Source organism: Bos indicus x Bos taurus, chromosome 5 (assembly GCF_003369695.1).
Source record: "Bos indicus x Bos taurus breed Angus x Brahman F1 hybrid chromosome 5, Bos_hybrid_MaternalHap_v2.0, whole genome shotgun sequence".
Classification (NCBI taxonomy): Eukaryota; Metazoa; Chordata; class Mammalia; order Artiodactyla; family Bovidae; genus Bos; species Bos indicus x Bos taurus.
Window position 1 is genome coordinate 20560780 of NC_040080.1, and position 144179 is coordinate 20704958.

The window sequence follows — 144179 nt, forward strand, 5'->3', positions numbered from 1 at the left end:
TCCTCTTATTATAAGAAAAAATAACTTTGGACCATGAGATTGAATGACTGATTGTGACATCACTTTATTAAAATGTAAGGTGCCCAGAATTGCAAAAGTAAATACACAATTTTTTTTTTTTTGGTCCCTGGAGGCACAGGGACTGGGAGTCATATTATGTGTTCGACTGTTTCCAACTGCAGCTTTTCTGAACTCTGTACCTTTTTCCTGGCTCAGATGCTCAACTAGCTCCTGCTTGTGGGAAGGTGGCTCTTCTCTTTGCTACAGTTTGTTAAGTGTCTGGTATTTCTGGTGCTATTCTGCTTCTTTTGTTAAGTCTGCCTTAAGATCTGACCAAGATAATTCATATTTCATAGAACTGCACTGAAGGCAATGTCTCAAGGTGTGAAATTTGAGACAAGAAAAGAAGAAAAACAGGATAATAATCCATCTCTACATAGTTTACCCAGAAAGTTCAAACAATGTTGCTGTGCCCATACATATTTTAGATTCATATTCATTTTTTGTATGCTAGTATGTGCATTCATACAAGCACACACATACCATCTCTTTTTAATCATCCTCTAGAGTGTAGGGAGAAGGAAATTTTTTAAAAATGAAACTATTGTATTTGTAAGAAATAGCTTATTTAACTGTTTTCATAGCAAGAATTCAAATCTCATGTGATTAAAAATGGAACCTCTTAGATTTTAATAAATCATGGACATTTCTCTGCCTCTCTAGAAGACAGTGAAATGTATTCATCTCTATTTTATCTTCTTGTAATAAAGATTATATAAATACATTTGAAACCACTTATACTGTTGTTGATAAAAATTTGTGTCTCTACTTAATAAAGATTAAGAAAAATTATTTTTTAAATGTCCCAATCCTATTGCATTTTGTTAATTTGAGCCTCCTGTTTTGAAGACATGGTTCACACAGTGATTGCCTCTCAATTTTTCTCAAAATAAAATTAATTTACCTTCTGGTCACTTTAATTCAGCACTTTTTACATTTCTTTGCTGTTTTTATGTTTATCCTTTTTCAGTAAAGGAGTTCTTCACTTCTCCTTTTCTTCCCTGATCAATCCAGTAAAGACTTTCCCAAAGTATCATGTCATACACTATAAAACTCACTTTTATAATAATGTTACATATATATCTTTAGAAACCTGGGTCACTATTCTTATTTTGCTCTAAGTGTATATTTCAAGCACTGATAACACAATTGGGGAGTATAGGATTTGATTTCACCATTTCACCATACAGTGTGCCAATGCAAAGATTTTATTAGTTCAGAATCTTTCTTTTTTTCTTTTCCCAGGGAATTCTTCCTCTCTCTGAAAAAGAAATAATTTGCAACTTGATGCTAGCAAATTTCTTTCCACCTAGAGAATGCACCCATTTTCCAAGTGGTGAGGTCAAAACAAATTTCTCATTTGGGACCCTTGAAATATATCAGATCAGATCAGATCAGATCAGTCGCTCAGTCATGTCCAACTCTTTGCAACCCTATGAATCGCAGCACGCCAGGCCTCCCTGTCCATCACCAACTCCCGGAGTTCACTCAGACTCACGTCCATTGAGTCAGTGATGCCATCCAGCCATCTCATCCTCTGTCGTCCCCTTCTCCTCTTGCCCCCAATCCCTCCCAGCATCAGAGTCTTTTCCAATGAATCAACTCTTCACATGAGGTAGCCAAAGTACTGGACTTTCAGCTTTAGCATCATTCCTTCCAAAGAAATCCCAGGGCTGATCTCCTTCAGAGTGGACTGGTTGGATCTTCTTGCAGTCCAAGGGACTCTCAAGAGTCTTCTCCAACACCACAGTTCAAAAGCATCAATTCTTTGGCGTTCAGCCTTCTTCACAGTCCAACTCTTACATCCATACATGACCGCAGGAAAAACCATAGCCTTGACTAGACGAACCTTTGTTGGCAAAGTAATGTCTGCTTTTGAATATGCTATCTAGGTTGGTCATAATTTTCCTTCCAAGGAGTAAGTGTCTTTTAATTTCATGGCTGCAGTCACCATCTGCAGTGATTTTGGAGCCTAGAAAAATAAAGTCTGACACTGTTTCCACTGTTTCCCCATCTATTTCCCATGAAGTGATGGGACCGGATGCCATGATCTTCGTTTTCTGAATGTTGAGCTTTAAGCCAACTTTTTCACTCTCCACTTTCACTTTCATCAAGAGGCTTTTTAATTCCTCTTCACTTTCTGCCATAAGGGTGGTGTCATCTGCATATCTGAGGTTATTGATATTTCTCCCGGCACTCTTGATTCCAGCTTGTGTTTCTTCCAGTCCAGCGTTTCTCATGATGTACTCTGCATATAGGTTAAATAAATAGGGTGACAATATACAGCCTTGATGTACTCCTTTTCCTATTTGGAACCAGTCTGTTGTTCCATGTCCAGTTCTAACTGTTGCTTCCTATATTCTGGAACATTAATAGGCAAGGAAGAGACTTCATAATTACGTGGACATTCATTTATTTTCTCCAACTCTTGGTTCAGGTTTGAATGGTCTTTTAGTTACTGAAGTCAGCATGGGCACTGATCAAGGGCATGAGTAAACTACAGGGAAGAAAATTTGTAGTTCTTACAGTGAAGAATCTCCTCCCCTACTTGGGGAGAGGAGATTCTGCTGAGAGACCTGCATTTTCTTCAAGGAGAAACAAACACTTAAGTGAAGCTGACATTTCAGTGGAGCTTCAGTTTGGGTTCTTTCTGGATCAGACCCCTCCTGATAAAGGTTTGAGTGAAAAGCATATTTGGAATGTGTGTGGATAAAGGAGGGAGTGTTAATTCAGGAAAGAGAATGTAGAACACAATAAAGGTCACTCTCTTAATCCAGATACTAGAGGAGGAGACTGGAGGCTAACACTGTTGAGTGAATCTGGTGAATGGGGAAAAATATAATGTTCAAAAACTGCCTCACATTCAAGTCACAGTTGCTGGATTAGAGCAAATACTGAGACTCATTGGTTAGGGCCATCCCGGTGAGAATTCCTCAGCACTTCTGGACTGCCAGGCGAGAGCAGCAAAACTTTCAACAGTTCTAGGAGGGAAAATTTGCACTTGCTGATTTACCATAGTTTACAAATATTCCAAGGGATATGGGAGGGGGGAAGTGATAACATTTGCTTCAAGTGGAGATGAATGGTAGGGAAATTGGTACAAAAACAATTCAACGGCCCTTGTGCAAAAAGGGATCAATCAACCAGTGCTGACAGCACAGAGAAAATGAGAGGATTTTATACTTATATATAATCTACACATATATGCATATAAAGTCCTCTTTAATCACCTGACTTCCCTGGTGGCTCAGCAGTAAAGAATCCATGTACAGTGTAGCAGATGCTGGAGACATGAGTTCAATCCCTGGGTCAGGAAGATACCCTGGAGGAGGAGGTGGCAATCCACTCCAGTATTCTTGCCTAGAGAATTTCAGGGCAGAGGAGTCTGGTGGGCTACAGTCCATGGAGTCACACAGGGTTAGATATGAATGAGCAACTGAGCACACATACGTATATAAAATATACACATATATGAATGCTGCTACTGCTAAGTCACTTGAGTCGTGTCCGACTCTGTGTGACCCCATAGACGTCAGCCCATCAGGCTCTCCTGCCCCTGGGATTCTCCAGGCAAGAACACTGGAGTGGGTTGCCATTTCCTTCTCCGATGCATGAAAGTGAAAAGTGAAAGTGAAGTCGCTCAGTCGTGTCTGACTCTTAGCGACCCCATGGACTGCAGCCCACCAGGCTCCTCCATCCATGGGATTTTCCAGGCAAGAGGGCTGGAGTGGGGTGCCATCGCCTTCTCCAACATATATGTATACACATGTAGATATGTCTACCTATCTGTATCCATCTTCTACGCTATCCATCTATCTGTTTATCTATCTATATCTTTTGTGTGTATATGCATGAGTGCATTCAGTTATCTTATTTGTGACTTGACATTTACATTGTTGGACTGAACCAATCTTTGATGGCTTTTTACCACAGAGTTAGAGAATCAAATGAGGGAGAGAGAAAGAGTGAGAGAAGAAGAAGGAGACGAGGGGAGAAGTCCCTCTGATTCCACCGTTTTTATTTTGCCTTCCATACTTGGGTTAATAAGGCAAGAATGAGAAGTACAGCATGAGAGCTGAAAAGTTCCAACCACTCTGTACTAAAGGAAATAAATGAAAATTAAGAAAACATAGATGGAGAGAGAGGCTTAATTTGAAATTCATCTCATGTGTGCTCTAGAGAAAGACTACCAGGGTTTCAGACATGTGACCTAGCTTTACTATACCTTACTTTTCTCATTGGTAAAATAAGCATATTTATGTATCTTTATTGTTAAGTCACATTCAGGGGAAAAATAAGCTAACATATTTCATGTGCTTCATGTTTGACACGAGGTAAATAATAAACATTTTTTACGAATAAAAATGGAAAATTCTGTGCAAATTTTTTTGTACTAAGTAAATTTTCCTTTGGTTTGCCCATATATTCCATTTTCCAAGTAACTCTTTAGATGACTTTGATGTTTGAACATTAAAAAAAAAAAACTTTCCTCTGACCTTATTTTGTGATAGTCAAATGGTCTGCATTATGAGGTTCAGTGAGAATTTCCTGTATTGCGGTTCCAGAAGCATTTTAGAAGATAGCGATTTTACTGCTTCTTGTTCATACTACACATCCTTGTCTCGTCAGCAGAAGATACAAGTACATGTTGATTCACAGTTCTTCTTTTTTAAAATTTCTTCACAACTTTTGGGGTTTTGGTAGCCTCCAGCTTAGCTCCATGGACTAACCTCACTATCCTTGAACAAGCATCCACAGTGCCTTATCTGCGTCGACATTAGACAACATCTCACATGGCAGGTATGTGCAGCCCAAGTCATAAAGTGAAAAAATAAAAATAACCAAAAACATATCTCATGGGTATGGCTAATTTTGGGCAACATGTTAAGAAAAAATGTGTACAGTTTTAAGTTTCTCATATATTAGCACTTTTTAATTTCATTTTTCTGATTCTTCACTCTGTCACTTAGAGATGATTTTGTGAAGTATTCTCAAAACAGATTTAAAGAGTGGATTTTGACCAGGATAGCTCTAAACTCTGATTGAGATATAAATTTACCAGGAAAATTATCCTAGGTTTTCCTACCTACCTAATGGGAATCATGTGCTCCACCTTGTGATGCTTATGTTGTTGTTACTAATATAAGTTTGTTATCAATATATCAGGGTTATCCTGGTGGCTCAGACAGTAAAGAGTCTGCCTACAATGAGGGAAACCCATGTTCAATCCCTGGGTTGGGAAGATCCCCTGGAAAAGGGAATGGCACCCACTCCAGTGTTCTTACCTGGATAATTCCATGGACTGAGAAAACAAGTGAGCCACAGTCCGTGGGGTCGCAAAAAGTTGAGTCCATAAAATGGAACTTAGTGCCTGTTTGTCTCTTTTTACTACAGATCTCTAAGCTTCTTTTCAAATTAAAAAGTAAATGGTAAATACATTGTACTGAGACAGAACTGATAAAGAAGAAAAGGTACTGAAAATCTCAATGAAGAACAAAGTACATCATATTGAAATATTGGTATTGGATAGAGTTCTCAATGGACTGTCTTCATTTTCAAACATTTTACTGGCAAAATGGGTTATAAAACCAAAGAACCTTTTGGATTCTTTCACTGGTTTCTGCCTTTAAGAACTCCTGTATTTGATCTTTAAATTATTATCCCATCTTTCTTTATAGCTTTTCGGACCACTGCATGGAGGTTGATCTCTGGGGTCTTAGGAGTAATATGCCTTGTGTTGATGGCTGCTTTGGGAGTTCTGTTAAAAAACTGTAAGTTTTTCTAGTCAAGATGAAAATTGTCATGAAACTATCTTACAATAAAAGTTTGATTTTTCTAATGTGGAGTATTTTGTTATTTCATAAAACAGTGTCTGATAAAGTAAATTTCTAATCATTTCTTCCAGCACTTACTAAACGAAGTGTTCAGCCTGGACCCTCTGCAGATCTTCAGGAAGGTAGAGTTCCTACTTTGAAAATCTTTCTTGTTGATAAAGAATAAAATAAGCAGTTTCCTGTTTTTCTCATACAGAAGCTTGATGGAATATTATGGTCATCAAAACTTGCCTGCTTGTTGTAGGATAGTCTTCTTTCATTGTTCACATAAGAATTTATTAGATTTCATCAAATAAGTATTATTTGTATATTTAAATAATAAGGAAAATATTACCCTGAAAAAATTTTTTCAATGTTAAGTGTTCATGTTTAAGTAGCAAATAAAAAATACATTATATTTTTATATTTATATTATATATATACATGATACTTACATTAAAGTAAATATTATAGCCAATCCTAATTACCTCATTGTGTTTGTTTATAACCCATACATTTATATCTCTTTACCTTTACCTCTGCTTCTTCTATAACTCAGAAAGCAGCATGGAGATTTTTGCAGTTCTAAACCCTACTTAACACTTAACCTGTGAAAGTCAGCTCAAAGTCCTAGCTGTTGTTTTTTTTTTTGTCTCAAACACTCTCCAAGTTGTTTTACCATCTTCTTTGTTCATATAGCATCTTCATTCATATTTTTTTTTCCTGAGCATTTTCCTGGCTTTATTAAGATACAATTAAGATACAATTGACAAATGATGTTGTATAAGTTTAATGTCTGCAATGTGTTGATTTGATGTACTTATTACTATAATATTATTACCACTGTAGCACTAGCTACTGCCTCCATCATGTCACACAACTATCATTTCTGTTTGTGGTAAAAACATTTAAGAACTACTCCTGCAGCAATTCACGAGTATTTATACCACAATACTGTTAGCTCTAGTTATAATGGTGCACAGTAGATTCCCAGAATGAATTCATCTTCTAACTGAAAGCTTCTATTTTTTTTTTTTAATTGTTTCTGGCCTCACCTCACAGCTTTTGGGATTTTAGTTCCACTATCACAGATTGGACCCAGGTACTCAGCAGTGAAAGCATTGAGTTTTAACCACTGGACCACCAGGAAATTTCCATGTACCTTTTGACCAACATCTCGCTATTTCCCCATATCTCAGCCCTTGTTAACCACCATTCTACTCTACACCCTCAAAATTGTTTATTTGACAAAGATGTGAGTGCCTGCCATGTCATAGAACTTTTATCACCAAGGATGGTCAATACTGAAGACACCATCACTAATATATTTGGTGGTCAGACTTCTGGCTAATCATATTATTTATCATCATTTTGAAAATAAAATATGCAGAATTTTTCTCTCAGAAAATATGCTATAATTCTTTTTTCATTTTAATACTTCTTTCATCTAGTTTACTTTTAATTACATAGAAAAAATCAGCTTTGGATCACTGCCTTAAAAAGGGTTCTTCTAATCACCTCACATCCTACAATCTGCTATACTGTTTATTTGAACACAGTGAATTTCTTGTGTATACTTACCCAGATTAGCATTAAAAATAGTTCATAAAGACTAAAATGTATGCAATTCTCTCTCTCTAGAATATAATCTCCATGAAGAAGAAGAGTCATGTCTGGGTTGTTCAGGTAAATATCTGCTGATGTGTAGTGTATGCAGTAAATTCTCAAAGAATATTTGTAGACACAATTAATAAATAACAAATGCTTTTTGAATGAGAAAGTAGCACTGAAAAGAAACTGGATCTCCAATGTCATCAAGTCATGTTTTATTTTTTCTCTTAGGATCTGGCTGTTATTCTTGCCAAGAAAAGTGGATTGGCTACCAATGCAACTGTTATTTCATTTCTAATGAATTAAAAACACGGAAAGACGGTAGGGATTTTTGTGTTTCTCATAATTCCAGTCTACTTCAGATACAAACCAGAAATGAACTGGTAAGTATTTAATTCTTATTTTCTACATTTTATTTGACCCAGAAAATATATTATCTATACTTTGACTCAAGTCTTTAATCAGATAGTAAATGGATGATTATATTTGAACTAATTTCCTATACTTTGAAACCACCATAAAATTGAGCCAAACTTTCTTTAAGGTTTACATTATAGGAGTGCTGACAGATAAAATATAAGAAACTGTTTAGAGAGTATTCAAAGAAGAGATAATAGGTCATTAGTTTTATTCCAAAAACTTTAAACTTTTAGTTCTTTAAGTGAATTTATAACTGATTTTGTAATTATACAACATTTGCTATCACTCAGGTATAATGTGAAATGAATATGTAGAATATTATAAAATAATAACCCAACTCTTAATAAAAAGTTCTGTAGCTTCCTGAAGAAACTGCGGTAAAGATTTATCCCTCCAGATGCGGTTGATTTGGGATCAGATTTGATTATTGATCCCATTTGAAGGAAGTGTTCCATGAAAACTCTCATACCCTTTATGACATCTTTCATTCCTTCAAGAAGTGAGATTTTTGTGGGTTTTTTTTTTCTCCATAAATGAATGGGCTTGATGAATGAGAAATAGTAGGCATGTGACTGACTCCTTTTCCCAAATTAGAAGTTAAAAATTATTTTAGTGGGTATAATTGAAAAACTGATGTGGACACTGGCCCCCTTAAAAGTACGTGATTCCTAGAGTAGATTCAAAATAGATTAATATGTTCATCTCTGTTTCCATGCAGGCTTTTATGAAGTTCAGTACCAGTTTTTACTGGATTGGGCTTTCTTATGATGAAGAACATCATGCCTGGTTGTGGGAGGACAATTCTACTCTCTCCCAAGATCTGTAAGTTTCTGGTACCAAAACCTTTTTTCCTGTTCTTTTTGAGTTTATCCTTAGATCTGATCAGAGAATTGAATATCCAGAACCATTATAACTAAGGTATCCTATTTTGGGCATGAAACTATAAAAAAGAGAATAGATACAACATAATAAAATTTTTAACCACATCCACAGCATCCAAGTGTTTGCTCAAGAGCTTTCGACATATGGTTTTGTTTCCTGCCTTGGTACAAGCACTTGGATATGTATGCATATGTACAGAATCTCACATGTATGAAAGCAGTCCAGAGAAAACAGTATGTCCATTATTTTTCTTATTCTGGTAGAGACTGATATTCTCAGCATTGACCCATGTTTCAAATATTCTGGGTTTATTTCCTGTATATTTATAAGCTTCAAATCTCATTTTCATTCTTAAATATGAGATTTAACAGCATCATACATTGAGAAATTTTATAATCTGATTTTTTCTTGGACTAGACTTAGTTAATACATCTTTAATTAACATAGAAGCAAAGAATAACACATATCAAAATTATTAAAAACAACAACAAAATTAAAAAATCCCATCTCAATGCTATTGATTATTGAGCATACTGTGTTTTGGTAACATTGTACTCTGAAATTGTGAAAAATGACTTGAATGAAGAAGATAATGACTCAAGATGTAATATCTCATTCAAATGCTTTTAAATGTTCCCTAATTCTATCATTTAGCAAGAACAGCATCCTTGAACCTTTTCATTTCCTGTTCTTGTATATTAAAATTTTCTTCTTCATTGCAGACTTCCTTTCCTTAAATCTGTAAATCCAAAGAACTGCATTATGTATAACCCAAGAGGAAGGATTTTGGATGCACACTGTGAAAAGAAGTTTCGTTATATATGTAAACAACAGCTTGTTTAGATGTTTCTTGGGGCAGAAGTGTTGTGCAATGGAAATTCAGTATTACTTAGAATGGTTACAAATTGTATTACCTACCTCTGGGATCTTCGAAATTTCCCAAATTGTGTTTTATCAATCATATACTTTTCATGTATTTGAAAATATATATTTAAAGTTTTTATCACTATACAATTGGTATATAACATTATGTTAGTTTTAGGTATACAACATAACAATAACTAAGACAGTATGCCTAATTTATCAACATATATAGTTACAATTTAAAATTTTGCCCTGTGTTTTAAAATTGATGAAATTTGTGTACCTACACCTGAAATTATAGAGTTAAGATAAATAATTTAATGAATGTTCAATGTATATGGTATGGATTTAACAATTTATGCATCTATTTTTGGAAATTATCTCTGCTGAAATTTAAATAAAACTTAATTCAGGCCAAACAATATATATTAACATCATATTAGTTCTTTGTATGGTGTGCTAAATTGGAAAGTCCCATCCTCATCTTTTTTCCTCTGAAAGTAAAAATAATTTTAGTGTTTGTTTTAAGTTTTTGGTGAATATCTATTCATCTATAAGTTCTAATTTAGACCTGAAAGTGCCATATAATAATTTCTTCATACGTATCACAAGGGTTAAGTAACACATTTGTGTGTCTTATCTTGATGCTACCAAGTTCTGCAGAACAATTGGAAAGTTATATCCAAGTATGTGATCTTACAAGATTGCCTTCACATTTTCCAAGGGGAAGGGGAACCCAAGCTCTGATCACATGAATATACAGTCTTATTTTTTGTTTTTTCAAGTATCTTTCTTGCCTTATGCTTCAGTTCAGTTCAGTTCAGTCCCTCAGTCGTGTCCGACTCTTTGCGACCCCATGAATCGCAGCACGCCAGGCCTCCCTGTCCATCACCAACTCCCGGAGTTCACTCAGACTCACGTCCATTGAGTCAGTGATGCCATCCAGCCATCTCATCCTCTGTCGTCCCCTTCTCCTCTTACCCCCAATCCCTCCCAGCATCTGACAGTAGAAAAAGCCACTCTTACATGTGCATTTAAGATTTCAATTTCTGATCAATCCCCAAGATCTTTTCCTAAATGGCATGTGGTAAAATACTGGACATTTAGTATTTAAGAGGACAGGGAGCAAGCAGGCTTTTTTATTGAGTGATTTCTGAGTGGGTCAGTGAAGGGAAGGGAACATGATGAGTTGTGATGCTTGTGACCTGAATAGGTTTTTTCCGACCTCAGAAATATCAAAACCCAATTCCCTCTTTTAAAAAATAACTGTTGAATATACATCTAAAGAAATTTGTACTGACATCTCTATTTGCGCTCTTCTTTTGTATTTCAATTAAATGATTATAATTAAGAGCTCAAGGTTGATTTTCAAAATACAAAGAGTCAGGAAGAGATAAGAACCTCTCATGTTTTATTTCTCAAAATACAATTATAATAGTAATACAACTTGAAACCTTTGTTCTTGTATGAAGATTGACTTAGGAAAAAGCACTTAGGTTATACTATGAAAAACACAGGATAGCTGTAACATCTTTCAGGTATTTAACTTGGACGTGCATTGCACTTTCTACATATTTAAAATGTTTTGCCTTTGCTGTCTGTGTCATTTTTGTAACAATATAGTTTTAAAATTGCATTTATAAAGATCAGTATAGACAAGCTTATTAAGAAAACAGTTTTCTGTTCCAATTGTCCAATCAATCTGTCCTCTTCCTACACAAAAAAATTTCCTCTGAGTATTTTGCTTGTTTGTTTGTTTTTCCTAAGGAGAAAAAATGTAGGAAATATATTTCTGCATAGGATATGCATAGATATAAGTTTATTTTCTATGCAGGAAATAATAGAATTTTCATAATTTTTGTCAAGGATGAATATCAACTGTGTTCTTATAGCTACATTCAGGCATAGGTTGAAATTGCTATTCTAACATCATCACTCTATGAATTTTACATAGTTCAATCGCTTTTTTTTTACTGAGAACTCATGAAAATTTATTACAATATCACAAGAGCAATGAGGAAACAGAAGGTGTTAAATGTTACAGATTATATCTAATTTCAAAGAATAATCTATTTCAAAGTTGTCTTCACTGAGAAAGGAAAATTCCTGTTGCCTTCTAAAGATAGCTGAGAGGTTTTCTTCAGCTCCCATATCATATCCATATCATCCCATATCATATCCATATCATCAGCTCCTATATCCCATATCATTTCAGCTCCCATATCATTTCAGACTGGGAGCTAACTGAGGTTCAGATAATGAAATACTTATTGCAAAATTCAGACTTAAATTGAAAAAAGTAGGGAAAACCACTAAACCATTAAGGCATGATCTAAATCAAATCCCTTACAATTATACAGTGGAAGTTAGAAATAGATTCAAGGGATTAGATCTGATAGAAAGAGTGCCTGAAGAACTGTGGATGGAGGTTCGTGATATTGTATAGGAGGCAGTGATCAAGACCATCTACAAGAAAAAGAAATGCAAAAAAGCAAAATGGCTGTCTGAGGAGGCCTTACAAAGAACTGTGGAGGGAAGAAAAGCTAAAGGCAAAAGAGAAAATGGAAGATATACCCATTTGAATGCAGATTTTCAAAGGATGGAGAGATAAGAAAACCTTCTTCAGTGATCAATGCAAAGAAATAGAGCAAAACAATAGAATGGGAAAGATGAGAGATTGCTTCAAGAAAATTAGAGATACTAAGGGAACATTTTGTGCTTAGATGGGCTCAATAAAGGACAGAAATTGAATGGACCTAACAGAAGGAGAAGATATTAAGAAGAGGTGGCAAGAATACACAGATGAACTGTACAAAAAAGATCATCATGAGCCAGATAATCACAATGGTGTGATCACTCACCTAGAGCCAGACATCCTGGAATGCAAAGTCAATTGGGCCTTAGGAAGCATCACTACAAAGCTAGCACAGGTGATGGAATTCTAGTTGAGCTATTTCAAATCCTAAAAGACGATGTTGTGAAAGTGCTGCACTCAAATGCCAGGAAACTTGGAAAACTCAGCAGTGGCCACAGGACTGGAAAAGGTTAGTTTTCATTTCAATCCCAAAGAAAGGCAATGCCAAATAATGTTCAAACTACCACACGATTGCACTCATCTCACATACTACAAAGTAATGCTCAAAATGCTCCGAGCCAGACTTCAACAGTACATGAACCATGAACTTCCAGATGTTCAAACTGGATTTAGAAAGGCAGAGGAACCAGAGATCAAATTGCCAACATCTGTTGGACCATTGATAAAGCACAAGAGTTCCAGAAAAACATTTAATTCTGTTTTACTGACTGTGCCAAAGCCTTTGACTGTGTGGATCACAACAAACTATGGAAAATTCTTAAAGAGATGGGAATACCAGACCATCTGACCTGCCTCCTGAGAAACCTGTATGCAGGTCAAGAAGCAACAGTTAGAACGGAACATGGAACAACAGACTGGTTCCAAATTGGGAAAGGAGTATGTCAGGCTGTATATTGTCACCCTAATTATTTAACTTATATGCAAAGTACGTCATGAGAAATGCTGGACTGGATGAAGCACAAGCTGGAAACAAGATTTCTGGGAGAAATATCAATAACCTCAGATATGCAGAAGACACCATGCTTATGGCAGAAAGTGAAGAACTAAAGAGCCTCTTGATGAAAGTGAAAGAGGGGAGTGAAAAAGCTGACTTAAAACTCAGCTTTTTCAGAAAAAATTCAGAAAACTAAGATCATGGCATCCAGTCCCATCATTTCATGGCAAATAGATAGGGAAATAATGGAAACAGTGACAGATTTCATTTTGGGGGGCTCCAAAATCACTGCAGATGGTGACTGCAGCCATAAAATTAAAAGATGCTTGCTCCTTGAAAGAAAATCTATGACCAAGCTAGACAGCATATTAAAAAGCAGAGACATTACTTTGCCAGCAAATGTCCATCTAGTCAAAGCTATGGTTTTTCCAGTAGTCATGTATGGATATGAGAGTTGGACTATAAAGAAAGCTGAGTGCTGAAGAATTGATGCTTTTGAACTGTGGTGTGGAGAAGACTCTTGAGAGTCCCTTGGACTGCAAGGAGATCTAACCAGCCCATCCTAAAGGAAATCAGTCCTGAATATTCATTGGAAGGACTGATGCTGAAGCTGAAACTCCAATAATTTGGTCACCTGATACGAAGAGATGACTCATTGGAAATGACCTTGATGCTGGGAAAGGTGGAAGGAGAAGGAGACAACAGAGGATGAGATGGTTGAATGGCATCACTGACTTGATGGACATGAGTTTGAGCAAACTCCAGGAGTTGGTGATGAACGGGAGGCCTGGCTGCTGCAACCCCTGCGGTCACAAAGAGTCAGATGTGACTGAATGACTGAACTGAACTGAACTGATAATTTCAGGGCATTATCATGTAAAGTGCTAGCTTAAAGAAATGTTACTAGGCATCCATGGCAAAGTGTCCTTCTTACTATTGGCCTCATCATATTAATTACAGTCAATCCAGGACCATCTGACTCATTTCATTGTTATTAATTTTTTCTCCCACTCTTACCTGAATTATGTTTCCTTCATCCTGAAAATCTCTTTGTACTCCTTGGGATGGGAACAATTCCTTTTATAGAAAGGTTTTGCACAAAAATTTTGTTTCTTTCTGATATGATGTTTCTGATATATTCTCTGTAGGAGTCACTTACTTTTATTTTGATTTCTGCTTTTTGCTCTGAAATGGGCTGATTTGGAAGGATTGAGGTGAATGACTATCTCACTGTTGGATATAAAGCAAAGGTAAGAGGGTAATGAAATGTGTGAAAAACACACACTATAACAAAACTGTATTTCCATAAGTCATTTCAGTCTTTCTTCATTTAATTCTGTTACTCAGAATGTGTTACTCATTACCCTGAATGCATGCAATATGGGTTATGTATTGATGGCTAACAAATTATATTTAGAAACCTAAAACCACGCATGTTTATTATCTCTCACTATCTGTGGATCTGGAACTGGACACAGCTTAACTATAGCCTTTGTTCAGGGTCTCACTAGATTGAAACCAAGTTCTTGGCAAGGTGGTATTCTCACCTAAAACTCAAGAGTCCTCTTTCAAGCTCAATCAAGCTTTTGAAAAAAATTTGTTCTATATGTTTGTAAGACTAATACCCATACCTTACAAAGGACTCCTCTCTGCATAGATAGTCACACCAGGGTTACTTTCTTCTTCAGGACAAGGAATAGCACCCCTGACTCCTCTCTTTATCATGTCTATGTCTCTTTTGGGCTTCCCTGGAGGCTCAGATGGTAAAGAATCTGCCTGCAATGCGGGATACCTGGGTTGGATCCCTGGGTTGGGAAGATCCCCTGTAGGAGGGCATGGCAACCCACTCCAGTATTCTTGCCTGGGGAATCCCCACAGACAGAGACGCCTGGTGGGCTATAGCCCATGGAGTCGAAAAGAGTTGGACATGACTAAGTGACTAAGCACAGCACTCTTTTAATTGTTTCCCTTATGAGGTCAGGTCTCCCCATAATAATCTGTCTTTTGGTTACCTGAGAGTTGACTAATTTGGAACTTTAATTACATCTGAAAAACAGCTTTATTTTGGCCATTTAATGGAATCTAATTACAGCAGCATCCCATTATATTCACAAATCCCCCCTGTAATTTAGTTGGAAGGGATTATATAGGTGCACACCAGGGAGTGAATACTCTGAGGGTCATTTTAGAGCTCTGTTACCACAACAATTTATCCCCCAAAACTATGCTGTAACTGCTACTCCATTGTTTATTGAATTTATATACTGCCCTTTGATTCCTCATAACTAAGAATTTAGTTCAAATGTGTCATGATAAGTAATCTTTTCAATTGCAATATATTACCTCTAAGTTTTTCTATTGTTGCTGTTGAGTCCCTAAATCGTCTGACTCTTTTTCAACCCCATAGACTGTAGCCAGTCAGGCTCCTTTGTCCATGGGATTTCCCAGGTAAGAATACTGGAGTGGGTTGCCATTTCCTTCTCCAAGGGATCTTCGCATCGTAGGTATTAAACCCACATCTCTTACATTGGCAGATCAATTCTTTACCACTGAGCTGCCATGGAAGTGACACCTAAATCTGCTTAATGAAATACAGTTATTTTACAGCTGGACTCTTTGCTTACCTCCAGAAAGACTTGAGAATTGTTTATTGGCTGTTGGCCATGATAAGGGCAATTAGTTAACCAACCAAGTAACTAATTAACTCATGACTAATGAATTTTTTAAAGCTCAGAATTCCTGAGTGGAATGTATGACCAATTTGTTTATTGATAACGTAAGCTTGAAGTACGGAGAAGGCAATGTCACCCCACTCCAGTACTCTTGCCTGGAAAATCCCATGGACGGAGGAGCCGGGTAGGCTACAGTCCATGGGGTCACTAAGAGTCGGACACAACTGAGCGACTTCACTTTCACTTTTCACTTTCATGCATTGGAGAAGGAAATGGCAACCCACTCCAGTGTTCTTGCCTGGAGGATCCCAGGGATGGGGGAGCCTGGTGGGCTGCCGTCTATGGGGTCACACAGAGTTGGACACGACTGAAGTGACTTAGCAGCTTAGCAAGCTTGAAGTAATGAGTTAGATATTTAATCTTCACCATGTGAACAGTCTCAGCAGAAAACTTCTGCCTGAGCTGTCCTGTAACCAAGTTTCCACACACATCCATCAACACAAATACTAGCAGTTTCATCCAGAGAGATGATGAATCATATCTTCAGACAAATAAGAACATTGGGTAGCTTGTTTCTGGATGTTTCTTTGAATTATCTTTCTCCTGTTGTTTTACATTCACTGCCTTTATTAAAAGCTTTACATGAGTATTCTCATTGGAGCCTTCAATTTGTTTCAATTATCTAAACCTGGAAATCTTTGGAACATTTAAACCAACTTTTTCATTTCCATAATTTTGGAACTTTTGAAACATCTTTTATCCTAGTGTAGGGGTTGGAAAACTTTCCCTAAAGAACTGGATAGTAAATATTTTCAACATTGTAAGTTAGTCTCTGTTGAAACTTCTCAACTCTGTGATTTGTAGTGCAAAAGAATACATAAATGAATAGTTTGACTGCATTACAAAAGCACTTTATTTTCAAAGACAAATGATTGGACGAATGTTCACCAACCCCTGTCAAAATGTGTAAAAGGAGACTATATGGACATCAGTGCTACTCTGCACTTCGCTTTATCCTTTTCCTGGTTGTATCTTACCAGTTGTAAATGTACTTACAAATTTTGCTGTATAAAATCAATTGTATCTTATTAATATCAGTCTGTACTACCTATTATAAAACCTGCATTATAAAATCCAATGTAACAATCTTCCTCTGTATGTTTTTACTTTATTGAGCACAATAAAATGGTTAGACTTGCATTTTTTCCAGCCATTAAAAGCTCCTTTTGTTTGTTAAAACAATAAACAGTAACACAGTGAAAACACAGTGAGGCTATAAGACAGCAAATGCAAACATGGAGAACATAGCTGCCTCAGGTTATCATGTTAGATGCTCATTCACTGCGAACTCATGAATCTTCCATACAGGCTTTTAGAGGTTATGAGTGTGGAATAGATTTGAAGTAAAGATCTGAAAGAAAGAGTACTGTAGTAAATACTACCAAATCCTCAGTTTTATATAGCAAAGATGGTTGGTTGATTCCAAATATCCCTCAAACTTCCCTCTCATTTGTAAAAGCAATAAAGGAAACAAATAAAACGATAAAAGATCCATGTTCTTTCATCATCTTCATAGACAGAGCACCACAACCAACAAATTATCTCTAGGTAGAAATACAGCAATATTAAGGAGTTCTTGCTCCAGTCTACCACTGAATGCTTATGGTGCTGGTTAGGGAAATTAGTCCTTAAAATTGTCTATGAGAAAGTGAAAATAGAGAACATAGCTTAAGTGTAGACACAATGAACCTATAAAGATAAACCTGCAACAATAAGTTCCAAAATACTTAACAAAGGTTGAGATTAGGTAGTTTATAAAACTGGAAAAAGGTTTGAAATGGAAGACAAGAAGTGAGAAACTTGGGAAAGCATTTTTTTTCCTTAGTATTTTTTTTCCTATTATCTGAGAAACAGGTAATACACATAGGGTGATATCTCATAGAGCTGTGAGTACAAAAGCAAAGATTTAATTTGGAGGATTTAAGACTACTGAGGAAATGAAAGACAAGAAAGACATCTCTTTGGCCTCCCTACTTCTGTCGCAATATACCATCCAGGAAGGAAACTGTCAAGAATAGGGCAGAACTGACAGAAGAGGGAGCTCTCTAACTAGGAACCTTAACCATTAAATAAATGCACTTGTGCTCAGTCTCTCAGCATTGCCCTACTCTTTGCAAGCCCAAGAACAGTAGCCCTCCAGACTCCTCAGTCCATGAAATTTTCTAGGCAAGAATACTGAGGCGGGTAGCCAATTCCCTATTCCAGGGGATCTTCCCAATTCAGGGATCCAGCCTGCATCTCTTGAGTCTCCTGTATTGGCAGGCAGATTCTTTACCACTGCTGCCACTTGGGAAGTTCTATTAGATAAATAGGAGTAGGAAAAACAGATTTCATCTATATAAGCCACTTTAAAAAATCAAGAATGTGAAATATAATATTTTTACCTACAAAGAGTCATCCACCTAAAAAAAGGAAACAACCATAAGGCTAAAGAAGACTATACATGTCCCGCAAATTAAATTAGATATTTTCATACAGTCATGAAAAGAAATGCACACACACACAAATATTGAAATAAAGCAGAAGTTAATGATGCTCAGGAAAGCAACAGAGAGCTAAAAGCTAAGAGATGAATTAAGATTTATAAGGTAAAAGGAAGCAAAAAAAAGCAATGGATGAAATCCTGATTCTATGTACCTATAAGAATTATATGACAAAGAAAGACATTTTATAATGATAAAAGCCAAATGCTACCGTGAAGATTAAATAATACTGAATTCATCTAGGAAATAACAGTGAGTATATAATATAAAAATTCTAGGAAATGAAAGAAGAAATACGTAGTAATGTGCTCACAAAAAGTGACTTAACAGGTCACTCTGAATATAAAACAGAAAGTTTGGACAAAAAATAAGCTATATTACAGATGATCTAAATGATATAGTCAATGTGGTAGATATTCTGGACACAAATTGACCACTATACACTGATAATATAAAATATACCTTCCTTCCAAATGTACCTGAAACATCTGCAAAAATTGAATATATAGAACTCTTGAAAAAGTAAAAAGGTATAGATACTTCCTTAACTCGATAAAGTACATATACACACTTATGTGTGTGTAGGTAAATGTGTGTATGTGTGTCTGTGTATTCTAAAGTTAGAATTTTACTTGTAGAAATCTAATGAAAAAAGTGTAAAAATTTCCTGAAACACACACACAAAAAGGCTTCAAAAATATAAAGCTATCTTCTGGTTTAGGTTAGGACCTTTTATTAAGTTAATTTATAAATTTGAAGCGATACCAATAAAAATCCAATGACAGATGGATCAAGATAAGTTGACACTGAAGTTCAAACGGGAAACTAAGCACATAAAATGTATATACAGTCAATATGACTGTAAAAGTATAGTTATGAAGAAGTACTAAACCTACTAATTATTAAAACATACCTCAAAAGCCTCCAGGTAAAACAGTGTCCTTGGTAATGACACACAAATAGGCAGACCAAAGGAATAGAACAGAAAGGCCAGAAATAGTGTCAATTTATCAATACATACAGAAATTTAGATTGCAATAAAGGTGGTGTCCTCAAATCATAGACTTTTAAATAGATACTATTATTTGGAAAACTAGGTAGGCATTTGTAAAAGGTTAAAATTAGATATATGTGCAGCTAGAATTACTCAGAGTACAACCTTCAATTACATTAAGAGAAAGATAACTTTCCAAGAAGGATTTTGTTAGTGACAGTGATAAAGAAATGGAGGTTTAAAGTCTCTAGAGGTTTAGACAAAGTTTAATTTGAATTCTCAGTCAAATTCTGACTATATTTGAAGTTTCAAGCAAATAATTTTATTATCAGAGCCTCAATTTTTAATGTACACAGTGGGACTATCTACCTGTGGATTTGCTGAGAAATTAAAAAAAAAAACACACCTGAAAAGTAAGCATACAAAACAGAAGTGAGAACATAGTTGATGCTCAGTTAAGATCCGCTGGAGGAGGAAATGGCAACCCTCTCCAGTATTCTTGCCTGAAACATTCCATGGACAGAGGTACCTGGTGGGTGACAGTCCATGGGGTCGCAAAGAGTTGAACACGACTGAGCGATGAGCAACTACGCACACAGCTGTTTTCTTGCTCTGGATTTTCTAGGCTCCTTTGCCATGTTGCTGTCTTCCAGAAGTGGGAGAGAGGTGCTAACAGAGATAGAGAAGAAAATGTAAGAATAATCTCACTGAAGAATAAAGTACTCCACTTAAAAATCATGGAGTTAGGGGCTTGAAAAGAACATCTTCCTTTTCCAATGTTTTGTTGCACAAACGTCTACATATCAAATACATGACCTAAAGGCTAAGAGATACATTTAAATATTTACTACAAGGATCCTTTTGAATCCTCCCTTGATAGTTCCCACTTTTAAGATCTCCCTCCCTTGACTTTGTGGATCACAACAAACGATGGAAAATTGTTAAAGAGATGGGAATACCAGACCACTGACCTGCCTCCTGAGAAATCTGTATGCGGGTCAAGAAGCAACAGTTAGAACCAGACATGGAACAACAGACTAGTTCGAAATCGGGAAAGGAGTATGTCAAGGCTGTATATTGTCACCCTGCTTATTTAACTTATATGCAGAATACATCATGAGAAATGCTGGAATGGATGAAGCACAAGCTGCAATCAAGATTTCCAGGAGAAATATCAATAACCTCAGATATGCAGAAGACACCCCACTTATGGCAGAAAGTGAAGAACTAAAGAGCCTCTTGATGAAAGTCAAAGAGGAGAGTGAAAAAGCTGGCTTAAAACTAAACATTCAGAAAACTAAGATCATGGCATCTGGTCCTATCACTTTATTGCAAATAGATGGGGAAACAATGGAAACAGTGGGAGACATTTTTTGGGGTTCCAAAATCACTGCAGATGGTGACTGCAGCCATAAAATTAAAAGATGCTTGCTCCTTGGAAGAAAAGCTATGACCAACCTATATAGCATATTAAAAAACAGAGACATTACTTTGCCAACAAAGGTCTGTCTAGTCAAGGCTATGGTTTTTCCAGTAGTCATGTAGGGATGTGAGAGTTGGACTATAAAGAAAGCTGAGGGCCAAAGAATTGATGCTTTTGAATTATGGTGTTGGAGAAGACTCTTGAGAGCCCCTTGGATTGCAAGAAGATCCAACCAGCCCATCCTAAAGGAAATAAGTCCTGATGCTGACGCTGAAACTCCAATATTTTGGCCACCTGATGCAAAGAACTGACACATTGGAAAAGACTCTGATGCTGGGAAAGATTGAAGGCAGGAGAAGAAGGGGACAACAGAGGATGAGATGGTTGGATGGCATCACGGACTCAATGGACGTGAGTTTGAGTAAACTCCGGGAGTTGGTGATGGACAGGGAGGCATGGTGTGCTGCAGTCCATGGGGTCACTGCAGTCCAGAGTCAGACATGACTGAGCAACTGAACTGAACTGAGCTCCCTTGACTCTTCTCTCCTTTGCTTCCTCTGCATCTTTTCAGCCTTCTCCATTAAGGCTTATTCCCAAGACTTTAGAAGTCTTGCACCTTGTATTGACTTATGGTGTGAATCTTGTTTTAAAATGACCAAGTATTTCCAACAAAGTTTGTATGAGACTCCAAGCTTTTCAGAAGTATTTTCACTATAAATGTTTTATTTCACCAATACATAACATTTTAAACATTTCATGTACTTCCTGAAACCTGAACCTAATCTCATAAATATCTAATGCCTTCTTACAACATTTTTCTAAACACAGTTTTCAGGTAAATTCTCTCCAGAAACCACCATAATCTTGCAGGTTCTAATATCTGTAAATATCTGTGACCCAACCCTAGTGGCTGGTTTAATCTGAAAATAGAGGATTTCAATATTTCCCCATTCACAAGTACGAGAGAATGCAACAGTAAGAGTCTCTCCCTTTCTCCATTGTAGGAGGGTCCAATTCCAATGTTCACTGATGTAAGGATGATAGTAAATGTTTAACATCTCTGTGTTAATGAATAATGGAAATATGAGCTTGATATGCAAGCTTGTTTCCTCTCTGAGTACATATGATTACATAACAGATTACAAACAAATCACAGTGAACTCTGATTACCTGCCTGGGATTGCTCAGAGCCCTTGCTGTGTTTCTCTTTTCCTTTGCTCCTTTGCTCCTGCTGTTAACTACATGACTCAGGAAATAATTCAAAATTGAAGCATTTATAACTCCTTCTTATCCTGTATTCATCTCAAAATCCAATTGCCAACGTGAATTCCTTCTTTTTTGAGTGATTCCTAAAACTTTTTATCACTTTTCTGTGATCATGTAGCCTTTCTTTCATGACTCACTTCCACAATTTCAGTGTTGTGCCTGTGGCAACATTTGAATTATTACCATAAACTGTGATTTGTGAGTATTAATGAGAGAAAATTAAATAAGACATTATCGCTAGGATAGCATGTAACCAGATTTTCAGCTAATATTTTTTAAGTTTAGCAACCTTTGGAGAAAAATAAAAACACTTCCTGAACATCTATCGAAATTCCACAACTAAACTACCTAATTAAGGTGCAAATACTTTTTTTTCCCAATTTACTTTTGGCTAAAAAATTTAATCAATATACAAGGTTCTTTCCTGAACCAGTAAATGTGAAAATGCTATTAATAAGTTATTGGTAATATTAGTTATAATAACATAATTAATAAGAATAACTTATTGTTAAACTTATTGAACAACTTGTAATTAATAAATTATTGTAATTAATTGTAATTAATAAATAACCCTTTATAATATGGTATAAAGGATTATTTCTGACTTATTTAGTCATATCCCTGTGCACTTCACACTTCAGTGAATATAGTAGTTTCTTAATTAATTTTGACTCATCAGTTTAGTTCAGTTCAGTCGCTCAGTCATGTCTGACTCTTTGCAACCCCATGAATCACAGCACGCCAGGCCTCCCTGTCCATCACCAACTCCCGGAGTCCACCCAAACCCATGTCCATCAAGTTGGTGATGCCATCCAGCCATCTCATCCTCTGTTGTCCCCTTCTTCTCCTGCCCCCAATCCTTCCCCGCATCAGGGTCTTTTCCACTGAGTCAATTCTTCACATCAGGTCGCCAAAGTACTGGAGTTTCAGCTTTAGCATCAGTCTTTCCAATGGATATTCAAGACTGATTTCTTTTTGGATGGACATGTTAGATCTCTTTGCTGTCCAAGGGACTCTCAAGAGTCTTCTCCAACACCACAATTCAAAAGCATCAATTCTTCAGTGCTCAGCTTTCTTCATAGTCCAACTCTCACATCCATACATGACTACTGGAATAACTATAGCCTTGACTAGACGGATCTTTGTTGGCAAAGTAATGTCTTCACTTTTTAGTATGCTGTCTAGCTTGGTCATAGCTTTTCTTCTGGAGTGAGTGTCTTTTAATTTCATGGCTGCAGTCACCATCTGCAGTGATTTTGGAGCCCCAAAAAATAAAGTCTGACACTGTTTCCACTGTTTCCCCATCTATTTCCCATGAAGTGATGGGACCAGATGCCATGATCTTAGTTATATGAATGTTGAACTTTAAGGCAACTTTTTCACTCTCCTCCTTCACTTTCACCAAGAGTCTTTTTAGTTCCTCTTCACTTTCTGACATAATGGTGGTGTCGTCTGGATATCTGAAGTTATTGATATTTCCCACAGCAATTTTGATTCCAGCTTGTTTGCTCATAGAAATGAAAAAAAAAAAAGGATGTTTTTTGATTGAATAAATACTAGTAAAAAATGTTGAAAATTCAAACATTAATTATGTTTTATATTCCACCCTTAGACTCTGGCTTCTGTGCTTGTCCAGAAAGTAGATTGAATACAGATGTAACTGTTAGTTCTTTCAGTTCAGTTCAGTCATCAGTCGTGTCCAACTCTTTGCGACCCCATGAATTGCAGCACGCCGGGCCTCCCTGTCCATCACCAACTCCCGGAGTTCACTCAGACTCATGTCCATCGCGTTGGTGATGCCATCCAGCCATCTCATCCTCTGTCGTCCCCTTCTCCTGCCCCCAATCCCTCCCAGCATCAGAGTGTTTTCCAATGAGTCACTTCTTTGCATGAGGTGGCCAAAGTACTGGAGTTTCAGCTTTAGCATCACTCCTTCCAAAGAACACCCAGGACTGATCTGATTCCAGCTGTGCTTCTTCCAGAGCAGCGTTTCTCATGATGTACTCTGCATATAAGTTAAATAAGCAGGGTAACAATATACAAGATTGCTGGGAGAAATATCAATAACCTCAGATATGCAGATGACACCACCCTTATGGCAGAAAGTGAAGAGGAACTAAAAAGCCTCATGATGAAAGTGAAAGTGGAGAGTGAAAAAGTTGGCTTAAAGCTCAATATTCAGAAAACTAAGATCATGGCATCTGGTCCCATCACTTCATGGGAAATAGATGGGCAAACAGTGGAAACAGTGTCAGTCTTTGTTTTTTGGGGGCTCCAAAATCACTGCAGACGGTGACTGCAGCCATGAAATTAAAAGACGCTTACTCCTTGGAAGGAAAGCTATGGCCAATCTAGATAGCATATTGAAAAGCAAAGATATTACTTTGCCAACAAAGGTACATCTAGTCAAGGCTATGGTTTTTCCTGTGGTCATGTATGGATGTGAGAGTTGGACTGTGAAGAAGGCTGAGCGCCGAAGAATTGATGCTTTGGAACTGTGGTGTTGGAGAAGACTCTTGAGAGTCCCTTGGACTGCAAGGGCATCCAACCAGTCCATACTGAAGGAGATCAGCCCTGGGCTTTCTTTGGAAGGAATGATGCTAAAGCTGAAAGTCCAGTGCTTTGGCCACTTCATGTGAAGAGTTGACTCATTGGAAAAGACTCTGGTGCTGGGAAGGATTGGGGGCAGGAGGAGAAGGGGACGACAGAGGATGAGATGGCTGGATGGCATCATTGACTCGACGGACGTGAGTTTGAATGAACTCTGGGAGTTGGTGATGGACAGGGAGGCCTGGCGTGCTGCTATTCATGGGGTCACAAAGAGTTGGACACGACTTAGTGACTGAACTGAATTGAAGCTAAAATAATGCTAGAATTGTCAAAATGTTTTAAGTGTTTTCTATTCCACCAAGAGTTAAATTATTTTGGGAAAATGAATTTTATTTAAATGTGAATAATTCATTGATTAGTATTTGTAGTTTTGTTTTTTAGTGACTATAGCAGATTTAAATTATTTGGGAATTAATTACCCACTAATAATAAATGCTGAGAACTGTGAAAATTTGCATGCACCATCTAATGATGAAAAATAGTACTTACGTTAGAACAGAAAGAGTTCATAAAGAGACATCACAAGTGTCTATAAATAATAGTTCCAAAATAGCATGTAAAATGTAAACATAAAATGAATGTAAAATGTAATAAAGTCCACTAGAAATAATTAAAAGCACTTGAAGCTACCTTTAAAAAAAAAAAACAATAAATGATGTATTCAAGTATGTCTGTGACAAAGCATAGGTTGAGTAAAACTGGTCTTTAGTGAAAATGTTAGGTATCTTGTGTAATTTAAGGTAAGATTGATGACATGCCCAATCTAGAGATGATACAGAGCTAAACTGAGCAGCAGTAAAACAGTTTCCTGTGTGGCTACATCCAGAGCACTCTTATTCTTGAATTCTGCTCTCACCTGTCAGAGTCTCTCATATGACAGGCAAAGGCATTATTAGCCTGTGTATTTCTTTTCTTGGCTTACTTTCTGGGCTCTTGATGATCAAAATTCTTAAATTCAAACTGCTGTGATAAAAGATAAGATTGCTTCTTCCGAGGATATAGACACACACTCTGCAAAAGTTCAGACGCTGTCTTCTAAAAATCAGGTATTTGTTAATTTCCCAGATTTCTATTGTTTCTCAACGTGTATTTTTGGAATTTTGAGTGAATTTGGATCAAATAAACTGAAGTTATAGATGCAAAGACAAACTTGTATATCAATATGTAGATATGTTTTAAAAATAATAATATAATTTTATATGATTATATATAATTTTCAATCATATATATATATACATTTATATATCTCTATAAATATCACTTGGGAGAAAAGGAAATAAAAGTATTATTATCACTGATACTATTTAATTTGACATTTTATGATACCTTGACATTATTAACTGGAATAAATTTGAGGTTTAAAGGAAATAAATGAGGAAATATAAAATTCCAAAAGGGTAAAGCATAATTAGACATAATTAAACTATGCATAAATTGGATATATTATCCTTTAGTAATAGCATAAAAATTTTTCACAATGATTCCTATCAAATTTTCTAAAATGTTTAATCATGAAAAGTATTTTTCAAATTATTTCAGATTAAAGTTTAATACACAAACTGCTACTTTTTATACTTCATATAGAAAGCTAATGAACAATTAAAGCAATAACAAAGGTTAATAAGATGTATTAAGAAATTCACAATACATTGGGGACACGTTAATGAAAGATAAGATAAGGTAAAAGGAGATAACTAATTGGATGGTGATAAACGAAAAATAATGAGAAAATTGGAAAAAGATTAATTGTTATTGGAGGATCTGGAAATTTTATTAAAGGTGGTAGAATTTGATCTGCAGATTCATTATGAGCAAATAGAGGAGGAAAATGTACTTGAGAAGGAAGAATTTGAGCAAAACACTGAAATTGGAGAAGTGCTTGTGGTATGTTGAGAAAGAACAAATGTGTCAGTGGAATTATGGGGAAAATGAAAATAAATTTAGTTGAAAGATAAGACTAGAAAGAAAGCAGGAACAGGTGAAATTGTGAAAGAATGGAAGTGCCAAGCTATAAGGATAAATTTCAGTCGAAAGAATTCAGTAAAGCCATCAGATCATCTTTTGCGTTTTTACTTATAAATAAATGATATTAACAGATTTGCAATTGTGAGTAGATAATATTTAAAAGGCCAAAAGTAATATACTATAGCAACTACTTTGTATGTGTGCTCAGTCGCTCAGCTGTGTCCATCTCTTTGTGACCCCATGGACTACAGCTCCCCAGGATCCTCTGTCCAGGGAATTTTCCCCCATGAATGCTGTAGTGGGTTGCCATTTCATCCTCCAAAGGATCTTCCTGACCCAGGGATTAGACCTGCTTCTCCTGCGTTGGCAGGTGGATTCTTTACCACTGAGCCACTTGAGAAGTCCTACGAACTCATTAAGTAACAGTTAAAAATTAATATTTCTTCATTCTTAAAATATTTTCATATTTGTAATTGTATTCTAACCAATTAGAATTCACTAGTTATTCAAATTCAATCCCAATATCATTTTATTCAATACCAATTTTACTTATGGATTTCACAATTTACATGAATTTAAAATGAATTTTTTTGTTCATTTTCTTGTATCTCTGCCTTTCAGTAATGAGTGAAGAAGTTGTAACTTACTCCGATTTGCTATTTCAACCATCATCTCAGCCACAGAGGGGACAAAGACTTGAAACTACCAAGAGAAAAGGTCTTTCATGTTTTCTACTTAAAAAATACACAGGATTTTGGGGAGGGAGGAGGGAGGAGGGTTCGGGATGGGGAGCGCATGTATACCTGTGGCGGATTCATTTTGATATTTGGCAAAACTAATACAATTATGTAAAGTTTAAAAATAAAATAAAATTGGAAGGAGATAAAGTAAAAAAAGAAAAAATATATACAAGAACTAATAAATGAAGTTAGGAAAGCTGCAGGATAAAGATCAACATATAAAAACCCATTGTATTTTTATATATGTATAATATGATATTGTATAGTCACTTCAGAAAATAAACACTTAGAAAATTTTAAAAATTAAAAAAAAAATACACAGGATTATTCATTATCATGCTTATATGCACACACACATGATCTAAATGTTTTTTCTCTTACTAAACAAAGAAAATAAGTGCTTTTGAGGGAAGATTATATTTTTCCCCATGAGAGTCATCACTGTAACTATGTTGTGAACATAATATCAGCATTTTTAGACTGAATGAAATGTTTGAGGATCGAGATATGCTGTTTATCATTTTCTATCATTTAAGATATCAACACTATATAGTAGGATATTTGGAAAATAGAGAAGTAAGAAAATGAAGAGATAATTTCATTATTCTAACGCAGTTGCTGTGAATTAGGGACTATTTTTCTTGTTTTCCTGGTTTGTGTATTTGCTGGCATAGCGTGTTCAAAGTGTACTTTTTCAAGTGCCGTGCTTCTTGATACACAAACGCCAATGTTATTAATTTACTGGTGCGTATGATTCTATAGATTCAATGATATATCTTCCTATCATTTAAAATTTGCTTTCATTTGTACTTTTCCTGTTGCTAATTTGCAATCCTCATATGTTTTAAATCAATAAGTAGAATGATTAGAAGTGAACTGCGTATCAGTGTCCTAGTTCTATTTTGTCTTACATCAAATGGATATTCAATACTTTGGCTAAGATGTATTATTTTAATGGGAACCTCAATTGATTACTTTCCAAATTTTTAGATTGTTAATTATTACAATAGAGTTTATGATATACAGATTCACCACGAGGTTAATGAAGTATTTTTAAATTTTGCTTAATATATTGTTAACAAATTTTTAAAGACCCTTTAATACCTAATACACTCTGCTTGTTATAGATTCAGAAATTGTTTTCTTTTTAAAATTCTGATGAACAATTCATCTTACCAGTGTCTGTACTTCTTATCAATGCAGTTACTAATAGATTTGTATGGGAAAATCTACTGGTTTGGGAAAACTTTATTAATGATATTATTAATTGTATGTATGTGCATATGTATGTATAAAATGACATACTTCACCAGAGTTCATATTTTACCATGGATCAAACAGAATAACTTAGAGTCATTATCCTGTCTTTTAAGTTTATTTTTACCTAACAAAGCTTCTTAGATTTTCACTGTCTATAAAGTTCTTTCACAGATGGAAATCAATTACCAAAAAACCCCACAAGGTAAGTTTCATGCTTATACCCAATGTAAAAATATAAACAGAGACATGATAGTTAAATGTTCTAGAGATTAGAGTGTGTAATTGATGGAAATCAATTTTTAGCTGAAAAGACCCGAACTATTTCTTCTTCTGATGACAACAGGTGGATTTTCTGTCCCTTCCTTTGTGGCATGTATCCTGTATTGGTGGATTTTGTGTGTGAGCAAGTTTCTTCTCTCTGCCGCAGCTAAGGTCCTCTACTTTGTACAATTTCAGGATATTGGGAAGAAGCTGGTTTTCTGTCTCTTCTCTAGAAGCAGATGGCTTTTGCCTACTGTCAATGCGGGGTACAGGGTGGGCTTGTTGTTGTTTTTTAGTCACTAAATTGTGTCTGATCCTTCATGACCCCATGGGCTTCAGCTCTCCTGGCTTCCCTGTGCTTCACTACCTTTTGGAGCTTGCTCAGACTCATGTCTATTGAGTTGGTGATGCCATCCAACCATCTCATTCTCTGTCGTACCCTTCTCCTCCTGCCTTTAGTCTTTCCCAGCATCAGGGTCTTTTCCAATGCATCTGCTCTTTGCATCAGGTGGCCAAAGAATTGAAACTTCAGCTTTGATCATCAGTCCTTCCAGTGAATATTCAGTGTTGATTTCCTTTAGAATTGATTGGTTTGATTGCCTTGCTGTCCAAGGGACTCTCAAAAGTCTTCTCCATCACCACAATTTGAAAGCATCAATTCTTTGTCCTTCAGCTTTCTTTGTGGTCCAACTCACGTATCTATACATGACTACTGGAAAAACCATAGCTTTGACTAGATGGACCTTTGTCGGCAAAGTAATGCCTCTGCTTTTTAATACACTGTCTAGGTTTGTCATAGCTTTACAGGTTTCTCAGGAGGTTGGGAAGGTGATCTGGTATTCCTATCTCTTTAAGAATTTTCTACAGTTCGTTTTGATTCATACAGTCAAAGGCTTTAGTGTAGTCAATGAAGCAGAAGTAGATGTTTTTCTGGAACAACTTTGCTTTTTCTATGATACAACAGATATTGTCAGTTTGATCTCTGATGCCTCTGCCTTGAAGTCTGCTTTTAGCCTTGAAGATTTGTTGAAATACTTTAATATGGCTTCCACTTTTCTTCCTATGCTTTGCCAAAGGTGAAGTAGAGTTTGCGTGCTGTCTTTCCATAGAGTCGGGGCTTTATCTCTTTAGAATTCAGATCACCTGATCACTTTATCAATTCAACTGCCTCATTCCCTCAATATGTTATGATTTTGTAGATTGCCTTCCTTTTCTCTATTTTTAGGATGTGAGCTACAATGCTATAGAGTTTACTGCACCTTAAACAGAAGCAGAACTCTGAATAAACATTTAGAGTTGATGTTACAAGATGTATTCATCTCTCTATATATAGATCACCCTACTCCATTTTCTTCATGGAAATATGTTGCTGTGTTTCTGTGGATCATTTGCCTGGGGCTTCTTCTGTCTGTTGGATACTTGGTCATTGAGTGTAAGTCAAAATATGAAATAGAAGTTTACTTTTCCGTTATTCACATAGTGAAATGTATTGAAGATAATACATCATTTTGATCAGTTCTATTTTTTAAAGAAGTAAATATTCTCTGCACAAAACTTAATTTCTTAGAGACATATAAAAATGTTGTCCATTTTAAAGCATATCAAGAATATTACATACTGCCTTACTGTTTGTTCTCATGTTTCCTTTACCAGAAATAACTTAAAAATTTTTTTCTCTGTGATGGACTCTGTAGGAGAGGGAGGGAGGGGATGATTTGGGAGAATGGCATTAAAACATATATAATATCATATAAGAAATGAATTGCCAGTCCAGGTTTGATGCTGGATACAGGAAGCTTGGGGATGGTGCACTGGGATGACCCAGAGGGATGGTATGGGGAGAGAGGTGGGAGGGGGGTTCAGGATGGGGAACACGTGTACACATGGTGGATGCATGTTGATGTATGGCAAAACCAATACAATATTGTAAAGTAAAAAATAATAATAATAATAATAAAATAAAAAAAAGAAAAAGCTTTCTTATACTGTTATCAGAACAATATTTCTTTCTTCTTTGATTTATGGCTGTGTAAACTTGTATATGTACTATAATTTGATTTTCATGATTATGACTTTATTACATTTAAGTTCTTTGAAGTAAATGATGCTTCATTCATCATTTTTGTAGCTCTGAATTCAGCACAATGTTTTACCTATAGAAATGTGTCATATTTTTCTTTTTGAGTTTAAAACTGACCTTTCTGAGTTCTCTTCAGTGAATAAAAAGCCATTTCACCCAGAAGGATGTCCAAGAAATAGCTCCTCCAACACGGAAGCAAATAAAACAGGTAATTTTGGATGAGTCCCTGAGTCATAATTTTATTTGCAGGAGATAAGAGACAATTAACTGTTTTGTTTAATGCATGTAACTGGATATGTGTAATGATGATGGCACTATTAAATGACAACCTGAAGTTAAATAAAATATTTCCACAAGGCATCATAATTTTGGGGCTTATCTATATGATTTCATTTATGTATTTCTTATTGTCTTATTTTTGAAACTTACAGCTTTTTAAAGATAATTATATACATATTTTATTTTCATGTGAAAACAAAGAAAGAATATTATGTTGATAATTTTAACAGTCATATACACTGAATAGTTTTCCTGACACATTTCTAATTTTGTCATTAAAAATTATTTCGTAGTATACAGCTTATGAATCTAAATGTTTTCAATGAATTGAGTTATTAACAAGAAAAATTTAACACTAAATTTAAGTGCACACAGCCTATAATGTAAAAATAAAAAAGTGTTTTTGTTTGTAGATAGTAGATTTGCTATGTCAACTTACAGATGTAATTTGCACTGATGGAAATCATTCAGTTATATTTTAAATTTTTAATAGTTTGGAAATACCCTACTTGTTCAAACAACTGGCATCAGTATGGAGAAAACTGCTACTATTTTTCCAGAAACAGTGTTCCTTGGAAGGAATGTCACCATTATTGCACCAATTTACATTCTGAATTTCTTAAGTTGAATACTGAAGAAGAGATGGTAAGGACGAGATTTTGTTTTATAAATTTTGGTATCAGAAGATTTTAGGATGACAGCAATCACTCGGGTTTTGTATTCTTCTGAATTACTTTCCATAGTGTAGTCACCAAAATCTCTGCAATTTGTAATTTTGAATGTGTACTTCAATAAAACCTGAGTGGTTTTCCTCTAGCACTTGGGGTAAAGTCTAAGTAAAATGTAGATAAGATCACTTGTAGTCTGATTTCTGCCTATTTCTCTGTCTTCTTCTGTTGTTAGGGACTCTCCATCACACTGTTCTAAGGAAAGTGTGCCATGGTCTCCAACTGTGTTGAAGTTATTTACATTGATCACGGTCCGCTTATGCTCTTTTATGTCCTTGTTCTGTTTACCTGTGACAAATTTTATTTCCTCTACCTCCTATCCCAAACATCATCTCTCAGTTAATACATCTTGTTTTAAGATTTTAGCTTACTAGACGATCCACTTGGAAAACGTCCTTAGTTCACTAAAATCTGTTAAAATTCCCTGTTAATTATTTCTCTCCTTCAATCCTGTATTTCTGTTCTTGTACCATGTGTCAATACTACTTATTACGTAAGTCAATGAATACTATTCATTTTTTCAGTGCCTAATTTGAGCAACTGCAGTTTTAAAATTTCATGCTTACTTTTAAAACCCATAACTTAAGAAAATGACTAGAATGATATATGTACCAAAAAATTTACTCAGTGAATAAATGAGTTATTAGCTCTGAGCATCCAGCCTATGGCTGAAGAATTTAGGGTTAATCCCTCCAGATTCTTTCAATATAAAGAACAGAGAATCCAAAGAGAAGTAAAATATGCATATTTAAACTATTATATTCCTCTTTTGCAAGAAAAATTCCACTTTTTGATTTACTTTCCTCTTCCTCTCTGCAGAATTTTATAATAAAATTGTCAAAAATGCAATGCGGTTTGCAAAAAGAAAAGTTTTCAATTAGTTTATACTACAGCAATAAACAACTGAACTGGGTTTGGCTAGATGATACAAAACTTATCCTGAACAAGTAAGTCTCTTGCTGTTTTAAAATTTCAGTACAGAACAATATTATTTTCTTCCATATAGAAATATTTAATGTGGATCTGGATAGCATTTATAATAGATGCACCTGTAAGAAATCAATAAGTAAAAGATAGGAAAGATGGAAAGCAAGGAATAAAATACTTAGTAACATACCAAATACTATATTAAGTTAAATATGTTCCTTTCAAAGCTCATTGAAATTGCTTATGAAGTATAATTATTTTGCATTTTAGTAAAAGGTAATTGAATAAATAAACTTGCATAAGATTACAAAGTGAGTAAGCTTCAGATTTGTCATTTTAATTTCAGTGTAGTTTGTCTGACTGTAAGACATGTGCATGTATTGAAATTTTCTTAAAATGTGCTCTCTAATTCTCCAGGACTCACCTAGTGTACTTTGTATAGTTTGCTGTCATAAAAAAATCACTACAAACTGGGTGCTTAACACAACAGAACTGTATTCTCTCAAGCAGAGGGAACAGAGGTTTTTTTTTTTTTTAATTTTATTTTATTTTTAAATTTTACATAATTGTATTAGTTTTGCCAAATATCAAAATGAATCCACCACAGGTATACATGTGTTCCCCATCCTGAACCCTCCTCCCTCCTCCCTCCCCATACCATCCCTCTGGGTCGTCCCAGTGCTCTAGCCCCAAGCATCCAGTATCGTGCATCGAACCTGGACTGGCATCTCGTTTCATACATGATATTTTACATGTTTCAATGCCATTCTTCCAAATCTTCCCACCCTCTCCCTCTCCCACAGAGTGCATAAGACTGTTCTATACAGAGGTTTGAAATCAAGATCTTGGTAGAGTTGGTTCTTTACTGGAAAGATCCTTTGTCTGAAGGAGCTTGCTAAACTTTTCCAGAGAGAACGCTAACTGTTGTTGATGATGAAAAACAATTTTTGTTCTGTAAATACTGTGGAACTTGTTTATAAAAATGTTACTGTATAAAGGAAATATAGTAAACTTCCATGAAAATACAAAATATTTGTATATTTTTACAATCCTTGGCATCATTTAAAGAAAATACAAAATATTTGTATATTTTTACAATCCTTGGCATCATTTAAAGACAAGTCAGTCCTCTGTATCTGCGGGTTCTGAATTCTCAAGTTCAACCAACCATGTAGACACAGAGGACTGCCTGGGATTTGAGCATCTGTGGACTATGTTATCTTGGGGATCCTAGAAGAATCTCCCCACTCCCCACATCCTGGGTACAAAGAGACAGCTGTCTATACCTCCAACTTCCTTTGCACCTTCTCTGCATCTCTCTGTGTATGTTGCTCTCCCATAAGGATATTCTTATTGGATTTAGGGTATAATCCAATATGGTTTCATCATGACAGTAGTCTTTTTTTTTTCAATTTTCAATTTATTTATTAAAATTTTTTAAATTTTGTTTATTTTTAATTGAAGGATAATTGCTTTACAGAATTTTTCTGTTTTCTGTCAAACCTCAACATGAATCAGCCATAAGTATACGTGTATCCTCTACCTCTTGAAGCTCCCTCCCATCACCCTGCCCATCCCACCGCTCTAGGTTGATACAGAGACCCTGTTTGAGTTCCCTGAGACATACAGCAAATTCCCATGGGCTATCTGTTTTCCATACGGTAATGTAAGTTTCCATGCTACTCTTTCCATACATATCACCCTCTCCTCCACTCTCCCCATGTCCATAAGTCTGTTCTTTATGTCTGTTTCTCCATTGCTGCCCTGCAAATAAATTCTTCAGTACTATCTTTCCAGATTCTGTATATATGTGTTAGTATAAAATATTTATCTTTCTCTTTCTGGCTTACTACACTCTGTATAATAGGCTCTAGGTTTGTCCACCTCATCAGAATGGACTCAAATGTAATTCTTTATGGCTGAGTAATATACCATTGTGTATATGTACCACTACTTCTTTATCCATTCATCTGTTGATGGACGTCTAAGTTGCTTCCTTATTCTAGCTATTGTAAATAGTGCTGCAGTGGACATCGGGGTACATGTGTCTTTTTCAATTTTGGTTTCCTCAGGGTATATGCCTAGGAGTGGGAAGGCAGGGTCATATAGTGGTTTTATATCTAGTTTTTAAAGCATTCTCCATACCACCTTCCATAATGGCTGTATGAATTTACATTCCCACCAACAGGGCAAAGAGTTTTCCTTTTCTTCACACCCTCTCCAACATTTATTGTTTGTAGACTTTTTGATGATGGCCATTCTGACCAGTGTGAGGTGGAATCTCATTGTAGTTTTGATTTACATTTCTCTAATAATAAGTGATGTTGAGCATCTTTTCATGTGTTTGTTAGCCATCTCTATGTCTTCTAGGAGAAATGTCTATTTAGGTCTTTTCCCCACTCTTTGATTGGGTTGTTTGTTTTTCTGGTATTGAGTTATAGGCATTGCTTGTATACTTTGGAAATTAATCATTTGTCAATTGTTCTATTTGCTATTATTTTCTCCAATTTTGAGGGTTATCTTTTCACCTTGTGTATAATTTCCTTTTGCTGTGCAAATCTTTTAAGTTTAATCAGGTTCCACTTGTTTACTTTTATTTTTGTTTCCATTATTCTAGAAGGTGAATCATAGAGGATTTTGCTTTGATTTATGTCATCAAGTGTTCTGCCTATGTTTTCCTCTAACAGTTTTATAGTTTTGGGTCTTACATTTAGTCCTTTAATCCATTTTTAAGATGCAAAAATCATCAAGAAAATTCTAGCAAACAGAATCCAACAACACATTAAAAAGATCACACACTGTGAGCAAGTTGGGTTTTTTTCAGGGATGCAAGGATTCTTCAATATACACAAATTAATCGATGTGATACACCATACTGATAAATTAAAAAATAAAAACCATGTAATAATCTCAATCAGTTCAGTTCAGTCACTCAGGCGTGTCCGACTCTTTGTTGACCCCATGAGTCGCAGCACGCCAGGTCTCCTTGTCCATCACCAACTCCCGGAGTCCACCCAAACCCATGTCCATCGAGTTGGTGATGCCATACAGCCATCTCATCCTCTGTCGTCCCCTTTTCCTCCTGCCCCCAATCCCTCCCAGCATCAGAGTCTTTTCCAATGAGTTAACTCTTCGCATGAGGTGGCCAATAATCTCAGATGCAGAAAAAGGCTTTGACAAAATTCAACACCCATTTATGATTAAAACTCTTCAAAAGATAGGTGTAGAAGGAAGCTACCTCAATGTAGTAAAGACCATATATGATAAGCTCACATAAAACATTACTCTCAATGGTGAAAAACTGTAAGCATTCCCCCTAAGATCAGGAATAAGACAAGGATGTCCACTCTCACCACTATTATTCAACTTAGTTTTGGAAGTCCTAGCTATAGCAATCAGAGAAGAAAAAGAAATAAAAGGAATCCAGATCAGAAAAGAAGAAGCAAAGCTCTCAGTTTGCAGATGACATGATACTATACATAGAAAACCCTAAAGATACTATCAGAAAATTACTAGAGCTAATCAGTGAATTTAGAAAAGTCACAGGATAAAAAATCAATACACAGAAATCACTTGTATTCCTATATACTAACAATAAAAGTCAGAAAAAGAAATTAAGGAATCAATCCCATTCACCATTGCAACAAAAAGAATTAAATATCTAGGAATAAACCTACCCAAGGATGGACAGGGAGGCCTGGCATGCTGTGGTTCATGTCTGACAAAGAGTCGGACACAACTGAGCAACTGAACTGAACTGAACTGAAGGAAACAAAAGAACTGTATACATAAAATTATGACACTGATGAATTAAATCAGGAGATATATTCCATGTTCCTGGGTAGGAAGAATCAATATTGTTGATCTCTATAAAATTACCAATGGTATTTTTCACAGAACTAGAACAAAAAATTTCACAATTCATACAGAAACACAAAAGACCCCAAATAGCCAAAGCGGTCTTGAGAAAGAAGAATGAAGCTGGAGGAATCAACCTTCCTGACTTCAGATTATACTACAAAGCTACAGTCATCAAAACAGTATAATACAGGCACAAAAACAGAACATAGGCCAATGGAACAAGATAGAAAGCCCAGAAATAAATCCATGCACCTATGGGTACCTTATTTTTGACAAAGGAGGCAAGAATATACAATAGGGCAAAGATGGCCTTTTCAATAAGTGATGCTAGGAAAACTGGATACCTACATGTAAAAGAATGAAATTATAACACTTCTGAACACCATACACAGTAACTCCAGATATGCAGATGACACCACCGAAAGTGAAGAGGAACTAAAAAGCCTCTGGATGAAAGTGAAAGAGGAGAGTAAAAAAGTTGGCTTAAAGCTCAACATTCAGAAAACTAAGATCATGGCATCAATCACTCAGTTGTGTCTGACTTTTTGCAACCCCATGAACCACAGCACGCCGGCCTCCCTGTCCATCACCAACTCCTGGAGTCCACCCAAACCCATGTCCATCGAGTCAGTGATGCCATCCAACCATCTCATCCTCTGTCGTCCCCTTCTCTTCCTGCTCTCAATCTTTCCCAGCATCAGGGTCTTTTCCAATGAGTCAGCTCTTCACATCAGGTAGCCAAAGTATCGGACTTTCAGCTTCAACATCAGTCCTTCCAATGAACACCCAGGACTGATCTCCTTTAGAATGGACTGGTTGGATCTCCTTGCAGTCCAAGGGACTCTCAAGAGTTTTCTCCAACACCACAGTTCAAAAGCATCAATTCTGCGCTCAGCTTTCTTTATAGTCCAACTCTCACATCCATACATGACCACTGGAAAAACCATAGCATTGATTAGATGGACCTATGTTGGCAAAGTAATGTCTCTGCTTTTTAATATGCTGTCTAAGTTGGTCATAACTTTCCTTCCAAAGAGTAAGCGTCTTTTAGTTTCATGGCTGCAATCACCATCTGCAGTGATTTTGGAGCCCAGAAATATAAAGTCAGCCACCGTTTCCACTATTTCCCCATCTATTTGCCATGAAGTGATGGGACAGGATGCCATGATCTTAGTTTTCTGAATGTTGAGCTTGAAGCCAACTTTTTAACTCTCCGCTTTCACTTTCATCAAGAGACTCTTTAGTTCCTCATTTTCTGCCATAAGGATGGTATCATCTGCATATCTGATATTATTGATATTTCTCCTGGCAATCTTGATTCCAGCTGTGCTTTCTCAAGCTCAGCATTTCTCATGATGTACTCTGCATATAAGTTAAATAAGTAGGGTGACAATATACAGCCTTGAGGTACTACTTTTCCTCTTTGGAACCAGTCTGTTTTTCCATGTCCAGTACTAATAGTTGTTTCCTGACCTGCATACAGCTTTCTCAGGAGGCAGGTCAGGTGGTCTCGTATTCCCATCTTTTGAAGAATTTTCCACAGTTTATTGTGATCAACACAGTCAAAGGCTTTGGCATAGTCAATAAAGCAGAAATAGATGCTTTTCTGGAACTCTCTTGCTTTTTCGATGATCCAGTGGATGTTGGAAATTTGATCTCTGGTTCCTCTGCCTTTTCTAAAACCAGCTTGAACATCTGGAAGTTCACGGTTCACGTATTGCTGAAGCCTGGCTTGGAGAATTTTGAGCATTACTTTACTAGTGTGTGAGATGATTGCAATTGTGTGGTAGTTTGAGCATTCTTTGGCATTGCCTTTCTTTGGGGTTGGAATAAAAACTGACCTTTTCCAGTCCTGTGGCCACTGCTGAGTTTTCCAAATTTGCTGGCATATTGAGTGTAGCACTTTCACAGCATCATCTTTCAGGATTTGAAATAGCTCAGCTGGAATTCCATCACCTCCCCTAGCTTTGTTCATAGTGATGCTTTCTAAGGCCCATTTGACTTCACATTCCAGGATGTCTGGCTTTAGATGAGTGATCTCACCATCATGATTATCTGGGTGTTGAAGGTCTTTTTTTACAGTTCTTCTGTGTATTCTTGTCACATCTTCTTAATATCTTCTGCTTCTGTTAGGTCCCTACCGTTTCTATCCTTTATCGAGTCCATCTTTGCAGGAAAGATGTACCCTTGTACCCTTGGTATCTCTAATTTTCTGGAAGAGATCTCTAGTCTTTCCCATTCTATTGTTTTCCTCTATTTCTTTGCATTGATCCCTGAAGAAGGTTTCTTATCTCTTCTTGCTATTATTTGGAACTCTGCATTCAAATAGGTATATCTTTCCTTTTGCCCTTTGCTTTTCACTTCTCTTCTTTTCACAGCTATTTGTAAGGCCTCCTCAGACAGCCATTTTGCTTTTTTGCATTTCTTTCTCTTGGGATGTTCTTGATTCTTGTCTCCTATACAATGTCATGAGTAGTTACATGTAAAAGAATGAAATTAGAACACTTCCTAACACCATACACAAAGATAAACTCAAAATGGATTAAAGACCTAAATGTAGATGTATTTATTTTTTAATTGAAGGGGATTTGCTTTACAGAATTGTGTTGGTTTCTGCCAAACATCAACATGAATCAGTCATAGGTACACAAATGTCCCCTCCCTTTTGAACCTCCCTTCCATCTCCCTCCCCATCCCATACCTCTATATATTTTCAGAACCCCAGTTTGTGTTCCCTGAGTCATACTTCAAATTCCCACTGGCTATCTATTTTAAATATGGTAGTGTAAGTTTCCATGTTACTCTCTCCATACATCCTACTCTCTCCTTTCTCCCTGTCTCCCCATGTCCATAAGTCTGTTCTCTATGTCTATGACCTCATGACATTAATCTCAATTGCATCTACAAAGAAGCTATTTCCAATTAAGGACACATTTTGAAGTTCTGGGTGGAGCTTGGATTTTATCCATGAATTCTATTCAACCTTTGACTTGGATGGTGGCTCAGATGGTAAAGAATCTTCCTGCAATGCAGGAGACCTGGATTCAGTTCCTGGGTCTGGAAGGTCCCCTGGAGAAGGAAATGGCAAATGACTCCAGTATTCTTGCTTGGAGAATCCCATGGCCAGAGTAGCCTAGAAGGCTACAGTCCATGGGGCCACAAAGAGTCAGACATGACTGAATGACTAATATTTATTCAACCTACTTCCTACATTCAAAAAAGGATTTATAGGCCTCAATTCCCATGATTTTTATTAGGGTATCTGGAACTGGAGGTATAAAATATATACTAGTGCACATGGGCAGAGGAGGCTGGTAGGCTGCAGTCCATGGGGTCTCGAAGAGTCAGACACGACTGAGTGACTTCACTTTCACTTTTCACTTTCATGCATTGGAGAAGGAAATGGCAACCCACTCCAGAGTTATTGCCTGGAGAATCCCAGGGACAGGGGAGCCTGGTGGGCCGCCGTCTATGGGGTTGCACAGAGTCGGACACGACTGAAGTGACTCAGCAGCAGCAGCAGCAGTGCACATACACAATTGTATAAAAACCAGTTTAGCAAAACCATGGGAAATACTGAACTACCAATACTCAGTCCCCAGTTTTAAGCTCCACAGTTTAAAATATAGTAAGTAATTGATAGCGCAGGCTCTTAAGTGTCTTGGATTTACATCTTGGCTCTGCCATTAGGATCAGAGTTTTTTATCCAAACATTCTGTTTTGGTTTCTATTGCATTTTCTATAAGATGTGATGAATAATAGAACCCACTTCATAGCGTAGTTGTGAAAATACCATAATTGATAAATTAAGCATGTGAAAAATGTATGGTTCTTCAAGAAAATAAAGTTATCTCTTCTCCCTCCTCCTCTTTCCTCTCCTACCCCAGGTCTTAACAGTAAATTAATGTCAAATAAATTTTTTTTTAGATGAATCTAATTTAAAAATGTGATTTCAGAACTTCCCTGGTGGTCCAGTGGTTAAGACTGTGCTTCCACTGCAGGGCATATGGGTTTGATCCCTGGTTGGGGAACTAACCTGTGTGCCATGTAGCTTGCCTAAAATTAATAATAATAATATAAAAGTAAATAACATAAAATCTAAATTAAAATAGTATTTCTACCATAAAATATTATGACTAAAATATGCAAGATTTCTTCCAATATATCCATTCTTAACAGACATGATTTTCTAACATAATTTGTGTTAAATTAAAATTTTGGATTTACTTAAAATTATGAGTGATTATGTATTCATTTCTAATTGCTGTACTTTTAGTAAATGCATGCCCCTTCTCAGGAATTATATGATATATGTCTTTAAATGTTTATAAATTGCTCTGATTCTCATTGACATATCCAAATATTTAATCTGTTAAAACTATTTTCTAGACTTATTAGTAAAGAGGAATCTGATGTTTACTCTGGGGTAAAATTTCCCAGGACAGAATGACTTGTCATTAACAATTCATGACAATTTTTTTTTTACTGTATATATAATAAAATGTTTATCAAAACACTAATGTATAAACAAAATATAGTAGACCCCTGTGAAGATGGAGGATACTTTGAAATCATCTGAGGTCAAGAGATGCAAGTCAGAATTGAAGGCATTATTTATATCCCAATTCTAGAATTAATATTAAATTTCAGATGACAAAATATTCATTATTTTATTATTAGAGAACTGGGAAAATGATGTTTCTACTTTTTTATAATATTATGCATTTAAAAAGTACAATTTTATAATATTATGCATTTAAAAAGTACAATTGATACATAAAACAATTTCAGAACTTAATGGAAAGTATTTTTTTTTTCTAGGCTTCAACTTCCAGGACATGAGAATGCTAATAATAAATGTGCACACATAAAATACGGCCGAATAATTGCTGAAGATTGCCATAGTAGTGGTTATTGTATCTGTAAGAAGACAATACATTAGATTAGATAAAATGCCTGAGATTTTCCAGTGAGATGAAAACTCACTATGAAACTATGTAAAAACGTGTTTAGCTAAAAATAGATGTCATTAAACATTGAAGTCTATGTTATTCTTTAACTTTAATCCATAATTTGTAGCAGGATTGATACAATAAACAGTATTTTAGTGACATTGGATAATTGTTGTTTAATTGCTAAGTTGTGTTTGACTCTTTTGTGACCCCATGGACTGTGGCCTGCCAGGCTCCTCTGTCCATGGGAATTTCCAGGCAAGAATACTGGAATGGGCTGCCATTTCCTTCTCCAGAGATCTTCCTGACCCACAAATCAGACTCACGTCTCCTGCATTCCAAGCACATTCTTTACCACTGAGCCACAGGGAAAGCTCAACATTGGATAGTATAGAGAAAATAAAGAATATGAGGGAACATTATTGAGATAGAAGTAAGAAGGAAATTCCTCTATTTCTGTGACTGCTGCTGCTAAGTTGCTTCAGTTGTGTCTGACTCTGTGTGACCCCATAGATGGCAGCCCATCAAGCTCCACCATCCCTGGGATTCTCCAGGCAAGAACACTGGAGTGGGTTGCCATTTCCTTCTCCAATGCATGAAAGTGAAAAGTGAAAGTGAAGTCGCTCAGTCATGTCTGACTCTTAGCGACCCCATGGACTGCAGCCTACCAGGCTCCTCCATCCATGGGATTTTCCAGGCAAGAGTACTGGAGTGGGTGCCATTGCCTTCTCCGATTTCTGGGACAGAGGTACGAAATAAATCAAGTTTTATTCAGGTCTTCCAGAACTTTCAAAATAAATTTTATCACTTTAGCCTCATGCTTTTGTTTAATTTTATATAAAACATAATTTTTTGCCTTATTATGGTCATCTATCAAAGAAATAAATAGTTAAGTAAGAAGACCCTGATGCTGGGAAAAATTGAAGGTAGGAGGAGAAAGGGACAACAGAGGATGAGATGGATGAGATGGACAACAGAGGTTGGATGGCATCACTGACTCAATGGACATGGGTTTAGGTGGACTCCGGGAGTTGGTGATGGACAGGGAGGCTTGGCATGCTGCGGTTCATGGGGTCTCAAAGAGTTGGACATGACTGAGTGACTGAACTGAACTGAAGAAAATAAAATTGTCTCATAAAATGAATCTCAAAGAAAAATTGCATTTTTGATAAGCTAGAAAATAATGGTTTAAAAGTGGTTATAGAGAATCAGGAGATGTTAAAAGTTTGTTAGCCACAAAAATTATCAATACAATGAATGAAAATGGGTAGTCTCAGTTGGAGTGGAATCAATAGTATTTATTTCATTCAAAAATAAGAATTTTTTTCCTGTCACTGGTCAGGCACTGAGTTTTAAGGACTGGAGATCCACATTTGTACAAATCAAAGAACTATGTCTACTTTCATAGAGCTTTCAAACTAAATGAGAAGACAGACATTAGTAAAATAATCACATTGGTAGATGCATAATATAAATAAAATAAGTTCTTAGAAAGGGGGAAAAGATAGTGAAAAAGGGAAAAAGTAGTTATCAGATTATAACAAAGAACTTGATCTAGACTGAGAATTTAGTGAAGAACTTCCTGATATGGAGAGCTGAGAAATTAATAATTTTATTAAAAGAAAAGAAAAGGGATCCGGGAGTTAAGAGTATTTCAGAGACAAAAAAGAAACAACCAAACAGCAGGCGGAATGAAGATCAGGGTACTGAATGCCAGAGATGGAAGGGGAAAACAATTTGATGTAATCCTGGAGGAGGAAAAAACAAAAAAAAAAAAACAACAGAAAACACAAATCTTTGAAAACTGTGAGAAAGTCTTGATTTTTTCAGGGTATTTTCAATCTTTAAACTCACGCAAGATTTGAGAGCCTACTGTATAGCGCAAGGAACTCTATTCAATGCTCTGTGGTAACCTAAATGGGAAGGAAGTCCAAAAAAGAGGGGATATATATTTATGTTTAGCTGAATCACTTTGCTGTACAGAGGAAACCAACATTGTAAGCAACTATACTCCAATAAAAATTGATTTTTTAAAAAAGATAGAACAGAGAATCCAAATTCATACACAATCACAAACAAGGTTGCTAAAACCGCCAGATGACATGCTGCCACAGACAAAAATTATTAGATACCTAAGGAGCACAATTCCTCTAAAAAATATAGCAAAATAAAATTTCTAGTTCATACAAATATAGTGGCACAAATTTAATAATAATTTTAAAATGGTTATTCTAGGAAAGCCTCAATGAAATGAAGGAGGATGAAAGTGAAAGTGAAGTCACTCAGTCGTGTCCGACTCTTTGCGACCCCATGGACACCAGGCTCCTCTGTCCATGGGATTTTCTAGGCAAGAGTACGGGAGTGGGTTGTCATTTCCTTCTCCAGAGAATCTTCCCGACCCAGGGATCGAACCCAGGTCTCCTGAATTGTAGACAGATGCTTTACTGTCTGAGACACCAGGGAAGCCTCAGTGAAATGAAGGAGGATATGGTAATATAAAACAGACACTCAAAACACACATTTCTGCTTCCAGATATAATGTAGACAAAAAAAAGTCAAAACAGGAAAAGAAATACTCTTTAAAAAATTTTTTAAATACATTTTTAAGACATTAAAGGTCTACAGAAGGATTACTGTGCTTAAGTCACTCAGTTTGTCCCACTCTTTGCAACCCCATGGACTGTAGCCCACCAGGTTCTTTTGTCTATGGGGATTTTCCAGGAAAGAATACTAGAGTGGGTTGCCATGCCCTCCTCCAGGGGATCTTCCTAACACAGGGATGGAACCCAGATCTCCCACATTAAATTAGTTTAAATTCCAGAATAGGGAGCATTAGTTATCAGTTTGCCATTGTTGCTACTGTTTTTGTGTGTGTGGTTCAGATCTTGGCCAAAGCAGATAGCCTACGACCGAAGAAAGAGAATCTGAAAAGCTTTCAGTGGTTACATAGACTAAAATGACAATATTAGAGATTTGAAGATCCTCAAATTGTCACCTTTCCCACAAGCCATTTGTTAAAGTCTGAGATAAAACTGAGAGAAGACTTTGAAACAAAGTCAAAAGATTCTGAGGGGAAAAAAAAAGAGAAACCTCCCAAAGTTTTCCTAGCAAAGACTAATGAGAAGAAAGAGTTATAAACAAACAAAAAACAGTATATAGAAGCCATGGATGGAGCAGTGAACCAAGATTGGAGATTGGCACCAAGGTCACACCTGTGGCAATGAGTCTGGGAATAGCTAAAAAACAAGTTAAAAAGCAATTTTGTCCTTTAGTAGAAGGAAGGCATAGCTTCAGAACAAAAACAAAAAAAAAAAGAATTGGAGATTTTACTGTTTAAAAGTCGGGGTGGGATGACAAAGCTGAAGAATAGTAGACTCTTAAACATTTATTTTATTTTCTATTTTTGGTTGTACTGAGTCTTCACTGATGCACACAGGCTTTCTCTAGTTTCAGAGAGTGGGGCCTATTGTCTAGTTGCAGAGCACCGACTTCTCACTGTGGTAGCTTCTCTTGTGGTGGAGCACAGACTTTAGGCACACAAGCTTCAGTAGTTGTGGCTTGCAGGCTCTAGCACGTGGGCTCAATAGTTGTAGTACACAGACTCAGCTGCTCCATAGCATGTGGAATCTTCTTGGACAAGGGATCAAACCCGTGTCCCCTGCATTGGCAGGTGGATTCCTATCCACTGTACCACCAGGGAAGTCCAAGAATAGTAGGATCTTACATACATGATTGGTAAGACGTCTCCTCAAGATATCTGCCAAAATTTGATGCTGTGTGTAGTTAGATGGTAAGTAATTAAAATGAAAATAAGTCAAGAGAAAAACTGACTTTCTCATAGGTTACAGAGATAAAATAACTGTGAAAATGAAAGTGTTAGTCACTTAGTCATATCTGACTCTATGGGACCCAATGGACTGTAGCCCACCAGGTTCCTCTGTCCATGGGATTCTCCAGGCAAGAATACTGGAGTGGGTTGCCATTCTCTTCTTTAGGGCATCTTCCCAACACAGGGATTGAACCAGGTTTTGCAGGCAGATTCTTTACCACCTGAGCCACCAGGGAAGCCCACAACTACAGTGTTACTCAAACTTAATCCCTCTAATTCTCTAATTAAAGTGACACATTCCCACCCTATCCACTTTAAAGAAAATTAAAATATGAATCACTTTATGGTGAAAGATAATGTCATCTGAACCAATGTGGTTCTTTTATACATGGTATTTGACATACAATCAAAAAATCATAAGACTTCCAAAAAGGCAGGAAAATATCAATAATCAAGAACAATCTATACACCCACACCCACACACACACACACAAGTCAGATACACAAATAGTTCATAAGTGATGTTACCAGACTAGAACTTTAAATAATTCTATACTGTGATAGTAGCCAGTAGCCAAGTCACTCAGTCATGCACAGTCCATGGAATTCCCCAGGCCAGAATACTGGAGTGGTTAGCCATTCCCTTCTCCAGGGGATCTTCCCAATCCAGGGATTAAACCCAGGTCCCCACATTGCAAGTGGATTCTTTACCAGCTGAGCCAGAAGGGAAGCCCATACTATGATAAATGTGTTTAAAATTATAAAAAAAAAAAACCACAGACAAGAATAGATGTAATTAAGATGTGTTAAGAACATCACCAGAAATTTTTTTTCGTCTCCAAAAACAACATAATGGACATTCTAAAGCTGTAACATCTGAAAGTAAAAACTCAGGGGATAAATTAAATATCAGTTTGAAATGGAAAATACAGTATTTTTGAACTCAAAGACTGGTCAATATAAAAATACACAAACTCAAGCACAGAGACAAAATGAAGTAGAAAAAGAAAAACAGGTCTATGGAAGAACAAAATATGTCACATACTCAACAAAACAAATTTATATAGAACTAGAGTCGTGAGGCAGGAATAGAAAAAGAATGGAACCAGTAGCACCGCCCTTGCCCCACATCGTCCCAACAAAACAAAACGTAGCACACTCAGGTCAGTGTAAACAAAAGCAAAACCATACCAAGGCACACGTGCTAAGTTCTTCAGCCATGTCTGACTCTTTGTGACCATGGACTGCTCCCCACCAACCTGTCCATGGGATTCTCCAGGCAAGAATACTGGAGTGGTTGCAATGCCCTCCTCCAGGGGATTTTCTGGACCCAGGGATGGAACCTATGTTTCTTGCGACTCCTTCATTGCAGGCTGATTACCCCTGACCACCAGGGAAGCCCATATTATAGTCAAAATGCTGACAACAAAGATGAAGAGAAAAATACCAATAATAGCCAAAGAAAGAGAACATCAGTAATCCAAGCAGATAACAGATATAATGGAAGGCAGAATTTAATGCTATTTCACTTTGAAAATGACAAAAAAAAACTACCAAAAATAATATTCCATATCCAGTAAAAATATCTTTCAAAGATTAAGGTAAAATAAAAATATTTAAGTAAAATCAATTTTTGGCAATTCATCAATAGCAGCAGGTCTGATAATAATGGAGGTGATAAGAAATGAAGGCTGATGTATATATGAGCAGTGTTCAGATTTACTGATATATTAGTTGTGTTATGAAAGAGAAAGAGGGACTTCAAGGATGACTGCAGGGGTTTTTCGTTTGTTTCTTTTAGCTTTGCATTTTGACACACAAAAAAACTGAAAAAGTATATGCACACACTTACATATATGTCCTTTATCCACACTACTTCTATGTTAAAATATTATCATATTTGTTCTCTCTCTTCCCCTCTTAGATCATTCCCCACTCCCCCTCCTCAATATTTGTCTTTGTCCAAGAAATCTGGATGATTATTTTTCAAAATTTTTTGATAAGTGGATTTGAAGCTGCTTTCTTTTGGAAGGTATTAGTGTTGTTAGTAGGTAGACCATTATTCACCTTGACCACTTTAAATACATTTTTGAATACAACACTCTTGGGCTTCGCTGTCAGGCAGGCTTTGGGCTATAAACTAAAAAAGAGGGCTGATGTGTGATTAGAAATGCTCAATGGAGATTTTTACTTTCTCTTTTCATCAGAGGTCAAGACTAGTGCAGGGAAGACAAAACTTGCCTCTATCCATCTTAGGTTTTCATGTGGGTCTCTTGAATCAAACACTGACTAACAAACATGTATACCTGTGGCGGATTCATTTTGATATTTGGCAAAACTAATACAATTTTGTAAAGTTTTAAAAAAAAAAAGTACAAAAGAAAAAAAAAAAGTTTGCTAACACATGCAGTGCACATCACTTGGGGGAAACCTAAATGGAAGAGTAGTTCAAAGTGAGGACTTAGAAGTGCAGGTTATGTAGCATCACAAAGGACAATAAATTTGTAGAGAGATATTAGAACAAAGATAAACAATTTTAAGCTCCCCAGGGCAGCAAACTGTGGGAAGGTAAATATCTGGGAGGAAAGTAATGAAATAAGATTTAAGATTTGTCTGGAGCTGTCAGTGGGCGAAAGGGTCTGTTTCCAGTCAAATGAGAGTTTATAGCCTGACTTGATATGGAAAAAAGGAGGAGAGAGACCTTGTTTTCTGTATTTGCTGTTTCTCTTTGTTTTTTGCTTTGTTTAGGTGATAAAAGGAAACCACCAACAGTTTTTTTTTTTTTCCTCTCACAGGTTTTATTGAGATATAATTGACACATAATATTGTATACATTTAAGGTGTACAATGTGATGCTTTACACACATATATTATGACATGAGTACTACAATAAGCTTAGTTAACACATGTATCACTCCATATAATCATCATTTTTTTTTGTTATGGTGTGAAAATATTTCAGATTTACTCTCTTAGCAACCAACTTGTATAGCAAATCCCCAGAACTTATTCATCTTATATATTTTTTTATTTTACTTTTTAAAATTAATTTTATTAGAGTATAGTTGCTTTACAATGTTATGTTAGTTTCTACTGGAGAGTAAAAGGAACCAGCCACAGATATACATAAATCCCCTTCCTTTTAGACTTCTTTCCCATTCAGGTCACCACGATGTATTAAGTAGAGTTCCCTGTGCTATACAGTATATCTGTTTTATACATATTCACCTTATAATTGGAAATTTGTACTTGTGACCAACATCTTCCCATTTTCCCTCCCCCTAGGCCTTGGAAGCCATGATTCAACTCTTTGTTTCTATGAATATGGCTTTTTTAGATTCTACATAGAACTGAGATCATACAGAGTTTGTCTGTGTCTGGCTTATTCCAGGTCCATTGATGTTGTTGCAAATGACAAGATTTCCTTTCTCTATGTACCTGAATAGTATTCCTTTGTTTATGTATCACACTTTCTTTGTGCACTCATTTGTTTGATGGTTGACAGACACTTGGGTCGTATCCATGTCTTGGTTTTTCAAATAACCATGCTATGAAAATAGGGTGCAGATATATTTGAGGTAGTGATTTCAAGTTCCTTCTTAATTATTTTTAGCTCAAAATGGTTTTCATGTCAAAGAGGCATATTTTGGGGTGACATATTCTGATTTGCTTCACTAGCAAGGGTCCTTGTTACTGTTTCCTGAAATACAAGTTTTATTTCTTATTCAGTATATGAGATTGGGCTTCCCTGGTGATTCGTGGTAAAGAACCTGCCTGCCAATGCAGGAGATATAAGAAACGTGGGTTTGATCCTGGGTCTGAAAGATCCCCTGAGAAGGAAATGGCAACCCATTCCAGTATTCTTGCTTGAGAAATCCCGTGGACAGAGCATGGCAGGCTATTGTCCATGGGGTTGCAAAAGAGTTGGAAATGATTTATTGACTAAACAACAATATGAGATTGCAGCCTTTGAAGGTTCCAGGTTTAGAAAGAAAACTTGTATTTAACCCTTTAGTTAGGTGGCCCCTGAACTTTATGGCTTGTTCCACAACCATTAAAACAGAAACTAAGGTTCCCCAAGATTACTAAAAACCCTCAGAATGAAAGCTAGTTTCTGTGGTTGCTTTGCTCTTAGGGTTTTCATTTTCACTAAATTCTGAGTTTCCACAGTGTTTTTACCATTGTTCGTTTAGCAGTGCTTTCTCTAAACCGTATACACTATATCATAAAACTTCTTTGTTGTTAGTTTCAGTGAAACTTAATAATGTCCCTTCCTTAGTTCCAGAAACAGAAGCCAAGCCCAATTTAAATTTCTTAATTTCTCCAAAGCTAACATATGTGCTTTTTTGCATGCTTTTTATGACTTAAAAATTTAATAATAAAATCTTAAGGCAAACATGACTGATTGTTGGTGGTGGCTTAGTCACTAAGTTGTGTCCAACTCTTGTGACCCCATGGACTGTAGCTAGCCAGGCTCCTTTGCCCACGGGATTCTCCAGGCAAGAATACTGGAGTGGGTTGCCATTTCCTTAATTCTGGGTGGTGCCTATTATGCAAATTCAGGCAATGATTTAAAAACTTAAGTTGATCTAAGACATTCCTCAGCCCTTGATTGGCTATGTAGAAAATAAATAGTTTTCTCCATGGTATTTTGTACTAATTTCCACCTAAAATGCTGTTCAACCCACTTCTTAATGCCCTTCACAAAACAAAGAGTAATTACCCTGAGAATAGAGAATAAAATAAAAAGTTATTACTAGTTATTACTCTGCTTCTCTCTCCACCACATCTTATATTCCTCGTTTTCTCTATCATTCTGCTTCCACCAAACCGGCTTTCCCTAGTCACAGACTCTTCTAACATCTACATGTTTGTATGTAGCATTTCATTTGCCAAGAATTCTGGTACCCTAAATGATTTGCCCAGACAACTTCTAGTCATTCTACAGATTTCAGCTCAGGCGTAGAGTTCTTTTTCCCTAGAAGCCTTGTAAGTCTCCTTCAAATTCAACTTTATTTTCTAAGTTTTGTAGCAATTAGTGCCATATTCTTTTTGCAAGAAATAATTCAACTTCTGCCAAACATGTCATATGCTTTATTAAATTTGTAGAGGAATTTTTAAGATTTGAGGGTGTATTTATTGATTTTTCAACTTTCACTTTGAAAATTTCAAATATAGAAAATTAAATGAAATCTCATATTCCCTCCACCAAGCTTTAATTTTTAAAACAAATTTTTTAAATATAAATTTATTTATTTTAATTGGAGATTAATTACTTTACAATATTGCATTGGTTTTGCCATACATCAACATGAATCTGCCACAGGTATCCACGTGTTCCCCATCCTAAACCCCCCTCCCTCCTCCCTCCCGGTACCATTCCTCTGGGTCATCTCAGTGCACCAACCCCAAGCATCCAGTATCATGCATTGAACCCGGACTGGTGATTCATTTCATATATCATATTATACGTGTTTCAATGCCATTCTCCCAAATCATGGAAAATTTAAAACATATACAAAACTGGAAGAAATAGTATAGTAAAACCCCATGGAGTCACCAATTAGCTGGAAAAATTATCAACACATGGTCAATCACATCTCATTTATATCATTCTTTTGTCCCCTTCCCATTTTTTTTAACCAGTAGATTCTTGTTGGTTATTTATTTTAAATATAGCAGTGTGTACATGTTAATCCCAAGGTCCCTAAGTATCCTTACACTCCCAGGTAACCATAAATTCATTTTCTAGGTCTGTAATTCTGTTTCTAGTCTGTAGATAAGTTCATTTATATAATTTATTTTTTAGATTCCAAAAATAAGCTATTTCATACAATAATTTTCTTTCTCTGTCTTCATTCAGTATGACAATCTCTAGGCACATCTATATTGCCACAAATGGTATTATTTTGTTCTTTTTTTAATGGCTGAGTATTACTCCATTGTATATGTATACCTTTTTGTCTTTATCTATTAGTTTCTATTCCCTGCAAAAAAATTTTTATATGCTATACATGGAAAAATTAAGTAACTATATGGAATTTTCTTCTTAAGTTTTCTTCAAGAATTGTGTATGTTCTTCTTGAACACAAGAAGAACTGTTCTTGTTGTGAGCATTCTCTGAGAACACGGCTCTCGAGTCTTTGAATACTTCATATTTTATTAACTATAAGCTTTTACACAATTCTCTGCATGCAGATGTATGTGTTTGGAGTTAAGCAATTTTCTGTATAAGCTTTAAAACTTGAGCCATAGACTGCACAGGTTCCATTCTGCATTTCAACCATTGTTAGTCTAGATTAGAGAGAAGGATAGATTATATTCACAGCTTTATTAATGCAGAAATACAAACATGAAATAATATTTAAATATAGACACTGAAATAATATCATTTCAGGAGATTTTAGGACCATGTGTGTTCTTTCTTAATTCATAGATATGCAAAATACAGCCAACTAAGATAATAACAGTAAAAATTGCATTCTATTATAAATTATATCACTATCTTTTGTACATTGGAAATTAGTCAATTGGAAAAGTCTGAAATCTTTTCATCTATGTATGTGAGTCAAAATGAAAGCAAAAAAATTAAAACAAATACTTAGAAATGAATTCAGAATTCAATTTAGAAGTTGGTAGATGTCTCATTGTGTGCAAAACTAACAATCTTCTTCAGATATATGCAATTTTACTTGGTAAAAATATAAAAATAAACTGTGAAATCCTCTAATATACATATACAAGTGTGTGTGCATGCATGCTAAGTCATATTAGTCCTCTCTGACTCTTTACAAGCCCATGAACTATAGCCCTCCAGGCTCCTCTGTCCATGAGATTCTCTAGGCAAGAATACTGGAGTGGGTTGCCGTGCTGTCCTGCGGATCGTCCCAACTCAGGGATGAGTCTCTTAAATCTCCTGAATTGGCAGGCAGTTTTTTTTACCAGTAGTGCTACCTGAGAAGCCTGGTAGTCCATGTAGAGATTGCTGTATCTGTGTATCTATTTTGTCCCAGCTTGAATATTTTGTAGTTATATAATTAATGTAATAAATGGTTTGTTTTCTACTAGGAACCAGCAGGAAATTGAAAGTTGAAGAAAGAGTAATAATGCTACATTAGTGTGAAATTGAGAAAATGAAAAGTACAAGGTTTGATAGTATATGTATTTAAAAAGACAAAAGAACAAACTTTGTTAATATAGCAAAAACTAGCCATTGTAGGGAAAAAATCAAGAGGTTTTTTAGTAACTGCTCTTAGTTGGTCTCAATCTATGTACATTAAAGCCTCAATTTTTCTCACTTTTTTTCATATGCTTCTTCAATTTCTGAGTTTGTTTTCCCAACCTACTCTCATCACATTTCACAAAGGTATTGCTTACACTGGATTACACTTTATTTATTTATAACTATATCTCTGAAGTGTGAAGCTTTTGAAGACTCTAAGCCCTACTAATCTCTAGTTATTTCTGCGTAGTTCCTGGAAACTGAGTCACACTCAACAAATATTAATAATATGCAGAAACAGAACTTGGGTATGCTAGTTGTTTTGCTTTTAGCAAAAATGAAATTTTGCACTTGCAGCCTGAAAAATATTGAAATGAGATGATATAAGATCTTAGTATTTCCAGAGAGTAAAATCTTTTTTGTTAAAAGTAAAACCTTGGGTAACACAGAAATGAGGCCATCCCAGATCAATTCTAAGATGTACAAGGGACTTCAAATTCCAAGTATATAATGAAGTCGGAAGATAGGTAGTCCTTGTTGCAATATTACACTAAATACAATATTACATTTCCTTCCAATTGGTAAGGAAACTTACAGGTTGGGCAAGAGAATGGAGCCATCTTCCCATTGCCAGGAACCATTTGTGGAAACTTGTACTAGTCCCATCCAATGATATGACTTCACCAATTTAAGGAAATCCTGTTTGAAACCGCAAATAAAATCAGAGATCAGAATTTCATAAATGCAAGGCCATAGTCATTTAACCATTTCCCCCCACACTTGGGGGAATGCATTCTCTCCACTAGCATAATTCTGACTTAAACACCACATACAAAATACCTGGAATTTCTGTGCTTTCTTATTTCTAATGCAAAAAGATTTGGGTTTGTTATATCTGAGTCTTAGTGCCTCTCTTATGTTTCACATTCACATTCCAGTGAGTCAGTTCATATGTTAAGACTAAATATAGAAAGGGGATTTAAAACAAATACTCAACCTGGTCATCTTTGCTGTATATCTTCAGGAGACTGGAATTTTGAGACATACAAGAAGCTTGGCTCTGGTGCCAGCTTTTGCTCTCATTAAAAAATTGGTAGCAGTTATTTCTATAACATATCCAGTTTTTAGGACATGGACCACAGTAATTTTCTAGAAAGGTAGAATACATTGTTAATTCTGCATGTCTGAACATTATGTGTGTGTGCATGCTCAGTTTCTTCAGTTGTTTCTGACTCTTTGTGACTCCATGGACTGTAGCCTGTCAGGCTCCTCTTTCCATGGGATTCTCTAGGCAAGAATACTAGAGTGAGTTGCCATGCCCTCCTCCAGGGATCTTCCCACCCCAGGGATCTAACCTGCATCTCTCTTATGTCTCCTACATTGGCAGGTGGGTTCTTTACCACTAGTGCCACCTGGGTAAAGAAGCCGGTCTGAACATAAGAGCAGATTTTATCTGGACAGGTTAAATACCTTTTTTATTTCAACTCTAGAATTCAAGTTAGTTAACTCAATATGGTCCTGCCCAAGAATGTATCTCTACAGATTTATATAGGGAGGGATGCCGAAATGATGTGCTTTACTTTTTGCAAGTACCTCCTCATTATAAATAAATATATCTACAGTGAATTATAGAGAAGAATTAATCATTTTCGTATTCTCTTTCTTGTTCATGCCATTAGATGTGTGCCTATAACCATGTATAGATGTATGCAGTTTGTGCATCAAAATATCAGAAAATTTTCACTTACCTTTCAAAGAAATTGGACCTTCTTGGTTGAATAATGCTATTAAAATAATCATAGTTATTGAAAGAGTTTATATTGTTAGTAACTGATAGTCTAAGCAAAAGTATAAGCTCAATAAAAAATATACTCAATATTACTAGTTTATATTTCTGTGCCTCTGAATACTAGTTAAATTAATGCACTACAATGGTTAGATAAATATTGCTGCTAATTACTTTCTCTATTATCACTTACAAGTTATGATCATGGCACTGCATATTATTAACACTCCAATGAAACGAATCCCCATGGCTATAGCAATGGATCTGGCAAGGACAAATGGAGATGCTGTCAAAGACAAAAAAAAAAAAAAAAAGAGTGAGAAATATGAGAAAAGGTTCTGTTACCTTTCTGTTTAACTTAAATATTAGAAATGTTTTTAATTGAGGGGGGAGGGTTGATATCAGTTCCCTGTGACTATTTTTCTCAGTAAAAGGTAAAACAAGTATTTTGTAAATTATTTAAAATAAGGGTATAAAAAATGTAATATCCATTCTTACTCCTTTTTTCAAGTTCCCTAGTCCCATTCTTCCATTAGAATAAATCTCAGTTATCATTTTAAAAATTTAAAAATTTTCACACAGATATAATAAGAAATACAGACAGTTTCCTTCAACTTTCTTTTTTTTAAATTTTATTTTATTTTTAAACTTTACATAATTGTATTAGTTTTGCCAAATATCAAAATGAATCCTCCACAGGTATACATGTGTTCCCATGTTTAAGGAAGTACACAAAATATTCCGGAAACATTAAAAAAATATCCTGGTGATTACTCCATATTATGTCTTACAAATTTGTCAATTTTTTTTAAATTAGCTTCTTTTTAAAAAAAATTTATTATTATTATTTTGTTTTACTTTACGATATTGTATTGGTTTTGCTTCTTGCATTGTGTTTCATCAGTATATGGGAAAAATTTAATTATTGGCAGATGTTTATTTTTTTTCCAGTACATACTTAAATGATTTCTTAGTTTTTGCTTTTAGGTATAACAATATGAGTAATATTTCACATATATCTGTGCATGTTTTTTGAGTACCTGTCTAGGAGAAATTAATCAAAGGGAACATACTTTTTCAATTTTTGTAATGATTGAAAGTTTCAGTCCAAAGAAGCCACACCAATTTATGTAGCACCAAAAATAAATTCAAAAGCCTGTTTCCTCACACATTCCTTCACACCAAATATTTTTATTTCTCTACATTTTAAGTATATATATATATATATATATGATACACAGTATTATTTTTAAAATCTAACTTTCTTTTTCCTGTTATGAATAAGATTAAACATTTTTTCATGAGGTTAAACAATGCTTTTTTTTTTTTAATTTCTCTGCGACGTCTATGTCTGGTCTGTTTCTTTTCAGGTTAAAATTATTAGTTCACTTCATGCCACATGCTTTGCAAATACATGTCCCAGATACCATTTTGTTTTAACTTTACATATGATACTTTTGGGATATCAAAATGGGTAATGGTTGACTTAATCAAACATTTCTTTATGGCTTATGCTTTTTCTGATATGAATAAAAGTATCTTCATTATTCTGAGTTTGTAAAATATGTTATGCCCATGTTCATTTGTGATATCTTGTGGTTTCCTTTTGTATTTGGTTTATTTGGTAGGGCTGTGTGTGTGCGTGTGTGTGTATCTGTTTACTAAGTTATGTAGGAGCTAAACTTATAAAAAATTTATTTTCTAAGTGGACTTTTTCTAACATTTGCTCAATAAATCAATGTATTCTCATTGATATGAAACCCTACCTTTAGCATATAATATATTCCAATTTGTACCTGCATTTATTTCTATACTTTTTAGTCTATGTTTCCATTTAAACAATATGTAAACTTTTCTAATATGTAAAATACTTGAGTATTTGTTAGTGCATACAATTTAATATTATATTTCATTTTCCAGATGATTTTCCCTATCATTACATTTCATATGTGCCTTGTGCTTAGTCTCTCAGTCGTGTCAGACTCTGCAACCCCGTGAACTGTAGCACATCATGCTCCTCAGACTGTGGGGATTCTCCAGGCAAGAATACTGGATTGAGTTGACATGCTCTCCTCCAGGAAATCTTCCCAACCCAGGGAGCGAACCCAGGTCTTCCACGTTAACAGGCTAATTCTTTACCGTCTGAGCCACTAGGGAAGCCCTATATGTGCCTTAAGACTTTTAATATCAGCTTTCCAAGAACCTGTCAGTTTAAAAATATGATACAATGCTTTTTCCTTAGAATTACACTAATTGTATAAATTCAGTTCAGTTCATTCGCTCAGTCGTGTCTGTTTGTGATCCCATGGACTACATGCAGCATGCCAGGCTTCCCTGTCCATCACCAACACCCGGAGCTTGCTCAAACTCAAGTCCATCCAGTCAGTGATGCCATCCAACCATCTCATCCTCTGTCATCCCTTTCTCCTTTAATATGGAGAGATAAGTTACATTTTTAAACTATCTTTTATCCTTGAATAGTTTCTATTTATATTACATGTCTTATTTTATGTTCATCGGAACAATTTTAAAAGAGTAAGTTTATTTCTAGGTTTTTCAATTTAAAAGTGTGCTGCCAGTCTTTTCTGATATTGTTCTATGCATATGGCATTTGTTTTTCATCACATTTTCCTTGTTTTTGTAGTTAGTAAGGCAATTGATTTTTGTCTTATTTTCAATCAAGTCCACTTACTTGCTTGCTTCCTTGCTTGCTAAGTTGCTTCAGTCGTGTCCGACTCTGTGCGACCCCATAGAGGGCAGCCCACCAGGCTCCCCCGTCCCTGGGATTCTCCAGGCAAGAACACTGGAGTGGGTTGCCATTTCCCTCTCCACCACTTACTAGATACCCTTATTGTTTGTAATATTTTAGGTGAAGGCTTAAAAAATATTTTAAATCACATATTTTTTCAAATAATATTAATTTTGCCTTTTAACTCCAATTTTATACCACTTACCTCTTCCTTTTCTTGTTAATTCATGTTAACACTGCAAAACAATCAATGTTACTCAACTAATAATAATGAAAATTCTTCTCTTTTTCTAACTACAATGAAAATGCTGCTGCCATTTAGCAATAAGCATAATGGTAGCTTTTGAAAAAATATATTAAAAGCAGTACTTATATTTTAGAGGTTTCTAAAATTAAGTTCTTTGTAATTAAGATTTCATATTGATTTTCATCTGAAACCTTTTCAGCATTATGTATATGATCATACAATCTTTCCACTTTGATTATTACATAGTGCACAGTTTCATTCCTATAATTAATCATTGTAAAATGATGTTATTTGATAACATTTAATCAAAATTTATAGGTGAGAGTAACCTGTTGTTTTTCCTTTTGTGTAAGCTATCTCAGGCTTTATTTTTCACCATATTCCAGATTGGTTAAGAGGAGAGCATAATTTATTCACCATCCAGGAACATTTCTGTGAATAGCAGTCAAGTCATCTCCTCCATAATGTTTAAGGACATAACTGAACTGAAGGAAATTTGATATTTCCCTTCTGTTTTCCATTTCTATTTACTTCTCCTTAAGGCTAGTTTTTCATGGCTTCCTAGGTGACTCAGTGATAAAGAATCTGTCTGCCAATGCAGGAGACCCAGGTTTGATCCCTGGCTTAGGAAGATCCCCTGGACCCCTGGAGCAACCCACTCCAGTATTCTTCCCTGGAAAATTCCATGGACACAGGTTCCTGGCAGGCTGCAGTCCATGGGGTTGCAAAGAGTACCTGAACACACACACACAAGTCTAGTTGTTCAGCAATCCCTTAGAAATTACTGTCTTCATTATTATGATGATTTCATCATTTTTAGGGCATGAAAAGATTCTAAACACAACAGTTTCTGCTAAATTTTATTATATATTCCAGTAGCATATGAGCTACCAGGCAAGATCATATAGCATATGAAAGAGAATCTCATTTCTGCTTTCTTCATGAAGGTAAAATAAACTGAATGCTCATCATCAATTTAGTCACAGTTTCTAAGATTCACCTCAGTACACTGAGAGACAAATGGAACATATAGGACTTACGGTTTTCTCCACGTTGGCTTGTGGTTAATGTACATGTTCTCTTTTGCCATTGTCTAGAAGCACAAGACTTTACTCGTTCACTGGCATAAGTATGAGATTCACTCATCTCTGGAGAAAAACAGTTCAAGCCATTATGTCACCGGCTTTCTGCCACTCAGCTCATAAATGTTTAAAATTTAAGTTGTCAATTCCATTCATATCCTTTTTAAAGCATAACATAAAATTACTTTTATTTTGTATTACCTTATGATTTTTATACTTTGTGATATAAACAAATGCTGGGCTGAATGAAGCACAAGCTGGACTCAAGATTGCCAGGAGAAATATCAATAACCTTAAGATGACACCACTCTTAAAGCAGAAAGTGAAGAAGAACTAAAGAGCTTCTTGATGAAAGTGAAAGAGGAGAGTGAAAACGTTAGCTTAAAGCTCAACATTCAGAAAACAAAGAACATGGCATCTGGTCCCATCACTTTATGGCAAATAGTTGGAGAAGCAGTGAAAACAGTGGCAGACTTTAATTTTAGGGGCTTCAAAATCATTGCAGATGGTGACTGCAACCATGAAATTAAAAGACATTTACTCCTTGGAAGAAAAGTTATGACCATTCTAGACAGCATATTAAAAAGCAGAGACATTATTTTGCCAACAAAGTTCTGTCTAGTCAAGGTTATGGTTTTTCCAGTAGTCATGTATGGATGTGAGAGTTGGACTATAAGGAGAGCTGAGGGCCAAAGAATTGATGCTTTTGAACTATGCTTTTGAACTATGATGTTTGAGAGGACTCTTGAGAGTCCCTTGGACTGCAAGGAGATCCAACCAGTCCACCCTTAAGGAAATCAGTCCTGAATATTCATTGGAAAGACTGATGCTGAAACTGAAACTCCAATGCTTTGGCCACCTGATGAGAATAGCTGACTCATTGGAAAAGACCCTGATGCTGGGAAAGATTGAAGTCAGGAAGAGAAGGGGACACCAGAGGATGAGATGGTTGGATGGCATCACCAACTCAATGGGCATGAGTTTGAGTAAACTCTGGAAGTTGGTGATGGACAGGGAGGTTTGGCATGCTGCAGTCCATGGAGTCACAAAGAGTCCGACCCAACTGAGCAGCTGAACTGAACTAAACTGATAAACAAAGTATATTTATACTATGGCAAAATATCTCTAGCAAGATCCTATGTACTATTAAAGTACTAGTGTTGTAATGAAATATAACATTAAAATAAAGACAGTGTATCATGAAAAAGACTGGTTTCTATGGAGTTAGATATTTGTTTAATTCACAGAGCCACATTTACTAAGTTAATAACTTCACAAATTGCAAGAAGAAAGAAAGAGAAAGAAAAGGGGAGGGGTTTGGATGAAGGAAAACAAGGAATATTAACACAGTCTGATGTGGATCATTTAAAAAGTGAAAGTAAATAATATACATCTAGTGTCAATAATGTAAATCAGGTAGTAAAGAGTATATACTAGTGTATCTAATATTCTTTATAGTAAAGGACTTACAAAGAATAAAATAGGGTCTAAAATTTTAGGATAAAGATAAGCAAAGACTCTTACCTCTGAACAAAGTAAGTGAAAAATAATTTTTTCTTTCTTTTTGAATAGTAATCATTACTGAATATATAAAAGCCTCTTTATAAATGAAATGCTAATATGAATTACCTTTTACACCTAAAATTAAAATAAAACATTATTTTCTCAAATGGTAAAGAATCTGCCTGCAATGAGGGAGACCTGGGTTTGATTCCTGAGTCAGGAAGACCCCCCTGGAGAAGAAAATGGCAACCTGCCTGGAGAACTCCGTGGACAGAGGATTCTGGTGGGCTACAGTCCATAGGATCACAAAGAGTCAGACACAAATGAATGACAAAGACTTTCACATAATATGTAACATAGCAAACTTTATTATTAAATGTGTGAATAAGGTAAGAGTATTTTATGGTTGAAGAAATTAAATCTTAGAGGTGGCCAAAGTCATACTGCTTACTTAATATAATGCTACCACTTATAAGTAATTTATAATACTTTTAGTTTAAGAAGCATTTTCAAATTTATGTCACTTCAGTTGAATCACAGAGATCCACTAAGGTAAATATGACATATTTTTTGTCTCTATTTACTAGAAAAGGAAACTTAAGTCCATAGAAGCTGTGGAGTGTCCCAGATCTCAAAGCTAGAGACTAGTAAAAGCTTGATTAAAATTCCATTCTAACTCCAAATCCTAAAGCTATTATTATTTTAGGCTGCCTTAGATTGTGAGATACATTACTTTGTTAGTTAATGAAGGGGGAAAAAGCTTTCAAGTTTTTGAAGCCTTGATTTAAAATATAAAATGAACATAAGTGATTCAAAGTAAATTGCTTTTCTGTGACTTGTATGTTAGTATCAAATTCTGGATATTTTAAAATTATACAGAAAGAGTAAGCTCCATTTATATGGAAAGTACATACCTATGCCATGATAAGCCCACCTATCTCAGACCAATCTCACTGTATAATTATGACTGCTTATCTATATCAAAGATGAATTCAGAGCCTTCATTTTTTAGAAAGGGTTCCTGAATAAAATAAAAATGGGATTTTTTTTCTAGTTTTCTCTCCTTGTGGTAAGTTGATATATTTACATTAGAAAAGTGAGAAATACAGAAAAGGTTCATGCATGCAGATATTAAAAAAAGGGAAGAATGGAAGTGAGACTTCATATAAAATCAAGTAAATTAACCTTTAAATTTTCCCTTACTAGAAAATAAAAAGTAATCATTTCAAACTGTTAAAAAATGTAATAGTTGCTTTTAATTCACCTACACTAGGATACAGCAGTAACTGCATTCTTTGCAAGGTAAATCTGGGTAGGATATATAAACTTTTATTGAATGATTTTTCCTAGTATGCTTTTTTTGAGCTTCTGTCCATATCATTGCCATCACTTACAAGTTATCACCATCATCATCATTAACAAAACTAATCTCACATTTGTTTATATATTAATATCTTAACATTGTCTAGCACAGCTCTCAGACAAAATGTGTTGAATAAATATGTATAATGCTTAGATTTTTGAAAAAGTTGTTTTATATTTGATCATGGTTGTTGGAAACAATGAAAATAATTTGTTTCATTTTTGCAAGTAATGTTGTATGTCACATAGGGTAAGTGACTCGCACAAGAGTAGAAAACTCATGTGTGAAATTTTAAATTGAAATTCAGTTCTCTAGTCCCATAAAGATTTATTCTTTTAGCTTTATTTGAAGACTTCATCTTATAGAAACATCATAACTTCTGATTCTTCAATAAGTGTATCCTACTTATCCATCATTAAATAAAGTGAAAAAGAATATACCCCAGAAGTAATAAGTATTCCTTGCCTTCAGTAAGTCAATTCAAACACTTAAGAAACAACTAGAATTACCTTACAGCATAAATATTTTTAGAAACTTTCTTGAGGTTAAAACCTCAAGAGTTCTTATATCTTGAACAATAGCTGTTAGTAACACACAGAGAGACACAGACACACACCTGATCAGAGAAAGAAGATCCTGATTCTTGTGGATAAGAGCCTCCTGAAAAAAAAAAATAAGACATGTCCTGAGTTTCCCATTTAGAAATGACACTAGCGATTTCCAGTCAATTTTGATCCCTGAAGAAAGATATGATAGATGTTTTGCTCACCTCATCTTTCTGTTGAAAAAGCACCTCACAAACCACAGTACTTCCGCTTCTCATTGCACAGAATATTTCCCTTTTTGATGGAATAAATGTTAGGTTCTAACATCATCTTATGACTTAAAAAATGGTAAATTCAGTGATAACAAATGGCCAGAGCTTTAAGAAACAAATGATGGGATAACAGAATCACTTTCTGAATTTTTTCCAAAAGTGAATAATTTGTTATAAAATATGGTTGTAAGTAGTGGGTAGAAGAAAAAAAAGGAGAAAAAATAAAACTTCTTAATCATTTCATTTGAGTGGACTTAATTGTGCTGTATCATATAAACTGAAACCACAGAGAGATAGCTTTCATATATATACTATTAATACATACATACATATATAGGTATATATCTAAACACATACGTGTATATATACATATGTGTGTACATGTTGTTAGTGTTGTTCAGTCCCTGACTTATGTCTGACTCTTTGCAACCCCATGAACCGCAGCACACCACTCTCTTCTGTCCTCCACTATCCGCCAAGTTTGCTTAAATTCATGTCAATTGAGTCGATGATGCTATCGAACCATCTCATTGTCTGCCACCCAATTCTTTCGCCTTCCATCTTTCCCAGCATCAGATTCTTTTCCAATGAGTCAGTTCTTCACATCAGGTGTCCAAAGTATTGGAGTTTTATCTTCAGTATCAGTCCTTCCAATGGATATTCAGGACTTATTTTTTTTTTTTTTTGAATGGACTGGTTAGATCTCCTTGCTGTCCAAGGGGCTCTCAAGAGTCTTCTCCAACACCACAATTCAAAAGCATCAATTCTTCAGTGCTCAGCTTTCTTCATAGTCCAACTCTCACATCCATACACGACTACTGGAAAAGCTATAGCCTTGACTATATGGACATTTGTTGGCAAAGTAATGTCTCTGCTTTTTAATATGCTGTCTAGCTTGGTCATAGCTTTTCTTCTGGAGCAAGCGTCTTTTAATTTTATGGCTGCGGTCACCATCTGCAGTGATTTTGGAGCCCAAAAATGTAAAGTCTGTCACTGTTTTCATTGTTTCCCCATCTATCTGCCATGAAGTGATAGGACTGGATGCCATGATCTTACTTTTCTAAATGTTGAGTTTTAAGCCGGCTTTTTTTATTCTCCTCTTTCACATTCATTGAGAGGCTCTTCGGTTTTTCTTTGCTTTCTGCCATAAGGGTGGTGTCATCTGCATATCTAAGGTTATTGATATTTCTCCCAGCAATCTTGATTCCAGCTTGTGCTTCATCCAGTCTAGCATTTCTCATGATGCACTCTGCATATAAATTAAATAAGCAGGGTGACAATGTATAGTGTTGACATAATTCTTTCCCAATTTGGAACCAGTCTGTTGTCTCACTGAACATGTGCTTGTAAAAACAGAACTTCAACCAGTAAATCCACAGTCTATTCAATAAATAAGAAATAATTATCAGGAGATAATTTTTAGTTAACTGTAACTATTTGCTATGTACAAAATGAGTGAGATAAAATTAACATAGGTAAAAGTAAGTTCTGCAAAATTTGATAAAGCTATAGCTATTTTTATGAAATCAATATATGATTTTAAAATTTTCTGTATGGATAGCACAAATGTCAAATAGTTTTATAGGAGAGAGAAATTAACTTTCAAGGACTTTCATTATAAATTATAGAAAGTTTTCTAAACTATAGGGGGAAAAGGAGTTGTTGCTATTTTTTTCACTACAACTAGAGTTACCTTGATTTCCAAATTAGATGAAAATGTGTTAACAGGAAAAGGAAAAGTTAATCTTATTTATGAACATTGTTACAAGATTGTAAAACAGTCCCAAGTCATATCAAACACTGTATAAAACTGCTTAGCATATAGATGATCAAATTTAGTTCATTTCAGGATTGTAATAATTCTCTTTCAGAAGAATGTTAAATAAAATGCTACAAACAATAAATTACAGAAATAAAAGAACATGATTGCATCAAGATGAAATGCATACTTATTATAATTCAACAACTTTTTGTGATAAACAATCTTTAGTATATATACCAGAATCTATATAAACATTCTTTTTTTTTTTTCAAAGTTTAAGCTTTTATTTTATATTGGAGTATGGCCAATTAACAATGGTGTGGTAAGTGAAGAGCAAAGGGACTCAATCATACATATACATGCACCCATTTTCTCCCACACCACCCCTCCTATCCAGGCTGGCAAAAAACATTGAGTAGAGTTTCATGTAATATACAATAGGTCATTGTTGGTTATCCATTTTGAATATAGTAGTGTGTATGATGATCTCTCCAAACTCCCTAACTATCCCTTCCCCCTGGCAGCCCTGAATTTGATAAACATCATTCTTAACCTCAATGTATTAGTAGATTTTTAGAAAATCATTACGACAAAATGATGATAATACCACTTCTTTTCAATATCATTGAGGAGATTCTCCAGCACACTTAAGACCACCACAGAAAATTAAAAAGATAAGGACTTAAAAATTTTTTTGCTGATGATATAGTTATCAACATAGAATATAAAAATAATTTAATGACTAGTTAATAGAAATAATATTAGTATAACTGAATATAACATTAATTTGTAAATTTTCTCATACTAAAGGTCAATAATAAACAGAAACAATTAACAGCCACAATAGAAACATTGTTAGATACTTATGAGCAAATTTAACAGAAATAGATGAGATCTATATAGAACTTATTCTATAATTTTATATAAATATTTTCAAACACAGCTAAATTTTAATAGGACCAGTGGATCTAATAAATATGCCAATTAATCCTAAAATATTTTAGGGGCTAAATTCACTTCCAATTAATATCCTCTGTTATGCTATGTTCATTAAAGAAAAATCCAAGAGTAGACCTATCACTATTGAAGAAGAAAAAAAAAATAGTGTTCTTTTTCTACTAAATATCAAGACTTTTGCTAAAGCTATGTTCAACAAAGTTTTGTTACAACAAAATGACATGAGAACATAAATCAGGCCAACTGAAAGAGAAAAGATACAAACAAGAAGAAGTCATGTGTATCAGTGAAAAAATAGATTATGTAGCATTGTAGATAAAGTAGAAAATGAGGTACTATTAATTACTGCTGTGAATTTTTAAACCAGTATAAAAACCCAAATGTGGGTATATACATTCTGCCATATATACATCATATGGAGAATTATGAACTTAAATCATAACCTGGTGTGCATAAAAATAAGTAAGTACATGAAGATAGATATCAATTCATAAGATTGATTCAGTATACATAATATATATTATATTATTGTATTATAATAAATAAATATATATTTATTTTCATTTATTTGAAACACTGAGATAAAATATAAAATAAGATAAGATAATAAAACACTGTAAAATTATAAGGAAATGAAAGGTTATCAAATTCAAAATTTTTAACAATATACTGAGAAAAGAAGGAAAGCAAGTTTGGTAGTGTGTTTCAACTTGAACAATAAACAATTTTATTCAATATATATATATATATTTTTAGTGACAACTACTTGCTAGATGCTTTTCTAAACCTTGAGAATGTTAAATAATCTAGGCAAAATTTCTTGCCTTGTAATAGATATTGCGTTTTAGTGTAGTTGATAGAAAAATGGAAAAGAAAGTGTGAAATAATTTCAAGAATAAACAAAACAAGTGACTGTAAAACACGTAGAGGGAAACAAATAGTTATCTTCTGATAGTCTTTGACCAATATTCTTTTCAGCTAATCCACATTTTCCATTGCCAATGCTACAGAATAAACCTAGACCTTGACATAAGAAATACAGGCAGACATTTTCTTAAAACCACATTTAAAAATAATATTTGGTCTATAAAAGGAAATGAATGTGGGTTTTTTTATGGGGAAATCTAAATCACACTTACTTGAAGGGTTATTTTTTATGTTAGCAGCTTTAGGTTTAACCGATGTGTCTTTTAAATAAAAGACCAAGAAAAAGATAAAAATAAAGTAGAAACAGAACATCTGAATAGTCTACTCATTTTATTTATTTCAAAGAAGAACTTAGAGTCCTGTGGAAAACTCACAAAAACATATTTACAAGAACAGTTTCTGGAAAGAGACAAAGTAAGCATGAAGAGTATTGTGTCATATGTAAAGCTCCCTCTGTAAACTGAGAGTGAGAAAAGGAGTCTTTTTTTCTTTAAGATAGAGGGCAAACAATTTTTCATTAATTTATTAATTAAGGTTTGATTAGCATATAACATTATATTAGTTTCAAATGCATGATTCAATATTCACATATATTGCAAAATGATTACCACAAAAGTCCAGTCAACATCTGTCTTTAAGGATTCTTAAAGAGATATGCTGTGAGTCAGGAATGTGAGCTAAAAAAATGAAAAGGCGGGGGAGACATTTAAAAACTTACTTGTGTAAAAAGATAGTATATATAATGAAATTCCAATATCTTTGTCAATGCTCAGCATACATTAATGCTGCACCAGTCACCATGGATCATTTATTGATGATGTGCTGAACAGTAGTGATATTTCAGTGACATGTGAAATTGCAGAAGTACATGACATTGCTTTCAGAAGACATACTTTCTAATAAATGGTATTTTATTGGACCAACAAAATTAATTTATGCAGATGGAGTAATTTGACTACAAAAATACATGTATAGGTTTTATAGGGACATATTTATCTGACATTTTAAAACTACTGGAGATAGAAATTTACAATGCTTTGCAAACAACCTGTGTTCAAGTCATCTGAGAATAACCACTGCCACCTCAACAAGCTCTTCAAAATTAAATTTGTTAAGTGAGAATAACCAGGGCAGCTAATCAACAGGTCTTCTTGGCCAGTAAGGTGCAGTCTGGCTTACATGACTGAGCCTGTGTTAAGCTCTTCCTGTGTACAATAAGGGGCGGAGGTGGTGAGGCCACAGTGCAACTTTGTGGTGGGAAGCTGTCCTTGGGGCAGGATACTCATCTCAAGCTGTGATACTAAAAGTGGATGTGGTCAGGGGTGTTTGCAGGACAGTTGCCTGGAAATGCAAGCATAAGCTGTATGACCATGACCAACAGAAACTTTTCTAGTCTTGACTTTTCCATAAATGTGTTTGAATCGAAGAGACAGGGCAAGAAGATTCTAAAATTCATAACTAGAGCAATGAAGTAAATAAATCTGACTGGAAGAAACAGAGTTGAATCTGGATACTCACGGGCATGTTGGCCCAGAAGTGAAATGCCCAGTGACAAAGTGAAAGATTGGCAAACAAACTTGAAGAAATGATTATTCAGAACTTAATACAAATTCAGAACACAGCTAGGTGTTACATACTTGGCAAGGCACATATAAAGTCAACCAGTATATTGTAGTAGAATGAACACAAGGCAGGGATTTCATAAATCTTGAATGTATACTTCAGCAGGAAGAGGAAGAGACTAGATCACCAACTTGGCAAATACTATTGATTGGCATGGTTTCCTGAGTTAGTAACAGATAAATAATTCCTTAGCCCCATCTTAGCTGAAGCATTCTGTAATTTAAAAAATAAACAATTCTACTGAGGGATCATTTCTTCAACAAAGAAGTGTCTTCATTACATTAACTTAGCCCATGCTAGAAGATTTCATATTTGTTTTGTTTAATATCAATCTATTTGATGTAGTGAAACATAAGAGCTTTCCCCTGCTGTAGTATTAACTTATAATTTGTGAATAAATGGCCATGTAAATAGTAACTCTTTTCAAAATCACTCTGAAGTGAAAAATATGCATGACTTACAAGTTCAGTTCAGTTCAGTCGCTCAGTCGTGTCCGACTCTTCGCGACCCCATAAATCGCAGCATGCCAGGCCTCCCTGTCCATCACAAACTCCCAGAGTTCACTCAGATTCACGTCCATTGAGTCAGTGATGCCATCCAGCCATCTCATCCTCTGTCATCCCCTTCTCTTCCTGCCCCCAATCCCTCCCAGCATCAGAGTCTTTTCCAATGAGTCAACTCTTCGCATGAGGTGGCCAAAGTACTGGAGTTTCAGCTTCAGCATCATTCCCTCCAAAGAAATCCCAGGAAAGATCTCCTTCAGAATGGACTGGTTGGATCTCCTTGCAGTCCAAGGGACTCTCAAGAGTCTTCTCCAATACCACAGTTCAAAAGCATCAATTCTTCGGTGCTCAGCCTTCTACACAGTCCAACTCTCACATCCATACATGACCACAGGAAAAAACCATAGCCTTGACTAGACAGATCTTAGTTGGCAAAGTAATGTCTCTGCTTTTGAATATGCTATCTAGGTTGGTCATAATTTTCCTTCTAAGGAGTAAGCATCTTCTAATTTCTGCATGGATGCAGTCACCATCTGCAGTGATTTTGGAGCCCAGAAAAATAAAGTCTGACACTGTTTCCACTGTTTCCCCACCTATTTCCCATGAAGTGATGGGACCGGATGCCATGATCTTCGTTTTCTGAATGTTGAGCTTTAAGCTAACTTTTTCACTCTCCACTTTCACTTTCATCAAGGGGCTTTTTAGTTCCTCTTCACTTTGTGCCATAAGGGTAGTGTCATCTGCATATCTGAGGTTATTGATATTTCTCCCAGCAATCTTGATTCCAGCTTGTGTTTCTTCCAGTCCAGTGTTTCTCATGATGTACTCTGCATATAAGTTAAATAAGCAGGGTGATAATATACAGCCTTGACGTACTCCTTTTCCTATTTGGAACCAGTCTGTTGTTCTGTTCCAGAAAAACATCTATTTCTGCTTTATTGACTATGCCAAAGCCTTTGATAGTGTGGATCACAATAAACTGTTGAAAATTCTGAAAGAGATGGGAATACCAGACCACCGGACCTGCCTCTTGAGAAATCTGTATGCAGGTCAGGAAGCAACAGTTAGAACTGGACATGGAACAACAGATTTACAAGTTAGATGTCTTCAAATTACTATTAGCATTCTAGTTATTTTCCTTATTTGTTTGCTTTTTTGTTTGGCATTTAATCTTAACTTTTATGCCACAATGGTAATATCCACATTCATGGAAAAAAAGAAATATGCCATTTACAACTTCTGCATTTTGAATCCAAATGCAGTTTCAATATCAAAGAATACTAGGATTTTGTCAGTATCATGAAATGTGGATATTACTTACCCCAGGTACACAAAGAAATAGATCTAGGAATAAGGCAGCACTTTTTCCAAGGAAAATGGGTCATTAGTTGCAGATGTAGGTAGAATCAAAGTCTCTCAAATCACTTTTTAAGTGTAACTAATAGCAGTCTGTCAAATTCTAATTTATTTATTGTCTCTTCATTTATTGTTAGTAGACTCATTTACATACACAGGAATAAAAATGCATTGTTTAAACTCTACAATTCTTACATTATCCTCTTGAAGAGTTTGAAAATATCTACTGAAACCTTGCAATGTTACTTCTATGGTAGTAGCCAACCTTCTGGAGCCTCTTTATACTGGCTTATTTTTTCTCCATTATAATATACAGAATTAATAACATCAAAGCACAATAGAATATATATAGGCACACACACAAATAGAAAACTACTTGTACTTTCATGACAATTCTATCCTATTTTTGGTCTGAGCTAGTCTTTCTGTGTGTCAAGTATATTGTTTGGCAATAGATATATATATTAGTTCAGTTCAGTTCAGTCATCAGTCATGTCTGACTCTTGCGACCCCATGAATCACAGCACACCAGCCCCCCCCCCCCCGCCCCGTCCATCACCAACTCCCGGACTTCACTCAGACTCACGTCCATCGAGTCAGTGATGCCATCCAGCCATCTCATCCTCTGTCATCCCCTTCTCCTCCTGCCCCCAATCCCTCCCAGCATCAGAGTCTTTTCCAATGAGTCAACTCTTCGCATGAGGTGGCCAAAGTACTGGAGTTTCAACTTTAGCATCATTCCTTCCAAAGAAATCCCAGGGTTGATCTCCTTCAGAATGCGCTGGTTGGATGCCCTTGCAGTCCAAGGGACTCTCAAGAGTCTTCTCCAACACCACAGTTCAAAAGCATCAATTCTTCAGTGCTCAGCCTTCTTCATAGTCCAACTCTCACATCCATACATGACCACTGGAAAAACCATAGCCTTGATTAGACAAACCTTTGTTGGCAAAGTAATGTCTCTGCTTTTGAATATGCTATCTAGGTTGGTCATAACTTTTCTTCCAAGGAGTAAGCGTCTTTTAATTTCATGGCTGCAGTCACCGTCTGCAGTGATTTTGGAGCCCCCCAAAATAAAGTCTGACACTGTTTCCACTGTTTCCCCATCTATTTCCCATGAAGTGATGGGACCAGATGCCATGATCTTTGTTTTCTGAATGTTGAGCTTGAAGCCAACTTTTTCACTCTCCACTTTCACTTTCATCAAGAGGCTTTTGAGTTCCTCTTCACTTTCTGCCATAAGAGTGTGTCATCTGCATATCTGAGGTTATTGATATTTCTCCCAGCAATCTTGATTTCAGCTTGTGCTTCTTCCAGTCCAGCATTTCTCATGATGTACTCTGCATATAAGTTAAATAAAAAGGGTGACAATATACAGCCTTGACGTACTCCTTTTCCTATTTGGAACCAGTCTGTTGTTCCATGTCCAGTTCTAACTGTTGCTTCCTGATCTGCATACAAATTTCTCTTGAAGAATTTTCCTATCTCTTGAAGAGTTTTCCACAGTTTATTGTGATCCACACAGTCAAAGGCTTTGGCATAGTCAATAAAGCAGAAATAGATGTTTTTCTGGAACTCTCTTGCTTTTTCGATGATCCAGTGGATGTTGGAAATTTGATCTCTGGTTCCTCTGCCTTTTCTAAAACCAGCCTGAACATCTGGAAGTTCACGGTTCACGTATTGCTGAAGTCTGGCTTGGAGAATTTTGAGCATTACTTTACTAGCATGTGAGATGAGTGCAAATGTGCAGTAGTTTGAGCATTCTTTGGCATTGCCTTTCTTTGGGATTGGAATGAAAACTGACCTTTTCCAGTTATATATATATAGTTAAAAAATACAAAGCACAGTCCCTATTATCTAATTGTTCACAGTCTGTTTATAGACATAAGCATATGGTTTTAAATTAACATGTAATTTACAATGGTAAACACAATTACTAGGTATTATAGAAGAGAGAATTATATCTGACAATTTCATAATGGATTATCAGTATAAATTGTGAGGAATAGTGTTAGGAAGATGTCCTGGATTAGGTGATTTGGAAGGAGTATATTTAAAACAATATGTCTCATATTGGCTTCCCTTGTGGCTCAGCTGGTAAAGAATCCACCTGCAATGCAGGAGACCTGGGTTCAATGCCTGGGTTGGGAAGATGCCCTGGAGAAGGGAAAGGCTGCCCACTCCAGGATTCTGGTCTAGAGAATTCCATGGACTACCTATTCCATGCGGTCTTAAAGAGTCAGACATGGCTGAGCAACTCTTATACATACATGTTAGATATCAAGTTGAATGGGGCTAAGATGCACCAAGAATTGATGATAGAAATGATGAAGACTTAGAAGAAAGAGGCATTAACATGAATAAAGAGAGCTATGTGTAGTCTAGTATTGTTGGCTTAAGTGAGGTTATGAATATCTGGAGATGGATAGAACATGGAACAGTCTAGAATGACAAGAATTGAGTGTGAGTCTTTGTCTCACTTACTTTACTGAGTGACAATCTCCAGGTCCATCCATGTTGCAGCAAATGGTATTATTTCATTCTTTTTCTGGCAGAGTAATACTCCACTGCATAAATGGACCACATCTTCTCTGTCCATTCATCTGTTAATTGACATTTAGGTTGTTTCCATGTCCTGGTTGTTGTTGTATTATAAATAGTGTTGCAATTAGCATTGCAGTGTATGTATTGCTTTGAATTAAATTGGGAGATTGAGATCGACATATAACACTACAATATAAAAAATAAATAATTAATAAAACTACTGTTTAGTACAGGTGGCTCTACTCAGGAATGACCTATAGGAGAAATTTATCCTGCCCTCAGTCTTTCCCAGCATCAGGGTCTTTTCCAGTGAGTCGGCTTTTCACATCAGGTGGCTTCCAAATGATATTCAGCATCAATCCTGATTCAGCTTCAGCATCAGTCCTTCCAATAAATATTCAGGGTTGGTTTCCTTAAGGATTGACAGGTTTGATTTCGTTGCTGTCCAGGGGACTCTCAAGAGTCTTCTCCAGCTCCACAATTCAAAAGCATCAATTCTTCAGCACTCAGCCTTCTTTGTGGTCCAGCTCTCACATCTGTACATGACCATTGGAAAAACTGTAGTTTGACTATATGGATCTTTGTTGGCAAAGTGATGTCTTTACTTTTTAATATGCTATCTAAGTTCATCATAGCTTTTCTTCCAAGGGGTAAGAGTCTTAATTTCAGGGCTGCAGTCACCATCGCAGTGATTTTGGAGCCCAAGAAAATAAAGTCTGTCATTGTTTCCATTTTTTCACATCTATTTGCCATGAATTGATAGGAGTGTGTGCCACGATCTTAGTTTTTTGACTCTTGAATTTTAAGCCAGCTTTTTCACTCTCCTCTTTCACTTTCATCAAGAGTCTCTTTAGTTCCTACTCACTTTCTGCCATAACGGTGGTGTATCTTCATATCTCAAGTTACCGAAATTTCTCCCAGCAATATTGATTCCAGCTTGAGTTTCATCCAGCCTGGCATTTCACATGATATACTCTGAATACAAGCTAAATAAACAGGGTGACAATATACACCCTTGACATACTCCTTTCCCAATTTGGAACCAGTCTGTTGTTCCATGTCCAGTTCTAACTGTTGCTTCTTGACCTGCATACAGGATTCTCAGGAGGAAGGACAGGAGCTCTGATATTTCCATCTCTTGAAGAATTTTCCACAGTTCGTTGTGATCAACACCGTCAAATGCTTTAGTGTAGTCAATGAAGCAGAAGTAGATTTTTTTGTTGGAATTCCCTTGCTTTTCTTTGGTTCCTCTGCCTTTTCTAAATCCAGCTTGAACATCTGGAAGTTTTCGGTTTACATACTGTTGAAGTCTAGCTTGAAGGATTTTAAGCATTACCTTGCTAGCATATGAAAAGACTGCAATTGTGCGGTAGTTTGAACATTCTTTGGCATTGTTCTTTTTTGAGAATAGAATGAAAACTGACATTTTCCAGTTCTGTTGGCCACTGCTGAGTTTTCCAAATTTGCTGGTGTATCGAGTGCAGCACTTTCACAGCATCATCTTTTAGGATTTGAAATAGCTGAACTGGAATTTCATCACCTCCACTAGCTTTGTTTGTAGTAATGCTTCCTAAGGCCCACTTGACTTCACATTCCAAGATGTCTGGCTCTAGATGAGTGATCACATCATTGTAATTATCTGGGTCATGAAGATCTTTTTTGTACAGTTCTTCTGTGTATTCTTGCACCATCTAAGGCATATTAAATGATTAAGTTCCTGTAGAGGAAAGTAAAAAATATCTCTTGTGAAAGATGAGAAAAAAATAAAGCATAATGCAAATAAACAATATATTACACTTAAAATTAATTATATATGCTTATCTACAAATAACATATATAAAGTTTACAGTAATTTTGAAATTAGGTTAAATATATATGGAATAGCTTTCCACTTAAATTCTAAGAATGTTTATAATTTAAAACATTTTATTAAATATAGCTATATATATGTAAAAGAATTATTTTAATAACTGCTGTCTTAACGAGACTTTTTAAAATGAAAAAATAAAGAGGAAATTTAATAAGATGAAAAATGATATCATGCAGCACAAGCTGATAGAACTGCTAAAGTTAACTGTCAGTACACTAACTGTACTGTCAGTTCTGTCTGTACATTAACTGTCAGAATATAAGGCAAGAACCATGTTAGAAAAGATGAAGCATGTTTCATAACAATGTATTGAGGATCATACCATTAGCAATTAAAAAAAAAATCTGCATGTACTTAATAGTACAACTTCAAGAAAGATTTGAGAAAGGTATGTAGGTTAAACTCAAACCAGGGCTCTGTAACAACCTACAAGGGTGGGAAAGGGGGGGAAGTGGGGGGAGGTTCAAGAGGGAGGGGACATATGTATAGGTATGGCTAATTCATGTTGATATACAGCAGAAATCAAAACCAATTTTGTAAAGCAATCATCAATAAGTTAAATATAATTTCAAAAATATTAAAAAAAACAATCATAAATGGAGATCTAAAAAATTCCCAGTCACTGCTTATCTGGCAAGCAGATATACCAGTAAGGCTATAGACAGATCTAAACTATACAATTAACCAACACATATGTGCATGCTCACACTTACATACTCATATAGAATACTCACATTTTTAATTACACTTAAATCTCCCAAAAATTCACTAGATATTCATAACCCTGATTATAATATATAATCTATAATATAGATTATATTATAGCTATAATAGCCTTCAGTCAAGTTTGGCAGAGGGAACTTAAAGTGTGAGTATTCAAATTTAATTTTTAATTAATTATAAAGAAATAAAAAATTAATAATCCCTCCTCATTCACACCAGCCACATATAATAGAGATAGAGATTGCTTCCAGATTCATAGAAATACTCTACAATTTAAACTAGAAGCAATAACCAAAAATGTGAAAATCTTTATCTGATTTTAAGTTCAGTTACACATTTCTAAATAACATATGAACCCAAGAAAAATCCACAGTGAAAGTTCTCAATTTTTATATGATTTAAAAGGAAAATATAATAGCAAAAGGCTGTCTTGTGAAATATTGATTGCCTTAAATGCACACATCACAAACAAAAAATAAGAAAGAATAAATTTGGTGAGGTTTCCCAAGAAACCAAATATTAAAAAGGGATTAGGTAAAATTAAATTAAAGTAATCCAAATAAAGAAGTAAAAGGAAAATAAGTGATACAAAATCATGACAAAGAAAGCAACTACATTAGAAAGGAGTAAAATGGCCAGAGTCATTTTCATTTCAAAGGCATTATAATTGATAAAAGATATTTGAAGAAAAAAATGAGAAGACATAAATCTTTTCAGTTCAGTACAGTTCAGTTGCTCAGTCCTGTCTGACTCTTTGCGACCCCATGAATCACAGCACGCCAGGCCTCCCTGTCCATCACCAACTCCCAGAGTTCACTGAAACTAACGCCCATCAAGTTGGTGATGCCATCCAGCCATCTCATCCTCTGTTGTCCCCTTCTCCTCCTGCCCCCAATCCCTCCCAGCATCAGAGTCTTTTCCAATGAGTCAACTCTTCGCATGAGGTGGCCAAAGTACTGGAGTGTCAGCTTTAGCATCATTCCTTCCAAAGAACACCCAGGGCTGATCTCCTTTAGAATGGACTGGTTGGATCTCCTTGCAGTCCAAGAGACTCTCAAGAGTCTTCTCCAACATCACCGTTCAAAAGCATCAACATAAATCTTTTACATCTATACTAAATATGACACACCATTATGGTTTTTACAGATGTTAAATACATAATAAGGCCATGCTATGAATTTATTTGAATATCTGTATTAAGTAAAAAATGCCTAAAAAATAAAATTATCAATGTACTACAACTAGAACTCCAGCTGAGTTGTTCCAAATCCTAAAAGATGATGCTGTGAAAGTGCTGCACTCAATATGCCAGCAAATCTGGAAAACTTAGCAGTGGCCATAGGACTGAAAAAGGTCAGTTTTCATTTCAATTCCCAAGGAAAGGCAATACCAAAAAATGCTCAAGCTACCACACAATTGCACTCATCTCACACGCTAGTAAAGTACTGCTCAAAATTCTCCAAGCCAGGCTTCAGAAACACATGAACCACGAACTTCCAGATGTTCAAGCTGGCTTTAGAAATGGAATAAGAACCGGAGATCAAATTGCCAACATCCAATGGATCATCGAGAAAGCAAAAGAGTTTCAGAAAAACATAAATTTCTGCTTTATTGACTATGCCAATGACTGTGTGGATCACAACAAACTGTGGAAAATTTTGAAAGAGATGGGAATACCAGACCACCTGACCTGCCCCCTGAGAAATCTGTATGCAGGTCCAGAAGCAACAGTTAGACCTGGACATGGAACAACAGACTGGTTCCAGTTAGGAAAAGGAGTATGTCAAATCTGTATATTGTCACCCTGCTTATTTAACTTATATGCAGAGTACATCATGAGAAACGCTGGGCTGGAAGAAGCACAAGCTGGAAACAAGATTGCTGGTGAAATATCAATAACCTCAGATATGCAGATGACACCATCCTTATGGCAGAAAGTGAAGAAGAACTAAAGAGCCTCTTGATGAAAGTGAAAGAGGAGAGTGAAAATCTTGGCTCAAAGCTCAACATTCAAAAAACTAAGATGGCATCTGGTCCCATCACTTCATGGCAAATAGATGGGGAAACAGTGGAAAGAGTAGCTGACTTTATTTATTTATTTATTTTTGGCTCCAAAATCATTGCAGATGGTGACTGCAGCCATGAAATTAAAAGATGCTTACTCCTTGGAAGGAAAGTTATCACCAACCTAGATAGCATATTCAAAAGCAGAGACATTACTTTGTCAACAAAATACCATCTAGTCAAGGCTTTGGTTATTCCAGTAGTCATGTATGTATATGAGAGTTGGACTATAAAGAAGCTGAGCACCGAAGAATTGATGCTTTTGAACTGCGGTGTTGGAGAAAAGTCTTGAGAGTCCCTTGGATTGCAAGGACATCCAACCAGTCCCTCCTAAAGGAAATCAGTCCTGGGTGTTCATTGGAAGGACTGATGTTGACGCTGAAACTCCAATACTTTGGCCACCTGATGTGAAGAGGTGACTCATTTGAAAAGACTGTGATGCTGGGAAAGATTGAGGGCAGGAGGAGAAGGGGATGACAGAGGATGAGATGGTTGGATGGCATCACTGACTCAATGAACATGGGTTTGGGTAGACTCTGGGGGTTGGTGATGGACAGAGAGGCCTGACATGCTGTGGTTCATGGGGTTGCAAAGAGTTGGACACCACTGAGAGACTGAACTGAACTGAATTACTTTACAATATTGTAGTGGTTTTGTCCGTACACTGACATGAATCAGCTGTGGGTGTACATGTGTCCCCCATCCTGATCCCCCCTCCATCTCCCTCCCCATCCCATCCCTCAGGGTTGTCCTAGTGCACTGGCTTTGTGTGCCCTATTATATGCATTGAACTTGAACTGGTGATCGATCTATTTCACATATAGTAACATATATGTTTCAATGCTATTCTCCCAAATCATCCCAACCCCTCCCTCTCCCACAGAGTCCAAAAGTCCGTTCTTTATATCTGTCTCTTTTGCTGTCTCGCATATAGTGTCATCATTACCATCTTTCTAAATTCCATATGTATGCCTTAATATACTGTATTGGTATTTTTCTTTCTGACTTACAATTTTGTAGTGGTGCCAAACGTCGACATGAATCAACCATGGGCACACATGTGTTACCCTCTCCCACATCCCTCCCCATCCCATCCCCCAGGGTCATCCCAGTGCACCAGCCATGAGCACCCTGTCCCATTCATCAAACCTGGACCTGCAATCCACTTCACAGATGATAATATACACGTTTCAATGCTACCCTCTCAAACTATCCCACCCTGGCCTTCTCCCAGAGTCCAAAAGACTATTCTTTACATCTGTGTCTCTTTTGCTGTCTCACATATAGGGTCATTATCACTATGTTTATAAATTCCATATACATGCATTAGTATACTGTATTGGTGTTTTTATTTCTGACTTACTTCACTCTGTATGATAGGCTCCAGTTTCATCCATCTCATTAGAACTGATTCAAATGCATTCTTTTTAATGGCTGAGTAATATTCCTTTGTGGATATGTACCACAGCTTTCTTATCCATTTGTCTACTGATGGAAATCTAGGTTGCTTCCATGTCCTAGCTATTGTAAACAGTGCTGCAATGAACATTGGGGTACACATGTCTCTTTCAATTCTGGTTTCCTCAGTGTGTATGCCCAGCAGTGGGATTGCTGTGTCAAATGGCACTTGTATTTCCAGTTTTTAAGGAATCTCCATGCTGTTCTCCATAGTGGCTGTACTAGTTTGCATCCCCATCAACAGTGTAAGAGGGTTCCTTTTTCTCCACACTCTTTCCAGCATTTATTGTTTGTAGACTTTTGGATAGCCTCCATTCTGACCGGCATGAGATGGTACCTCACTGTGGTTTTGATTTGCATTTCTTTGATAATTTCCACATTCACTCTTGCCATCTCTTTTTTGACCACTTCCAGTTTGCCTTGATTCATGGACCTGACATTCCAGGTTCCTATGCAATATTGCTTTTTACAGCATCGGACCTTGCTTCTATCACCAGTCACATCCACAGCTGGGTATTGTTTTTGCTTTGGCTCCATCCCTTCATTCTTTCTGGAGTTATTTCTCCACTGATCTCCAGTAGCATATTGGGCACCTACTGACCTGGGGAGTTCCTCTTTCAGTATCCTATCATTTTGCCTTTTCATACTGTTCATGAGGTTCTCAAGGCAAGAATACTGAAGTGGTTTGCCATTCCCTTCTCCAGTGGACCACATTCTGTCAGATCTCTCTACCGTGACCCGCCCATCTTGGGTTGCTCCACGGGCATGGCTTATTTTCATTGAGTTAGACAAGGCTGTGGTCCTAGTGTGATTAGATTGACTAGTTTTCTGTGAGTATGGTTTCAGTGTGTCTGCCCTCTGATGCCCTCTTGCAACACCCACCGTCTTGGGTTTCTCTTACCTTGGGCGTGGGGTATCTCTTCACGGCTACTCCAGCAAAGTGAAGCCCCTGCTCCTTACCTTGGACTAGGGGTATCTCCTCACCGCCTCCCTTCCTGACCTTAAACGTGGGATAGCTCCTCTAGGCCCTCCTGTGCCCACGCAGCCACAGCAACTTGGACGTGGGGTTCGTCCTCCCGGCCGCCGCCCCTGACCTCGGACGTGGGGTAACTCCTCTTGGCCGCAGCCCTTCGGGCATGTGGTCTTCCCGGCTTCTGCCCCTGACCTCAGACATGGGGTAGCTCTGTTCGCAGCCGCCTGTGCTTAGTGCATTGGTCGCAGCCGCTAGGAATCAGGAACTCAAATGGACTGGAATAGGTGAATTTAACTCAGACGACCATTATGTCTACTACTGCAGGCAGGAATCCCTCAGAAGAAATGGAGTAGCCATCATGGTCAACAAAAGAGTCCGTAATGCAGTACTTGGATGCAATCTCAAAAATGACAGAATGATCTCTGTTCATTTCCAAGGTAAACCATTCAATATCACGGTTATCTAAGTCTATGCCCCAACCAGTAACGCTGAAGAAGTTGAAGTTGAATGGTTCGATGAAGACCTACAAAACCTTTTAGAACTAACACCCAAAAAAGATGTCCTTTTCATTATAGGGGGCTGGAATGCAAAAGTAGGAAGTCAAGAAACACCTGGAGTAACAGGCAAATTTGGCCTTGGAATATGGAATGAAGCAGGGCAAAGACTAATAGAGTTTTTCCAAGAAAATGCACTGGTCATAGCAAACACCCTCTTCCAACAACACAAAAGAAGACTCTACACATGGACATCACCAGATGGTCAACACCGAAATCAGATTGATTATATTCTTTGCAGCCAAAGATGGAGAAGCTGTATACAGTCAACAAAAACAAGACCAGGAGCTGACTGTGGCCTAGATCATGAACTCCTTATTGCCAAATTCAGTCTGAAATTGAAGAAAGTAGGGAAAACCACTAGACAATTCAGGTATGACCTAAATAAAATCCCTTATGATTATACAGTGGAAGTGAGAAATAGATTTAAGGACCTAGATCTGATAGATAGAGTGCCTGATGAACTATGGAATGAGGTTCATGACATTGTAAAGGAGACAGGGATCAAGACCATCCCCATGGAAAAGAAATGCAAAAAAGCAAAATGGCTGTCTGGGGAGGCCTTACAAATAGCTGTGAAAGGAAGAGAAGCGAAAAGCAAAGGAGAAAAGGAAAGATATAAGCATCTGAATGCAGAGTTCCAAAGAATAGCAAGAAGAGATAAGAAAGCCTTCCTTAGCGATCAATGCAAAGAAATAGAGGAAAACAACAGAATGGGAAAGACTAGAGATCTCTTCAAGAAAATTAGAGATACCAAGGGAACATTTCATGCAAAGATGGGCTCGAAAAAGGACAGAAATGGTATGGACCCAACAGAAGCAGAAGATATTAAGACGAGGTGGCAAGAATACACAGATGAACTGTACAAAAAAGATCTTCATGACCCAGATAATCACGATGGTGTGATCACTGACCTAGAGCCAGACATCCTGGAATGTGAAGTCAAGTGGGCCTTAGAAAGCATCACTATGAACAAAGCTAGTGGAGTTGATGGAATTCCAGTTGAGCTATTTCAAATGCTGAAAGATGATGCTGTGAAAGTGCTGCACTCGATATGCCAGCAAATCTGGAAAACTCAGCAGTGGCCACAGGACTAGAAAAGGTCAGTTTGCGTTCCAATCCCAAAGAAAGGCAATGCCAAAGAATGCTCAAATTACCACACAATTGCACTCATCTCACAAGCTAGTAAAGTAATGCTCAAAATTCTCCGAGCCAGGCTTCAGCAATATGTGAACCGTGAACTTCCACGTGTTCAAGCTGGTTTTAGAAAAGGCAGAGGAACCAGAGATCTAATGGCCAACATCCCCTGGATCATGGAAAAAGCAAGAGAGTTCCAGAAAAAGATCTATTTCTGCTTTATTGACTATGCCAAAACCTTTGACTGTGTGGATCACAATAAGCTGTGGAAAATTCTGAAAGAGATGGGAATACCAGACCAGCTGACCTGCCTCTTGAGAAATTTGTATGCAAGTCAGGAAGAAACAGTAAAAACTGTACATGGAACAACAGACTGGTTCCAAATAGGAAAAGGAGTACATCAAGGCTGTGTATTGTCACCCTGCTTGTTTAACTTATATGCAGAGTATATCATGAGAAACGCTGGACTGGAAGAAACACAAGCTGGAATCAAGATTGCCAGGAGAAATATCAATAACCTCAGATATGCAGATGACACAACCTAATGGCAGAAAGTGAAGAGGAAGTAAAAAGCCTTTTGATGAAAGTGAAAGTGGAGAGTGAAAAAGCTGACTTAAAGTTCAACATTCAGAAAACGAAGATCATGGCATCTGGACCAATCACTTCATGGGAAATAGATGGGGAAACAGTGTCAGACTTTATTTGGGGGGGGCCTCCAAAATCACTGCAGACGGTGACTGCAGCCAAGAAATTAAAAGACGCTTACTCCTTGGAAGAAAAGTTATAACCAACTTAGATAGCATATTCCAAAGCAGAGACATTACTTTGCCAACAAAGGTTCATCTAGTCGAGGCTATGGTTTTTCCTGTGGTCATGTATGGATGTGAGAGTTGCACTGTGAAGAAGGCTGAGCACAGAAGAATTGATGCTTTTGAACTGTGGTGTTGGAGAAGACTCTTGAGAGTCCCTTGGACTGCAAGGGCATCCAACCAGTCCATTCTGAAGGAGATCAGCCCTGGGATTTCTTTGGAAGGAATGATGCTAAAGCCGAAACTCCAGTACTTTGGCCACCTCATGCGAAGAGTTGACTCATTGGAAAAGACTCTGATGCTGGGAGAGATTGGGGGCAGGAGGAGAAGGGGACGACAGAGGATGAGATGGCTGGATGGCATCACTGACTCAATGAATGTGAGTCTGGGTAAACTTTGGGAGTTGGTGATGGACAGGGAGGCCTGGCATGCTGCCATTCATGGAGTTGCAAAGAGTCGGACATGACTGAGTGACTGAACTGAACTGAACTGATAATGAGTGATGTGGAGCATCTTTTCATGTGTTTGTTAGCCATCTGTATGTCTTCTTTGGAGAAATGTCTGTTTAGTTCTTTGGCCCATTTTTTGATTGGGTCGTTTATTTTTCTGGAATTGAGCTTCAGGAGTTGCTTGTATATTTTTGAGATTAATTCTTTGTCAGTTGCTTCGTTTGCTATTATTTTCTCCCATTCTGAAGGCTGTCTTTTCATCTTGCTTATAGTTTTCTTCGTTGCACAAAGCTTTTAAGTTTAATTAGGTCCAATTTGTTTATTTTTGCTTTTATTTGCATTACTCTGGGAGATGGGTGATAGAGATTCCTGCTATGATTTATGTCAGAGAGTGTTTTGCCTATGTTTTCCTCTAGGAGTTTTATAGTTTCTGGTCTTACGTTTAGATCTTTAATCCACTTTGTGTTTATTTTTGTGTATGGTGCTAGAAAGTGTTCTGTTTTCATTCTTTTACAGGCGGCTGACGAGTATTCCCAGCACTACTTGTTAAAGAGTTTGTCTTTTCTCCATCGTATATTCTTGCCTCCTTTGTCAAAGATAAGGTGTCCATATGTGTGTGGATTTATCTCTGGGCTTTCTATTTTGTTTCCTTGATCTATATTTCTGTCTTTGTGCCAGTACCATACTGTCTTGATGACTGTAGCTTTGTAGTATAGTCTGAAGTCAGGCAGGTTGATTCCTCTAGTTCCATTCTTCTTTCTTGAGATTGCTTTGGCTATTCAAGGTTTTTTGTATTTCCATACAAATTGTGAAATTATTTGTTTTAGTTCTCTGAAAAATACTGTTGATAGCTTGATAGGGATTGCATTGAATCTATAGATTGCTTACAGTAGTATACTTATTTTCACTATATTGATTCTTCCAATTCATGAACTTTGTGTATTTTTCCATCTATTTGTGTCATCTTTGACTCGTTTAATCAGTGTTTTATAGTTTTCTATATATAGATCTTTTGTTTCTTTAGGTAGATTTATTCCTAAGTATTTTATTCTTTTCATTGCAATAGTGAATTGAATTGTTTCCTTAATTTCTTAATGTTAGTGTATAGGAATGCAAGGGATTTCTGTGTGTTAACTTTATATCCTGCAACTTTATTATATTCATTGATTAGGTCTAGTAACTTTCCTGTGGAGTCTTTAGGATTTTCTATTTAGAGGACCATGTCATCTGCAAACAGTGAGAGTTTTACTTCTTTTCCAATCTGGATTACTTTTGTTTTATTTCTTCTCTGATTGCTGTGGCTCAAACCTCCAAAACTATGTTGAATAGTAGTGGTGAGAGTGAACACCCTTATCTTGTTCCTTACTTTAGGGGAAATGCTTTCAAGTTTTTTACCATTGAGGATAATGTTTGCTGTGGGTTTATCATATATGGCTTTTATTATGTTGAGGTATGTTCCTTCTATGCCTGCTTTCTGGAGGGGTTTTATCATAAATTGATGTTGAATTTTGTCAAACGCTTTCTCTGCATCTATTGACATAATTGTATGGTTTTTATCTTTCAATTTGTTAATGTGGTGTATCACATTGATTGATTTGTGGATATTGAAGTATCCTTGCATTCTCTGGGATAAAGCCTACTTGGTCTTGATGTATGATCTTTTAAATATATTGTTGGATTTTGTTTGCTAGAATTTTGTTAAGGATTTTTGCATCTATGTTCATCAGTGATATTGGCCTGTAGTTTTCTTTCTTTGTGGCATCTTTGTCTGGTTTTGGTATTAGTGTGATGGTGGCCTCATAGAATGAGTTTGGAAATTTACCTTCCTCTGCAATTTTCTGGAAGAGTTTGAGTAGGATAGGTGTTAACTCTTCTTTAAATATTTTGTAGAATTCAGCTGTGAAGCCGTCTGGTCCTGGGCTTTTGTTTGCTGGAATGTTTCTGATTACAATTTTGATTTCCGTACTTGTGATGGGTTTGTTAAGATTTTCTGTTTGTTTCTGGTTCAGTTTTGGAAAGTTATACTTTTCTAAGAATTTTCCCATTTCTTCCAAGTTAACCACTTTATTGGCATATAGTTGCTGATAGCCGTCTCTTATGATCCTTTGTATTTCTGTATTGTCTGTTGTGATCTCTCCATTTTCATTTCTAATTTTGTCGATTTGATTCTTTTCCCTTTGTTTCTTGATGAGTCTGGCTAATGGTTTGTCTATTTTATTTATCTTCTCAAGGAACCAGCTGTTAGCTTTGTTGATTTTTGCTATGATCTCCTTTGTCTTTTTCATTTATTTATGCCTTAATTTTTATGATATCTTTCCTTCTACTAACCGTGAGGTTCTTCATTTCTTCCTTTTCTAGTTGCTTTGGGTGTAGAGTTAGGTTACTTATTTAACTTTTCTCTTGTTTCTTGAGGTAAGCTTGTATTGCTATGAACCTTCCCCTTAGCACTGCTTTTACTGAATCCCATAGGTTTTTGGTTGTTATGTTTTCATTTTCACTCATTTGTATGCATATTTTAATTTCATTTTTTATTTCTTCTGTGATTTGTTGGTTATTCAGAAGCATGTTGTTTAGCCTCCAGATTTTTGTATTTTTAATAGTTTTTTTCCTGTAGTTGATGTCTAATCTTACTGCATTGTGATCAGAAAAGATGCTTGGAATGATTTCAATTTTTTTGAATTTACCAAGGCTAGATTTATGGCACAGGATATGATCTATCCTGGAGAAGGTTCCATGTGCACTTGAGAAAAGGGTGAAATCCATTGTTTTGGAGTGAAATGTCCGATAGATATCAATTAGGTCTAACTGGCCCATTGTATCATTTAAAGTTTGTGTTTCCTTGCTAATTTTCTATTTAGTTGATAGGTGTGAGTGGGATATTAAAGCCTCCCACTATTATTGTGCTACTGTTAATTTCCCCTTTCATACTTGTTAACATTTGCCACATATTGTGGTGCTCCTCTGTTGGGTGCATACATATTTACAATTGTTATATCTTCTTCTTGGATTACCCTTTGATCATTATGTACTGTCCTTGTCTCTTTTCACGACCTTTATTTCAAAGTCTATTTTATCTGATTTGAGTATTGCTACTCCTGCTTTCTTTTGATCTCTGTTTGTGTGAAATATCTTTTTCCAGTTCTTCACTTCCAGTCTGTGTGTGTCCCTTGTTTTGAGGTGGGTCTCTTGTAGACAGTATATAGGGGTCTTGTTTTTGTATCCATTGTTTTGGATCCATTGGATCCATTGTATCCATTCAGACAGTCTTTGTCTTTTGGTTGGGGCATTCAACCCATTTACATTTAAGGTAATTATTGATAAGTATGATCCCATTGCCATTTACTTTGTTGTTTTGGATAGAGTTTATAAACCTTTTCTGTATTTCCTGTCTAGAGAAGATCCTTTAGCATTTGTTGAAGAGCTGGTTTGGTGGTGCTGAAATCTCTCAGCTTTTGCTTGTCTGTAAAGCTTTTCATTTCTCCTTCATATTTGAATGGGACTCTTGCCGGGTACAGTAATCTGGGCTGTAGGTTTTTCTGTTTCATCACTTTAAGTATGTCCTGCCATTCCCTTCCAGCCTGAAGAGTTTCTATTGAAAGATCAGCTGTTATCCTTATGGGAATCCCCTTGTGTTTTATTTGTTGTTTTTCCCTTGCTGCTTTTAATATTTGTTCTTTGTGTTTGATCTTTGTTAATTTGATTAATATGTGTCTTGGGGTGTTTCACCTTGTGTTTATCCTGTTTGGGACTCTCTGGGTTTCTTGGACTTGGGTGGCTGTTTCCTTCCTCATTTTAGGGAATTTTCAACTATTATCTCCTCAAGTATTTTCTCATGGCCTTTCTTTTTGTCTTATTCTTCTGGGACTCCTATGATTCAGATGTTGGGGTGTTTGAAATTGTTCCAGAGGTCTCTGAAGTTGTCCTCATTTCTTTTAATTCTTTTTTTCTTTTTTCCTCTCTGCTTCATTTATTTCCACTATCCTATTCCACCTCACTTATCCTATCTTTTGCCTCAGTTATTCTACTGTTGGTTGCCTCCAGAGTGTTTTTGATCTCAGTTATTGCATTATTCATTATTGATTGACTCTTTTTTTATTTCTTCTAGGTCCTTGTTAAATATTTCTTGCACCTTCTCAATCTTTGTCTGCAGACTATTTATCTGTAACTCCATTTTGTTTTCAAGATTTTGGATCATTTTTACTATCATTATTCTGAATTCTTTTTCAGGTAGACTCCCTATATCCTCCTCTTTGGTTTGGTGGGCATTTATCATGTTCCTTTACCTGATGAGTATTTCTCTGCCTTTTCATCTTGTTTAGATTGCTGTGCTTGGGGTTGGCCTTTCTGTATGCTGGAAGTTTGTGGTTTCTCTTTATTGTGGGGGTTCCTCCTTGTGGTTGGGCTTGGACAAGTGGCTTGTCAAGGTTTCATGATTAGGGAAGCTTAGCATGGTATATCTTGCTCTGGAACTTGTTGGCTCTTGGGTGGAGCTTGGTTTCAGTGTAGGTATGGAGGCTTTTGGATGAGCTCTTGTCGATTAATGTTCCCTAGAGTCGGGACTTTTCTGGTGTTCTCAAGTTTTGGATTTAAGCCTCCTGCCTCTGGTTTTCAGTCTTACAGTAGCCTAAAGACTTCTCCATCCATACTGGACCAATGATAAAACATCTAGGTTAATGGAGAAAAGATTCTCCACAGTAAGGGACATCCAGAGAGCTTCTCAGAATTACATTAAGAAGAGAAGAGGGAAGAGGGAAATAGAGGTGACCAGGAAGAAAAAAGGGGGAATCAAAAGGGGAGAGAGCAATATAGCCAGTAATCAGTTCCCTATGTGCTTTCCACAGCCTGGAACACTCACAGAGGTTCACAGAGTTATGTAGAGAAGAGAAGAGGGAGAAAGGAGATAGAGGTGACCAGGAGGAGAGTAGAGGGAGTCAAAAGGAGAGAGACAGGTCTAGCCAGTAATCAGTTCCCTAAGTGTTCTCCACAGCCTGGAATACCCAAAGAGATTCACAGAGTTGGGTAGAGAAGAGAAGGGGGAGGGAGGAGATAGAGATGACCTGGGGAAGAAAAAGGAGAGTCAAAAGGGGGAGAGGGCAATCAAGCCAGTAATCTCATTCCTAAGTAAAAATGGGTACTGAAGATTGGATTCTTAAAGGTACAAAATTAATAACAAATACAAAAAAGCAAAGATTGAAAATCTAGAGTAGAGGTTATACTCCCAAAAATAAAATATTTTAAAAAATCACAAAAATTATAAAAAATGTATATGAAATTTGCTTTAAAAATAGGGTTTTTTTTTTGCAAGGTAATAGTAGGTTATAAAAATGAAAATTAAGGGACTAATAAAGGACTTAAAATTTAAAAAAATTAAATTAAAAAAATAATAGTAAAATATATCTAGAAATTTCTCTGGAGCTGTTGCAGGCAGTGTGGGTGTGTGCAGTCAGTTCTGTTTCAGATAGTTCCTTGTTCCAGCTTATACTTCTTCTCAAGGTCTATAGGCCCCTTCCAATGTAGCTGGTGCTAACTACAGTGTTTTGATCTGTTGCACCTGTCACTTCCAAAGCAGTTCCCTCTGTTTATTTTGGCTTCTTCTGTTTGCAAGTCTCTTCAGTGTCTACTTTCCACCTTGACACAAGGGGGAGGAGGTGGTCACTTATTTAGGCTCATTTGTTCAGTTGTGCTGTGGGGAGGGAGGAACACTGCAAACAAATATCACTGACGTGTGTGGGGAGTGCTCACAGTGTCTAGGCCACACTGGGTTTGCCCCTACTCACAGCGTGTCCCAGTCTACACTGCTCAGGCTCCAGGTTGTTCTTCAGGGGATCTGTCTAAAGCAGACCTTGGGTTGGGTACACTTCCCAGGTCTAAGCTGCTCAGGTTCAGGTTCTTGGGTACTCCATAAAGGCACAGACTCGGTTGGGCCTGCGTTTTTTGCCCTTCCCAGGTCCAAGCAGCTCAGGTAAACAGGTGCTTGGTGAGCACACTCTCCCCAGGTGGAGCGGTGCATCTTATCACCTTCGTGGTCCCAGCTGCTTGGTTTCCTGGGTGTGCAGCAGGAGCACCATCTCAGATGTGCCATGTGTCTCTTCTGGGGAGCTGATCTCTGGCAGTGACCCTCCTGGTGGATGTCAACCATCCAGAATCCCAGGTAGACTTGATTAGCAACTTGGGGCCTGCTCACAGTTTGGTGGAGGCTGCTGTCTCTGGGGCCAAGATTGCCCCTCTCCCTCCAGCTCTGGCTGTCGCCTGCCTGTCTCTCTGCCTCCAGTGGAGGATGGGCTGGTCAGCAGCCTGCTAGCCATCCTCTGGTATCCGCTCAGTCCTTTGCTCTGTGTGCGCACCTGGCAGTGCCTTAGGTTAGAGCTTTTTGCAGGAAAGTTTTCTCTTTCTCTCTCTCTCTTTTTCTTTTTTTGTCTCTGGTTATCCCACAGTTTGGGTTGCTATCTCATGTTAGCTCCCTCAGATTGTCCTCAGGGCATTCAGGCCCAGTCCTTACCCTAAGCAATGCAGCCTGCACCTCCATGTTCAGTCCCTGGCTTGCTGGTGGCAGATGCGAGTGTCTGGGCTACTTCTCTGCTGGGAGTTAGGCGTGTAATCTGTGGGTTTTATTTATTTATTTATTCCTCCTGGTTATGTTACCCTCTGAGATTCCAAAATTCCCCACAGACCTGCCAGTGAGAGGGTTTCCTGTTGTTTGGAAACTTCTCTTTCACGACTCCCTTCCCAGGGTCTCCATCCCTAAGTCTTTTGTCTCTTTTTATCTTTTATATTTTGTCCTAACTTCTTTCAAAGACAATGAGCTGCCTTTCTGGGTGCCTGGTGTCCTCTGCCAGCTTTCAGAAGTTGTTTTGTGGAATTTGCTCAGTGTTCAAGTGATAGTTCAAGGAATTTGTGGGGAAGAAAGTGGTCTCCCCATCCTATTCCTCTGCCATCTTAGGACCGCCTCCTATTTCCATTTTTTAAAGGAATCTCCACACGCTTCTCCATAGTGGCTGTACTAGTTTGCATTCCCACCAATAGTGTAAGAGGGTTCACTTTTCTCTGCATCCTCTCCAGCATTTATTGTTTGAGGACTTTTTGATAGCAGCCATTCTGACTAGTGTTTAATGGTACCTCATTGTGGTTTTGATTTGCATTTCTCTGCTAATGAGTGATGTGGAGCATCTTTTCATGTGTTTGTTAGCCATCCGTATGTCTTCTTTGGAGAAATGTCTGTTTAGTTCTTTGGCCCATTTTTTGATTGGGTCTTTTATTTTTCTGGAATTGAGCTGCATGAGCTGCTTGTATATTTTTGAGATTAATTCTGTGTCAGTTGCTTCATTTTTTATAATTTTCTCCCATTCTCATCTGTCTTTTCACCTTGCTTATAGTTTTCTTCGTTGCACAAAGCTTTTAAGTTTAATTAGGTCCCATTTGTTTATTTTTGCTTTTATTTGCATTACTCTGGGAGGTGGGTGATAGAGATTACTGCTATGATTTATGTCAGAGAGTGTTTTGCCTATGTTTTCCTCTAGGAGTTTTCTAGCTTCTGGTTTTACATTTAGATCTTTAATTTCATTTTGAGTTTATTTTTGTTTATGGTGTTAGAAAGTGTTCTAGTTTCACTCTTTTACAGGTGGTTAACCAGTTTTCCCAGCACCACTTGTTAAAGAGTTTGTCTTCTCTCCATTGTATATTCTTGCCTGCTTTGTCAAAGATAAGTTTTTCATAGGTGTGTGGATTTATCTCTGGGCTTTCTATTTTGTTCCTTTGATCTATATTTCTGTCTTTATGCCAGTATCATACTGTCTTCATGACTGTAGCTTTGTAGTATAGTCTGAAGTCAGGCAGGTTGATTCCTCCAGTTCAATTCTTCTTTCTCAAAATTGCTTTGACTATTTGAGATTTTTTTTGTATTTCTATACATATTGTGAAATTATTTGTTCTGTGAAAAATACTGTTGGTAGCTTGATAGGGATTGCATTGAATCTATAGATTGCTTTTGGTAGTACACTTATTTTCACTATATTTAAAATATGTATTTTAAATATTCATTATATTCTTCCAATCCATGAACTTGGTATATTTTCCCATCTATTTATGTCATCTTTGACTTATTTCACATAAAATGGACAACTTGGAAGAAATGGACGGATTCTTAGAAAAGTATAAGCTTCCAAAACTGAACCAGGAACAAATAGAAAATCTTAACAGAGCTATCACATGCACAGAAATTGAAACTGTGATAAAAAAAATCTTCCAACAAACAAAAGCCCAGGACAAGATGACTTCACAGGTGAATTCTACAAAAATTTAGAGACGAGCTAACACCTATCCTACTCAAACTCTTCCAGAAAATTGAAGAGGAAGGTAAACTTCCAAACTCATTCTATGAGGCCACCATCACCTTAATACCAAACCCAGACAAAGATGCCACAGAAAAGAAAACTACAGACCGATATCACTGATGAACATAGATGCAAAAATCCTCAACAAAAGTTTAGCAAACAAAATCCAACAATATATTAAAAAGATCTTTTGTCATGACCAAGTGGGCTTTATCCCAGGGATGCAAGGATTCTCAATACTCACAATTCAATCAATGTGATACACCACATTAACAAATTGAAAGATAAAAACCATACAATTATGTCAATAGATGCAGAGAAAGCGTTTGACAAAATTCAACATCAATTTATGATAAAAACCCTCCAGAAAGCAGGCATAGAAGGAACATACCTCAACATAATAAAAGCCATATATGGTAAACCCACAGCAAACATTATCCTCAATGGTGAAAACTTGAAAGCATTTCCCCTAAAGTCAGGAACAAGACAAGCATGTTCACTCTCACCACTACTACTCAACATAGTTTTGAAAGTTTTAGCCACAGCAATCAGAGAAAAAAAAGAAATAAAAGGAATCCAGATTGGAAAAGAAGAAGTAAAACTCTCACTGTTTGCAGATGGCATGATCCTCTCCATAGAAAACTGTAAAGACACCACCAGAAAATTACTAGAGCTAATCAATGAATATAGTAAAGTTGCAGGATATAAAATTAATACACAGAAATCCCTTGAATTCCTATACACTAACAATGAGAAAACATAAAGAGAAATTAAGGAAGCAATTTCATTCACCATAGTGATAAAAAAATAAAATACTTAGATTAAGTCTACCTAACGAAACAAAAGATCTATATATAGAAAACTATAAAGCACTGATGAAAGAAATCAAGGATTCTTAGTTTTCTGAACAAGATGAGAGTTCAGTCTAATCTAACACTAAAAGTACAAAGTTGAAAGTTAATATTTGTCAAAGCATTAACCAGTGTCTGTACTTTTGATTTAAAATAAACTCAAACATTTATGTTTAGCAGTTTCATTGCTTTCTTATGTTAATAAGGAAACATCTGATTCATGTAGTTTAATTGTTACCCATGTTGTCAAATTGAATATAGCAAGATTTTAAATATTTTTAGATTCTGTGACATTCTTTTTTCCAGATACTGTGATCATATCACCAGATTTCACTACTAAGTTTCTCAGAATTTCAGTTTTAGAAAGAAATTAAGGGAATGAAATTGAGAAAATAAATGACATGAAAGACAAAGATTTGTTTTCCAGGTCCCACGCCATTCTTTGACTAGATAAACCCCAAAGCAATCTGTTTCTGTATTGGTGGAATCCAGTGGACCAGACAAGGGATCAGAGACTCATTTCTCTCTGTTCCTCCCTGCTAAGTTCAACTGTAAACAAGGGAACTAATGAAAGACACAAGAAAGTAGAATGCTGAAGGGGAGGAAGAGAAAAGTGAAATGGTTTGAGACCCTGAGGTAACAGAAAAATTAGGGCAATTTATATCCCTTCCCCAACAGAAGAAAGTGATGGAGGCCTGCTGCTTCCCAATACCCAACACCCAGCCTAGCTGTAGGAGGTGGCGCAGATAAGCCATTCCTCCTGCGTTTTGAGGGGAATCCTGTGAGCAGCACCCAGTGAGCCTTACGAGGTGATCCATCAGAACATCTGCTAACAAGGAGCAGTCAGAGGAAGTGCTTGTCCTTTCTCCACCAATAGGCACTAGAATTAGCTCATGATTCCATGACTTAAAGTATTGAACTCAGGAAGCCTCTTTATTGCTGAAGGTGTAAGACCATCTCCAGTCAGAGACATTGCATAGAATGGATTTTACATAATGAGTAGTAGAAATTAACAAACTCCAGGTAAATGCAAGAATAGGGATGATTTTAAAAATAGCATATGGGAGTGAGCGGAGATAGAAAGAAAAATGCATACTGTATGATTCTGTGTATATGAAGTGCAAAAACATGCAAAGAGATTCTGTAATATCAAAAGTCATGATGGTGGGTAAATAAGGAGGACATAGATGTGATGAGAAATTACAGAGGATGGGGCCACTGGGCTTCTCTGGTGACTCAGCTGGTAAAGAATCTGCCTACAGTGCAAAGTGACAGGGTTCTAACCCCAGGTCAGGGAGATCCCCTGGAGAAGGAAATGGCTACTCATTCCAGTATCCTTGCCTGGGAAATTCCATTGACAGAGGAGCCTGGTGGTCTACGGTCCATTGGATTGCAAAGGGTCCCACACGACTGATCGACTAGCACTTTCACTTTTCAGGGCAGCTGGGAGTTGAAAATTTCTAATCCATGGTCTGATGTGCAATTACATGGTTCTATTTTTTATCAATATGCAAAATTATGATATGTATACTTTCCTTCATATATGGTAAAATTAAATAGCACAGTTTATTTTAGAATTTAATAGCATTTATAGAGGCATGGTTTTCAAAAAAAGCAGAAACTGGAAATTATAAAGCATGCATTAATAAGAGAAAAATATAAATAAAATATCATTAAGTTGTATTCCATTGTTTAATGAAATAACAAGCCTTAAACATACTACAAATATGTACAAAAACACAAGTGAATTCTAACAAATATAATATTGACTGAATCAAGCCTTTAGCAAAGTGTTGGAAACATTTAATATCTTACCATTTCCTCTTCATTATCTATATAAAGCAGAATAGAGTTCCTAGAAGCACAGGCTATCAAACTCCTATTCCATGTTTTTTTTTTTTCCAAACATAATATAATAGCAGTTGTTGGAATATATAACCAGTCTCTTGGACAATGACCAGAATGTCATTCTGAAGAAAGGTTATGAATTATTATCCAAAAAAATTAATCTTAAAGAAATTAAAATTCATTTACATATTTGCTAAGTATAAAATATATGTACATAACATAGTTATGCATTCTCACAGGCTGGTACATACTCATATACACACTCACAGAGAAAGGTCAACCTCTCATTCCCCAATGTCCCCATAGGAAGCAAACAGACAAAAAAAATATGTACTCTCTACATAATCTGATAATCAATGACACTCCTTTTGTAGAATGTAAAATTATTTAATTGTATTATCACAGGAAGAAATTTAAGCCAATTGGCAGCAGTAGGTATGGTGATTGTAACTGAATATTTCTATGTATTGTTGTCTAAGAAGGAACACACTTCTATGATCATTTATGAATGTTCATCATTTGATTTTATAATTTATGCTTTCATGTCAAAGACTATTATTATCTTTGTCTAATCTAAGACAGAGACAAAACTAAGTGTATTTAATATCAGAACTTTGAAAATTATTATGTAACTTTTCAGAGCTTTGTTATCATACAGGAATTGTTCTGCTCTGGTATTTTAGTACCTAGAAAACATTGAAATGATCTTTTAAAATATTAACACTGATCTAAATAAATCATAATAATTTGTTTCTTAGTTTAAGTGTGGTGTTTTTTAGAATTAGAATTATCTGGAATAAAATTGTTTTTACCAAGAAAAATTAATAAAGTAATGAAAATTGGGAGGAGGGGGGAATATTAACAAAAGCCTAGAGAAATAGATTCTCCACCTCTTACAGTATTTGGTTTAACCAATCTTAAGAACTAATTTGTATTTCTCAATCAGGTCTTTCATCTTCCTAAAGCCTGTGTTTGAGTTATGATATCAGAAAATACATGTATATATACATGCACACATATGTACAAATATATATATGCTGCTGCTGCTAAGTCGCTTCAGTCGTGTCCGACTCTGTGTGACCCCGTAGATGCCAGCCCACCAGGCTCCCCCATCTCTGGGATTCTCCAGGCAAGAACACTGGAGTGGGTTGCCATTTCCTTCTCCAATGCATGAAAGTGAAAAGTGAAAGTGAAGTTGCACAGTCGTGTCCGACTCTTCGCAACCCCATGGACTGCAGCCTACCAGGCTCCTCCATCCATGGGATTTTCCAGGCAAGAGTACTGGAGTGGGGTGCCATCGCCTTCTCCGACAAATATATATATATATATATATAAAATATTCCCTACAATCATTCTCTTATTTATACTTTGGATTCCACATTTAGGCTGAATGAACATATTAAAATAAAAGTTTTATTTCATCATATGATTTTTGAGAAGGCACTGATGATCATTAAAGTGAAAAGTTCAATCACAATTTCAAAAATATACTTACGTGGAATAAAAGTTATCACTCTCACTAGAGTATACATCAAGACAAAACAGATGATTCCCAGGATCACGGCAACGAACTTCTCTCAAGATAATGGTAAATCTGCAGGGAGAGAAAAGGAAACACTGAGAAAGGAGCAATGGAGACAGTTGTTGTAGAAGAACAAAAGATCCCACATCCGTGAGAATTCATAGACATCAACTTGGACCCCAAATCCATATGAAACATTGTAATCCTCCTCTCAGAATATATACATTTTCAGCAAATATAACACTTCACAAGTTGTATATCAAAGACTACAAATTACAACAATGCTGGAATAGATAGGCTCCTCTGTCCATGGGATTTGCCAGGGATCCAACCTGCATTGGCAGGTGGATTCTTTATCACGAAGCCACCAGGAAGCTCATACTAGAGTACTGTATTTCAAAATCAAACTTTGATCTTCATAAATAAAAATATATGAGCTATTAAATGCTTCACACTTGCACTGGTAGCTCCTGTCATTCCATTGAGGATAGTGAGAAGCATTTTGAAATTTTAATTCCATGTAGGTTTTCTCCTGCTCAGTGACTAAAACGGAACTTTGTCTGCTCTTACCTCTCATTTGCTTGTTTCCTGGAGTCCTTAGCCAGATTTGGTTCTGGGTAGTTTTGCGTTTGATTGTTCATCTCTGCAGCTGTGTTATGTCAAGGATGGCGCTCTATGAAAACTGTACCTAGGTAGTTAATAAATGATGTATAAAATCACAAGAAGCCTGGAGTAGGTGGTGTGTGAGATGAGTGACAGCACTCATTTTGCAGTTAAGCAAGGTGCATGTTTGGTTCTCATTTCCACAGGGTGTTAGTAAGTGTTTCAAGATAGACTAAGTTTTAACAATAATATTCTACGTTTGAAATAATGTTATTTATCATTGGAACAATGAAATTAATAAATTGGTGAAAAATAAAGTTCATAAAGAATAATATCCTTATCAATTTACCATCTATTTGCATAGAAACATTCAAAAGCTGTTACAACAACTGTGTTGTAATTAAAGTGCCATACTGGAAAAAAGAGATGCACCAATATAACAACTTTTATGATAATTTTAAAGCCCATTAACGGTTAAGGATTGAGCCTTCTAAAGAAGAGAGAATAATAGTATAGGCAAATGTAATATTTCCTGCACTAAACTACTTTAATTAGTGATATCATTTATTAAAAGAAAATGAAGTGCTATCAAATACTTTTTTTATTTTATTATGACTGACTGCAAGTTCTTTGAAATCATTAGAAATTTAGACACATATTTTGCATGTTAAAAATGTTACATGAAACATATTAAACTATCCAAAACTTGACAAATAATAAAAGAAAACAATATTAAAAAGATTTTAAAATAAATACTTACTTTACAAAAGTAATTAGCAATTGATAATGGCTGAGATATGAAATCATAAAATGATAAATAAAAGTGTCAATCAATTATGGAGGAGCAATTCTTATACAAACTTCCAGAAAGATCCTATTGGTGTCAAATCAGTGAGGGTAGCTTTAGTTGTATCAACAATTAAATGTCAGATAATGCACATTAATAATTCTGTCACTGGAGCCTGTAGTTAGTGAGATCTAGAAATAATTCTGGCTTTGAAGTTTACAATTTGTGACTTTTAAAAATTATTGAGATTTCACTTAAAATTGCATTGATTTACAAGCTCATTTACAAATGTGTATATGAACTTGACTAATAGGCAAGAATTTGAATGTTTTAGAAATCCTCCATAATATTTCATATTTTATTCTTACATAATTCTCAGAATTATTCAAATAAAGCTACCAATATATCCAATTTGGCTATATATCAATTGTCCATAAATTGAATCACATCTAGGCATGTGTAATCTCCTACCAAATGAGATGAGGAATTAGGATGGAGAGGGAGACACATACCTTCTGCAGGCCAGAATCCTGCCTCCTCTTGTGGGTGACCAAGTTACTACCCAAGTAGTAAACAGTATCTGTGGTCTTCACAGACTACCCTGTGAAGGCCCATGGTGAAGCAAGTGTAGAAAAGGTAGATTTCTCATCAACATGTCACAAAGTTTAAACAGGAAATTCTTACACTTGAGTATTTTGAAGACGGTTTATCTCATGACACACCTCCAGGATATAGGAGACTTTGGGTATGTAGTGTGTCATTTAGTTTGCCCTTTGGCAAATGCCTCTGAGAAGTTTTTTTTTTTTTTTTTTTTTTTTTTAAATTTCTAAAAGATATTGGGGAAGAAAAGATGACAACAATACTGTTAACTTGTTTTTATCTCAATCACGCATACTACAACCTAAGGCCTTGTTAAGGGTACCTTCAATGTTTAAGTTTTACATAAAATTGCTAAATTTTGACATTACATTTTTCATTTCCTTATACTCATGATTTCATTCCTGTTGTGGAAAAAAATCATAATTCTATTAGCAATATTTGTCACTAGGGCTTCCCAGGTGAAGCTAGTGGTAAAGAAACCTGCCAAGGCAGGAGACAAGAGATGCTGGTTTAGTCCCTGGGTCGAGAAGATCCCCTGGAGGAGAGCATGGCAATTCACTCCACTAGAATCCCTATGGAGAGAGGAACCCAGTGGGCTACAGTCCATAGTGTTGCAACGAGTCAGACATGATTGAAGAGACATAGTACATACCAGTCACTAATTCGGAAGATTTACTACTTGGAATTACATATTTCTTTTCCTTGTATTATGTCTTTTATGCTATAATGAAAAAAAAAATCATAATCCATTAACAATAATTATTTAAGGATTGTAGTTTTTCAGTAGCCAAGTCATGTTCAATAATTCAACACTCTGTGAACTGTAGCATTCCACGCTTCACTGACCTTCACTATTAACCTTTGCTCACACTTATGCCCATTGAATCAGTGATGCCATCCAAGCATATTATGCTCTGTTTGTTTCCACAATTTGTCGTGATCCACACAGTCAAAGGCTTTGGAATAGTCAATAAAGCAGAAGTAGATGTTTTACGAAACTCTTTTGCTTTTTGATGATCCAGAGGATGTTGATCTTTGGTTTCTCTGTCTTTTCTAAATCCAGCTTGAACATCTGGAAGTTCACGGTTCATGTACTCTTGAAGCCTGGCGTGGAGAATTTTGAGCATTACTTTACTAGCATGTGAGATGAGTGCAATTGTGCAGTAGCTTGAAAACTCTTTGGCATGCCTTTATTTGAGATTGGAATGAAAACTGACATTTCTCAGTCCTATGGCCACTGCTGAGTTTTCCATTTTGCTGGCATATTGAGTGTTGCAATTTCACACCATCATCTTTTAGGATTTGCAATAGCTCAACTGGAATTCCATCACCTCCACTAGCTTTGTTCGTAATGATGCTTCCTAAGGCCCACTTGACTTCACACTCCAGGATGTCAGGATTTTGCTGAGTGACCATACCAGTTCAGTTCAGTTCAGTCCCTGGTCATGTCCACTCTTTGTGACCCCATGGACTGCAGCACACCAGGCTTCCCGGTCCATCATCAACTTATGGAGCTTACTCAAACTCATGTCCATCCAACCATCTCATCCTCTGTCATCCCCTTCTCCTTCTGGCTTCAATCTTTCCCAGAATTAGGGTCTTTTCCAAAGAGTCAGTTCTCATCAGGTTGCAAAAGTATAGGCGTTTCAGGTTCAGCATCAGTCATTCTAATGAGTATTCAAGACTGATTTCCTTTAGAATTGACTGATCTGATCTCCTGGCAGCCAAAGGACTCTCAAGAGTCTTCTCCAACACCAGAGTTCCAATGCATCAATTCTTCGGCGCTCAGCTTTCCTTAAAGTCCAACTCTCATATCCATACATGACTACTGGAAAAACCATAGCTTTGACTAGATGGACCTTTGTTGGTAATGTCTCTGATTTTTAATACGCTGTCTAGGTTGGTCATAACTTTTCTTCCAAGGAGCAAGCATCTTTTAACTTCATGGCTGCAGTCACCATCTGCAGTGATTTTGGAGCCCCCAAAAGTAGAGTCTTTCACTGTTTTCATTGTTTCCTCATCTGTTTGCTATGAAGGGACTAGCTGCCATGATCTTGGTTTTTTTTTTTTCCCCTTCATTAGTTTTCTGAGTATAGAGTTTTAAGACAACGTTTTCACTCTCCTCTTTCACTTTCATTGAGAGGCTTTTTAGTTATTCTTTGCTTTCTGCCAAAGGGTGTTCTCATCTGCATATCTGAGGTTATTGATACTTCTCCCAGCAATCTTGACTTCAGGTTGTGTTTCATCCAGCCCAGCATTTCACGTGATGTAATCTATACTCAAGTTAAATAAGCAGGATGACAATATACAGCCTTGACATACTCCATTCCTGATTTGAAAGCAGTCTCTTGTTCCATGTCTGGTTCTAACTGTTGCTTCTTGATCTGCATACAGCTTACTCAGGAGGTAGGTAAGGTGGTCTAGTATTCCAATAAGAATTTTCCACAGTTTGTTGTGATCCACACAGTCAAAGGCTTTGGCATAGTCAATGGAGCAGAAATAGATGTTTATCTAGAACACTCTTGCTTTTTCAATGATCCAGTGGACGTTGGCAATTTTACCTGATTCCTCTGCCTGTTCTAAATCTATCTTGAACATCTGGAAGTTCACAATTTATGTACTGTTGAAGCCTGGCTTGGAGAATTTTGAGCATTACTTTGCTAGCATGTGAGATGAGTGCAATTGTGCAGTAGTTTGAACATTCTTTGGCATTACCTCTCTTTGGGATTGGAATGAAAACTGACTTTTTCCAGTCCTGTGACTACTGCTGAGTTTCCAAATTTGCTGGCATTTTGAGTGCAGCACTTTCACAGCATCATCTTTTAGGATTTGAAAGAACTCAACTGGAATTCCATCACCTCCACTAGCTTTGTTTATAGTTATGATATCCATCCTGACTTCTCATTCCAGGAAAAGTGAGTGATCAACAACCATAATTATCTGGGGCATGAAGATCTTTTTGTATAGTTCTTCTGTGTATTCTTGCCACCTTTTCTTAATATCTTCTGCTTCTGTTAGGTCCATACCATTACCATTTCTGTCCTTTATTGTGCCCATCTTTGCATGAAGTATTCCCTTAGTATCTCTAGTTCTCTTGAAGAGATCTCTAGTATTTCCCATTGCTTTCCTCTATTTCTTTTCATGGATCACTAAGGAAGGCTTTCTTATTTCTCCTTGATATTCTTTGGAACTCTGCTTTCAAGTGGGTATCTCTTTCTATTTCTCCTTTGCCTTTTCTTCTCTACTTTTTAAAGACCTCCTCAGAGAAACATTTTGCCTTTTTGTATTTCTTTTTCTTGGAGATGGTCATGATCACTGCCTCCTGTACAATGTCATGAACCCCCATCCATAGTACTTCAGGCAGTCAGTCTATCAGATTAATCCCTTGAATCTATTTGTCACTTCCACTGTATAACAGTAAGGGCTTTGATTTAGGTCTTACCAAAATGGTCTAGTGGTTTTCCCTATTTTCTTCAATTTAAGCCCGAATTTTGCAATAAGGGGTTCATGATCTGAGCCACATTCAGCTTTCCATCTTGTTTTGATGACTGTATAGAGCTTCTCCATCTTTGGCTACAAAGAATATAATCATTTTGATTTCAGTATTGACCATCTGATGATGTCCATGTTTAGATTCATCTCTTGTGTTGTTGGAAGAAAGTGCTTATTATGACCAATATGTTTTCTTGGCAAAACTGTTAGCTTTTGTCCTGCTTCATTTTGTGCTCTAATGTCAAATTTGCCTGTTACTCCAGGTATTTCTTGACTTCCTACTTTGGCATCCAGTCCCCTATGATGAAAAGGGCATCATTTTTGGGTGTTAGTTCTAGAAGTTCCTCATAGAACCGTTGAACTTCAGCTTCTTCAGCATCACTGGTTGGGATACAGACTTGGGTTACAGTGATATTCAATGGTTTGCCTTGGAAAGGAACAGAGATCATTCTGTCATTTTTGAGATTGCACCCTAGTACTGCATTTTGGACTCTTTTGTTGACTATGAGGGCTACTCCATACCATTTGTCACTAATTCAGAAGACTTACTACCTTGTCTACATTAAAATAACTGTTAAAAAGAGATGAATGCCTAATCTTACTTTTCAATTTCACTCTAGTTCTTAAAAGAGCTACACCTAATTTTATTATTCTTAAATAAGTTATTCAGGTTTCCTCTGAAAAAATAAATGTCTTTGGGAAGGGTAAAACATCGAACAATATCAAGCTATATCACCATAGCAGAGATTGAAATACTGAATACTCGCTATATCATTCATTGATGATCTTTAAATCATAACTTGTTATTTGTATTTTTAACAGGAATATTTGTTGTAAATAACAAAAGCCCAAGTTTCTGTCAGGGGAATAATAAGCTTTTAAATTGTCACTTCTCAAGAAAATGGGGAATGCATAAAAAGTTGACCTTTTACCAAAACACATATGAACATTCAAAAATGTAAAACATTAAATAAAAGATCAAATTTGCCTCAAATGCATTTTTTTCATCAATTATCACTGTATCAAGAAAAGGGTAAATGTTTATCTACCGTTCCTAAGGATATTCATTTTCAGCATAACTTCTAGACCACTGAATTCAAGCAAACACTATTTTTTAGCTTTCTAAAAGCTAGAAAAATCAAATGTAAACTCAGTTATGTCCTTGTAATGAAGACTAATACTTGAGTCTTCTAAAACAATGACTAATAATGGCTACCTATATGGTTGCATCTATCAATCATATTTTATTTTCATAAACTAAATTGATAATTTTCTCTGTTACTCACATCCTAGAATTATAGCAGTTGAAGCATTCATTAGAGATCAATGTAAAATACACTAATGTTGGCTTTTACAATTTGAAGTACTTATGTCTACTGCTGTCATATACTTTGCTATTTTTAATTAAATAATGTTATACATGTCAGGTTCTTTTTTATATGTCAAAATATGGGTTTATTCTAAAGAATCTGCCTGAAATGCCAGAGACCCAGGTTTGATCCTTGGGTTAGGAAGATCCCCTAGAGAATGGAATGACTACCCACTCCAGTAATTTTGCCTGGAGAATTCCATGGACAGAGGAGCTTGGTAGGCTACAATTTATGGGGTTGCAAAGAGTCAGATACAACTGAGTGACTACACTTTCATTTTCATTTTCTCTGGCCTTTAACTTTAATAAAATCTATTTTCAGACACATACAGCAAAGATAAAATTATTCAAAATACGCTTAGTAGTTTTACTAATAGTAGTTTACTTTTTATGATATGTATATATCTATTTGTGACAATGTCTATTAATGGCCATAGCTAGTGAGATAGATAAACTGAAAGTCAATAAAAAGTGAAAAAGTCCTTTTAACATAATAACAAGATCAATTCATTTTCAAGGAGGTTTTTGAATGGAGGGAAATTACCAAATGACTCCAAAAAGGAAATATTTACATTCATCTAAAGAAGAAACTCTTAATCTAGGTAAAATTTTATAAGAAAAAATTTGAAAAAAAGAACGTGTGTGACTATATCCAAATAGATACTGAGAGGTAAAATATTAATGATAAAATTTCAAAATGTAAAAACATATTTGTATTACAATTCAAGGGAGTGAATACAGCATGAGCAGTAAATAACAGTATACTTTAGAGAATAAATATGTCTTTTCATTGTTTGAGAATGAGTGAAAATACTAACTTGGACTTTATTGAGTAGAGAATACAAGCTGTAAAATGTAGGGCACTAATAAAACTAAGGCATATTAAATAAATAAGTTATTCTAGAGGAAAGTAAAAATATTTATTGTGAAAGATAAGAAAAAGATAATGTAGAATGCAAAGAAGCAATATATTATAATTAAAATTGATTAAATAGGATTACATACAAATAATACATATGAAGTTTACAATAATTTTATAATTAGGTTAAATATATATGGAATAGCTTGCCAGTTAAATTTTAAGAATGTTTTAATTTAAAATATTTTATTTAATGCAGCTATTATAGTGAAAGATAAGAAAAAGATAATGTAGAATGCAAAGAAACAATATACTATACTTAAAATTAATTATATATACTTACACACAAATATAAAGAGCAACATTGTATAGGAACCTGGAATGTTAGGTCCATGAATGAAGGCAAATTGGAAGTGGTCAAACAGGAGATGGCAAGAGTGAACATCGACATTTTAGGAATCAGCGAACTAAAATGGATTGGAATCGGTGAATTTAACTCAGATAACCATTATATCTACTACTGTGGCAAGAATCCTTTAGAAGAAATGGATTAGCCGTCATAGTCAACAAAAGAGTCTGAAATGCAATACTTGGAATCAATCTCAAAAACGACAGAATGATCTCTGTTCGTTTCCAAGGCAAACCATTCAATATCATGATAATCCAAGTCTATGCCCCAACCAGTAATGCTAAAGAAGCTGAACTTGAATGGTTCTGTGAAGACCTACAAGAACTTTTAGAACTACTACCCCAAAAAGATGTCCTTTTCATTATAGGGGACTGGAATGCAAAAGTAGGAAGTCAAGAAACACCTGCAGTAACACACAAATCTGGCCTTGGAGTACAGAATGAAACAGGGCAAAGGCTAATAGAGTTTCGACAAGAGAACACACTGGTCATAGCAAAAATCTCTTCCAACAACACAAGAGAAGACTCTACACATGGACAACACCAGATGGCCAACACTGAAATCAAATTGATTATATTCTTTGCAGCCAAAGATGGACAGGCTCTATACATTCAGCAAAAACAAGACCAGGAGCTAACTGTGGGTCAGATCATGAACTCCTTACTGCAAAATTCAGACTTAAATTGAAGAAAGCACAGAAAACCACTAGACCATTCAGGTATGACCTAAATCAAATCCTTTACAATTATACAGTGGGAGTGACAAATAAATTTAAGGAACTAGATCTGATAGACAGAGTGCCTGATTAAGTATGGATGGAAGTTTGTGACATTGTACAGAGGACAGGGATCAAGATCATTCCCAAGAGAAAGAAATGCAAAAGAGCAAAATGACTGTCTGAAGAGGCCTTATAAATAGCTGTGAAAAGAAAAGAAGTGAAAAGCAAAGGAGAAATGGAAAGATATACTCATTTGAATGCAGAGTTCCAAAGAATAGCAAGGAGAGATAAGAAAGCCTTCCTCAGTGATCAGTGCAAAGAAATAGAGGAAAACAATAGAATAGGAAGAAAATTAGAGATACCAAGGGAACATTTTATGCAAAGATGGGCTCAATAAAGGGCAGAAATGGTAGGGACCTAACAGAATCAGAAGATATTAAGAAGAGGTGGCAAAAATACACAGAAGAAATGTACAAAAAAGATCTTTATGACCCAGATAATCACGATGGTGTGATCAATCACCTAGAGCCAGACATCTTGGAATGTGAAGTCAAATTATCCTTGGGAAGCATTATTACAAACAAAGCTAGTGGAGGTGAGCTCCAGTTGAGCTCTTTCAAATCCTAAAAAGATGGTGTGAAAGTACTGCACTCAATATGCCAGCAAATTTGGAAAACTCAGCAGTGGCCACAGGACTGGAAAAGGTCCATTTTCATTCCAATCCCAAAGAAAGGGAATGCTAAGGAATGTTCAAATTACTGCACAATTGCACTCATCTCACGTGCTAGCAAAGTAATGCTCAAAATTCTCCAAGCCAGGCTTCAGCAATATGTGAACCGTCAACTTCCAGATGTTCAAGCTGGTTTTAGAAATGGCAGAGGAACCAGAGACAAATTACCAACATCCACTGGATCATCGAAAAAGAAAGAGAGTTCCAGAAAAACATCTATTTCTGCTTTATTGACTATGCCAAAGCCTTTGACTCTGTGGATCACAACAAAATGTGGAAAATTCTTAAAGAGATGGGAATACCAGACTACCTGACCTACCTTTTGAGAAATCTGTATGCAGGTCAGGAAACAACAGTTAGACCAGGACATGGAACAACAGATTGGTTCCAATTAGGAAAAGGAGTATGTCAAGGCTTTATATTGTCACCATGCTTATATAACTTATAAGCAGGGTAAATCATGAGAAACACTGGGCTGGATGAAGCACAAGCTGGAATCAAGATTGCTGGGCCAAATATCATTAAGCTCGGATATGTAGATGACACCACCCTTATTGCAGAAAGTGAAGAAAAACTAAAGAGCCTCTTGACAAAAGTGAAAGAGGAGAGTGAGAAAGTTGGCTTAAAACTCAACAATCAGAAAACTAAGATCATGGCATCCGGTCCCATCACTTCATGGCAAATAGATGGGGAAACAGCAACAAACTTCATTTTGGGGGCTCCAGAATCACTGCGGATGGTGACTGCAGCCATGAAATTAAAAGACGCTTACTCCTTGGGAGGAAAGTTATGACCAACCTAAACTTGTCAAGCTGGTTTTAGAAAAGGCAGAGTTAATCATGAAAAATGCTGGGCTGGAAGAAGCACAGGCTAGAATCAAGATTGCCGGGAGAAATATCAATAATCTCAGATATGCAGATGAAACCACCCTTGTGGCAGAAAGTGAAGAAGAACTAAAGATCCTCTTGCTGAAAGTGAAAGAGGAGTGTGAAAAAGTTGGCTTAAAGCTCAACATTCAGAAAACTAAGATCATGGCATCTGGTCCCATCACTTCATGGCAAACAGGTGAAGAAATAGTGGAAACAGTGGCTGTCTTTATTTTTCTGGGCTCCAAAATCACTGCAGATGCTGATTGCAGCCATGAAATTAAAAGACGCTTACTCCTTGGAAGGAAAGTTATGACCAACCTAGACAGCATATTAAAAAGCAGACACATTACTTTGCCAACAAAGGTCTGTCTTGTCAAGGCTATGGTTTTTCCAGTGGTCATGTATGGATGTGAGAGTGGGATGGTGAAGAAAGCTGAGTGCTGAAGAATTGATGCTTTTGAACAACGGTGTTGGAGAAGACTCTTGAGAGTCCCTTGGACTGCAAGGAGATCCAACCAGTCAATCCATCCTAAAGTAGATCAGTCCTGAGTGTTCTTTGGAAGGACTGATGTTGAAGCTGAAACTCCAATACTTTGACCACCTAATACGAAAAGCTGACTCATTGGAAAAAACCGTGATGCTGGGACAGATTGAGGGCAGGAGGAGAAGGGGACAAGAGAGGATGAGATGATTCGATGGCATCACCAACTCATGGACATGGGTTTGGGTGGTCTCCAGGAGTTGGTGATGGACAGAGAGGCTTGGAGTGCTGTGGTTCACAGGGTTGCAAAGAGTCAGACCCATTGAACAACTGAACTGAACTAAATTCTAAAAATGTTTATAATTTAAAGAAAGAAAGTGAAGTTGCTCATTCATGTCCGACTCTTTGCGACCCCATAGACTGTAGCCTACAGGCTTCTCCATCCGTGGATTTTCCAGGCAAGAGTACCGAAGTGGGTTGCCATTTCCTTCTCCAGGGGATCTTCCCAACCCAGGGATTGAACCCGGGTCTCCTGCATTGCAGACAGACGCTTTACCCTCTGAGCCACTAGGGAAGCCCCTTTATAATTTAAAACATTTTGTTTAATACAGCTATATATATAAAAGAGTTATTTTAATAACTGCTGTCTTAGTGAGACTTTTTTAGATGAAGAAATAAAGAGGAAATTTAAAAAGATGGAAAATGATATCATGCAACACAAGATGATAAAGCTGAGAAAGTTAACATACTGTCACAATACAAAGCAAGAACTATGTTAGAAAAGATGAAGCATGTTTCATAACTATATACTGAGCATCCAAACCATTAGCAATTGCAAAAAATAAAAAAAAAACTGCATGTACTTAATACTAAATGTTCAACAAAGATTTTAGAAAAGTATGTAGGTTAAAGAATCATAATTGGAGATTTAAACAATTACCTCTCATTGCTTATCTGGCAAGCAGATATACCAGTAAGGTTATAAATATTTCTAAACTAAACAATTAACCAACATATAGGTGAACACACACACTTATATACTCATATAGAATACTCATATTTTTAATTGCACTTAAATTTTCCAAAAATTCACTATAATAATAACATTTAAAAATATACTAGGTCTTTCACAAGGTTTCCAGGTCAGATGAAAGAAAGGAATGCTTCCCAGTAGAGCCTTGATAACACAGTTTGTCAGCTTACATAATGTTAAGGAACTCTGTCCTGTCTCTTTGTGAAAATGGATGAAGAAAATATTTTAATCTAAATATGATATGTGCAGTGATTTTTAAGAGAAAGAAAATACAGAATGATCATTGTGGTTTCATTTCAGGGATTCTTGACTGGTTAATATTTGAAGGAAATAGGAATATTAGAAAGAAAAACATAAACATTATATTTTAATTAATTTGTTTATTTTAATTGGAGGTTAATTACTTTACAATATTGTGGTAGTTTTTGCCATACAGAAACCTTATTTTAAAAAATATTTCTCACTCTATGGAAGAAAAAATAAAAATGTAACATTACTGATTGTTTACAAACTCTATGAGAAAAATATGAATAATATGGAAGTGCTTTCATAGTAAAAATGTATGATGGAAAAAATCCTTAAACCTCATACTTGAAGTATTTAAATATATTCCCATAATATAGGAATGATTCATATAGGACCTTTACTGTACCTTCTATTCAACATTGAAAGTAAAACCCTGCAGTGTAAAAATAAGTCATGAAAAAAAATGCAATTGCACCTGGAGAAAAGAAATAAAATGTGACTATTTATAGTTCTAATAGCTCTTTTTATTTTAAAAATCTAGAGGAATATATATTTGAAACAATAAATTAATATATAATATCAGGGAAGTCATTGGACATAAGATACACCTGTAAACCTCTGAGTTTTATTTTGTTTATTTCTGCTGCAGAGCAAAAATTACTAAAAATTTAAAAAATAAAGATTACATTTACAAAAGCATGGCTATGAAATATCCGTATTTCTTTAAGATTTCGATATTGAAAAAGGTAAAATATGCTAAGTGGATTTCCTTGGCAGTTCAGTGATTGGGACTGTGCTCCCCATTGTGAGGGGTGCAGGTTGGATTCCTGGTTGGGAAGCTAAGATTCCACATGCCACCTGGCATGGCCAAAAATAAATAAATAAATAGAAAGAAATTAAGAGAAAACCTATATTATTGGAAGGATAAAGCATAGTACTGATTGGAAGAGTCAATATTGCAAAGATGACTCTCTGCAATTTATTTTAAAGATTAAATGCAGTCCCAAGCAGTTTTTTAAAGCAGCTTTATTGAGATGTAACTTACACAGCCTAAGATTCATCCATTTAAAGTGTACAATCAGTGATTTTAGATATATTTTTAATTTGCAATGATCACCACTATCAAAATCTAGAAAGTATTCATCACTGTTTAGTTAGCATTAATTTCCTTTCCCCACCTCCCCACAGCTCTTGGTCATCACTAATATGCTTCTGGTCTCTCTTTTCTTATTTTTGATATTTCATGTAAATAATGTACCAAGCAATCCTTTAGAAAGTTTGATTGCTGTAAATATATAGTTGAGCAAAAAAAGCCAGATGTCAAAGGAATGATATCTGTACTTTCTGGTGTGCATATTAAATTTCAAGAGTTTTGTTAAAAAAACTTCCATTATTAGAAAAAAGAATATAACGCATTTTGAAGTTTATGCAATCATACTATTATTTCCATTTCATAAGAGATGAAGTTACCCAACAGCAGCCAAACTTACTTTTTAATTCTCAAGCTTGTGCTTGCAAGTATAAAAATTTGGGAATTCACAGTCATCTGACTTTATGTCCCCCGAGGATAACACTGCACAGTTTCCTTTCTCAGGTAAGACGTCTAATACCCTGTAATGGAAAGCACTGCATAATTCTGTTATGATATATGAGGACAGCTCATGAAGTTATAACATTTCTGTATAACAGTAATAAAAAAGATATTTTGAAAGTGGGTAATGGTGTTTTTAACATAATTTCAGGCAGAGTTTGTTATTAGGAAAATGGAATACTGAGATTTCTATTTTTAATATTTCTATCAACATTTTATTAACTTTCAACATCTTCCTTCATCATTGTGTAATTCAACCAAAACAAATGTTTTAATAATCTTAAAATATTTATTTTTAATATGTTCCTCCTCTATATAGTATGGTTTTTAAAAACTTACTGTAGTTTGCAAGTTGAACCATTTTGCCACATCCACGGATGACCACGGCCTTCACGAAAGACTGGAATCCATGATATAATTGATAGGGACTTCAGAAATTTCTACACAAAAGTATTTTCATTTAATCACTATGGAAGATTTTATTTATTCTTAAAATGCAAATAATGTGCTCTTTCATAGGATCCTGAGTTTTCTGAACAAGATGAAAGTATTAGAATCTAATCTAACACTAAAAGTATAAAGGTGAAAGTTTTAATATTTGTCAAAGCATTAACAAATGTCAGTACTTTTGATTAAAAATAAACATTTATGTTTATTAGTTTCATTGCTTTTCTTATGTTATTAAAGAAAAGTCTGATTCATGCAGTTTAATTGCTACCCATGTTGTCAAATTAAACATAGTAAGGTTTTAAATGTTTTCAGATTCTGTGACATTCATTTTTCCAGATACTGTGATTATATCACTGGATTTCACTACTATATTTCTCAGAGTTTCAGTTTTAGAAGAAAATTAAGGGATTGAAATTGAGAAAAAAAGTGACACAAAAGACAAACTTTGGTTTTCTGGGACCCACACCATTCTTTGCCTAGATGAACCCCAAGTCAATCTTTTTCTGTATTGCTGGAATCCAGCAGATAAGACAGAGTGTCAGAGACTATTTTCTCTCTGCTTCTCCCCATTAAGTACAACTGTAAACGTGGGAACTAATGAAAGACACAATAATGGAGGACTCTGAAAGGTGGCAAGAGAAGGGTGATGTGGTTGGAGACTTAACATCAGCTTGACTCTCATGTAATCTCTCATCACTTTCCAGGATGAGAGAACAAGGGAACAACAATTAGGGGCATCTTATATCTTTCCTAAAAGAAGAAAATGACCTAGACCTGCTAAATGACTTACCCAGCCTAGCTGTAGGAGGGGGCACAGATAAGCCATTCCATTCTTCCAGTGTGTTGAGAGGAATCCTGTCGACAATGCCACATGAGCCTTACAAAGTGTCCGTCAGGACACCTGCTAACAAGAAGCAGTTAGAGGAAGTTTTTCTCCTGCCTCCACAAAGAGAACTAGAGTTGGGAGGCAGGGGTGGAGGTGGGGCCAGCAAAGAGGATCCCATGACTAAAAGTTCTGAACCTAGGAAGCCTCTTTTCCTTAAGGGCATAAGACTCCATCTCCACTCAGTGACATTGGATAGAATGGATTTAAATGTTATATTTACATAATGAACTATGGAAATTAACAAATTCCACATAAATACAAGAATATGGATGAATTACAAAACTAGTACATGGAGGGTGCAGAGACTGAACGAAGAATGCATATAGTGTGATTCTACGTACATGAAAAGCAAAACATGCCAAGAGATTCTATAACATCAAAGTCATGACAGTGGGTAAATAAGGAGGACACAGAATGATGAGAAATTACAAAGAATAGGCTGCTGGAAAGTGAAAACTTCTAATCCATGATCTGATGTGTAATTACATGGTTCTATTTACTTTGTGATCTTTGTGAAAATTTATGATATGTGTACTATCCTTGATACATGGTAAAATTAAATAGCACAGTTTATCTTAGAATATAATAGCACTTGGAGAAGCATGGTTTTCAGTGAAAAAGCAAATGGAAATAATTAAGCATGCATTAATAGGATAAAAATATAAATAAAATATAAAGTTGTATTCCATTATTTAGTAAAATAACAGGCCTTAAACAAACTACAAATACATACAAAAATACAAGTGAATTCTAACAAATATAACACTGACTGAATCAAGCCTTTAACAAAATGTTGGAAACATTTGATATCTTACCAGTTCCTCTTCATTATCTAAATAAAGCAGAGTAGAGTTCCTAGAAGCACAGGCTGTCAAACTCCCATTCCATGTTTTTTCTTCAAAGATGATATAATAGCAGTTGTTGGAATATGTAAACCAGTCTTTTGGAAAACGACCACAATGGTCTTCTGAGGAAAGATTGTGAATTACTAGCCAAAAAAAATTGAATTTTATAAAATAAAAGAAACTACATATATGCATAGATATAAATATATTTATGTATATACATGCTTATACAACATATATATATATGCACCCTCAAGGCTGGTACATATTAAACAAACCAACACATACATTCACAGAAAGAGTCAGTCTCTCATAAGCCAATTTATGTCTCCATATAAAGCAAAGACACAGAAATACCCACTCTTTACACGTCCTGAGGATCAAGAAATGAAACCTCTGTTTTAGAATAGCAAACTTATTTGCCTTTATTATACTATAGCAGAAGGAAATTAGAACCAATTGTCAACAAAGCATATGGTGATCATACTGTAGCACAGACAGAAGCATTCTCCTATAATCATTACTTATAAATATTTGTTGCTCCATTTTACAATTTATGTTCTATGCTATAATCTATTCTTATTTTCATTAGCCTAAAATAGAGACAAAATACCAATTGTATATATGCCAGAACTTTAAAATTATTATGTACCTTTCTGGAGCCTTGTTATCCGAGAGGAGTTATTCTGTTCCTGTATTAGAGCAGCTACAAAATTAATCATTACAAAAGTTAATATTGCTCTAAATAAACCATAATGATTTTAGTTTATGAGTCTAAAATTTGGTTAATTGCTTAAGATTAAATAATCTAAACTAAAACTGACTCTACCAAGAAAAATAAATTAAGCAATGAAGATTTGATGGAAAAGAAAAAATTAAAAAACAAAAAGGAACAGATGCCACCACCTCTTATAGTATTTGGTTTAACCAATCTCAAGAACTGATTTGTGTTTCTCAATATAGTCTTTCATCTTCCTAAAGTCTGTGTTTGAGTTATGAAATCAGAAAAACATATATATACATGTAAACCTATATACAAATATATACATATATATATATATATAATGTTCTCTAGAATCATTGTGTTATTTATACTTTGGACAATCTGAGAATAGCTATTCCACATTTAGGCTGAATGCACAGTTTTATTTCATCATATGATTTTTGAGAGGCACTGATGATCATTAAAGTGAAAAGTTCAATCACAATTTCAAAAATATACTTACGTGGAATAAAAGTTATCACTCTCACTAGAGTATACATCAAGACAAAACAGATGATTCCCAGGATCACAGCAACAATCTCCTCTCGAGGTGATGGTAAGCCTGCAGGGAGAGAAAAGGAAACACTGAGAAAGGAGCAATGGAGACAGTTGTTTTAGAAGAATAAAAGATTCCACATCCGTGAGAATTCATAGACATCAACTTGGACCCCAAATCCATATGAAACATTGTAATCCTCCTCTCAGAATACATACATTTTCAGCAAATATAACACTTCACAAGTTGTATATCAAAGACTATATATTACAACAGTCCTGGAATAGATAGGCTTCTCTGTCCATGGGATTTGCCAGGGATCCAACCCACGTCTCCTGCATTGGCAGGTGGATTCTTTATCACGAAGCCACCAGGAAGCTCACACTAGAGTACTGTATTTCAAATTCAAGCTCTGATCCTCATAAATAAAAAGTATGTGAGCTATTAAATTCTCACACTTGCACTGGTAGCTCCTGTCATTCCATTGAGGATAGTGAGAAGCATTTTGAAATTTTAATTCCATGTAGGTTTTCTCCTGCTCAATGACTGAAATGGAACTTTGCGTGCTCTTACCTCTAACTTGCTGTTTCCTGGAGTCCTTAGTCAGATTTGGTTCTGGGTAGTTTTGCATTTGATTGTTCATCTCCGCAGCTGTGTAATGTCAAGGATGGTGCTTTATGAAAACTGTACCTAGGTAGTTAATAAATGGTGTATAAAATCACAAGAAGCCTGAAGTGGGTGGTGTGTGAGATGAGTGACAGCACTCATTTTGCAGTTAAGCAAGGTGCATGTTTGGTTCTCCTTTCCACAGGGTATAAGTAAGTGTTTCAAGATAGACTAAGTTTTAAAAATGTTTGAAATAATGTTATTTATCATTGGAACAATGAAATTAATAAATTGGTGAAAAATAAAGTTCATAAAGAATAATGTCCTTATCAATTTACAGTTAATTTGCAAAGAAACATTTTAAAACTGTTACAGTAACTATGTTGAAATTAAAATGCCATACTGGAAAAAACAGATGCACCAATATGCCAATTTTTGTGATAATTTTAGAACCCATTAATGGTTAAGGATTGAACCTTCTAAAGAAGAGAGAATAATAGTATTGGCATATGAAATATTTCCTGCACTAAACTACTTTAATTAGTGGTATCATTTATTAAAAGAAAATGAAGTGCTATCAAATAGTTTTATTTTATTTTATTTTGATTGACTGCAAGTTCTTTGAAATCATTAGAAGTTTAGAGAAATATTTCACATGTTAAAAATGTTACATGACATATTAAACTATCCAAAGCTTAGTAAACAATAAAAATAAAATAATATTAAAAGATTTTAAAATAATTACTTTACAAAAGTAATTAGCAATTGATAATGGCTGAGATATGAAATCATAAAATGATAAATAAAAGTGTCAATCAATTATGGAAGAGTGATACTGACACAGACGTCCAGAAAAATCTTATAGGTGTCAAATCAACGAGGATAGCTTTGGCTGTATCAGCAATTAAATGTCAGATAATGCACATTAATAATTCTGTCACTGGAGTCAGTAGTTAGTGAGAACTAGAATTATTTCTGGCTTTGAAGTGTACAAGGTGTGACCTTTAAAAATTATTTAGTATGTAGAAACTAGTTTGCAAATCCAAAATTTTAATAAAATATGTATTACATAGATCATATAAAAGTCATGTTAAATTTTATATTTTATTTTATTATTTTAATATAATTGCCATAATACCATTCATATCAGTCAGGAAAATGTAACATAATTTCTTAGACAGGATCTCTGTATCTGTGTCATTTTTCTTTCTTATTCAATGTTTTGTTCAAGGTTTTAAAAAGCATTTGGTTGTTTATAATTGGATTTAAATTAGGATTTTATTGAAGCTGTATCAGTCTTATTTTTATTAAAACTCAACTGCTTTTATTCTATCTAGATCTGTGAAGAATTACACTGGCGTTCACAATTTCATGAATCCCCTTTAAGAAGGATGACTTGGGAGAATGGCATTAAAACATGTATAATATCATATAAAAAAAAGAATTCAGGACAAAAAAAATAAATTTGAGTAGTTCATAAAAAAAAATAAAAAATAACTTTCATAAAACTGAAAAAAATAAAATAAAAGCATTAATTCAACAAGTTAAAAAAAAGAATCTATTCTTAAAAGCTGAGTGAAATGTTTAATGACGTATATAAATGTATCTCTACTGATGACAAAATACAGCAGTAACTGTTCCTTGTCATAGTGATTATGAGATTTCACTTTAAATTGCATTGATTTAGAAACTCATTTACACATGTGTATATGCACTTGAATAATAAACAGGCAAGAATTTGAATATTTTACAAAATCCTCCATAATATTTCATATTTTATGCTTACATAATTCTCAGAATTATTCAAATAAATCTACCAGTATATCCTTGATTTGGCTTCATATCAATTGTCCCTAAATTGAACCATATCTAGGCATGGGTAACCTCCTACCAAATGAGATGAGGAATTACAAAGGAGAGAGACACGTACCTTCTGTATGCCAGAGTCCTGATTCCTCTTGTGGGTGACCAAGTTACTGTAGCAAACAGTATTTGTGGTCTTCACAGACTGCCCTGTGAGGGCCACAGCGAAGCAATAGTAGAAAAGGTAGATTTCTCATCATCATGTCACAAAGTTTAAACAGGAAATTCTTACACGAGTATTTTCAAGACAATTTATCTCATGACACAACTCCAGAATATAGGAGACTTTGGGTGTGTAGTGTGTCATTTAGTCTGCCCTTTGGTAAGTGCCTCTGAGAAGTTTTTTTCATTTTCTAAAAGATACTGGGGAAAAGATGACTACGCCTTTAACTTGTTAACTTGTTTTTATCTCAATCACACATACTACAAACTTAGGCTTTGCTAAGGGTGCCTTCAATGTTTTAAGTTCTACTTTTATATAAAGTTTCTAAATCTTGGCATTGTATTTTTCATTTCCTTATACTCTCATGTTTTCATTCCTGTTGTGGAATAAGTCATAATTCTATTAACAATATTTGTCACTAGGGCTTCCCACTTATAGCTAGTGGTAAAGAACCCTCCTGCCAATGCAGGAAACAAAAGACATGTGGCTTCAATCCCTGGGAAGATCCCCTGGAGCATGTCATGGCAATCCACTTCACTATTCTTGCCTGAGAATCCATATGGAGAGAGGAATCTGGTGGCTACAGTCCATAGTGTCACAAAGAGTCAGACACGACTAAACCGACTTAGCACATACAACACATCATGAATTCAGAAGATTTACTACATGGCATTACATATTTCTTTTCCTTATATTAGCATTATGTCTTTTTGGTTGTAATGAAAACAATCATAATCTATTAACAGTAGTTATTTAAGGGTTGTTGTTTTTCAGTTGCTAAGTAGTGTTGGATAATTCACATCTCCCCTCCCCCATGAACTGTAGCATTCAAGGCTTCCCTGTCCTTAACTATCAACCTTTGCTCAGACTCATGCCCAGTGAGTCAATGATGCCATCCAACCATCTCATGCTCTGTTTGTTTCCACAGTTTGTTGTGATCAACACAGTAAAAGGCTTTGGCATAGTCAATAAAGTAGAAGTAGACGGTTTTTTGGAACTCTCTTGCTTTTCGATGATCCAGCAGATGTTGGCAATTTGGTCTCTGGTTCCTCTGCCTTTTCTAAATTCAGCTTGAACATCTGGAAGTTCATGGTTCACATACTGTTGAAGCCTTGTTTGGAGAATTCTGACCATTACTTTGCTAGCATGTGAGATTAGTGCAACTGTGCAATTGTTTGAACATTCTTTGTCATTGCCTTTCTTTGGAATTAGAATGAAACCTGACCTTTTCCAGTCCTGTGGCCACTGCTGAGTTTTTTAAATTTGTTGGCATTTTGAGTGCAGCACTTTCACAGCATCATCTTTTAGGATTTGAAATAGCTCAACTGGAATTCCATCACCTCCACTAGCTTTGTTCGTAATGATGCTTCCTAAGGCCCACTTGACTTCGCATTCCAGGATGTCTGGCTCTAGGTGAGTGATCAACCATCATGGTTATCTGGGTCATGAAGGTATTTTCTGTATATTTGTTTTGTGTATTCTGTCACCTCTTCTTGGTATCTTCTGCTTCTGTTAGGTCCATACCATTTCTGTCGTTTATTGTGCCCATCTTTGAATGAAATGTTCCCTTGGTATCTCTAGTTCTCTTGAAAAGATCTCTTGTCTTTCCCATTCTATTGTTTTCCTCTATTTCTTTGCATTGATCACTGAGGAAGTCTTTCTTATCTCTCCCTGCTATTCTTTAGAATTCTGTTTTTAAATGGGTATATCTTTTTCTCTTTTGCCTTTAGCTTCTCTTCTTTTCTTAGCTATTTGCAAAGCCTCCTCAGATAACCATTTTGCATTTTTTTCTTGGGAATGTTCTTGATCACTGCCTCCTGAACCATTTCATGAACCTCTGTCCATAGTTCTTCAAGCATTGTGGCTATCAGATTTAATGCCTTGGATCTATTTGCCACTTCCTCTGTATGATGGTTTTTGCTGACTGTATAGAGCTCCTCCATCTTTGACTGCAAAGAATATAATCAATCCGATTTTGGTATTGAGCATCTGGTGATGTCCCTGTGTAGAGTCATCTCTTGTGTTGTTGGAAGAAGGTGTTTGCTACGACCAGTGAGTTCTCTTGGCAAAACTCTGTTAGCTTTTGCCATGCTTTATTTTGTTCTCCAAGGCCAAACTTGCCTGTTACTTCAGGTATCTCTTGACTTTCTCCTTTTGATCCAGCTATATCACCATGGCAGAGATTGAAATATTGAATACTCACCATATGATTCATTGATGATCCTCAAATCATAACGTTATCTATATTTTTAATAGGAATATTTGTTGTAAATAACAAAAGCCCAAGTTTCCATAGGGGAAAAATAAGCTTTTAAATTTTCACTTCACAAGAAAATGGGGAAGGCAGAAAATGTTGACCTTTTTGCAAAACACACATATAAAATATTAAATAAACTATCAAATTTGCCTCAAATGGATTTTTTTTCATCAGTTGTCACTTGTATCAAGAAAAGGATAAACGTTTATCTACCATTCCTAAGGATATTCTCTTTCAGCATCACTTCTAGAACATTGAGTTGAGGGAACCACTATTTTTTGCTTTCTGAAATCTATACAAATGTAATGTAAACTCAGTTATGTCCTTGTAATGAAGACTAATACTTGAGCCTTCTAAAACAGTGACTAATGGCTACCTATATGGTTTATCTATCCATTATATTTTATTTACATAAACTAAATTGATAATTTTCTCTATTACTCACATCCTAGAATTATAGTTATTGAAACATTTATTAGAGATGTCACACAATGTAAAATATACTAATGTTTATTTTTAAAATTTGAAGCAGTTATATCTACTACTTTCATAGCCTTTGCTGTTTTCAATAATGTTACACATGTCAGGTTCTTTGTTATATGTAAAAATACGAGTTTAATCTGAAGAAACTGCCCTCCACGCAGGAGACATGGGTTCGATCCTTGGGTTGGGAAGATCCACTAGAGAAGGGAATGACTACCCACTCCAGTAATCTTGCCCGGAGAATTCCGTTGACAGAGGAGTTTGGCAAGCTACAGTTAATGGTGTTGCAGAATCGGATACAACTGAGTGAGTACATTTTCATTTTCACTTTCTCTGGCATTTAACTTTAATAAAATCTATGTTCAGACAACATACAGCAAAGATAAAATTACTCAAAACACTAAAAGTAGTTTGAATTTACTTTTTGTGATATGAATATATCGATTTGTAACTATGTCTATTAATGGCCATACTTAGTGACCTAAGAGAGAGAGATAAATTGGAAGTCAATAACAAGTGAAAATGTCCTTTTCACCTAACGACAAGATCAATTCATTTTCAAGGAAGTTTTTAAATGGAGAGAAATTACCAACTGACTCTATAAAAGGAAATATTTAGGGTCTTCTAAAGAAGGAACTCTTAATCTAGGTAAAATTTTATAAGATGATTTGAAGAAAAGAACTTGTGTGACTACATCCAAATAGATATTGAGGGGTAAAATATTAATGATAAAATTTCAAATTGTAAACACATATTTGTATTAGAATTCAAGGAAGTGAATACAGCATGAGTAGTAAATAAAAGTAGAGAATAAATATATCCTTTCATTGTTTGAGAAGTGGGTGAAAGTACTAACTTGGACTTTATTGAGTAAAGAATACAAGCTGCAAAATGTAGGGCATGAATTAAACTAAGGCATATTAAGTGAATAAATTCTTACAGATGAGTGTAAAAAATATTTATTTTGAAAAATAAGAAAAAATAAAGTACAATTCAAAGAAACAATATATTGTACTTAAAAATTAATTATATATACTTGCATACAAATAAAATATGTAAAGTTTACAATAATTTTAAAATTAGGTTAAATATATATGAAATAGCCTTCCACTTCTAAGAATGTTCATAATTTAAAACATTTTGTTTAATACAGCTATATATATAGAAGAGTTATTTTAATAACTGCTGTCCTAGTTATAATTATTTTAGAAATAAAGAGGAAATTTAAAAACCTGAAAAATGATATGATGCAACACAAGATGGTAGAACTAATAAAGTTAATGTGCTGTCACAATACGAGGGAAGAATCTTGTTAGAAAAGATGAAGTATGTTTCAAAACAATATACTGAGGATCCAAGCCATTAGCAATTACAAAAAAACTGCATGTACTTAATAGTACAAGTTCAACAAAGATTTGAGAAAAGTATGTAGGTTAAATAATCATAAATGGAGATTTAAATAATTACTTCTCACTGCTCATCTGGCAAGCAGATATACCAGTAAGGCTATAGATAGATCTAAACTAGACAATTAACCAAAATATTTGTGCACACACACACTTATATACTCGTATAGAATACTCACACTTTTAATTACACTCAAATTTTCCAAAAATTCATTGTATATTCATAATCCTGATTACATTAATATGAAGTATATAGAACTGTAGTGTCACTATAACAGCCATAAGTCAAGTTTGGCAGATGGACACTTGAAATGTGAGTATTCAAATTTAATTTTTAATTTATTATAAAAAAATAAAAATTTAAGATTTCCTCCTCATTCACACCAGCAGCATATAATAGAGATACAGATTGCTTCCAGATTCATAGAAATTCTTTACAATCTAAGCTAGAAGGTAATAACCAAAAATGTGAAAACCTTTATCTAGTTTTAATTTCAATTACACATTTGTAAATAACATATGAGCCAAAGAAAAATCCACAAAGTTCTCAATTTTTATATGATTTTGAAGGAAAATGCAATAGTAAAATCTGCCTTGTGAAATATCAATTGCCTTAAATGCATACATTGCAAACAAAAAAATAAGAAAGAATAAATTTGAGGAGGTGCCACTAGAAACTAAAACTTAAAAAGCAATCTGGGTGAAATTAAATTCAAGTATAGTCCAAATAGGAGAAGGCAATGGCATCCCACTCCAGTACTCTTGCCTGGAAAATCCCATGGATGGAGGAGCCTGGTAGGCTGTAGTCCATGGGGTCGCTAAGAGTCGGACCTGACTGAGCGACTTCACTTTCATGCATTGGAGAAGGAAATGGCAACCCAATCCAGTGCTCTTGCCTGGAGATTTCCAGGGACGGGGGAACCTGTTGGGCTGCCGTCTCTGGGGTCGCACAGAGTCGGACACGACTGAGGTGACTTAGCATAGTCCAAATAAAGAAGTAAAAGGAAAATAAATGATGCAAAATCATGACAAAGAAAGCAAGTATATTAGAAAGGAATAAAATGGTCAATGTCATTTTCATTTGAAAGGCAGTATAATTGATAAAAGACGTTTAAAGAAAAAATGAGGAGACATAAATCTTTTACATCTATAATAAATATGACAACACCATTATTGTTTTTATAGATGTTAAATAGATAAGAAAACCATACTATGAATATATTCTACTATCTATATGAAATGCCTAAAAAATGCAATTTACCAAATGCAGTACAACTTGGATCCTGAATAAACTTAATATGTGCTAAAGATATGGCATTCATTGCATGAAGTTCCTACAAAAAAAGTTCTAGAAACTCTAATGATAACAGTAGTGAATAATAACACTTAAAATTATACCAGGTCTTTCACAAAGTCTCCAGGTAAGATTAAAAAAAAAAAAAAAGGAACGCTTCCCAATAGAGCCTTGAGAACAAAACTTGCCAGCTTACATAATATTAAGGAACTCAGTCCTGTCTCTTTGTGAAAATTGATGAAGAAAATATTTTAATCTAAGTATGACATATGCACTGATTTTAAGAGAAAGAAAATACAGAATGATCATTGTGGTTTCATTTCAGCAATGTTTGACTGGTTAATATTTGAAGTAAATAGGAATATTTGGAGGAAAAACTTTATTTTTAAAATTAATTTATTTATTTTAATTGGAGGCTAATTACAATATTGTGGTAGTTTTTTCATACATAAGCATTATTTTTAAAAAAATTTCTCATTCTATTGAAGAAAAAATAAAACTGAAACACTACTGATTGGTTACAAAATTTATAAGAAAAAATAAATAATATGGAATTGCTTTCATAGTAAAAAAGTATGATCAAAAAATCCTTAAACCTCATACTTGAAGATAAAGTATTGAAATATATTCCCATAATATAGGAATGATACATAAAGGACCTTTACAGTACCTTCTATTTGACATTGAAGATAAAAGCTTGCAGTGTAAAAATAAGTCAAGAAAAAAACAAAGCAATTGTACCTGGAGAGAAGAAATAAAACATGATTATTTATAGTTGCAATATCTGTTTTTATTTTAAAAATCCAGAAGAATGTAAATTTGAAACAATAGAATTAATACATAAAATCAGAGAGGTCATTGGACATAAGATCAGCCTGTAAACCTTTTTCTTTGTTTATTTCTGCTGCAGGAGCAAAAATTACCAAAAATTTAAAAAGCAACGATGACATTTACAAAAGCATGGATATGAAATATCCATATTTCTCTAAGATTTCAATATTGAAAAATGTAAAACATGCTAAGCGGATTTCCTTGACAGTCAGTGGATGGGACTCTGTGCTCCCCAGCGTGGGGGGTGCAGGTTGGATTCCTGGCTTGGAAACTAAGATTCCACCTGCCACCTGGAGTGGCCAAAAATAATTAAATAAATAAAATAGAAAGAAATTAAGAGAAAACCTAAATTATTGGAAGGATAAAGCATGGTACTGATTGGAAGAATCAATATTGCAAAGATTACTCTCTTTACAATTTACTTTAAATATTAAATGCAGTCCCAAGCAATTTTTTAAAATAGCTTTATTGAGATGTGATTTACATAGCATAAAATTCATCCATTTAAAGTGTATAATCAGTTATTTTATGTACATTTCCAATTTGCGACCTTTGCCACCATCAAAATCTAGAAAGTATTCATCACTGTTCAGCTAGCAGTCATTTTCTATCCCCACCTCCCCACAGCTCTTGGTCATCACTAATATGCTTCTGGTCTCTCTTTTCTTATTTTTGGTATTTCATGTAAATGATCCTATATACCATGTGATCCTTTAGAAAGTTTGATTGCCATAAATATATTATTGAGCGAAAAAGTCAGACACCAAAGGAATGATATCCGTACTTTCTGGTGTGCATATTAAATTTCAAGAGTTTTTTTTTTTTTTTTTTTAAACTTCCATTATTAGAAAAAAGAATATAATGCATTTTGAAGTTTATGCAATCATACTATTATTTCCATTTCATAAGAGATGAAGTTACCCAACAGCAGCCAAACTTACTTTTTAATTCTCAAGCTTGTGCTTGCAAGTATAAAAATTTGGGAATTCACAGTCATCTGACTTTATGTCCCCCGAGGATAGCACTGCACAGTTTCCTTTCTCAGGTAAGACGTCTAATACCCTGTAATGGAAAGCATTGCATAATTCTGTTATGATATACGAGGACAGCTCATGAAGTTATAAAATTTCTGTATAACAGTAATAAAAAGATATTTTGAAAGTGGGTAATTGTGTTTTTAACATAATTTCAGGCAGAGTTTGTTATTAGGAAAATGGAATACTGAGTATCCCATTTTCTAATAGTTCTATCAACATTTTATTAGCTTTCAACATCTTCCTTCATCATTGTGTAATTCAACCAAAACAAATGTTTTAATAATATTCTTAAAATACATATTTTTAATATGTTCCTCCTCTATATAGTATTGTTTTTAAAAACTTACTGTAGTTTGCAAGTTGAGCCATTTTGCCACATCCACGGATGACCACGGCCTTCACGAAAGACTGGAATCCATGACATAATTGATAGGGACTTCAGAAATGTCTACACAAAAGTATTTTCATTTAATCACTATGAAAGAATTTATTAATTCTTAAAATGCAAATAGTGTGCTCTTTCATAGGACCTTGAGTTTTCTGAACAAGATGAGTGTTAGAATCTAATCTAACACTAAAAATACAAAGTTGAAAGTTTTAATATTTGTCAAAGCATTAACAAATGTCAGTACTTGTGATTAAAAATAAACTCAAACATTTATGTTTATCAATTTCATTGCTTTTCTCATGTTAATAAGTAGAAGTCTGATTCATGCAGTTTAATTGCTACCCATGATGTCAAATTAAACATAGCAAGGGTTTAAATGTTTTCAGATTCTGTGACATTTGTTTTTCTAGATACTGTGATTATATCACTGGATTTCACTACTATTTTTCTGAGTTTCAGCGTTAGAAGGAAATTAAGGGATTGAAATTGAAAAAATAAGTGACATGAAAGATAAAGTTTTGATTTTCCAGGACCCACACCATTCTTTGCCTAGATGAACCCCAAATCAATCTTTTTTCTCTATTGCTGGAATCCAGTGGGCAAGACAAAGGGTCAGAGACTCATTTCTCTCTGCTCCTCCCTGCTAAGTACAACTGTAAACATGGGAACTAATGAAAGACAGAAGAATGGAGAACTCTGAAAGGTGGAAAGAGAAGGGTGATGTGGTTGGAGACTTAACAGCAGCTTGACTCTTCTGTAATCTCTCATCACTTCTCCAGGATGAGAGAACAAGGTGAGAGGTTAGGGAACAACAATTAGGGGCATCTTATATCTTCCCCCAAAGAAGAAAATGACCTAGACCTGCTAAATGACTTACCAGCCTAGCTGTAGGAGGGGGCACAGATAAGCCATTCCATTCTTTCAGTGTGTTGAGGGGAATCCTGTCGACAATGCCATGTGAGCCTTACAAAGTGCCCATCAGGACACCTGCTAACAAGGAGCAGTTAGAGGAAGTTCTCCTCCTGCTTCCACAAAGAGAACTAAAGTTGGGAGGCTGAGATGGAGGTGGGGCCTGGAAAGAGGGTCTCATATCTAAAAGTACTGAACCCAGGAAGCCTCTTTTCCCTGAAGGCATAAAACTCCATCTCCATTCAGAGACACTGGATAGAATGGATTTTAAATGTTATATTTACATAATGAGTAATAGACATTAACAAACACCATGTAAATGCAAGAATATGGATGAATTGCAAAACCAGTACATGGGAGTGTGCGGAGACTGAAAGAAAAATGCATACTGTTTGATTCTATGTACACGAAGAGCAAAAACATACAAAGAGATTATATAACATCAAATGCCACGACAGTGGGTAAATAAGGAGGACACATAAGTGATGACAAGTTACAGAGGATGGGGTGCTGGAAAGTTGAAACTTCTAATCCATGATCTGATGTGTAATTACATGGTTCTATTTATTTTGTGATCTATATGAAAATGTATGATATGTATACTTTCCTTGATATATATTAAAATTAAATAGCACAGTTTATCTTAGAATATAATAGCACTTGTAGCAGTGTGGTTTTCAGTGAAAAGCAAGAATGGAAATAATCAAGCATGAATTCATAGGATAAATATTAATAAAGTATCATAAGGTTGTATTCCATTATTTAGTAAAATAACAGGCCTTAAACAAACTACAAATACATACAAAAATACAAGTGAATTCCAACAAATATAACACTGACTGAATCAAGCCTTTAACAAAATGTTGGAAACATTGGATATCTTACCAGTTCCTCTTCATTATCTATATAAAGCAGAGTAGAGTTCCTAGAAGCACAGGCTGTCAAACTCCCATTCCACGTTTTTTCTTCAAAAATAATACAATAGCAGTTGTGGGAATATGTAAACCAGTCTTTTGAATGACCACAATGGCATTCTGAAGAAAGATTGTGAATTACTAGCCAAAAAATATTGAATTTTAGAAAATAAAAGTCAATTTACATATATGCATGCTGCTGCTGCTGCTAAGTCACTTCAGTCGTGTCCAACTCTGAGACCCTATTGATGGCAACCCAACAGGCTCCCCTGTCCCTGGGATTCTCCAAGTAAGAATACTGGAGTGGGTTGCCATTTCTTTCTCCAATGCATGAAAGTGAAATGTGAAAGTGAAGTTGTTCAGTCATGTCCGACTCCTAGTGACCCCATGGACTGCAGCCTACCAGGCTCCTCCATCCATGGTATTTTCCAGGCAAGAGTACTGGACTGAGTTGCCATTGCCTTCTCCAACATATATGCATAGATATAAACATATATATATGTATATACGTGTTTAGACAATGTATCTATGCATCCTCAAGGTTGGTACATATTAAACAAACCAACACATACATTCACAGAAAGGGTTAGTCTCTCATAACCCAATTTATGTCTCCATATAAAGCAAGGACAAAGAAATACCCACTCTTTACACATGCTGAAAATCAAGAAACGAAACCTCTGCTTTAGAATAATAAAATTATTTGTCTCTTATCATATTATAGCAGAAGGAAATTAGAACCAGTTTTAAACAATTGTATTGTTCATATTGATCATATTGTTGTATAGGCAGAAGCATTCTCCTATAATCATTACTTATAAATATTTGTTGCTCTATTTTCCAATTTATGTTCTACCCCATAATCTATTCTTATTTTCATTAGCCTAAGACAGAGACAAAATACCAACTGTATGTATGCCAGAGCTTTAAAATCATTATGTACCTTTCTGGAGCCTTGTTATCCGAGAGGAATTATTCCGTTCCTGTTTTAGAGTAGCTACAAAATTAATCATTACAAAAGTTAATATTGCTCTAAATAAATCATAATGATTTTAGTTTCTGAGTTTAAAATTTGGTTTATTATTTATGATTAGAGTAATCTAAAATAAAACTGATTTTACCTAGAAAAATTAATTAAGCAATGAAGATTTGGTGGAAAAAAAATATTTCAAAAACCAAAAGTAACAGATGCCACCACCTCTTACAGTATTTGTTTTAATCAATTAAGAATTAATTTATGTTTATCAATAAGTTATTTCAGTCTCCTAATACATGTTTTTGAGTTATGAAATTAGAATATACAAATATGTACCCTCTGTAAATATTCTGTGTTGTATATTTTTGACAGATTCAGAATTACCATTCCACATTTAGTCTAAATGCATATTTTTTAATGATAGGCACATTCTATAATATTATGAAATGTTTAGAAGACTGACCATCATTAAAGTGAAAAGTTCCCTTACAGTTTTTAAAAAATGTACTTACAGGGAGTAATAACGATCATTGTTACCACAGTGGACATCAGGACAAGGCAGATGATTCCGAGGATCCCAGCAATGAGCTTCTCTGGAGGTGATGGTGAACCTGCCGAAAGTAACTACTGAGAAAGGAGTGATGGGAGCAATTGTTTAGAGTAGACATAACACTGCTGCTGCTGCTAAGTTGCTTCAGTCGTGTCCGACTCTGTGCAACCCCATAGACAGCAGCCTACACTAGAACCCATGTAAACAGAGAGTTATGTATATAAACTTGGACCCCAAACTCAATTTCTACAACTGTAGAAATATACCATGTAGAAATATATATTCTCTCAAAATATACCATTGCATTTTCAGCAAATATAATGCTGCATTAGTTGTTGATTAAAGACTACAAATTTCAGCAATGCCAGAATGAAAGTAGTTCTCTGATTTCACATTAAATACCATACCCGATTTTAAGCTCTCTTCCTCAAAATGAAAAATATGTGACTTATCCCTTACTCCTTCTCCACACTTTTGCACCCCAACTGCATATCCTGTAACAGTTCCACCTAGTGACTGGTAATGTTTTACCTTTGAAGTGGTAGTTCTCCTCATTCCCTTGAAGATTCTGAGAAGCATTTTGAAGATTTAATTCAGCATATGTTAATTCCTGTGGAGCTATTGAAATGGAACCTTTAGAGCCCTTAGGTTTTATTCGCTGTCTCTTTGAGTTCTTGACTCCCTTCAGTTCTGCATAGATTACTCCTTGGTTATTCATCTCTGAAGCTGAGTGATGTCAAGGACTGTGCTCTAAGTGAACTGAGGAATGAATGGTGTATATAAGACAAGAATCCTACTGCAATAACATGGGGCGGGGCAAAGAGCTTAGTGTTCACTTTGCAGCTGAACAAACTTAAAGCCTGGTTCTAAATTCCTTGGAACTTCAAACAAGGATTTCATGATAGAACACTTTTTAAAAAAAAAAGATATTTTATATTTGACAATATATTATTGGTTAAACAATGAAAAGCAATAAATCAGGGAATAATAAAGAAGTTCATGACTAATAATATCCTTATTAAGTTAGATTCCACAGAAATATTTTAACAGCATTACAGTGCTTGTATTAAAATGAAAATATTTTGTAATACAACAGAGATTCAACTATAATTTTGATTATTTTGAAATCCAACACTGGTTATAGACGAAGTACTTTAAAGATGAGGATAAAGTTGGCATTTCCTGTACTAAATTATAGTATATGGTGACATTTATTTACTAAAAAGGGTACCAAATGCTCTTTATTTTGAATGGTTGAGGAATTCTTAGAAAACTTTCAAAATTGAGGTACTACTTCATATATTGAAAAATATTACGTGACAAACTAAACATAACCTAAACAATATTAAAAATAAAACAATAGAAAAAGACTAAAAAATATTTATTTTACAAACCTAATTGATAATTGATTTAGTGACTAAGGTATGAATTCACAAAATGATAAACAAATATAGGACATTTATGGAAGAACACTGTTGGTTCAAACTTCCAGAAAGATCTTATAGATGTCAAAGTTAGTAAAGGTCATTATATTTGTATAAGTGATGATAATTGCTTATAAAATCCAGAAAACATAGCTTAATAATTCAGTCAATGGATGCATTAGTCAGAAAGATCTGGAAATTAATTATGGATTTGAAACTTAAAGAAGTGTGTTCTTTAAAAGTTACTTAGTGTCTAGTAACCTATATTATTAATCTAACATGGAAATAATATGTAATATATAATGCATGTTACACTGAGCACTCAATCTGGTACCTATATGTTCTATAAATATTAGTTTTTAACTACTGTTTAAGTTACAATTTCTGTGTTACAATTTCTGTGTTACTATTTCTGATTCATATCAGTTAGAGCCTGGAAAGCAATTTGTTTAAACAAGAGTATCTTTAATTAGTATAGTACATCTTTTCTGAAATGTTTGTTCAATATTTTTTAAAATCCTGTCATTATTTACAGTTAAGGTTATATTAGTATTTAGGAAGCTACTTCATCTCGATTTTTATTAAAAATAAAACTGATTTTATTCAATCTAAGTGCATATATAAAGAATTATGTTTGGCCTTTTTATGCAATGAATTCTTTCCCAAGAATCTATTTATAGAAGTCAAGAGAAATATATATTAACATATTATTATACAAGAAACCTACCTTCTACTGATTATAAAATCCCAAACTAGTTGTTCTCTGTCAAGATGCCTGCAGCTTTCACTTAAGAATGATATACAAATCCAAATATGCACTTGACTAGCATTCTACAGACACTAATTTGAATACTTGGAGAAATCTTCCATCGTATTTGATATTTTATGGTTGTTTTTTACCCTGAGTTATTTTTTTAAGCTAATATTATACTTTGATTTTGTTGTATATTAACTATACTTCAGTTACTTCACATCTAACATTTGCTAGTTCCCACTAAGTGAGATGGTCTAGTAGAGAGACAGGCGAGAAGGGACACATACCTTCTGTTGGCCAGAAAGTCGTGCATCCTTTAGTGGGGAGGTCAGGTTACTCTCATAAAAGAGGCCTGCTATAGCTGTGTAATAAAAGGAGAAATTTAAAAACATAAATCCAGGACAAGAATAAACAATGTCTGTGACCTTCACATACTGCCCTTTGAAGGCTCAGAGTGAAGTGAGAGTGGAAAAAGTTGATTTGTCATCAATGTGTCACTTCAGGTTTGAACAGGAAATTCTCACATTTGGGCTATTTGAAAAGAGTTTAGCTTATCACACACCTCCAGAAAATAGGAAACTTTGGACTCCAATTGAAAGGACAGATGGACCTCTAAGTGTGCTATTTATATTTTCAATTTTCAAATGCCTCTGAGAAATTATTTCCATATTCTACAAGATCTGAGGACACTGAGGTTTAACCACCCATGCAGTTATCTTGCTTCCATCTCAATCATATACATTGCAAACTTAGAATACTTCAAGTTTTTCTTTTAAAACTAGATTGCTAAATCTTGGCAGTACATATGCCTTTTCCTCACATCCTTTATTACTTCATTTCCATTGTCATTAAAGAAGTTCTATGAATCATAATCCCATTTTCAATAAATATTTAAAGATATTTGTCCCTAATTATTCTGAGAAATTACTGCATTGCCAACCATAGTGTACCTGGCACAGAGTCCATCATTTTCAAAATACCATCTCCCTTTCTCTGCCTTAGTTCTTACATTCAGCTTTAATCTTATTAAATAAATATTTTAATGTATAAATTTCCTCTGATAAAAATAAATTCCCTTTGAAAGGATAAATATAAACAATATTAAATGTATCATCATGACATAGGTTGAGATATTAAATAACTACTCATCATATCAGATAACTCATCACTTCCCAGCTACACACCTTCAAATTTTACATTCTCATCATCCCTTCTCTTTTTGTTATAATGAAGGAAACATTAGTAATTTTAATTTTTATCCACCCATTCCTACCTTTAGAGACTAAATGAGTCACCACAGGCATGTCCACTGTTGATCACCATCAGTTTGTTTTACTTTCCTAGTTTCTTCCCACTTCTGTTTTCTCCTTAGGATTCACTTTGTTAGTCTTTACAATATGAAAAATGTCAGTTCTTACCCCCAAACTGAACCACCTTCAGACTACTTGCAATCCAGCATTTTCCTGAGTGCTCAAAACAGAAACTTAGGATGAAATTGAGGCAGGGTCATAGAGGTTTGTGATGTGACTAAGATTGGAAGAAAACTATTGGCAATGTCAAGAGATGTCCAATATGCTGTCAGAGTAGGAAATGAAAACTCACTCCAGTATTCTTGCCTGGAGAATTCCATGGACAAAGGAGCCTTGTGGGCTACAGTAGGGTCACAAAGAGTTGGACACAAATGAGAGACTAACACACACATCAAATCGGTCATGAATTCATCCTCCAATCCTCAATCATGCCTAGTTGTCTATATTTCACTAGGAATATTTATATCACAATATAAACCCAAGTCAAACTTTGCAGTTCAAGAAAAGGTAATTTTTAAACATATCTAACAAAACAATGGGAAGGGGAGGAAAAGAAGACATAAGCCACAAGATAAATGGCACATGCAAATGCAAATGATAAGAAAGCAGGTATAACAATATTCATATCAGATAAAATAGTCTTTAAAACAAATTTCATAATGAAAGACAAAGGACACTATGTAATGATAAGGAGATCAATATAAGAAAAGGATATTATACTTGTTAGCATATATCCACCCAATATATTTAGGAGGACCTAAATACATAAAACAAACACCACAGACATAAAAATAATGATTGAAGGGAATACAATAATAGTAGGAGCTTTTTAACACTGCACTGACATCACTGGACAGATCTTCTGGACATAAAATCCATAAGGCAGCAGAGAATCTAAGTGACACAATAGAACTGATGAACTTAATTGATATCTACAGGACATTACATACAAAAACCCCAGAATATCCTTTTAAGTGCACATAGAACATTCTCAAGGATAGACCACATACTAGAACACAAAATATGCCTTAAGGGGTAGAAATTATTTCACACATCTTTTCTGACCACAACTCTGTAAATAGAAATAAAATAAGAAATAAAATAAAATGATAAAAGAATGATTACATGGAAGCTAAAAACACAATACTAAAACCCAATGGGTCAGCAATGAAATGAAAGAGAAAAATCAGAAAAATACCTAGAGATAAATGATGATGAAAAGACAACCTTATAAAACCTATGGGACTGAGCAAAAGCAGTTCTAAAATGGAAGGTCATAGGGATACAGAACTTTCTTAAAGAAGAAAATCTCAAATATACAACCTAACCTACCACTTAAAAAAATTAGAAAAAGAGGGACAAACAAACCCAAAAGTCATCAGAAGGAAGGAAATAACAAAGATAAGAGAGGAAATAAATAAGAAATTAAAAGCAATAGAGGAAATAAAGATAAAATTTTTTTGAGATGTAAAGAAAATCAAGCCAAGTTCACCAAGAAGAAAAGAGAGCTTGAATTTAAAAAAAGAAATTAAAAAATAAAAATGAGAAATAACAACCAATACCAGAGAAAATTTTAAAAAATAAGAAAATACTATGAATCCTTATGTCAATAAATTGGACAACCTAGAGGAAATGAACAAGCTTCTAGAAATGTACAACCTTCCAAAGTGAGTTATGAAAAAAAAAAAAAAGATAATTTGAAGAGCATGATCACTGGAAGTGAAATAGAATCTGTCATCTTAAAAAACTCCCTACAAATAATAGTTCAGGTCTGGATGGCTTCACTGGGGAATTTTACCAAATATACAAAGAAAAAATTTATATTAGTTCTTCTTGCATTATTCTAAAAGGTTGAAAAGGAGGGAACACTCCTAAAGACATTCTAAGAAGCCACCAGCATCCTGATGTCAAATCAGACAAAGATACTGGGAAAAAAAAAAAAAAAAGAAAGAAAAAAAGAGAAAATTATTAAAGGCCAATATCCTTGATATATAAATGGAAAATTCCTCACAAAATATTAGAAAAATGAATGCAGCAATAAGTAAAGAGATCATATGCTATGATCAAATTAAATTCATTCCAGGGTCCCAAGAATGGTTCATCATATACAAATAAATTAACATGATACACCACAATAAAAAAAGAAAAGACAACAAACACTTATCATCTCAATAGATGAAGAAAAGTCTTTGATAGAATTCAACATCCATTCATGATAAAAACTTTCACCAAAGTGGGAAAAAGGGAACATGCCTCAGTATAAACTTTTTATAGCAAATCCATAGTCAATATAATGCTCAACAATGAAAAGCTGAAAGCCATCCAGATAAAATCTAGGACAAGACAAGGGTGCCCATTCTCACCAATTCTATTCAATATAGTATTCAAAGTACTGCCAATAGTAGTCAGACAAGAAAAGCAAATAAATTGTATCTAAATTGGGAGCTTAGCAGGTGGTGCACGAGACATAAGAGAAGCAGTTTTGCTTCTTGGGTTGGGAAGATCCCCTGAAAACAGCATGGCAACTCACTCCAGTATTTTGCCTGGAGAATCCCATGGAAAAAGGAGCCTGGAAGGCTACTGTTCATAGGATTGCAAAGTTGGACACGGTGAAGCAACTGGGCACACATGCATTCGGATTGGAAAGGAAGAGGCAAAAATGTCATTATATGCAGATGACATGACACTATATATAGAAAACCCTAATGACTGCACACAAAACCCACTAGAAGTAATAAATTCAGCAAAGAAGGAGGATGTAAAATTAATACATAGAAATCTGTTGCATTTCTTTACACTAACAATTAACTATCAGAAAGGGAAAGTAAAAATGATCCTGCTTTAAATGCATCAAAAAATACCAAAGAATAAATATAACCATGGATGTGAAAGATCTAAAGGTTGAAAACTGTAAAATATTGATAAAAAGAAACATGATTTAAAGAAGTGGAAAGGTGCTCTTGTATTGGAAGAATTAATACTGTTGATGCATGATGCTGGATGCTTGGGGCTGGTGCACTGGGACGGCCCAGAGGGATGGTATGGGGAGGGAGGAGGGAGGAGGGTTCGGGATGGGGAACACATGTATACCTGTGGCGGATTCATTTTGATATTTGGCAAAACTAATACAATTATGTAAAGTTTAAAAATAAAATAAAATTGGAGAAAAAAAAAAAAAAAAAAAAAAAATGGCCATACTACACCAAAGCAATCTACAGATTTAATGTAATTCCTATCAAATTACCCATGACATTTTACACAAAACTATAGCAAATAATTCTAAAATTTGTATGGAACCAGAAAAGACCCAGTAATCCAGAGGAAAAAGAACAAATCTAGAGGCAGATCCTTCTCAGAACTCAAAAAATACTACAAAGCTACAGTAACCAGTGTGATACTGGCACAGAAGAAGATATATGGATGAATGCAACTGAGCAGAGAGCACAGAAACAAACCCTCAAACCTACAGTTAATTAATCTTTCACAAAGGCGGCAAGAATAAACAACAGAGAAAAAGTCTCTTTGGCAAGCGGCATTGGGAATCTGGACAGCTGAACGTAAATCAATGAAGTTAAAACACCCACCTTGAACCATTTGTTGTGTTGTTCAGTCATTCAGTCGTATTCAACTCTTTCCAACCCCATGTACTGCAGCATGCCAGGCTTTCCTGTCCTTCAGCATCACTTGGAGCTTGTCCAAATTCATGTTCATTGAGCCAGTGATGCCATCCAACCATCTCATACTTTGTTGTGCCCTTCTCCTCCCGCCTTCAATCTTTCCCAGCATCAGGGTCTTTTCATATGAGTCAGTTCTTTGCATTAGGCAGCCAAAGTATCAGAGCTTCAGCTTCAGCATCAGTCCTTCAATGAATATTCATGATTGATTTCCTTTAGGATTGATTGGTTTGCTGTCCTCGCAGTCCAAGGTACTCTCAAGAGTCTTATCCAACACCACAGTTAAAAAGCATCAATTCTTCGGCTCTCAACTTTCTTTATAGTCCAACTCTCACATACGTATGTGATTACTGGAAAAACCATAGCTTTGACCAGACACACCTGTGTTGGTAAAGTAATGTCTCTGCTTTTTAATATGCTGTCTATGTTGGTCATAAGATAAGAAAGCCTTCCTTAATGAACAGAGCAAAGAAATAGAAGAAAATAATAGATCTCTTGAGATCTCTTCAAGAAAATTAGAGATACCAAAGGAATATTTCATGCAAAGATGGGCACAATAAAGGACAGAAATGGTGTGGACCTAACAGAAGCAAAAGATATTAAGAGGACATGGGAATAACACAGAAGAACCATACAAAAAAGATCTTCATGACTCAGATAATCACAATAGTGTGATCACTTGCCTGGAGCCAGACATCCTGGACACAAAGTCAAGTGGTCCTTAGGAAGCATCACTAAGAGCAAAGCTAATGAGCTGATGAAACTCCAGTTGAGCTCTTTCAAATCCTAAAAGATGCTGTGAGTGTGCTGCACTCAATATGCCAGCAAATTTGGAAAACAGTGGCCACAGGACTGGAAAAGGTCAGTTTTCATTCCAATCCCAAAGAAAGGCAATGCCAAAGAATGCTCAAACTCCTGCACAATTGCATTCATCTCTCATGTTAGTAAAGTAATGCTAAAAATTCTCCAAGCCAGGCTTCAACAGTATGTGAACCATGAATTTCCAGATGTTCAGCTGGACTTAGAAACAGCAGAGGAACCAGAGATCAAATTGCCAACATCCTATGGATCATTGAAAAAGCAAGAGAATTCCAGAAAAACATCTATTTCTGCTTTATTGACTATGCCAAAGCCTTTGACTGTGTGGATCACAGCAAAATGTGGAAAATTCTGAAAGAGATTGGAATACCAGACCACCTGACCTACCTTTTGAGAAATATGTATGCAGGTCAGGGAGTAACAGTTAGAACTGGACATGGAACAACAGATTGGTTCCAAATAGGGAAAGGAGTACATCAAGGCTGTATATTGTCACCCTGCTTATTTAACTTATATGCAGAGTACATCATGAGAAATGCTGGGCTGGATGAAGCACAAGCTGGAATCAAGATTGCCGGGAGAAATATCAATAACATCAGATACACATATGACAACACCCTTATGGCAGAAAATGAAGAACTAAAGAGCCTGTTGATGAAAGTGAAAGAGGAGAGTGAAAAATTTGGCTTAAAACTCAACAATCAGAAAATTAAGATCATGGCACCTGGTCCTATCACTTCATAGCAAATAGATGGGGAAACAGTAGAAAGAGTGACTGACTTTACTTTTTGGGGCTCCAAAATAACTGTAGATGGTGACTGCAGCCATGAAATTTTAATTTCATGTGTCTTTTAAGACACTTACTCCTTGGAAGAAAAGTTATGACCAACCTAGACAGCATATTAAAAAACAGAGACATTACTTTGCCAACAAAGGTCCATCTAGTCAAAGCTATGGTTTTTCCAGTAGTCGTGTATGGATGTGAGAGTTGGACTATAAGGAAAACTGAGTGTGGATGAATTGATGCTTTTGAACTGTGGTGTTGGAGAAGACTCTTGAGAGTCCCTTGGACTGCAAGGAGATCCAACCAGTCCATCCTAAAGGAAATTAATCCTGAATATTTATTGGAAGGACTGATGCTGAAGCTGAAACTTCAACACTTTGGCTGCCTGTTGCAAAGAGCTGAATCATTTGAAAAGACCCTGATGCTGTGAATGATTGAAGGTGGGAGAAGGGCATGACAGAGGATGAGATGGTTGGATGGCATCACTGACTCAATGGACATGAGTCTGAGTAAACTCCAGGAGTTGGTGATGGACTGGGAGGCCTGGGTGTGCTGCAGTCCATGGAGTCGCAAAGAGTCAGACATGACTGAGTGACTGAACTGAGGTTGGTCATAGCTTTTCTTCCAAGGAGCAAGTATCTTTTAATTTCATAGCTGCAGTTCACCATATGCAGTGATTTTTGAGCCCAAGAAAAAAAAAATCTGTTACTATTGCCATTGTTCCCTCATCTATTTGCCATGAAGTGATGTGACAGGATGCCATGAAGTGATGTGACAGGATGCCATGATCTTCATTTTTGAATGTTGAGTTTTAAGCCAGCTTTTTAACTCTCCTCTTTCACTTTCATCAAGATGTTCTTTAGTTCCTCTTCACCTTCTTCCATAATGGTGGTGTCATCCATATATCTGTGGTTTTGATATTTCTCCTGGCAATCTTGATTCCAGCTTGTGCTTTCTCCAATCTGATATCTCACATGATGTACTCTGCATATAAGTTAAATAAGCAGGGTTTGATGTACCCCTTTCCCAATTTGGAACCAGTCTGTTCTATGTCCAGTTCTAACTGTTGCTTCTTGATCTGCATACAGGTTTCACAGGAGACAGGTAATGTGATCTGGTATTCCCTTCTCTTGAAGAATTTTCCACAGTTTGTTGTGATCCACAAAAACAAAGGCTTTGGCACAGTAGGTAAAGCAAAAGTAGATGTTTTCTGGAATTCTCTTTCTTTCTTCTATGATCCAACAGATGTTGGCAATTTGATATCTGTTGGCAATTAGATCCCTGTTGGCAATTAGATCCCTTGCACCATCAGTTCAGTTCAGTTCAGTCGCTCAGTTGTGTCCGACTCTTTGCAACCCCATGAATCGCAGCACGCCATGCCTGTCTGTCCATCACCAACTCCCAGAGTTCACTCAAACTCATGTCCATCGAGTCAGTGATGCCATCCAGCCATCTCATCCTCTGTCATCCTCTTCTTCTCCTGCCCTCAACCCCTCCCAGCATCAGAGTCTTTTCCAATGAGTCAACTCTTCGCATGAGGTGGTCAAAGTACTGGAGTTTCAGGTTTAGCATCAGTCCTTCCAATGAACACCCAGGACTGCTCTCCTTTAGAATGGACTGGTTGGATCTCCTTGCAGTCCAAGGGACTCTTAAGAGTCTTCAACACCACAATTCAAAAGCATCAATTCTTCGGTGCTCAGCCTTATTCACAGTCCAACTCTTACATCCATACATGACCACTGGAAAAACCATAGCCTTGACTAGACGGACCTTTGTTGGCAAAATGATGTCTCTGCTTTTTAGTATGCTATTTAGGTTGGTCATAACTTTCCTTCCAAGGAGTAAGCATCTTTTAATTTCATGACTGCAATCACCATCTGCAGTGATTTTGGAGCCCCCCAAAAATAAAGTCTGACACTGTTTCCACTGTTTCCCCATCTATTTGCCATGAAGTGATGGGACCAGATGCCATGATCTTAGTTTTCTGAATGTTGAGCCTTAAGCCAACTGTTTCACTCTCCTCTTTCACTTTCATCAAGAGGCTTTTTAGTTCCTCTTCACTTTCTACCATAAGGGTGGTGTCATCTGCATATCTGAGGTTATTGATATTTCTCCCGGCAATCTTGATTCCAGCTTGTGCTTCTTCCAGCCCAGCGTTTCTCACAATGTATTCTGCGTATAAGTTAAATAAGCAGGGTGACAATATACAGCCTTGATGTACTCCTTTACCTGTTTGGACCATATTCAAAACTAAATTCAAAATATCTTAACAATTTAAATATAAGACATGACACCATAAAACTCTTAAATAGAACATAGACAAAACTTTTGACATAATTTTAGCAATATTTACTTAAGTCAGTCTTCCAAATCAAATGAAATAAAAGCAAAAATAAACAAATGCACCTCATCAAACTTATAAGCTTTTGCAAAGCAAAGAAATAAAAAACAGAAAAACAACCTACAAAATGGGAGAATGTATTTACAAAGGATCTCACTGTCAGGGCCTGATTTTCAAAATATGCAAACAGCTTATACAACTTTATAACAACAGAAAACAATCCAAACAAAAAATGGGCAGAAGTCCTAAATAGAAGTATGTTCAAAGACTTTCCAGATGGCCAACAAGAACTTGGAAATATGTTCAACAGCAGAAATTATTAGAGTAATGCAAATCAAAACTACAGTGAGTTATCACTTCACACCATCAAAATAACTATCTCAAAAATTCTATAATAACAAATGCTTAGAGGGTGTGGAAAAATGGGAACCCTCCTATACTATTGGTGTGGTTGTAAATTTGTGTTGACACTATGGAGAACAATATAGAGATTCCTTAAAAATTTAATAGACTCTCCATATGATGCAGAAATGCTACACGTGGGCATATATCAAGAGAAAAATTTAATTTGAAACAACACATTAAATCCCAATGTTCATAGCACCACTACTTAAAGTAGCCAAGATATGGAAGTTATATGTCCATTGACAGATGAATGAATAGAAAGATATGTTGTACATATAAACACACACACACACACACACTTACTATATATATATAATGGAATATTTACTCAGCCATAAAAAAAGAATGAAACAATGTCATTTGTATAAACATAGTTGGACCTAGAGATTATCATACTATGTGAAGTAAATCAGACAAGGACAAGTATCATATGATATCACTTATGTTCAGAATCTTAAAAAACATGATACAAATGACCTTATTTACAAAACAGAAACAGACTCACAGATACAGAAAACAAACTTATAGTTACCAATGGGAAAAATGGAAGGAGGAATCAATTAGGAGTTTCAGATTAACATATACACACTTCTATATATATAATAGATAAACCGCACAGGTAACTATATTTAATACCTTGTGGAAATAACCTATAATGGAAAAGAATCTGAAAAACAAATACATATTTTCATACATATAGTATAAATATATATCTGAATCTCTTTGCTGTACATACAAACTAACATAAATTGAAAATCAACTATACTCTAGTTGGAAATTAAAAATACATATGAGAGATTCAGCTTTCCTCAAAAAAAAAAAAGTGTTTTTTTCAGATTTCTCTTTTTAAACTATTGTTTCGTAATTTTCTTATTCCATCTGCTTTATAATTAAGTTCATATTAACTTAGTTAAATCCTGCTATCATTCTGCTTTGTTCTTATGCTTATGTTTACTTATGTCATCATGAAGTATTCCCCTTTCTATTTTATTTTATTTATTTCATCTGAGGTTTGAATCTTGGTTTCCATTACCTCATCTTTCTTTCATTCAAAGCTGTTTGAAGTTCTATTTCTTTTTTTTTTTTCTCTAATATTGAGTTGGCTTTGTAGATATGAAAATAGTGAAACATAAGCAATACTTCAGTGGGACCTTAAAAGATAAGTAAAAGTTCAGGTTGAAAGTCAAGTTGTTGAGAATAAAAGCCATTCTAGGCAGTGCTAAAAGTATGTTAGTATTTTGGGTGCAAAAGAGTATGGGTGCTTCAAGAACAGGGAAGAGTCTAATAAACTAATTAATAAAATCCTATTCTTTACTCAAAACAGGAGAAAGTATTTTAATTCTTAAAATAAAATAATCATGTATCCATGATCTGAAGATATTTTATATTTCACTTGCTGTAGATGCTGCTCATGAAATATTTAAATCATATAGTCTGACAGATTTTTATAGCACTTATTATATTTATTTTAATTATGATAAATGTATAAGCCTATTTTAGAAGCCCTAAGAACTAAAACTGCTAATCTGCTTTTCACAGGGGCTTGCCCCAAACATTTATGAATATGTGTTTATCAGTTAATCTGTCAATATTAAAAATGGTAAATATAAAATTATGCAACTTTTTAAATGATCAGAGCCACCAAATTACTTAAATATATGGTATGCTAATATTTATAATTAAATTATATTTTTGGTTCATAACATATGAAAATATTACTTAATACATTTTGTTAAATTACATAGTTTGAAAGTGGGAAATTTGACATACTATACATAGATATAGATGTACAGCAGCCATGCTGAGTGATTGATTGTTGTTGTTATTGGTTAGTCTTTCAGTAGTGTCCAACTCTTTTGCAACCCATGGACTGTAGCTTGTCAGGCTCCTGGCCAGGGATTTCCCAGGCAAGAATAGTGAAGTGGGTTGTCATTTCTTTCTCCAGGAAATCTTCCCAACCCAGGAATTGGACCTGTGTCTCTTGCATTGCAGGCAGATTCTTTACGACTGAGTCACCAGGGAAGATTGAATTCATACCTGTGAGCCTATTAATACCGATAGTTCTCAGACATGCCTTAAAAAATACTGTTTTGACTTTAGAAGAATGTACCATTGCCCAACTGACCGGAGAACTTCTGGATTGACTTCCTCACTGTCATTATTTATATCAGAAACCGACTCCCTAAAATCAAGCAGTTTAATCTTAAGGAAGATATATAATAATTTAAAGGCAAATCTATGAGAAAACTCTAAAGAATCTCAAAAATGTGCAATCATTATTTAGAATGAGAAAAAGACAGCTTTGTTTTGGCAATGACGGGTGAAGTCATACCAAGCCACAGAACAGTGCTATTGAAAACACTACAAATGGTATAATTGACATAGAAGTAATTTCAGTTGTTGCTACTATGCATTTCTAGGAAAAGTTGTAAAGCATCAGAGCATTGGTGGCCCTTGAGGTGCACAGATCTATGTGGTTAATAAGGAAAAAAAGAGAAAAAAACAAAATATAACCCTTCTTTTGTTCCTGCCTGACTAGCACTTGCTTCTGGATTAAATAGGGCCCAGACCTACTCACTATATTTAAACATGTCATGATTTAAAAACAATGCTTTGACAAGTGGAACAGATGATTTTGACTCTGATGGTTTTAAAGGGCTACATTCAAACCCATTCACCATTTTAAGATTTTCAATTTTAGTTTCTGTCACTTTTTTTTTTTTACTTGAAAACCAATGTCTGCTTCTTCAGACAATTCTAGGAGAACACAAGAAAGAAACAGAAACTGGCTATTATTCAAATCAGTCAACCCAATATTGTATATATTTATTGACTGTACTTAAGCTCCAGACTTTCGTCACTTGATGCTACCAGCCAACTCATTAGAAAAGACCCTGATGCTGAGAAGAATTGAAGGTAGAAGGAGAAGAGAGCAGCAGAGGATGAAATGGTTGGATGGCATCACCAACTTGATGCACATGAGTTTGAGTAAACTCTGGGAGTTGGTGATGGACAGGGAGGCCTGGTATGCTGCAGTCCATGGGGTCGCAAAGAGTCAGAAACAACTGAGCAACTGATGGGGAAAAAACTAAATTAAAAAAGTTGGAAAAGAAGAAGTAAAACTCACTGTTTGCAAATGACATGATCCTCTACATAGAAAACCCTAAAGACTCACCAGAAAATTACTAGAGCTAATCAATGAATATAGTAAAGTTGCAGGATATAAAATCAACACACAGAAATCCCTTGCATTCCTATACACTAATAATGAGAAAAAAAAGAGAAATTAAGGAAACAATTCCATTCACTATTGCAACGGAAAGAATAAAATACTTAGGAATATATCTACCTAAAGAAACTAAAGACCTATATATAGAAAACTATAAAACACTGGTGAAAGAATCAAAGAGGACACTAAAAGATGGAGAAATATACCATGTTCATGGATTGGAAGAATCAATATAGTGAAAATGAGTATACTACCCAAAGCAATCTATAGATTCAATGCAATCCTTATCAAGCTACCAACGGTATTTTTCACAGAGCTAGAACAAATAATTTCACAATTTGTATGGAAATACAAAAAACCTCGAATAGCCAAAGCAATCTTGAGAAAGAAGAATAGAACTGGAGGAATCAACATGCCTGACTTCAGGCTCTACTACAAAGCCACAGTCATCAAGACAGTATGGTACTGGCACAAAGACAGAAATATAGATCAACGGAACAAAATAGAAAGCCCAGAGATAAATCCATGCACCTACGTATAACGTATCTTTGACAAAGGAGACGAGAATATACAATGGAGAAAAGACAATCTCTTTAACAAGTGGTGCTGGGAAGATTGGTCAACCACTTGTAAAAGAATGAAACTAGAACACTTTCTAACACCATACACAAAAATAAACTCAAAATGGATTAAAGATCTAAATGTAGGGCCAGAAACTATAAAACTCCTAGAAGAGAACATAGACAACTCTCTGACATAAATCACGACAGGATCCTCTATGACCCACCTCCCAGAATACTGAAAATAAAAGCAAAAATAAACAAATGAGACCTAATTAAACTTAAAATCTTCTGCACAACAAAGAAAACTATAAGCAAGGTGAAAAGACAGCCTTCAGAATGGGGAAAATAATAGCAAATGAAGCAACTGACAAACAACTGATCTCAAAAATATACAAGCGACTGCTGCAGCTCAACTCCAGAAAAATAAATGACCCAATCAAAAAATGGGCCAAAGAACTAAATAGACATTTCTCCCAAGAAGACATACAGATGGCTAACAAACACATGAAAAGATGCTCAACATCACTCATCATCAGAGAAATGCAAATCAAAACCAGAATGAAGTACCATCTCACACCAGTCAGAATGGCAGCGATCCAAAAGTCTACAAGCAATAAATGCTGGAGAGGGTGTGGAGAAAAGGGAACCCTCTTATATTGTTGATGGGAATGCAAACTAGTACAGCCACTATGGAGAACAGTGTGGAGATTCCTTAAAAAACTGGAAATAGAACTGCCTTATGACCCAGCAATCCCACTGCTGGGCATACACACCGAGGAAACCAGAATTGAAAGAGACACGTGTACCCCAATGTTCATTGCAACACTGCTTATAATAGCCAGGACATGGAAGCAACCTAGATGTCCATCAGCAGATGAATGGATGAGAAAGCTGTGGTACATATACACAATAGAGTGTAACTCAGCCATTAAAAAGAATACATTTGAATCAGTTCTAATGAGGTGGATGAAACTGGAGCCTATTGTATAGAGTGAAGTAAGCCAAAAAAAAAAAAAAAAAAACAATACAGTATACTAACAATTCAGAGAAGGCAATAGCAACCCACTCCAGTACTCTTGCCTGGAAAATCCCATGGACAGAGGGGCCTGGTGGGCTGCAGTCCATGGGATCTCTAGGAGTCGGACACGACTGAGCAACTTCACTTTACTTTTTCACTTTCATGCATTGAAGGAGGAAATGGCAACCCACTCCAGTGTTCTTGCCTGGAGAATCCCAGGGATGGGGGAGCCTGGTGGGCTGCCGTCTATGGGGTTGCACAGAGTCGGACAAGACTGAAGCGACTTAGCAGCATACTAACGCATATATATGGAATTTAGAAAGATGGTAATGATAACCCTGTAAGCGAGACAGCAAAAGAGACACAGATGTATAGAACAGTCTTTTGGACTCTGTGAGAGAGGGAGAGGGTGGGATAATTTGGGAGAATGGCATTGAAACATGTATAATATCATACATGAAACGAATCGCCAGTCCAGGTTCAGTGCATGATACTGGATGCTTGGGGCTGGTGCACTGGGACGACCCAGAGGGACGGTATGGGGAGGGAGGAGGAAGAGGGGTTCAGGATGGGGAACATGTGTATACTTGTGGTGGATTCATGTTGATGTATGCCAAAACCAATACAATATTGTAAAGTAATTAAACTTCAATTAAAATAAATACATTTATATTAAAAAAGTTTGCCAAGAAGTTATTTTAACTATAACAAGATTTATTATATATTTTGAAAATGTAGAAGACAGAGTATTTACTAAACAATAAATAGTAGTGTTTTTGTTTAACTTATCATTATTTGATGATTGTTCAAATCAAGTTTCCTCAAATTACAAAGTAAATGTTGAAATAGTAAGATATTTTGAGAACCCAAGAATAAAACCTAAACTCTTAGGAACACTATTCTGGCTATGTTTACAGAAGTCACAGAAATATTTTTCAGAGAAAAATATGGGTTTTTTTCTTTTAATCATTAGCATTTTCCATTTCTTCAGTAGTTTATTTTGTATTAGCCATACACAATCCAACTAATTTTTTAATTTATTTTTTAATTGAATGATAATTGTTTTCAACTAAATTTGTAAATCTTACTGTGTATTGAATGTATGAATTTCACTGACATCTATTCTATATTCATTATTTAAAATATTTTTATAGTTTTGAAATTATTATATGTTCATAGTATAACATGTGGACAATAGAAGGATGTCATTCCCGCAACAATCTTCTCTGCCAGTATTGGCTGTTCACCTCACAGTCTGCTAAGTGATAGAGGAGGAGTTGGAGACAAACAGGCCCTTACTTCATAAATGAGTTAACTTGTAAAGGCACATTTTGTTTTGTTTTAGGAGTCAAAATAAATATTTAAGAAAAATATATTAAATATTGCAAGTAATGTATATATCCAGTAAACAAAAGCTGTGGAGATGTCATAAAAATAAATGCAAAATTTTCTCATAATTACACAAAACATAAATAAATTTTGTATGCTAACTCCTTATTATGCTTCTTTTTACTTTCTCAATCTCATTCTAAAATGTAAACCAAATCACTGGCAAGATGAAGTCGATGCTCATGATTAACTTAGGCTAATATCTGGAGTAGAATAAATGTTGGGAAATCAATCAATGTGAAAACTGAAATACTTTAAATTGATTTAGATTTGAGGAAAGACTACAATTTCTCGAGATTGTTAAGCAAATGTCCCAACTCCATTAACTGGATAATCCTTCCTTTTAGCCTCTGACTTATATAATAAATTTATACACTTTTTAACACAACATGTATGATTTAATTAATTATAGAATGTAGTTAATATATATCATGTATTAATCAAGGTATATTAATTGGTTGCAAGAATAAGTTGAATCAGAAAGCAAAAAAAACAAAAAGCTCAGTACAATATGGTATATTTTACTCACTAAAGATCAGCTATACTAATTACCAATTCTATCCATATTGGATTTGCTTTAGAATTACATTTAAGATGGAATTTTAGACTCAAAAATGAAACTTGAGATCATCTCTTCTAACCTCTCCTTATGTGTATGAGAAAGTTAGAATAGTTATTTTCTTAAAGTCATAAAATTAATTTGTATCATAACAAAGATTATAACTATCTCCTGGATTCAATTATAAAGTTATTTCAGAGAATCTTGAATTGCCTTGTTTTATAGTCTGCTAAATATCAAAAGATTATGAGTCTTAGATTATTCACACCTTCCTAAAATAGCTTGAAACTTTATTGTTCCTCTTAAGTTTCAGAGCAGATTTAGTACCACGTTCTTTAAAAATCCATCCATATCTTGCTGAAGAGAACATATTTGTCTCCATTCTAAGCCCTGTGGTGTTAAAATAGAAA

At 35.6% G+C, this 144179-nt stretch overlaps 4 protein-coding genes and 1 long non-coding RNA gene across 9 annotated transcripts; 2 read left to right on the forward strand and 3 right to left on the reverse strand.

Moving 5' to 3' along the window:
* Nucleotides 1–4647: 4647 nt before the first annotated feature.
* LOC113892462 (natural killer cells antigen CD94) lies at nucleotides 4648–15624 on the forward strand. Of its 3 annotated transcripts, XM_027541317.1 has the most exons (8): nucleotides 4648–4860; nucleotides 5739–5831; nucleotides 5966–6016; nucleotides 7515–7559; nucleotides 7716–7867; nucleotides 8623–8726; nucleotides 8898–9019; nucleotides 9509–9590. In XM_027541317.1, the coding sequence occupies exons 1-7, from the start codon at nucleotides 4854–4856 to the stop codon at nucleotides 8998–9000; spliced, it is 555 nt and encodes a 184-aa protein (XP_027397118.1). In that variant the 5' UTR covers nucleotides 4648–4853; the 3' UTR covers nucleotides 9001–9019; nucleotides 9509–9590. The 3 variants fall into 3 exon arrangements, with proteins under 3 accessions (XP_027397118.1, XP_027397119.1, XP_027397117.1); XM_027541318.1 differs by lacking the exons at nucleotides 8898–9019; nucleotides 9509–9590 and adding an exon at nucleotides 14329–15624; XM_027541316.1 differs by lacking the exon at nucleotides 8898–9019 and having other exon boundaries at nucleotides 9509–10074.
* LOC113892461 (natural killer cells antigen CD94-like) lies at nucleotides 14357–41905 on the forward strand. 2 transcript variants are annotated; one of them, XM_027541314.1, is made up of 7 exons: nucleotides 14357–14430; nucleotides 27275–27370; nucleotides 30248–30346; nucleotides 31131–31202; nucleotides 31767–31918; nucleotides 32821–32948; nucleotides 41611–41905. In XM_027541314.1, the coding sequence occupies exons 2-7, from the start codon at nucleotides 27277–27279 to the stop codon at nucleotides 41729–41731; spliced, it is 666 nt and encodes a 221-aa protein (XP_027397115.1). In that variant the 5' UTR covers nucleotides 14357–14430; nucleotides 27275–27276; the 3' UTR covers nucleotides 41732–41905. The 2 variants fall into 2 exon arrangements, with proteins under 2 accessions (XP_027397115.1, XP_027397116.1); XM_027541315.1 differs by lacking the exon at nucleotides 14357–14430 and adding an exon at nucleotides 25499–25734.
* Nucleotides 41906–50962: 9057 nt separating this feature from the next.
* On the reverse strand, nucleotides 50963–62555 carry LOC113892463 (NKG2-D type II integral membrane protein). 2 transcript variants are annotated; one of them, XM_027541320.1, is made up of 8 exons: nucleotides 62292–62555; nucleotides 62139–62182; nucleotides 58615–58722; nucleotides 54772–54864; nucleotides 54541–54576; nucleotides 53790–53941; nucleotides 53388–53491; nucleotides 50963–51864 (listed from the first exon to the last, which is right to left on the reverse strand). In XM_027541320.1, the coding sequence occupies exons 3-8, from the start codon at nucleotides 58718–58720 to the stop codon at nucleotides 51747–51749; spliced, it is 609 nt and encodes a 202-aa protein (XP_027397121.1). In that variant the 5' UTR covers nucleotides 58721–58722; nucleotides 62139–62182; nucleotides 62292–62555; the 3' UTR covers nucleotides 50963–51746. The 2 variants fall into 2 exon arrangements, with proteins under 2 accessions (XP_027397121.1, XP_027397120.1); XM_027541319.1 differs by lacking the exon at nucleotides 62292–62555 and having other exon boundaries at nucleotides 62139–62274.
* An 11070-nt stretch (nucleotides 62556–73625) lies between these two features.
* Nucleotides 73626–96627, reverse strand: LOC113893631. Its single transcript, XR_003511320.1, has 4 exons — nucleotides 96499–96627; nucleotides 95167–95284; nucleotides 94570–94668; nucleotides 73626–73725 (listed from the first exon to the last, which is right to left on the reverse strand). It is a non-coding gene; the product is annotated as an uncharacterized LOC113893631 (long non-coding RNA).
* Nucleotides 96628–108174: 11547 nt separating this feature from the next.
* On the reverse strand, nucleotides 108175–126248 carry LOC113893418. The gene is made up of 13 exons (XM_027543416.1): nucleotides 126032–126248; nucleotides 125463–125561; nucleotides 124918–124971; nucleotides 123946–124094; nucleotides 122111–122211; nucleotides 121673–121788; nucleotides 114360–114442; nucleotides 112397–112484; nucleotides 111791–111889; nucleotides 111217–111270; nucleotides 110535–110686; nucleotides 108723–108823; nucleotides 108175–108403 (listed from the first exon to the last, which is right to left on the reverse strand). The coding sequence occupies exons 1-13, from the start codon at nucleotides 126216–126218 to the stop codon at nucleotides 108286–108288; spliced, it is 1401 nt and encodes a 466-aa protein (XP_027399217.1). The 5' UTR covers nucleotides 126219–126248; the 3' UTR covers nucleotides 108175–108285.
* Nucleotides 126249–144179: the final 17931 nt, after the last annotated feature.

Bases quoted from the DNA above. Each gene is read 5' to 3' on its own strand.
- LOC113892462 (XM_027541316.1), top strand. The intron at 7,560-7,715 runs GTAAATATCTGC...TTTTTCTCTTAG, and splicing joins GTCATGTCTGGGTTGTTCAG to GATCTGGCTGTTATTCTTGC. The intron at 8,727-9,508 runs GTAAGTTTCTGG...TCTTCATTGCAG, and splicing joins TCTACTCTCTCCCAAGATCT to ACTTCCTTTCCTTAAATCTG.
- LOC113892461 (XM_027541314.1), top strand. From the start codon at position 27,277: ATGAGTGAAGAAGTTGTAACTTACTCCGATTTGCTATTTCAACCATCA. The intron at 27,371-30,247 runs GTCTTTCATGTT...CTCTATATATAG, and splicing joins TGAAACTACCAAGAGAAAAG to ATCACCCTACTCCATTTTCT. The intron at 31,203-31,766 runs GTAATTTTGGAT...AATTTTTAATAG, and splicing joins CACGGAAGCAAATAAAACAG to TTTGGAAATACCCTACTTGT.
- LOC113892463 (XM_027541320.1), bottom strand. From the start codon at position 58,720: ATGAGTGAATCTCATACTTATGCCAGTGAACGAGTAAAGTCTTGTGCT. The intron at 54,577-54,771 runs GTAAGTGATAAT...TTATTTTAATAG, and splicing joins CAGTGCCATGATCATAACTT to CATTATTCAACCAAGAAGGT. The intron at 53,942-54,540 runs GTAAGTGAAAAT...CTACCTTTCTAG, and splicing joins AGGTCCAATTTCTTTGAAAG to AAAATTACTGTGGTCCATGT.
- LOC113893418 (XM_027543416.1), bottom strand. From the start codon at position 126,218: ATGAATAACCAAGGAGTAATCTATGCAGAACTGAAGGGAGTCAAGAAC. The intron at 112,485-114,359 runs GTACGTGTCTCT...CACCATCCTTGA, and splicing joins AGGACTCTGGCATACAGAAG to CATTACACAGCTGCGGAGAT. The intron at 110,687-111,216 runs GTACATAATAAT...ATCTTTCCTCAG, and splicing joins GATAACAAGGCTCCAGAAAG to AAGACCATTGTGGTCGTTTT.